The sequence below is a fragment of the Patagioenas fasciata genome, chromosome 2, assembly GCF_037038585.1.
Source record: "Patagioenas fasciata isolate bPatFas1 chromosome 2, bPatFas1.hap1, whole genome shotgun sequence".
Classification (NCBI taxonomy): Eukaryota; Metazoa; Chordata; class Aves; order Columbiformes; family Columbidae; genus Patagioenas; species Patagioenas fasciata.
In genome coordinates this window covers 52477116-52588028 of record NC_092521.1, presented here as the reverse complement: position 1 = coordinate 52588028, position 110913 = coordinate 52477116, and the positions used below count along the sequence as shown (strand labels likewise).

Sequence of the window (110913 nt, the reverse complement as noted above, 5' to 3'; positions counted from 1 at the left end):
TATATACAAATTTATAACTCTATTATAAATAAATATCTTGGTGCTATAACAGCTGTATTCAACAGTGTGGGAAAATGTTGCATTAAGCTATAATTACAAAGGGTGATTTTTGAATATGAAAGAATATGTGGAAAATAGGCTTTGCTTTCCACTGTGGTAAAGGCATTGGCATTCCAGGTGTCCTTGAGTTCTTCTGAGAATCAGTTCTGGATTTGTTAACCAACTGTTGAGGAAGACCTGTCTGTGGGCTGAGACTGATAAACTATAATTTGACAACATATAAAGCCATAATCTTTGAAGCAGCTAGTTGCAAGGTGAGATCATCCTTAAACTAGCATAGGGTGCACCTCTGCTCTGGATGCCTGAACAATAACTATAAGGTGAATGCATTAACTATATGAAACATCTGAAACAAATCTCACACAAGTCGTGTGCTGCTGTTAAAAGGATAGGAAGTTTTAAGAACTGAAGTAAAATGTTGGCCAGGTAAGAGGGCAACAAAAGCTGTAAAGAGAAAAATGTTAGAGAAACTTCTCTATTCCATGAGGCCTTCTGGAGATGAAGGCACTGAGAGAGAGACAGTGAGGAAATGAGACTGATGGCAAGGAGAGGAAGGAAGGAGGCATCAGATTTGGCTGCAATCTGCTGCTGACTTTTTCCCTCGTCTCATTTCCCACTCCATGATGCAAGATGTCTTTCCTGTAATCTTTTTCCTTCTGCACATTTTCAAATGCAACACCTTTCCTTCCCTCTTTCCCCACCTTGCATCTACTACCATCCATCCTATTTGATACAATCATTTCCATTTGCTGGTTCATTACTCACAGTAACAGGAGTGGAATAAAACCTCCTACTTAACTAGGCTGTGATTTTGGAAAGGATAAGGAACCTCTCAACAGGAGACCTGAAACCATATCATATCTATTATCAGAAGATGGTTTGTGAAGCACCTGCTAATGATTGACAAAGGATGGAGAAATATTGCTCACATGAGCCTTGATCTGAGTGTGCTGACTTAACCAAATACCCTAAACCTACAGACAAGTCCATCAACTACAGTGAGACTATTGGTGTGCTTAAATATTCTAGTGGCTCAGCATACAGTTCTTCACAGCTCTGAATCATTGCTATTAACTTCCCTCATTTTTTCCCAACTGTTAAATGGGCTTTAAAAGATATACTAAAGTAAACTAAATGGTTACATCCTGTCTAAAGCTATTCTGATCTCAGAGAAGTTATTGTAACACTCCTGAGAGGACATGTGCGAGTCATGACTAAGATGCAGAGATAAGGAGTGTCTCAGGCTTATGAGGGGTAAGACAGATGGTCTAAACAAGAATAATAAAAAAAAATAGCTTAAGGATATCCTGACTGCTGTAATACGAGCAGGGGTGGTGGTGGGTATGGAATAAATGACTGCTCCAAACAATAGATTCTGGGTGTTGTATGCACACAAACAGGCAAAATGGCATAAAAATTTCTCATCACTGATATCAGCTTTTTTTTTTTTTTTTTTTTTTTTGCTGTGCCTAGCACCATGCATCCTCCCAGACCTGAGATTTATCCCTGGCACTCTATATCCTAACCTGCTGGAGACCCTTCATCCTTTCCTGCCCAGCCCTAAGCAGGCTGCCTCTCCCACACACTGTTGTTGCTAGACATTATCTGGTAGATGAACAGCTGGAGAGCCACTGATTTATGGCACTAAGTAACACACTTTCAAATTACCTCCACCTAACGAAGAAAAAAAAAAAAAAAGGCAGTTGCTCTCATGCCCTCCCCTGTCCCTGATGGGGAAAATAATTGTGACATTTGTGGTCAAAAGGCAAAATGAATGCAAACGGGGTGGTGGCAGGTTTCTTGTGGCCTGAAGGCCCTGGTTTAACTACCGCTGAAGTTGTGGTTCAACAAGGACTGTAAAGCATTCATAGATGTAGGGAGATCCCAGCTATGCTGCTGCGGTGTGTAACTACACACAACCAGAATGGAAACAAATCTCACCTGATGTAGCTGTGGAAAACACAAACAATTTTTATACCTTGATTGTAATCTTCTATGTTTAAGTGCAGAAGAGTAGAGAATACAAAAGGAAAATACTGAGGGCTATCTACTTCTGTAGCCTTCTGATTGTCTGGAGATGATAATTTTGGAATGGAAAAGAATACCTAAAGGGATCATACTGTTTTCAAATAAATGCTTTTTAATCAGAAGCACCTATTCCAGGTCTGAAACGGGAAAGTATGACACCAATTTATTAGCCCTTTTCAAGTAAAGATTTTTCTGCCACCTAAGAAGCCAGCCTGCTTTTGGATTAGGCTTAATTTTATAATAGGATCTAGCTTAAAATTGGTATTTGAGGACATATGATAGATTTAGCCCCTACCTCTTACCTCCCTGTAAACGGGGTTGTCTGGTGTTGGAAAGGAGAGTACCCTCAACTGAAAACAAAAAGAAAAAGCTTGCTGTAACGACCAGCAAAGATAAGATCACAGGAACACAAAATATTTTGCTAGAGCAACCACTGATGTGGTTACCCTCACAAACTAAGCAACTAAGATGCCAAATAAGGAACTCTGCAAAGGAGGGAAATGATCTATTCGCTGAAGCAAAGACTGCGTATTTGTGACAGATGTTATTCTAACATGGCTAGGTAATTATTATTACGACATTACATTCAAATGGGAGGCCTCTTCAGAAAACTGCTGCAGACGGAACATGGTCCTGTTGAAGGGTTGAAAATTGCTCCATTAGCCTCTGTTGCATCCATGTATCCTGAGTCCTGGGAAGTGTTCCAAAATTGACTTGGAACTTCTGACATTAACATCATCAAAATGGGCAGGCATGAAATCTGACCTTTCTTGCTTTTTACATATGTATAATATAGTTGCCCTGAAATATATTCGCCCTGTCCATGCAGTTCTGTGTCTGTGTCTTCTTCCATTAACTGCTTGCTTTAATGCTATGCAGGGATAGATTTTTTTTTTAGTTCCATGCTCAAAGGGATTTAAATATATTATTTGCAAATAAGCAATCTCAGTCACTATAATCTTTTAGGCAGCTTGTCCCAGGAAGTAGACATGAATAAACAGATCTTATCTCTTTGTAGGACTAGTACAAAAGATTGTCAAGGATATTTTAGAGATAGATGGACTACCACAGTAAACTTTGTCTATGCACTAACATGTATACTGGTATGTTTTTTGTCAGTTGCACTGAAGACGCTTATAACTACCCTGAATTCTTATATGACAATTATAAAAAAACCTATGTGAGGGCCCAAAATAGCTCTAACACCAAGCAGGGCAAAGCCAGCTTGTAACAAAACTCTTGTCAACAGATCGGCAAATGAAAAAATAATTGGTAGACAAATAAAAGTACAGTAAAATAAAGAAGTAGCACGTACTGATAAAATACTTCATTCACATCTGTGAAACCTGAACTGTATTTCCAGTTATGCTACTTCTTTTTTCTTTTCCCCTTTTTATACTGCAAACTGTTTGGGGTGAGAATATTATCCTGTTTTAGTACACATTATGTCTCAGTATCATCCGGGGCCCCTGAGCAATAGTGTCACACGGGTAAATAATAACACATCATGAAGCCAAGCTCAGTGAGCAGCGGCATGAATCACACAAGCAATGGGCAATGAAGCTGCCGACCCGGAACGCACACCCGGCTTGGTGGACTCGTTTTGATTTTGCAATTCTACACTTTCATTATAAAAAATAAATAAATACATAAATGATTTTCCTTCCACCTCTGAGTAGACTGGTAAATATCAAGAGCAGGGTGTGGTGACAGATGTATAAAGGGGCAAACACCCCGAACGCGGCGCTTCTTTTGAAGCAATTCCGCCAGGAGGTGTCGATTCGGAAGCACGGCTCAGCTCAGGATATAAATAGCAGCCGGGAGCGCTTTGCCGCCCACCGCCCCAGCCCCGCGCCCGAGGGAGGACACACGGGCGGGAGAAGCCGCGTCACCGCGGGTGGCAGCCGGGATGCGTCACCCGCGCCGTGACAGCCCCGCGGGGCCGGACCCACAGCCCGCCGGGGCGTACCGGGGGAAGAGGACGGGGGAGGAAGGCAGGCCGCCTGTACCCTGTCGCAGCCTCTGTCCCTCCGTACCCGTTCGCTGGCGCCAGCTACAGTGCCCGCAACCGCCTCCTGCCCCGCACCGACCCCTCTCCCCCCGGCACCGCACAAACTCTGGCCGTTGCTACGTGTCCCGCAGCGCCCTCGGCCGCCCGCCACGCGCACGCGCACCGGCCACGCGCGTCTCTCCTTCTCCTTCCCCCCGCCACCCCTCCCCGCGTCGCCCCACAGGTCACGTGGCGCCGGGGGCGAGGCGGGACCGCGGCGCTGAGGTGGCGCGCGCTCGGCCGCCCGCCCGCCCACTCGCCCGCGCCGGGCTCCCGCAAGCCGGCGCCAGCGCGCGCGTACGTGCACGCGCTACACCAACGGCCGGCGCTTGGCGCAGTTCACATCTAGCCCAGCGTGGCTCTCCCGGCTCATCCGCTGCTCCGCGCCCCGGCTTGTTCCCCTCCGCTCATCCATCTCCCCCATCTGACGCCGGCCCCGCCGGGCCTCCTTCGAGGTAAGCGGGAAGGGGCCGCTGCCACCGAGTGGGCTTTTGGGGAGGGGGCGCGCACGGAGGCGGAGTGTCTGCCCGTGTGAGAGAGAGAAGTGTGGGGGGGAGGTGAGCGCCGAGCGATCCCGGACGGCTGTGGGGGAGGATGGGTGGTGGAGGGCCTGCCGCGGCTGCCGGCCCGGCCTCACTCCCCTCCCCGAATGGGGCTCTGAGCAGCGGCCGTTGAGCTCCCCCTTGCTCACCAGCCATGGCTGGGCAGCGGGGCGGGCTGGCCCCTGGACCCCAGCCGCTGCCCTGGGTTCCCCGCAGCCCAGGCCGGCGGCAGCCGAGCCGTCCCAGTGTGCCTGGGGGGAACACGGGAGACATCCCTCCCATTCATCCTCTGGCTGCCAGGTGTGCTGGGTAGGTCGGGTTGGGAGGCTGCGTCTCTGCCTGCGCTCCCGGCCTGCGCTTCGTGACCCCTGAACTGCCTTCCAGCCTGGCGGTGACAGAAGGGCGGCGTAACGTGTGAAACGGCGGTTTTACCGGCTCTGCTTGGCGGTGCGTCTCTTAAAATGTTAAAAATCGCGACACGTCCCTTGCTGCCCCATAGTTCCTTCCGTTTTACGGATGTGCGTTTCTTAAACTCTGGGTGTTAAGTTGCGTACCTGCGGGGCACCCCGCCTTTGTGTTTTCTGTTCATCCCTGCTGGTGAAGGGAGTATGAAGCGTCTGCATTTTTTGTGTATGTATTTGAGTTGTTGCAACGTTCTCGTCCTAGTTGTTTTGTGTGAACTGCATTTTTCCTCCTGTTAAGTGGTTACTGAGTCTATGTAGCAGACTCAATGATTTTTAATAGAGCAAGACAATATGCTGTTTAAACGTGTGCATTTCCATCCAACAGCAGGATGTAATAGATCTACCTGCGTTTTGGCTGCACTTCGTATGTGCACATCATCTGAACGTTGTTGTTTTGTTTTGTTTTTTCTAAACAAAATTCTGTTTTTACAAGAAAGAATATATTAGCCATTTCCCGTAATGATACATGAAGATGTCATCAGAGGAGAAGATGATAGACAAACCTACAGAACTCAGTTGTTTGTTTGATATTCGCTGTTTGGTTTTGGTTTTTTATACTTTATAGTAGTATTTCTCAGGACAATTTTGAATACTGAGCTGTTAACATTTGCAGAATATATTGGAAGAGGAAGAATGTGCAGTAGTATGCACATTTAAGAATGTACAGATATTCATTAGTCAGAATGAAAAAATCATAAGTCACAAAATACCTTCACCTTGTGTTACTGAAAGTGTGGACATGTCAGTCACTCAGTAGATGTGTAGCCATTGCTTGTATACATGCTAGGCAACTAGCTCCAGCCAGGGCCATCAGTTCTGCTTTCTCTCCTAGCCTCTGCTATATTTTCTTTGCATCTCAGAACATGCAGGAATGTAAACAACTTTCTCACATCCTACAACACGAATCAAGGAAGATCTCTTTATTTAAGGGAGCTATCTATGAGGTGCTGTATAAAAATATATTACTATTATATAGTAGAATATTAGGCTGATAAGCTAAAGCTAAAAAGTTTCCAAATGAACTCAGGATGTCAGGAACTTTGAATGAAATTATGTATTATCTGATAGTAATCCTTATTACAATAGGAATAAATACATAGTGCTGAAAGGCTCTTGGAGCATAACTTCTCAGCTAAGCATATCAAAATGTTTGCATTTTTAATGGCCTGTAAAAGAGGTGGTGTTTGAATTTGTCTTTAATCAACATTTTGGTTTGTTACAAAATTAAGTTTAGGTCTTTGTTGTTATTTACTTGGAAGACATACATGTAAAATGTTCCAGTTCTGCAGTGCAAAGAACTTTTTATCCTTCCTACCTACTTCTAGTGTTTCTTTCCACTAGTGTGAAGTCACGATCAATTGTGGGGAAATATAAATTGCACTTATTGCACTTGATGCCTCCTTATGTGGTGATGCAGAATAGGCCGCCTCTGCATCACATTCTTTATGGCTTGGTCTCTGCCCCAGAGAACCTGCGATCTAGATCAGATGAAACTGAAAGGATTTTGTTCAAAATCACACTGGGAACCTCTGTCAAAGCTAGAGGTTAGATTGGTTGCATTTGTTTCTTCTTTGAAGATGCTTACATGGTTAATACTCCAGAGCACGGTTTTCTTTGACAGTCTTTTACATCTTAAGTGCAAGATCACAGCATTTAGGAAAACAGACAGTTTTTCAGGACCTGTGTATGATCATAGAATATCTGTGGTTTTTTTTTTTTTTTTTTTTTGGAAAGTAGCTTTGGCTTATATGTAAAACAGCTTTTAATCATTGTTAATATAATGAATTGCAAATGCATTGCACATAACTGTCTGAAAAGGGCTGCATGTTAAATATATCCCCAGTGAAAGCTTTTCACAAAGCAGTTGTTGATATGTTAGTGATCAAATTCAGGTCTAAAGCATATGCATTAGATGTCTTCATCCCATACTGGGCAAATGTTGAGAACATGCTATAGTAGCATACTATGTCTTAGTGATTTTTGCATCTGACAGTGCTGATCCGGAGTACTTTCTTCACGAACCTTTGATGTCATCAAAGTTGCATTTTAAGGGTCTACAGTAACACAAAAGTGTAATCTCTGCAAATATCTCACTGTAATATAGGTAAGCAGAGATTTTTTTTTTAATTGTAGATAAAATTACGTGGTTCAAGCATAAAAAAATGTTGCTGCTGTTGCAAAGAATATTTCACTTAAAAATGAGTTTATTCCACTTGGCTACCATCTCCTCTTGGTTGTTACAAACACTCTAGTATGTTGTAACATTCGTGCTTACATTTCAGTTTGTACAGGTAAGCTGATCTAATATGAAACTGTCACACCAAGTCAAGCCAGATTGTGTTTGCGGATGGAGCTTAAGCATACTTTGGGAGGATTTTTAAAAAAATTTTGATAGAAATCTGATTTTTGTGTGTGTGTGTCTGTATTTCAAGGGAGTTTCCAAGGAAAGATTGCTAGCTTCCCCCTGCTAGTTACTTCTTTTACTGTAACCAGTTCCTTTGCACTTTGCAGTAGTTTGACAACATCCATGACCTGCTAGAAGTTGTCCTGAGTCATTTTTTTCCTGAAACTGAGGAACACTTCCTCATTGCTGCTATCTGTACTCAGTGAATGGATAAGTTCTTAATTAAGGAACTGGTCCATTTCTTTATCCAAAGTGAGTAAGTTCAATACCAGAAATATAAATATGCGAAATAATGATAGAAAAGTCTCAGGTGGACCAAGTGACATTTTTGTGTTGGTCTATGTGGCTGAAGCCAGTGCCTGGTAAACCAGCCTGAGGCTGCATCTTTTGATTTACTTTCTTTTTTTAGACTGAACAACAGTCTCCTCAAGAAATGTGCTGCTTCTTGATTGATAGTTGTGAAAGGCCTTTGAAAGGAAATATGTAAAGGATTCTTTGCAAAATTATTTCCAAGAGGTGCTTCCAATAATGAATTAAATAGATGAGATTCCATCATAAGTGGAAGTAATTGTCCCTCACTTGGCTAACAATAGAATTTAGTTTGTGATGTAAACTGAAATACATTTAAAAAAAAAACCCAAACCAACTTAGTGATGACTTAAAGCCATTCATTCTCCAAATGAAAAGTGTACATGTTAACACAAACAAGAAATCTGTGATGCTGCTTTACAGGTTTGTCATGTCCTGTGTAGATGGTGCAGGTGTGCTATTGTGTGCTAGGGCTAAACAGATAGATCCTTCAGGCAGATGTGGTCTTTGTGTTCATTAAAACTCAATAATGCAAGTAGATTGTGTTTGATGAATAAGTAAGCATATTTGAATTTGCTCAGCTATATCTAACTTTCCCCTTTCCAACATCTAATGCTGTGAATATCTTTATGTGGGAATTCTGTAAAACTAGTGGTTTTACCTGATTTTTGTAATAAAATAGGCAAATCCTATATGCAAATTAAATTTATGGATAATGTTCTATTTTGGTACATGTTAATCAATTCAACAATGTGGAGAGTCTATCAAATAAAAAGAGGTTTATTCTTTACATACACTGTATTTAAAACTTCTTGTGTTTTCCCTATATGCATTTCTCAGAATAAGTGTATTTCTGTTTTTTCATGTCAATCTGAGGATATGTAGTAGTCTCAGATCTTTTATTCATGTATCCATGCTAAAGGTAACCAAATTCACCACTAATAGATCAGGATGCATTTCACACTTAAATACATTACTATGTTCTTCGACTTTTAAATCCTGGAAGGTTGTAAGAAAATATAAATACACTTGAGGTAGATTGGTGCCTGGAAAGAAGCTTTTCTTAAATGGAGAAAACAGAGGGATTTCTCATTAGGGAAATGGTTAGTGCTTTCTAGAAACATGGAGAAAAAGCTTTCTGTCATCTTATGTAAAAATGAGATAGATGGAATTTCTGTTCATAAACTTTGGTTTCTGTGGTATGTGTCTAGAAATAAGTTCAACCAAGGGTGATGTGGCTGCAGAAGAGTTTGTGCTGCTGGAAATAGACGTGGCAGGCACTTGTGTGGGATATACATGTGCCAGTTCCAAAGGAGTGCGCTCTTGGATTAGCCAGTTACTTCTTTTCAGTACCTTGAATGAAGATAAGGTCTTTACATGCATAAAAACTTTGTGTGCATGTAACCTAAATTTTTGACTAAACTGATAATTTTGACAGGAAAACTCACTTCATGGACTCTGAAAATATTCTTTGTTCTCAAATTGGTACAAGGAAAGATGCCATAATATTGGAATCAGATGATTCATAATAGATCATACAGAAATAACTGTTGAGACGTTACAAAGGGGCCAAGTCCAAGTAAACTGTGGATTTCCTTTCTCGTTATAATTTTTTTTCTAGAGATTAAACAAAAAGCGTAAGCTGCACCAGAAAATATTCTAATTTGAATGGCTCTTGACTTCACCTGGCAGGAGATCTTAAAGACATTGAATTTACAATCTTACACTGTAGGTGGAAAGCTGGACATTTGATTTTATTAATTTTTAAGCACCAGTTTAGTGGGAAATTCATTGCTTTTGTATTGCTGGTGTTTCTCTAATATTGGTTGACTGCATGGATTCTTGTACTAGGCTATTATTACTTGTGATAGGGTTTTCTGCATTATTTTTCTTTTTTTTGGACAGCTGAGAATTGCAGGTAAAAGCAGGTAACACTGTCTTTTTCAGCATTTTTTTGAGCAGAACTTAATTTTTACTTGCACATAACTTTGTTAAAATGGAAAATTTATTTCCAATTTATGTTATCCACCTTCAGCCTTCATATGGAAAATTTTAGCAAGTGTCTTCATTGTTTTATGAGAAGTGAAATTTGATCGCATGTTTCCACTGTACTAGAGGAAAAACTCTAGCTGTTTTATCTTAGAAAAGTTCTTGTGTCCCTTTCAGAAGGGATCTTAGACAGATGGCCTTCATTCAGTATGTTAGCTGTTATTTGTGTGTAAATTTATTTGAATTTAGCAAAGCTGTTAGCCTTTGTATTAGGTTTAAAAGTCTATATTGAGAATGAATAGACTTGCAGTTAAAAGTAACTAAGATGCTGTATTGAATGTAATTTACGACAAGCTGGGATGAGCAGAACTTTATTTCCAGTTTCAGTAAGCAGATGCCTCAGACCAGGGCTAAGAGCAAGAACTTGAGCACAAGAAAGCATTTTCAGTCCCACTCTGATTTTTATAATCTCTGTAGCAGAATTTGGAACTGTTGCCCTTTGTTTGCACCCAGTAAACAAAGTGTAAAAAGTGCATGAAAATAAAGAAGTGTAGTGGAATTTAGGAATCGCAGTTGAGGCTTGGGGAGAAAGGACCTTTTCAAGTGTAAGGACGGGGTGTAAGACTGAGAATTGTGGCACTTAGGTCTTAGTTGATAAATTATTTGGTGCAGGATGGAGTGAAGGAGACATATGGGATGTGAACAAAGGTGGTCCCATACTTGCTTTACCTATTAGGATGTATCAATTAGAGAAGGCTTTGTCTCATTCATTCATCTTAGCAAATTTATCCTGATCCCTGAGTGAATTGTGAAATTGTGGTTGTATACTGATAGCAGCTCATGTCTTTAGGATATCTGCTTCTTTCCTTACGGAACTTAGAATGACATGTGCTGATGAAAGCTGGGGAAATGTCCTGTAGCTGTGTTCTGTCCACCTAAATGTCATTATCACAGGCAATCAGGCAATTTTTTTATTTTTTTTTTTTTGTAATGACCATCTAGGATAAGTAAATCTGATCAACAGCTACAAATGTAGCCTATCGAAACAATGTTTTGAATATGTGAAGAGGTAAAAAATGGAGGGAAACTCTGCAAAGTCGAGTTTTAACTGTGCTAAAACCTCCTGTATTTTTAATTCCTAATCTCCTGCCCTGAGTTTTCCATTACATAGGTGAAAAAATAATGCAGCGTCTCTGGGATGCTGTAAAATTAAATGAATGCAATCAAGTATATTGCAAAGGTTGCTATAGAAGAGTGTCATTTAAAAATGGAATCATGCTTCCCATCAGGGATTTTGACTAAAGAGCAATGGGATAAAATATGTAGACCCACAAAGAGCAGAGGGGAAAAAAAAAAAGAAAGAACACAGGATGATGACTGATCTTTGCAGTATTAACTTGCATGAGGCTACTGAAAAAACTCATGTGCTTTCTGAAGCTACACCACACCAAAGAGCTGGATTAAGGTTACATGAAAAACATTGCTTCTAATAATTCCAAATTTGGGGTGCTTTGCTTTTCAAAACTAAAGCTAATTTTCCTCTGTAAATTGCAAGTAAATGATGTAGTACTTAAACTTACTCAGATGGAATTACATGTTATTTAACTTATTAATATTGAGAAGTAAAAGACAAGGAAGCTTACTAAATGTGCAAAGCTTATTGCCTGTTTAAATCTTACCTTACTGCCTGTGCAGTGACCGCAGTTTTATCTGTATTCTAGAAAGGCTGTCTTTTAAAATGCTTTCAGAAACTTGGAAGAAAATAGTGTCAATCTGAAATGATGAATGATACTGAAATAGAATATGTGTAACAGAAAATTATACACAAAAACCCTCCGTAAAGCGAAGTATGTTTGAACAGAAGCACTGTCTTACAAAGCTAGCTATGAACTGTGCTCATACTGTATTTTTTTACCATATTTTAATGGAACACACATGATAAAGGCATGATGAACAAGCAGAGGAAAATTGAGTGTCTAGTAATTCTTATTATCCTGTGAAAACACTTGTCATGTCTGCTAACAAAACCAGTAATTTTTCATGTGAAGAGCCACATTAAATATGATTTTTTTCAGTGTATAGAAAAGGGCCCAGAGATAGTACCAATTTATTTCAACCTTATTCCAGATGTAGCAATCCCAACACTCAATTTAGGATTTTATCATAAAGACTGACTTAGTTTTGGCCTCAAACGTGGTTCGTTACTGATTTTGGAAACCTACAAGCCATTTAGGTTGCATCCAATAATTTGATTCATTGTCCTTGTATCAGAACCTAATGCATAAACTTACAAAACTTTGAGGAGGATAGTGTGTAGAATCCTAGATTATTTTTTAGTTTGTATTTCAAACCGTAGTCCTCCACAATCTTCAGTAGCAGACACAAAAGTAACACTGTGGGGATGGGGAAGAGATGCATGGGTTTAAGGTAATGAGAATGTGTTTGTGCTGAATGTCTCTCCCAGTCAGGGATAGAATTATTTCCTTACACTACTGCAGTTCCTCAGTTATTTCACCTAGCCATGATACTGTGTAGAGAATTCAATGACATTTCAAAATTCCTCTGATCAAAAATTAGTTCTTATTTTCAGTCACAAAAGGTGGGTATACAATAAGCTTGTGTACGTTGTCCACATACCCAAATTATACTGCTTTAACAGTTCAGTTTAAAGAAAGTAGAGAAATTTCCGCAGGAAAATATGTTTATTTTGGTGAGTGTTGTTTTTGTATGGTTGTCTATTGTCTCTTTACTGTTATAATGCAATTCCAAGGACGGGGGTGCGAATAGCCCGCAAATACTAGACCCTGAAATGTCATCAGATTTGTCCTATCAAATGTGACTAGCTAGCCCAGCGAACCATCAGCAGAGGGAGTAGGCGTGTGGAGAGGCAGGAGCCATTGCTGAATTGTGTGTGCACTGGCTGAACTGGGACTTCAAATGCTGCTACAGGTGGTAGAGTTGCAACAGCGGGCGAAAAGTCTCTTAGTGAGCTAATGTAGACTTTGCTGAAGAATCATTAACTAAATCCCTGTTTCTTTTCGTGGGAGCTTCAGCTAAGGTCACGTGACCTGATGTAAAACAAGATCACTACCTATCTGTGCAAACATATGGCAAAGTCTGCCCATGTTATTGCTTATCTCAAAGAGCGCAAGGGGGCTGTGACATTTCAAGCAAAGCTTATTGGTGAGGGAGTTTCTGTGTGAGGTTTCTTAAAGAAGCACTTCCTTTTTTAATCATAATACTGCGTGGGAAAGTATACCAAACATTCTGCTCTTAGAGACCACAAGATTTTACGTAATTCTTCTGCCTCTATGGAAAAAGAAGAAATGCTGATACAACATTCTGTTATGGCTCTAAGCTTTGCATTTACCTGTGCTTTGGAAAGTTAGTTTCCTGTTTTCTGAGATGCATTTCTCAGAAAAGGATGGTTTTGAAGATGACTTCAATAGAAGGGTTGTTGCTGCCCATGAAAGGGTTCCTTCTGGAATCTTGGTGAGTTGTTTGACAGATTTTTTGCTACCTATGGGTTATATAATTTCCTATAGCACAGTTGAAATATGTTAAAATTGACTGCCTATATTTAGTAGTACATGGAAGACTTTAATTAGGCATTCAACAGACTGACTTTGTTTTCTGGTTTTGTGCCATAAATGCTCTGGGCAGTACTAGGAGCCATCCTAAACACCAATTAAAATCTTTACATAGGAGCAAGGATGTTTTCGTTTGCTTGGTTTTGCTTAGTAGACCTGGTGCTATAGTGGTCCTGTTTCATAAGCTCATTTTTTTGCCACGAGTCTTTTCAGGGTACAAAATAGAAACTAGTAAAACACTTGCTGAAGATTTTCTCTGGCTAAGCAAAGCTTCTGCCTCATAAATATATGTACATGCAAATATAGGCAAGGTGAGATAAATTGAGGGTAACCATTGCTATGCATGTTTTTATTTTGCTTTTCTACCTAATCTTTTGAAACAAATGCAGATTCTTTACTGCTACATCATGTGGCATTAGTCTGTCTTTTAGTCCTATAAACATGTCTTGAAGTAAATGAGATGTATATCTATTCTCTTGTAAGCTAAGATCTACATTTAAGTAACTTTTTTTTTTTTTCTGTGATAGTTAAAATTCATGCCCTCTAAAGCTGTATCTCTCTAGAGTAATCTAATAGCTTGCCTTTGAGTAACTTACATTCTTCTTTTTCTGTTGTTTAACTGGGCATTTTTAGTGTTAATGTTCATATGAGTGCACTTTAGAAAAGAGGTTGGCTTTAAGAATGCAAAAAACACAGTTTACCCTTGCTAAAGCAGTACTCGAAATGCACAGAAAACACAAATTTCTGGAGAGCCTTTTGATTATATTTTGCATTTAGCTATTGATATTACTGAATAACATTAAAAACCTGTTCAAGAAAATGTGTTGGTTTTGTAGCAGCCAAAATAACATCTTTGTTAATACATAGATATAATTCCTGTCCACAAAACCTCCTGCTCAGGTTTTGCTAATGTAAGCATTTCCTGGTGATGGGTTTTGAAAATTTGGCTATATATCATGTAGACCATATTAGATACTTAATCTGAGTTGTAGTACTGTTTAATCATTATTTCTGTGGGTTGTTCTAGTCCTCATTGCTGTAACATGAGGAGGTCAATATGCAGGGCAAATTTTAGTTTAATTGATTTGAGTATTTTGTAGATGGAGGCACAGAATTTTATTTTTAGTTCTTAAACATCCAAAGTAGATGTTTTCTTATTTTGTATTTACCTTTACGCTGTCTCTTCCAAGTTTCAGTTTATGTCTTTTGCCATATAATGGCTTCTTGCCAGAAAAAAAATCATTTTTATGATAGAGAACACAGAGATCTTTTCCCCCATTCCAATTACAGTTGCACTTAACTTAGTAGTGTTAATATAGTCAGCTATAAGAATTTTTGCACACTAGGTAGTATTGCATAAGCATTCAAAATCCAGTCTCTCTGGAGCCTCAAAAGTGACAAAAAGTGTTTTTCTGCTGTGAGACCTTGGGTACTGATAGCCTTTTAATTTGCTATCCTGGAAAAATAAGCAGTAGTGAGCTACATTGCTTTTATGCAGAGTTGTGGAATTTGACTGCATTTGAGATGACTAAACATCTCATGTTTCTCAGATATGAATTGAACTTTATTTCTATTTGATCTTTTGCTTACTACAGTTTGAACCTTCTTAAATAACATGTTTATCTTACAAAGTGAACCATTATGTTGAAAGCTGAACTACAGCCTGATAAACAATAATGTAAACTAGTTTCTGATCTACAATTTTAATTCCTTACAATGCATGAAACAATGTTTGTATTAAGGCTTGGACCATAAAAAGCTTCTTTCCTTATAAACATTATTTTAAAACTCAGTAGGTTCAAAAGTTCTTAACTTTTTCACACGTAAGAAGTTATTCTGTTTATGATCATAGAAGTGGCTGTGCTGCAAACTACAGAAATAACTTTTGCTAAGGGAAAGCAAGAATATGTGTAAAATAGGTGAATATTTCAGTTGTGGGTTTTTTTGGATGATTTTCTGTGGTTAAACAAGGTCAGTTAGCATGTATTTGAGGAAATCTAGATTATTTATCAACCAAACTCAACTCTTAGCAGTTGGTGTGAAACTTTGATCTTTTAAACAGTCACTACTTAAATGGTAGAGAATTCCATACTAATGTCAGCTTCTCAAGTCCTATTCACTGAAATGAAATACATGCAATGGAGACTCTGTTAAGGACTTCTATTCTTGATTGTACCAAACATTTCTTTTAACAAATTCAGTCTCCTTGGTGACCTGAAATCAACTTTTCTTTGTAAGCCAATACCAGAGACTTTTCTTGGAAGTGGCCAAGGTACAGCCATGAATGATAATGACTATGTGTTTGAGAATTTTTCCTGAGATTGAGAATAAAAATGAGTGGTGTTGTTAGGGAAGACTAATTGCATAGACAGTAAAGCAGAGATATTGCTGCCTTTCTGTCTTGGGTTAGAGTTCCATGAGATGCAGCAAATATCTCACTTGTTAGAAGGAAGATATTAAATTCCCTGTCCTAGATGTTTTTTCCCTAGCTCTCTGGTGCTGCTGTGTGCCTCATGGTCTCCGGTATTTGTCATGTTCTTCATGAGCTAATGTAATTTACTAACCCACTGAAAGAAACAACAACAGAATGGGTAGATTTCTGCCAGTTGTCAGTGAGCTAAATTCAGCTCATTAAGAGTGTCAGATGAGGAAGAGTTGAAGTGAGACCTGCCATTTTTAGCAAGAGTGAGCAATTATTTTATTAGCAAACAGTCAATTTTATAGTTGTATGTGAAACCACTTACTGATGAAACTGAGTTTTATTGATCATTAATGTTGATAGGGAGTCCATTCTGATAATCTCATTAGTTACTCAATGACAGTCTGTTCTTTTTGTCTTCATCAACCATATTGGTACAAAAGCTATGAGAGAAGATTCTCTAGCATGTTACCCAGTATAGTAATTCTGTGGATAATTTCTACACAGTTTTAAATCTGGATTGGAAACCCCACATTTTCCTAAGTCTTATGGAGAGGAAGGAATTTTTTCAAAAATCTTATATGATTAGGTAATCTATATTAGGCTTGAGAAACCTGAAATGGAGAAAATACTTCTGCAGCAGTTCTGTCTCTGAAAGTAGTTTTAGATTTCCTGCATGTTTACCATTATATTGGTACTGTTAGATGCTACAAAAGTAGCTTCCTTTTGAATGAATACAACATACCCCATATTACTGTAAGGAAAACTTCGAAGACTCGGAACAGAAATAATTGATTAATTACCAAAATAATGAAAGCAGAATCAGGAGGAAGAACTCCTGTAGTGCAATATGGTTTTGTTTAGAGGTATTAAGAAAAATGCTAAACCTTGTTCAGAAGGTAATAAAAATAGATTAGCAAATAGACAAAGAATTCACTGTAGACTTTTTTTAGTAGAAATATTATCCCAAAATAGATTTTTTACAATTTAAGCCCCATTATGTGTGCAGTGCTGTGTGTTCTGCTTGTTCGCTGTGGCTCTTTGTTCTCCCAAATGGTACACTTAACTTCAGAGGCCTGCAATTGCTTGGATGTATTGGAAATGAGTTTATAGTGTTCTTTTGGGTTGGAGGCAGTAGAATGAGGAAGGGTTGCACTTCAGTTTCCATTAGAACACCTTGATGTTTTTTTTTTTCCTCTTTCTGTTAAAGCTCTGAGAAATCTTTGGACTTCATTTCTTTTTGGCAGTCATAGTTCACATTGTATTCTTAGTCTGAAAGACTTGGAGTAATTCAAAATTCATTCACTTAAGTATTTTTAAAGGATTAGACAATTAGAATGTTTGATAAGTGGTGCTGTATGTTCTTTGCTTATCTTGTTTGACTGTAGCATAATCTTGTTGTGTCCATCTTCCTTTCCTTGTATTCTGTCCTGAACTCCCCACTCTCTTATAGTAAGATCACTTTACCTAGACTACATATTGTTCTTTTTCAATTTTTAATGTCAGGAGTATGAACAGCAACAAAAAACCTGTGAGATTTGTTTTCTCTTGACAGAAACTTAGTGAAACCTGGGAAAAGTAGTTAGTGGGTAAGATAATTCTTTACACTAAGCCAAGTTTACACATTGTTCCAATATATTAAGAATTTTTTTTCACATATGTAAATGTGGTATTTTGAATTTAGTGTTTATTTTTCAGGTTTAATTTCTGTGAAAATAAGGGTTGTTACATGGTAAATCATCTGCTTCTCATGGAGAAGCGTGTTCAGGACAAGGTCATTATGTTAGTTACATTGTGTTTTCATGGAGCAAACTTTACCTCAACAGCTGTTTTAAATCTAGGTACCTACAAGCTTCATTAAGGTGTTTAGAGAAGTATACATACATAGATGATACTTATTGTAGTTTAATTATTAAAAGGTTAATGGGAGAGTCTCAGTAACTTTTGAGTAGCTGACATCACCTACCACAGGTAAATCTTGCACCAGTTTTAACTGCTGAAGGTCAGTGGCAGTTCTTTCGAAGAAACATTTCTACAAACTTGTTATTTGTATGTTGCAGGAAGTTTTAGTACTTGTTTAATAGAAAATAAATTCACTGTTGGTGTGCTTTCCTTACATGGGAAGAAAACTGGATTTCTTTCATGTTTGTTTTCTTCACCCTCATTCTCGAACTCCTCTGTCTTCCATTAGATCTTTCAGTAATTTCTTTAAGGTGACTCAGACATTTTTAAAACATAGAGCTAAGAAGGAAGAGTTACATGTAGTACAGTCTACATAACTTTTCCTGACTTTTTAGACTTTTTTTTCCTCCTTTTTCGATAGAGAATCAAGTATATTAAATAAGCCGTATTCAGATAATTAATTTGTCTTTTTAGCTTATCTGAGTAGTCACTTGAATCTAGGCTTTGGGGTTTAAAAATGACATGCTTCAAAAGTTGTTTTAATATGTTTAAATAATCATAGATTCAAGTTATCATATTAAGAATATGTTTTATAACTCTAGAGACTGTTAGCAATATAAGAATCGGCTCAAAATGCTTGACTCTTGAAGGCATTTGTGTAAAGCTTATTACAATGATCAGTGTAATTGATAAAAGACATTGCACATCTATTTAGATTTTTTTAAAATCAATTTTTTAAAAAACTTTTAAAGTTTTTTAAAAGTATTTACTCTTTTTTTTTTTTTTTTTTTCCTCTTTTCTCTCCCTTAGTCTCAGACTATGAACTACGTAGGACAGCTTGCAGGGCAAGTCCTGGTTACTGTGAAGGAGCTGTACAAAGGCATTAATCAGGCCACCCTTTCAGGATGCATTGATGTCATTGTGGTCCGGCAGCAGGATGGTACATACCAGTGTTCTCCTTTTCATGTCCGATTTGGGAAGCTTGGTGTCTTGCGCTCTAAAGAAAAAGTGGTAAGTTCAGCAAGCTGGCCAAAACAAAGTTTCAAATACCAATGCATTCCATTTTTCCCTCCCTTCCTTCCTTCTTCAGCCCCCCACGTACCCAGTTAGGAGGCTGATTTAGTACAGAGCAGTTTCTCATATATGCTGTACAAAGTGATAGTTTTGGAATGCAAAACAGAACTTCCTGTGGTAAACTCTGCATAAAAAAAACTGTGAAAGAAAAGCTTTGACAGCTCTTGAGCTATGCAAAAGAGTAATACAAACATATAGACTTCACAGTCTTAAAATGTTTACACGGCTATTTATTTACTCATTTAAGTATGCTGGGAAATAAATGCATAATGCCATTTATCTGATCCCTGAAGTTGCAAGCAACTATTTTTAGAATGTCTGGAGGACAAACAGAGCATGTCTTAAGGGCTGGTGACTTATCATAAATATTATTCCTTGTTAGCTCTGTTCAAGGCTGATATGCAGTAGAAAATACAGTTATTAATATCTATAAGCAAAAAAAACCTGAGAGTGAAGATTCATTCCTGTGTGGGTGTATTTGAAAAAGAACCTGGTACAATTCCCTGTCCAGCCAGTGTGAAACTGTGGCACTGCCAGAGCAGATTGTCCTGCCGTCCCCCTTCCCATCAGCTTTAATAATTGTGCTTAAGGGAGTGAAGTGAATTGGGCTGTAAATTTGACTGAAAAAGGGACCTATTGTGGGGGGACTTTACATTGGTTTTAATAAGGGAGTACTGTGTATGGCAGTATTACCTGAGGATGTGGTACCAAAAGATGGATTGATTTAAGCAGAGCGTAAAAACTCAGGATTATATGCTGTTTTTCACAGAAGTGAAAGGACACTGCAGGAAACTACTCCATCTTAATATTTTGATTGTAAAAGGATAATAAAGTGCAACTAAAGAGAGTTAAGCTATTTTTTTTGCTAACAGTCATACTGGGAGTTACATGCACTAAAGTTGTAAGTTTATCGTAACGACTAGCAGCAGTTTCTTGTTTCTTTTTTGTTTTGATTTCCCACTTGCTAGTGTTTTTCATAGTGAGCACACTGATGACAGAAAGTTGATTTTTTTTCCTTAACAATTCTGCAACAGCCCACATTACAGTTTTTCAGCGAAGTACCAAGAGAGTTGGTATAACTGTACCTTTTTAATGTCTAAGCAAGTGAGATACACTTACAACAGGAGTGATTGTAAACTTGAGCTTTCTAAATGTCTTTAATGACACTTCTGAGAAGCTGAGCCGAATTTTAGCTTCTGTTTACCTCTGAAGAGCTGTTGAATAGTAGAGACATGTATTCTTGGTACCTGTTGTACTAGGGTGTCAGTGTAGTTCTCAACTTCTACTTGAGTAGATGGCTGCTGCTTCATGTTCCCTTCATCCCTGGAGTTGCCATTCTGCGTTTAAATATTCTCTTACTAGTCAGTTGAATGTTTCTTACTGTGTTCTGTACACATTTTTCTCTGGCATATTATGAGGCCAAGATCAATTGGTAGTCTGAAGATGTATGGGAACACAGAATGTGCATGTCTGTGCTTCAACTTGATGCTTAAGATATATACTGAAGTCTCTAGAAACCAGCATGAGGTATAGATACTAAAATTAGAGAAGGTTGGAAAAAATTGAGATGGAACTTAACTGGATGCCTAAAATTTCACAAAGAGGAGGAAGTAAAGTAGTATCTTGATTTTAGAAATGCATTTGTTTTTCTTTGATTTTTGTAAGTGTGGGGAAGGGTAATCTCTCCCTCCTGCGCAGTGTAACCAAAGTTGAAGTTCCTTTTTATGAGAATAAAAACATTCTTCCTCTGATGAAAACACTATGGTTGCAGAATGGTTTTGGTCCTATATTCCCATAAACTCACAAGCAGGAGAATCTGAAACAACGTTGACTGAGTTGCAGAAATAATTGTGGTAAATCTCTGTCCCACTGAACCAAAGGCAGCCTTCTGGAGACTTCCAGTTTTTTGTCTTGAACTTTTGGTATTCAGGACTCAGATTTGTACCAGGCCCCAAATCAGGTTGAGCTTAAAACATGTGAACATGAGCAGTCTCAATGACTCATTAATCTTCCAGGAAATAAAGAGTAGATCAATATTTATTATTTATGCTTCTAGCTCTCCAAATTAGGTGAACAAGATTCAGTCTTCAGATGCTTTTTTTCCTGTAGGTGTTAGGGTCTCTGCTAGGAGCATGATGTATTTTGGAGGTTAACAAAGTAAAGAACATTGTTATAACAGACTTCATTCAAAAAGCAAAGGGAGGAGAAAGAGGCATGATTATACAATGGAACAAAGTTTACTCTCAGAGCAAAGTGAGGTCAGTGTTTTCCCCTGTGATTAATTATTTACAACTATTTATTGTCTCTTTTCACAGATTGATATAGAAATTAATGGTGATGCTGTTGATCTTCATATGAAACTGGGTGACAACGGAGAAGCTTTCTTTGTACAAGAAACTGAGGAAGAAAATGTAAGGGACTTGTGCTTCATGACGGCTACAATGCAGTATTAACAGAATAACACCTTAAAATTGCTTAATATAGTGTTGTCAATATTGTAAATTTCATGTAAGCTAGATTTGCTGTGCCTGAATCTTAACATCACTTTCATTTGCTGCCAAAATGCTTGGTGTTTTGTACAATTCTGCTACCAGTGATAGTAAAGTAACTAATTATTATTTCAAATTAGGAAATTATTTGAAAGATTTGCTGGTTGTTGGTTTTTTTAACGCATTTTAGTATATTCATTTTAGTTGACTACAGTTATACAGATTGCAGTGCCTTGTAATAATTTTTACCTTAAGTTCTTATAATTTGTGTTACTGACTTCTGTACTAATACAGGCTGTCTATTTTGGCATATTTTTAATTTGTCTTATAATTTTTAGCATAGTTTTTTACTATTTTATCTATGAAACTTTCACCAGTTAGCAGTAACTTCTTTGGCTTGGGAATACTTCTTGTATTGTAATACAGTAATTAATCTCCCAAGAATCTATTCCAGCTGGAAGCTAATGAGCCTCTGAAGAACAGGAATAATGTTTCATTTTTAGTCTGATTTCCTAAGGATATGGCACCTATGTAATCATAATATTTATCAATTTTGAACTTTGTTTTTGATCACTTTTGAATATTTTGGCATTTTTCAGCAAGGCAAGTTCTAAATAAAGTTCCAAAAGTTTGGAGGAAAATAGCCAGAGAAGAGAGAAAAATATTTTGTCTGAATGAAGTAAAAGACAAAGTGTTAATTTCCTGTTGCTCTTAGGAATCAGAGTCTTTGAAGGAAGTGAGCTTAATCTACTTTTTAGTTTAAGGCACTACTTGTTTACTGTGAGGGATCAGAGAAAGCTCTGATTTTGAAAGGAATTAAATATAATTCAAACTGGAAGGAGAAAATAAGCATTAAGACCCTGAGTGACAGTTGCGTTAGAGATTCAAAACATTTAAGAGGAAGGAAGGTTGTGTTCTGTTTTAGCATACACAGTGATTAAAATCAAAACCGAAAGCAGTTTTTTATAGATGCAGGCTGTGTCAGCCATTGATGAGAACTGATCAGTCTTAAGACTTTCAGAAAACAAGGATGATAACCACTACCTTTGTCCCCAGTACAGTGTTTTAAAGAAGCTATTGCACTTGCTTAGGTATATTTTTATAACAGGAGTGCCTTATCTGTGTGTAATGCATTCTGAAAAGCTGGTAGTTCATACTGAAACTATAGATCGCTACAAAGCAAAGGGCTAAGTTTGTTTTAGTGCTTTTAGACTGTTTTTTTTCTCAGTATGTCTGCTACTGATGAACATGTCCTTGTGGTCACCTCTTGAAGCTACAGTTCAGGTATAAATGATAAAGCTCTTATCAAGTTCTTGATGCATCCAGAACGGTTCTTTCAGGTGGTCAGTTTTTGCTGTTTTCACATCTTGACATTGAAAAATAACACCACATGCCTCAATTCATGTAAATCAGGCCTATTATAATGTAACTTTCAGGCGTAATTTTTCAGCCAGTTTCCTTTACACTTTCTTTTTTTTATGTTTTATGTTGTTATTCTGGATTATTTATGACTAAATGTATAGGATATTAACTTTGTTTTTGGTGCTATGATTTTATTTGGAGGTTTTTCCCAATGCAAGATCTGTGTGTCATTAGTGCTGCCATAAGGCTGTATTTTGTTCTCCTTTTTCCACTTACTTAAAATAAGTGGAACAAAACTTGGTCTATAACTCTTAACTCAAAGGATAAATTGAATTTAGTATTAAATAATAGCAGTTCAGGCTTTGAATGCACCGAAAGTAGTATCAGTGCTCTGTCTGTTTCTGATCACAGTGCAGTTACTGACTAATTTCCTGCATAAGAGTCCTGTAAAATGATGGGCATCTTGTATTTAGTTCTGTTCTTACCGTGAAATTGAGCCCATAACTTTTTCTTCCCGCTGTGCAAATACCATTCTCTTCAACTTTATTGTTGTCCCTTTACAATGTGTTTGTTTCAGTCTAGGTGTCAATATCTTTAGGTTTTCTCTTATGATGTAAATAAACAGTAGGCAGTTGATTGATAAAGCTTTTCTTTCATTTGAATTGTTCGTTCAAAGGGCAGTGAATTGTAATTGATTGAGGGTTGTTTGGGTATTTGTTCATTTTAACTTGAGTAAAGTATAGTTGAGGGTTTTTTTAAACATACTTTACAGAAGTAGTGTCTGACATGGATGACAGGACTGAATGCACCCTCACAAATTTTGTGGATAACACTGAATTGGCAGGAGAGGTAGACAGGACAGAAAAAGGACCACCACATGGAGCCACCTAGACAGGCTGGGAGACTGGACCAACAAGATTGACACAAGGTTTAACCAAGTTACATGTGAAGTCCTGCGTCTAAGTTGGAAGAATCCCACACAGCGGTAGAGGTTGGGGTGCGGCAGGATGAAACACAGCTCTCTTGTAAAGGCCAGCAGCATGCCCTGGCAGCAGTGAAAGCAAATGTGTCCTAGGCTGCATCAGTAAGAGTAGAGCCAGCAGATGGAGGGATGTGGGATGGTCTCACTCAACCTAGTATTTTGTTAGGCCAAACCTGGAACACAGTTCTGGTCTACCAAATTCTGGTCTCCCCGTTTCAGGAGAGACATGGAAAATTGAAGGGAGTCAAGTGGAAAGCCACCAGGATGATCAGAGTGTTGGAGAAGTTGACACAGGAGGAAAGATTGCTGGAATTGGCTGTGATCAGCCTGGAGAAGGCTCAGGGAGATCTAACCAGTCTTGCAATACCCACAAGGTAGTTATAGAGTAGATAGAGGTGCTCTCTTCACAAGGATGCCTGGTGATAAGACAAGAGGCAAAGGGCACAAGTGGGAAATTCCAGCTGGATATGAGAAAAATCCTTCACTATGAGAATATGACACAGCAGCAGGTTGTCTAGAGAAGTGGTAGATTCTCTTTCACTGGAAATACTCAACCTTTGGCTTGACAAGGCCCTGGATAACCTAACCTGGGGCCCTACTTTCAACAGAAGATTGGACCAGATGATCTCTGGATGTGCCTTCCAATCTACACGTTTCTGTGAATGTTTCAAAATAAATACAGCAGCAGTGGATTTAATTTAGCCTATAACATATTCACTAAGCATGGATAGAGAAGGTATGCTCAAGGGCAGATAATTTCAAAACATTCCTCTGAGTGGGTATTTGTTTTGGTAGCAAAATCAATTGTTTATGTCTGAAACTGTGAGAACATTAACATTAATTTTTCTGAACTTTTTGTAATTCCTCTAGTGAACTTGCTTCCTTTCTGGGTACCAGCTTTATACCACTGGGCTGTTTCATAGTTCTGTGTCCAAATATAGATGCAGGGATTAATCTGTACCAACAACTATACCCTATGCACAAAACAAAGTAGAAAAAATGGTCTTTTTTCTTTTTTAGGAAAAAGTTCCTGCATATTTGGCAACATCTCCAATACCCACTGAAGACCAGTTTTTTAAAGACACTGACAATCATTTGAAATCAGGTGAAAATGACAGGACAACATGCGCAAACTCAGAAATTCCACACACTGTGGAAACAGAGACTGTATTCACCCCAGGTTCTGTGAAAAAGAAAAAAAGAAGAAGAAAGAAATATAAACAAGATAGCAGGAAGGAAGATCAGATCTCTTCTACTGGGACGGAAGAGATTTTTGAAATGGAAATAAGCTCAGATGATGAAAAAAGTGTTCAGCCCCTAAGGTAAACTCTCAAATACAAGCTGACTGCTTTCACTGTTACCACTGAAAATGTAAAAGGTGACTTGTACCTTTCCTCTATGCAAATAATGCATAAGTTTCCATAGACTTTTCCTCAAACAAAATTCCAAAGCATTATCTTCCACATCCTTACAGAATCCTTCAAGTTTGGCCGTTTTTGTCACCAACATGAAATCCAATTATGCCCATTCTGGTAAAGAAGTGGTGTCATGAACTGCTGTGTGACTGAGAAGTTTCTGTGTAATTTCTCTGAGGCAGAGGGGTCTTGTAGTGTGTTTGGTAACCTCAACCTAAACTGCAGTGTGGAATACCTGTAGTACACCACATCTGCATTTGATTTCTCTGTAACTTGGTGTTTACTTTGGTAACTGAAAACTACATAAATGAATGCTCCTTCATGTTAGTGAAGAGAATTCTTTACATTTGTGTAATCATAAAGGGTGAAAAAAAGTAACTCCTGCATTTTGAAGTGGATAAACTATTTAGTAAAGTGGAGCTTGTGGTAAAGTGGTACCATATACTAATAAGCTGAAGGAGCTTGTATGAGAAATAGGAAAGATTTATATTAATAGAAGAAAGCTATCAAGCTTAAAATCTAGGAAAGGCTTACGCATCGGTTTTATGTGGAAGTTTCTTAGGCTGCTTAACAAAAGAAGTAGACTTAGGTTTTAGACAAAGCTAGCTGCTTTTTTGGACAGCATTGCTGTTAAATGTCGTACTGTCTGAATAAATTCAGGATCTGGTCTGGGAATTTGAAGAATGGTTTTGTATAAGATAATGAAGTACAATCGAAAAAACTTCTTCAGTATAGGTCTTCAAGGGAGTGTCAAATTTAGTAACTACCAGTCAAAAAGGTTAGTCCAACAGAAGAACATGAATCTGTTACCACACCTATGACCAATAAAATGCACCAAAAAAAAAAAAAAAGAGATTTTAAAGTGTTTTCTACAATCTGTGGCTTTCTTAGTTCGTTTGTCCTATTTTTTCTCTGTCATATTTATGTCAATGAATTGTCCTTTAGATATTCACTGCTCTGTTTAAGTGTGGGAATTGGCATTTTGTTTAATTTGAGATTTTTCCTTTTCTTCCAGTTTAAGAAAAGCAAGATCTTTGTTCAGTCTTCAGTATGAGAGTATTAAGACAATGATAATTTGTCTTAGTAAAACTATCAAAACCATCAAGTACAGGAAGAAAGAAAGTATAACCAATTAATTATTTATTCTTTAGTACATTATTACAAAGTTATGAAAAATTTAGGAGTGTCGCACCAATAACGGCTGTTTGCATCCAGTGTTTAGAATTCAAATTGCTATTTTACCAATTATCTTAATTTGACTAGAGATGAATAAAAAATTGTAGGTTTGACTGAAATCTCAAATGTGTAGTCATAGCTGAACTGACCATAGTGTTTCCATAGAGGATACCCTGGTTTTATTTTTTGTACCCTTTAGAATGAAAGATAGAAAAGGCTTTCTAGTTTTAAATATTGAAACACAAACAGCAGAAGAAATGATTTCTCAGTCAGAGAAGAGTGTTACAATATGAAAAGAAAAAGATTTTTTTTAAAAGAATTTTGTTTTCTTGTCAATAGCAAGTAAATGTAGGACTGAAAAAATACATTGTAGTGGAAGCCCAGAGACAGTAGCCTTGTAGCTATGTGTCTCTTGGTGAAGTTCATAGACAGTCTTACAAAAGGCTTAAACTGTTTTCTTCCCAGCTAAATATATGGTTGTGAAAAAATGTTCATAAGCTTTCTTTTCACATTCTGTGGGGATGTAAGTTGATATGAACAGGTTTGATTTGGTTTGAGTTGTTGGTTTTTGGTTTTTATTCCAGTTACAAATGTGTAGCTCTGGAAAAAAAAAAAAAGAAAGAAACTCAACTAACTCTTACTAGACAGCCTCAGATTTCAAAGTGAAACTGGGAAAGGAAAAGGGAGGCTGATGTTCTAACAGGAAGGTCAAAAATTCAGCCGCAGATACCAGCATGTAATGTCTTATCTAGTTCTGTTCTTATAAAGTAGAAAACAAGCAGTTTCCTCCTCCTTGGGAAATCCATTTCCAAGTGTTTATGCAACTTTTTAAAAAATATGTCCTTTGTCTTTCCTATTAATAGCTATGATTCAGATATATTAGTAGTACTTGACTTCCCTAAAATAATGTCAGGGGGACTGAGGTGTTACAGTTCGTACACTCAGGCATAGAGGGCATTATTTCTACAGTGCTAAGGGTTTTAAAGAGTTAAAGAAGTTATCTGTCTCTCAAATCTTGTATGTTTTTTTAGGCCATGTATAAAGTGGATAAGGATGAGAAGCAGCGGTAGCATTGTTTATAAATGTCGCAAAATAAATAGCTTAGAATTGATAGTGGAACTCAAAGTTGCAAGTTGATGCATACTGATTTTCCTGTCTTATTTTCAATAGTCTTTGGCTGTATTTGGATTTTTAACCTTAGAGATCAGATTTATCCGATTTTGGATGAAATGAATTTTTTGTAGTCTTCATATGAATTCATTTGGTGGCTAATTCCCAGTGAATAAAATCTGTTCAGTACCACTAGTGTGTCATCCTGCCCCCCTCTGAAGTCATAATATTGAGGACCTCTCTCTAATAATTTGCTAGTGTGATTACTTAATTGTTCAATAATACCTTTTTCGTCTTTTGGAGATACTTAACACTGGATACAAGCTAAGATAGTATGAAATGTATTTCTAGCACAGTTTGGGTTATGAATAAAAAGGATGTACAGTCTCTGTGGCTCTCATCTCAATGCAAGCTGTCATCATTGAGTTTCATAAGAATAATAATATTAAATAAGAAGTGGAGCTATTAAGATATTTTTAGGGTTCAGTGTTTAGCATAGTCTAGATTGTCGTCTAAATGAAAGGCTTGTGCAAATGAAGTTGATTAGTGTAACTGCTTAGGGTCTGAGTAAGCGTGTAAATTCTAAATAATTATGTATTTTAATAGATAATGTTAAAATATTTTCTGTTCTCCATCCATAAGAGAAATTAGGATTAGCCTTCCAAAAGAAGTCCAGTGCAACTGTGCTACTAATGGAACTAAAAAACCTTTTATTTTTTCTTTCATAATAATGGCTTAAAATAATTTGTATCACATTTTACATTCAAATTCCAGGTTTATCTTCATTGTATTCTATCCAATGCGTAGCTGTGATGCCCTTGATCTAACCTCAAGCAAGTTAATTGTATCCTGAGAACAGCTATTTGTTCAATTAAATTCAGAAAGTTGTAAAAAGGTCTGAAATGCTTATGTTGGAAATATTTAAAAGGGAATTCTGTGTAAAAATACAGTGTATGCCTGCTTAATGATTGAGGGTTTTTATACTGAGTAGACCTCCCAGTGCAAAACAAACCCCACAGTTCAGAAAAGCAGCAGCACTTCTAGCTAATTGTTGTAGTTTATGTCAATTTGTAAACTCTTGGGTAAATTTTGAGGCTAGTACCTGCCTCTGTTTTCTTACTGGTTTTAATCTGCGAAATGTGAGGTCATAAACTGCATTGTCAAAACTACATTTTCCATTGAACTTTTTTTGTGATTCTAATGTTTACGTAATAAAGGTTATGTGTAAATCATTATGTTCATCTTTGGGGTTTGGTAATATTCGCTATCTGTATAGAGTGATGCCATTTATGCTATTGTGACTTCTTCAGTATTAACTTGCTACGTGCCAAGAGTAGTAGACTTCTAAATTTGCAATATTATCAAGTATTAATAATAGTTTTTATATGCATTTTAAGTTATACACAGGTGTGCTGCAAACAGTGAATTCTTTAAATTGTATACTCCTTTCTTTTGGTCTTTGATTTTTAGTAACATAAGTAACTTTTCTAAATGGATTAGTAATGAAGATTTCTTGAAGCTGACTTAATGTCTCATGTATCTCCACAGAGGATCCTCAAATTCCTCACCAAAGAGTGAAGAACAGAAAGAATCTTTGATTTATCATTCGAAGGATCATTACCCCTTATCTGATGGAGATTGGTCCCCCCTGGAGAAGTAAGTCACTGCGTAATGTCATCATATGTATAACGATGAATAATTATAAGAAAAAAAAAATGTGCCTTTTTATTTATTTCCCCCCCTGATCTGTAAAACTATCAAACATGCCTAACTTCTGTGGTATTGAATGCAGCATTTGATACTTACTTAGAACTTTGGGAACCTTTTCTCACCTTTTTTTCCCCCCACTCAAATGAAGAAAAAAAAAAAAAAACCACACACAAAACCCCCCAAAAAAAAAACAAACAAAAAAAAAACCAAAAACCAAACAAAAAGCTTTCTTACTTTCTTATTGAAATTTACAGCTGAAGAAAGAAAACGCCGTTAATAAGATTTTCATAGGTTGAGACGGGTATGGAAAAGGAATATGTTCCCTACAAGTCACTGTAACATAAGGAGCACTTGATATGCCATAAAGCAGAAGTAAGTTAGAATTTCCCAGGTGAAATTACTTGGGGTAAAGCTACATTCTAAACTTGAATCACATTCCACTTCAGAACAGATTTGCTAGTTACTGGTGTTCTTGATATCTCTGGTTACCCAGACATACCAGACACAGAGTCATTTGATTGTGGATTCTTACAAATGACATAGTATAGCTCACCAGTCAGTTTTCAGTTACAGGGACTAGGGCATTTCTGTTTATACGTTCAAACTCCTCTGTTTCTGATGTTCATCCTCTTGCATTCAGTTCCTACATTTTTCAAGGCTCACCCTTTGGATTTTACCACTCTAACATCAATCTCTATTTGCATAAAAAAGCATTCTGTCCATATGTGGTGGCACTTGAGGCAAATTTTCGTCTTTTCCTGAACATGCCATAGGCAATGGCATATATATAGCACATGGCATGCTGAGCAGCATCTTGATTCATCTTATCTCTTTGAGTGTCTAGTTTTACTACTTTTCTTTTTGACTGAGGACCCCCTGTCATAGCAGATACATTCACAGTGTCAGTGAGGGTTACTGTTCAGCCTTGTGTGATATCCATTGTTGCGTGTCAACTATCCAGTGCACAGGTGCCTGTTCTTCTGTATCAATAGGTGGTAGTGCAGAATAAAAGAGATGAAGCTTCACAAAGTGCTTTTTGAAGTGCATATAATCTCTGCTTTGGGTGTTTCCAGGGCTGTGACCTCAGTAGAGTCTGAATGTACCACGCCATGCTCAGTGCTGCCAATTCCCCCAGTGCACAGCTTGGTAATGAACAGAAGCAGTTGGACAGGAAATCCCATTATCATTCCTTTTTATGTTTTCGGCAGACAACCACATCCTCAATTGTACTTGATGAGAGGTACTCTTCAAATGTTCCTCAAAGGTTTGTGGCTTGTGACTGAAAAGCAGTCACTCTGACCTTGAGAATTGACATGGTGTTGTATAGATTATATCAGCTAGATAATTGTAACATAGAGGCTGGTGGTACCTAGAGTTCTATAAACTGAAAAGGAGCATAGATTAGCAGGCTGTATCAGAAGAGATATGATTCATGCCTCTCTTCTTGTTTACATATTTAGGCGGTAGTCTGCTCTAAGAACTTGTTTGTGTGTCACGTAAGATACCTAGACTCTTTAGTTTGGGGTTGTTTTTTAGCAAGGAGCTCTCTAGTACAGATTGCAGTGTAACAGAAATTGGCGATTTTCCTTTCCTTCTTTGAGGGTGGGGAGTTGAGTGAGGGATTCTGTCTCACATGAGCCAACTAGGAGAAGAGAAAGTTTGCATGAAATTACTTCTCTTAAACCATCAAAGAAAGTTTCTATAATGTAGCCATTGTACAGTGGAAGAGTAATAACCTCCCTTTTGGAGACCTGGAAAAAGCTAACTCACTTTTAGTTGAGTTTGGTCGTCTTGCTCTTCAGAGTCCTTGCCGGGAACTAAGAGAAACCCAAGTCTTTTCAGTGAGACCAGGTTGGAAGGGACTCAAAAGATCATTGGTCCAACCTTTCATGGGAAAGTGAGACTAAATGAGACTATCTAGCACCTTGTCCAGTTACAAACTGAGAGTGTCTTGTGATGGGGACTATATAACTGGGAAAGTTGTTCCAGTGAGTGGCTAGTCTCATGATAAAAAAATTTCTTCTTATATCAAGATGAAACCTCTCCTGCTGCAACAAGTGCAAAGGCAAGGGGAAGTCCTGCATATTGAATGACGTAACTAAAGACCCCAGTACAGGCTCAGATCTGTGTGGCTGGGGAGCAGCCTTGCTGAAAGAGACCTGGGGTTCCTGGTAGAAGAATCTGAAGGTGAGGCAGCAGAGCGCTGCTGCAGCACCGAAGGCAAACTGGATCCTGGGCTGCATCTGCGGGAGCGTTACCAGCAGAGATAGAGATGTGACCATCCCGCTCTACTCAGCACTGGTCAGGCTGCACCTGGAGTGCTGTGTCCAGTTCTAGTCCCTACAATTCAAATCCAAATATTGAGGTTAATATCTATATTTTAAAAAAAACCAACAACCAACCAAGCAAAAACCTCCCCAAACACCAAAAAACAGTACACATACACACAAATCCACTCTGAATGTCAAAATGTAAAAAGAGCTGCATTCCTATAATGTGCCCTGTGTAAGAAAGGATAGACTTGGACCTGTCCTAACACTAAATGCTATTTCAAAAACAAGCTTTTGTGTTTCCTTTCCTCCCTAAGATCATAAGAGCAAAATTATTTTGAAATCACACCTTTCTAGCATTGTGTAAAGTGAGTTCTTCTGACTTAAAATTAGTCTTGGCTAAAATAAGTTTTAGAGGTCTGATTGTGAGTTATGGATAATAACTACTGTAGGAAAAGTAGGCTGGAACTTTAAAAGGTCATGTGGTCCAAATATATCTGAAGGATGTTTTCAAGCAATCTTCCTTCCCTCTCATAAACTATCTTGTTAATGTTGTTTTCCTCACATTGGGAATTTGTGTTGTTTCTTGCTTTTGTGATTTATGTTTGCAGGACTTTTATTACTCAAGTCTTGGCACAGCAAGCTTAAATGCTATGTTTTTAAAGAGGAGAGGAACTTAAAGCTCATTTCTGTCCTACTTTCAGATAAACTTTTTTATTTTGTTCTGTTTTGTTTGAAAAATGGAATGTGGGCTGAGTGGAGAGCTATACCTACAATGCAGATATAGTGAAGGAATCTGTCTAGGGTGATTGCTGTATAAGTCCTTTAATGTGATTTTGGTTTTAACCTAATTTCTCACTGTCTGAAAACCCTCTGGGCTTCTTGCCATGTTGCCGAATAATTGAAGCTCTGTTAAGCTGTAGAAAACTCTACAATAGCTGCACAACAAATGCATTTTAAACACTGTAGCTTTCTTTTTGTTTTTGTTGTTGTTGATTTGCTAGCCCTTTCTCTGAGCCAGTCTGCCCTAAAAGTGATTCAGAACTAGAAGTTAAACCTGCTGAGAGCTTGCTCAGATCTGAATCTCACATGGAATGGACATGGGGAGGATTCCCAGAATCAACCAAGGTAAATTTGTTTATTATCTCTAACTTTACAAACGGAGTTTTGGCATATCTGAAATAGTGTCCGAAGAGAGAACTGGAAATCTGCTGCTGTTCTTCAGAATAATTCAGCTGAAATAGGAAAGTAGCACCCTCTTGTGGCTGTCTGATAATCGGATTTGGTGAGTTCAAAAGCTGGTCAGCAAAGTAATTCCAGAAAAGCTAACACTAAAAATCTAAAATCTTTTTATTTTTTACTTTGAAACTGAAGAAAGCAACTTTAGAAATTAATTTCCTTTATTTTTGCTAAGTTGTAGTTCATTCCAGGGGAATTGTGGCCTTAAAATAGTAAATTTGTTACCTAATAGGACAGGTGGTGACAAAAGCCCTCATATGTCCTCATTTATGCTTTTTTCTTGCCATGGTTTGGCCAAGTCAGAACTTCCTCTATGCCAGTTTCTTTACTGAACTTGTAAATAAGCTAGTATGAAGCTCCTGTTGCAGGGAACTTTGCTAATAAGGTAAGACATTCTGTATTGCTAAAATACATGTTTAAATTCTTACTCAGTTTGCTTGTGACCAGGACTTGTACCATGAGTAAAAGTTCAATGTTTAGAACAGAATAAAACAGACATGTGAATTGAAAGGATTGACAAGAGTTTTCGTTTTCAGATAAGCAAGAAAGAGAAACTGGAACATCCCAGAACAGCTACCATTACTCCATCAGAGAAGACTCATTTTAGGGTCATCCTCAGGTCTGATGAAGTTGAAGATTATGATGATGTGAAAGATTCCACCTGTACAGTACTGAAACCTGAGCCAAGAACTCATCCTCTGCTTAAGCAGATGGATGTTAAAGATTCTCTTGCTTCTGCAATCACAGAACCGCAAGATCCCTTGCCATTAGATGCTGATCATAATTCTAGATTGTTGGTGGACCCTTTACCAGAAACAAAGCCAATAGCAAAAACTGACTCTCCTTCAAAAAAGAAAGGTATATACTAAAGTGATTCTTTCCTTCAGTGTGATCTACCAAATTTGAAGCCATAATGGAAAAAGTATAAGTATACTTTTTCAGTTTTTCCTATTCAAAGACTTATATGACTAAAGCTATAATTAAAATCTTGGATTTATAAATGCCACAAGTGAATCTGAATATTTTACAATTATGTTTGTACTTAATGTATCTGATAGCTTCATCTTAGGAATCTTAATTGTTAAAATTAACAGGTGTGCACAAGCGAAGTCATCATCAGGGGCCCGATGATATTTACTTGGATGACCTAAAGGCTTTGGAACCTGAAGTTGCAGCGCTCTACTTTCCCAAAAGGTAATTTTGAATTAAGGTTCTGCTATATTGCAGTTGCACTATTTGAGTTATTATGTGTATGATGTAGTTGTTTATGAACCAGTTCTAGTAAAGAGAATTGGACTTCAAGTTTCTAGGCTTTTGTGGAGTAATAAGTACTGATGTCATTGTGCAAATCTGTTTCTGATTTGACAAGAAACACATTGAAAGATCACGTGTGAGATAATTACGGAGAGTTTTCATCTTTGTGCAACCTGTATGTTCTGCAAATGTAGAGAGAGGGGAAGTGTAAACTACACACTCCTTTCGCACCAGTACTCTATTTTGCCATGTTGCTAGGTCTAGAAAAGCACACTTTTCATGCCCTTTTGTTGTGGTTTAACCCATCAGGCAGCCAAACACCACACAGCCACTTGTTCACCCCCACCCCCAGTGGGATGGGAAAGACAGCTGGAAAAAAAAAAGTAAAACTCATGGGTTAAGATAAAGACAGTTTAATAGGACACAAAGGGAAAATACTGCTATTACTACTGCCACTACTACAACTACTGCTAATAAAGAATTTACAAAATAAGTGATGCACAATGCAATTGCTCACTACCTGCTGATGGATGCCCAACCCAGCCCTGAGCAGCTCCCCCCCAGTTTATATACTGAGCATGATGTCATATGGTGTGGAATATCGCTTTGGCCAGTTTGGCTCAGCTGTCCTGGCTGTGTCCCCTTGCAGCTTGTGCATCTCCTTGCTGGCAGAGCATCGGAAGCTGAAAAGTACCTGACTTAGTACAAGCACTACTTAGTAACAACTAAAACTAGTTGTCTGTTATCAACACTATTCTCATTCTAAATCCAAAACACAGCACTGTACCACCTGCTAGGAAGAAAATTATCTCTGTTCCAGCTGAAACCAGGACAGTGTGCACCGCTTACTCTATACCATCTAGGTTATGCCCAGGTCCCACACTCTGCCATATATTACAATTAATCACCACCACTTTGCCTTTCTTTTGATATATACACACAGATATCATTCCTTCAGTCCATGGGCCATCCCTCTAAAATGCCCATTGAGTTCATTTCGTCCATGACTTTGGGCTCCATCTGTCATAAAAGTCCTTCAGGGCAGGAGAGATGGTGTGTGGTATTGGATTGTTGTATGCTGAAACCAGCTCTGGTTCCATCACTGCTGCACTTGTGTGGTTCTGTCATCACTGCTTTTTGCTCAGTTTCATAAAAATTCATTCTTTGTTAATCTGAGTGACTCTTTCCATAATACCTTTGATATGGCATATAGCAGCCATAGTAGTGATGACATACAGTATTATGTAGCAATTAACATTATACAATTAAAATCATTGGCTCTTCTCACGCCAAAACAAATCCACTTAAGGTTCATACACATCGGACTTCTCCATCCTTCAGCATTACCCACCAAGTGCACCCAGGTCCCTGAGCAAAAGCAATTCCATGGATGAGTTTGCCTTTGCCTGAGGCAGGAGTAAACCAGCCTGTCCTCTTCAACATATTTTTTTTAATGTGCATTACAGGGAGTTTATCCCCTTCTACAGTACATAAGAGTTTTGATTGGGCACGGCCAGCTCAATTGGCAGATCCTTTAGTGTTGACTAATCAAGTGGCCTTTGCTAAATTTGTATCCCAATGTTTGAAGGTCCCACTACCCATTGCTCTCAGTGTAGTCATTACTAATCCATTGCATCGTTAGATTTTCTTGGAGGCAGGTGCATGACAGGGGATGTAGTATACCCACTGAATGCCATACTCTTTGGCCCAAATGTGTATGAGATTATTTCAGAAATGAGTCCTGTTGTCTGACTCAGTTCTCTCTGGGGTGCCATGTTGCCATAGGACTTGCTTTTCAAGGCCCATGATAGTGTTCGGGGCGGTGGCATGGGCATGGCATATGTTTCCAGCCATCCAGTGGTTGCTTCCACCATTGTAAGCACATGGTGCTTGGCTTGGTGGCTTTGTGGGAGTGTGATATAGTCAATCCACCAGTCCTCCCCATATTTACATTTCAGCCATCATCCTCTATGCCACAGAGGCTTTAACTGCTTGGCTTGTTTGATGGGATGGGTGTATTCTTCGATGGATGAAGAACTGGCTGGATGGCCGGGCCCAAAGAGTTGTGGTGAATGGAGCCAAATCCAGTTGGTGTCCGGTCAGGAGTGGTGTTCCCCAAGGCTCAGTATTGGGACCAGTTCTGTTTAATCTCTTTATCAATGATCTGGATGAAGGGATTGAGTGCACCCTTACTAAGTTTGCAGATGACACTGAATTAGGTGGGAGTATTGATCTGCTGGAGGGCAGGAAGACCACACAGAGGGATCTGGACTGACTGGATCACTGGGCTGAGGCCAGTTATATGAGGTTTAACAAGGCCAAATGCCGGGTCCTGCACTTCGATCACAACAACCCCAGGCAGCACTGCAGCCTCGGGAAGAGTGGCTGGAAAGCTGCCTGGCAGAAAAGGATCTGGGAATGTTGATTGACAGCCGGCTAAACGTGAGCCAGCAGTGTGCCCCGGTGGCCAAAAAGGCCAACAACATCCTAGCTTGTATCAGGAACAGTGTGGCCAGCAGGGCTAGAGAAGTGATTGTGCCACCGTACTTGGCACTGGTGAGCCCCCACCTTGAATCCTGTGTTCAGTTTTGAGCCCCTCATCATGAGAAAGACAGTGAGATGCTGGAGAGAGCGCAGAGAAGGGCAACGAAGCTGGTGAAGGGTCTGGAGCACAAGTCTGATGAGAAGTGGTTGAGGGAGCTGGGGCTGTTTAGCCTTGAGAAAAGGAGGCTCGGGGGACCTTATCGTTCTCTACAACTACCTGAAAGGAGGTTGTAGCATGGAGGGTGTTGGTCTCTTTTCCCAAGTAGCAAGTGATAGGGTGAGGGGAAATGGCCTTAAGTTGTGCCAGGGGAGGATTAGATATTAGGAAGAAAAATTCTTCACGGTAAGGGTTGTCAGGCATTGGAACAGGCTGCCCAGGGAAGTAGTTGAGTCACTGTCCCTGGAGGTGTTCAAAGGGCATTTAGACGAGGTTCTTAGGGACGTGTTTTAGTGCCAGAATTAGGTTATGGTTGGACTTGATGATCCTGAGTGAGCCACTTCAGTCTTGGCAGCCTCATCCACTTGCTTTTTGTTTTGATGTTCTTCAGTGGCCCAGCTCTTGGGTACATGAGCATGTACATGATGTACTTTTACAACCAGGTTTTCTACCTGGACTGCAATGGGGCAGCCCAGCTGGATTTCCTTCTGTGCTGCCTGTTGCTCAGCTTTCATTGCTCTTAACTACACCCACAGGGCATTTGCCACCATTCACAAGTGAGTGTAGAGATAAGGCACCAGCCATTTTTCTTGGTCAGCCATGTCTGAAGCCAGGTAGATGGCTTTCACTTCTGCAAATTGACTTGACTCACCTTCTCCTTCAGGAGGTTCTACAACTTGTCATACAGGACCCCATACAGCAGCTTTCCACCTCCAATAGTATTGTACTATACAACAGAATCCATCAATGAACAGGCACCTTTTTTTTTTTTTTTTTTTTTTTTTCTGGCTTTTTCTGGTATTTTATTATACAGTGGCATTTCTTCAGCCTCTTCAGCACCTCGTCCTCCAGCAATATTCCAAAATCTTTGCCTTCTGGCCAGTCTGTGATCCAGTTCCAAGGTTCCTGGGTGACTGGGGTTTCCCGTTCAAGCCTGTTGTGTGATCAGTGTGACCTATTACTCCATGTAGCATGAGTTGCATGGTGTGTAGAGAGGACCCTACCATTGAACATCCAGCCCAGCGCCAGCAGTTGGGGTGCCAGGAGGAGCTGTGCTTCAGTACCAACCACTTCTGAAGCAGCTCAAACCTCTTCTATGCTGCCAATAGCTTTTTTTTTTTTTTTTGGTTGAAGTATAGCGAGCCTCAGGTTCTCTGTATCCCTGACTCCAAAACCTGAGGGGTCAGCCTTGAGCCTCCCCTGATGTTTTCTGTTAGAGGCTCCAGGAAAAGCCATTCTCCACAACCTTGGTGTGGAGCACATTTTTTACATCTTGCCTGGCTGGGACTGGCCAAAGGGTTACAGCATGAACTGCTTCCTGTTTAACTTGTTCAAGGGCTTGTTGTTGCTCAGGGCCGCATTTGAAATTGTTCTTCAGTGCTTGTTGCAGGGGCTGGAGTAGCTGCAGTGCTTTGTCACCAGGATTTGAGTAGCCACAGTGCCTGTCTCCTAAAATACTCCCCAAAAGAATGACTGTCTAGAAAGACCTTTGTAAAAGTACAGCTTAATAAGGAAGAAGGGTTTATTGGTTTATGTTAAAACTAAAATTTTAAACTTTTCAGTTCTTATTGATTACAGTACTTGGGGTCAAACTAATAACTCTAACCTTAGATGACAACGAGAATTTTTATTTAAAATGGTTTTCTATTGTATTTTTTCCAAACACACAGTGTTCTAAAAGCATCAGGCAATGTCCTTTTTGCTTTTATTCTTATGTTACAGCTTTCTGATGAAGATTGAGGAACATAGCATTGTTGTGCAAAAATAGAACGTACAGGATCTTCTCATTTAAATAAATTTTGTTGCAAGCAGGAGAAATGTAATTATTTCTCATTTTAGGTGAATGTTAGGAGAACTGGAAACTGTCAGTCTGCCAGTATTATGAAGGGTTGGGAGTGTATGTGTGGTTTTGTCTGTTCTTTGTTTTGAATTTATGTTGTAAAATGATGTAGTACTTAATCATCTTGCTGTTGCATTTCTTTTTTTTTTTTAGTAGCTTTTTAGCAACTTACAAGTCTATACATTTTTTGCAAGTGAAATAATTACTGAAAATGTGAACTTCTTTTCTTTAGTGATTCCGATCCAGGCTTCAGGCAGTGGACAGAATCAGATACCCTTTCTGGTTCCCAGTCACCCCAGTCAGTAGGAAGTGCTGCTGCTGATAGTGGTACAGAGTGCATGTCTGATTCCGCTATGGACTTGCCTGATGTTACGCTTTCGCTTTGTGGAGGTCTCAATGAAAATGGAGAGATTTCTAAAGGTATGAAAGACTAAAACATAAACGGTAATAAAGCTCAGGCATCTAAACGAAGTGGCATGAATGCTCCAATTTCCACCTTGCAAACCTTTGGCTTATTATTAGCTTATGTTGACAAAAGGGAATGGATAGTCTTTCATTTTCTAAAATTCTCAAGCATCTGCCAAGCAGAAATAGCAGAACTTAACCTCAAAGAGGCAAGAGCATTTGGTGTCTTAAGAAGCTTTCTGTCTCCTTTTTTGCACTACATATTGCATGTCTGACCAATCACTCTTCTTTCTGGTTGCAATTACTTGCTTAGTCCCGTATAAATATTCATAATGTGTATTCTTTCCAATTGCCTGATAATTTTCCTTTATTAGTTGTTCTGGTTTGGTGTTTGTGGTGGTGGTGGTGGTTTTTGTTTTGTTTTGGTTTTTTTTAAGCAATTAAAAAAACTTTTGCTGTTGCGTTGGACTGTCTTTTACTGTGCTCTTTGTTTCCTATCCTAAACATTTGTTAACCTTTTAGCTTTTCTAGCAGCTGATTCTTCTGTTTTAATGCTCTGGTTAATTTTAATAGTGAAGTTCTATGCATTTTTGAGGTAGCTTCTAGGAGCACATAGTTTTCATGAACATGTACTGCAAGATTTTTAGTATAACATTTTTAATGGTCATCCAGTCTCATCAAGTGAAATTTAAATGCATCAAGTGAAATTTAAATAAAGGCTCAGAACAGCTCTGTTGGTAATGCAGTAATAATATTAGATATGATTAAAAAAAACTGTCTTCCTTGCAGGGGTCTTATACTAAATCATGAATTTCTGTAAACCTATATATTCTCTAGTCATGAAAATACTATTTATAGTTGGTGATTAAAAAAAACCTGAGAAGCTGACAACATCCTTCTCCCTTCCCTTTTAATGTAGTATGTAGGCCCCTTACCTGCAATAATAATTTTAGAAAAAAAACTTGCTTAGACAAGCACGGATCTCTTTTTCCAGCCTGCAAGCTGAATTAGTTCCTTCCTTCCTCCTCCTTATACTCCCTCTTCTAATTTTCTAATTCTCATTAATGTGACTGTTGAAGTAAGTGGTATGAGGCCTTCCCTGTCACTGTGGAGGCAGTCACAAGGCTCTTGATGGGCTTATATTAGCATATCTCGAGTGATGCTGCAAGATCAGCAATGACTCTGAAGTGACGGAAAGCATTTTCCTAGATATAAACTAATCAAACATCTTGGGATTTTATAGGATTATTTTTAACTGAAATCTGCTTCTATTGCAGAAAAATTCATGGAACATATTATTACTTATCATGAATTTGCCGAAAACCCTGGACTCATAGACAATCCCAATTTGGTAATAAGGATTTATAACAGGTAAATTCTCTATATCATGTAATTAGGTCAGAAGATCTCATTTAAAATCCATCCTTTAGACCAAGTGCATTTCTCGGCTTCCATTGTGATTTGTGGTTTTGGTGGATCTGTTTCTCAGTCTCAAAGAGAATTATTTTTGAACTGAAGATTTGCATTAAATTTAGTTTTAGTTGAAGTGAGATTTTTTTTTTCCAGCAGTTACCACTGGTGTTGATTCGTTTCTGCTTGCAGAAAACTAATATTAGTTGTTGGCAGCAAATATGTATTTTCGTCAACAAAAGGGTAGTTTGCACACTGATAGATTACAAAACTTGACTAGAGGTCAATAAGTCTTATCAATAACTGTTTTAAAACAGGTATTACAACTGGGCGTTGGCTGCTCCAATGATTCTGAGTTTGCAGGTGTTTCAGAAGAGTTTGCCCAAGGTAAATAGATACATCTATAGTTTTTTAAAAATATATTGCATGTAGTAGCATATTATTATATTTTTATGTTGTTTTTCTATACAAATGAAAAACATGGCTAATTTTTCAGGCAACTGTTGAGTCTTGGGTCAAAGAAAAGATGCCAAAGAAGTCTGGAAGGTGGTGGTTCTGGCGCAAGAGAGAAAGCATGACTAAACAGGTAACTGAGACCTATTTTTTTTTTTTCCCTCTCAGCTGTTAAAAAAATGAAAAAGGTTTTATTTGCCAGAAGTGCCTCAGAACGCCACCGTTGTAGCTCTGCGTCTCTGGCAGCTGAGAGTTACTCAGTGTTACAGTAACTGTAGCTGCTTCTGTATGTTTAGCCTTAAATACCACTTCTTTATTTGCTGTTACAAGTTGCTCCAACAAAATTTATTTATTTATTGTTTATTCATGTGTTGCACAATATTCTTAAAATTCTTTCTTCTAAGCCATAAGCAGTTGTCAGAGCCTACTTTTCAGTCACTGCTGTATGTTTTAAGACTGTATACACAAATATTATAAATCTGTACTGCATCATAGATGTTATGCTGAGGCACCCCATTTTAGACAAAACTAAGTTTTCTAAAACGCGAGTGTGTGCCTTAAATTTAGTTGTCCCCCAAAAAAGTGAATTTTACAAGCCTAGAGGTTGATAGCTCCTTTAATGATAAATTAATTGTATTAAACTAGTACTTCTCAATTTTTTGCATGCAGAGTTTTGTTTCCTGAAATAATAAAAAACTTTAATAGATCAATTATTCATAAGCATCCTTTTCTTAAATCATTTACAGAATGAGCGATTCTGAGACTTAATATACAGGGCATTTCAAAAAGATGGACCCAATTTGAAATCACTGTATTTCTGCAACCATGAACCACCCATGAATGAAACTCTCACAGTCCGTACAGCAGGTGGATGGAACACAGAGCATTTATAAAAGGGTTACTAAAACTTGATAACTCATTAAACTGTAAATTTTTGTGTAATTGTAACATGTTGGGTCCATCTTTTTGAAACACCCTGTAGTTATGTACTGTACTGATAGACATTTGCTTAAGTGTGAACTGTGAATTAACTTGGATCAGTTTAAAATGCTTAAAATGTCTGTATGTTTTTATTATTGTGTTGCTTTAGATACCAGAGGCAAAAGAGGGGAAAACTGAGACACAAAGAGCAAATGAACTGCCAGCAACTATAAAAGAGCAAGTTAATAGTAGGTGTGTTCCTGCCTGAAGACTGTTTTGAGGACTGAATAAGGCCCTTCTTTTTATCTCTTTTTTTTCTTTTTTTCCCTTTTTAATTTTTTTGGCTTGAATAATTCAGTAGAATTTTACAATGGGAAGAAACATTTTCCTCTAAGCTACTGAAGAGAAACCAGATGTGCTTGCCAAACAATTCAGCAAAATAATGTGGCAGCAAACATTGTAGGAACTACAAATACACTACAACTACTTCCTACATCCTATTGTGTTTACTTCTTAAATTGTAACATAACTGACAGAGTAACAAAGACATATATGGTAACCTTTAGCAATGGGCCACTACTCCATAAGTATAGTGGTATTGTTTCTGAGATACTGTTTGTCATTCCTTTTTTTTTTTTTTTGTAAAAGCCTAATATTGTATGAATTATTGAAACCACGTGCATTTTTTGTAACATTAAATAATTGAAACAATAAAATAGCATCATTTACAGTGCACAAGTTGCCTAAGGTTGTGGTTGAAAACTAGTGGTGTTTAGCACAAAACTGTCCTAGTCTAGATAATTTAATACCCATACTCATATTCTCCCATGATTTTACAAAGATACTTGTAAGTGTTGTTGGTGTGTTAAGGATTTAAGAAACTAAATATATCGTGTATGAATACTTAAGAGAAATTAAATGTTGCTTTTAATCTTGGAATCTCTAATCAGCAGAGAAATAAATCTGTGAATAAGCTTAAAAGGTGAGCTACTCCACTAACTTATCACCCACAATTTAAATTATATAGTAGCTGTGGCAACTTTCTTAAAAAACAAAACAGTTACTGATTCAGCATCGCTTTTCATCTGCAGTTTACCCCATTCATCAATACGGGATTAGTGGTCTCTTGACACTGTCTGTACTAAACTCCTCATGCATGGAGCCATCTAGTAATAGTACTATTTAGAGCTACCCCAATACTAGCATGCATTACAAGTCTGATTTGCTTGTTGGCGTAGACTGGCTTGATCTGGGCATTCACTAGACCATGGACTTGGTTAATCTGTGCTATCAGGCTAGTAGCAGAACTTCAACATAAGCAGAAATTACTCTTGCATAAGAATCTTGCACCATTAAAGGAAGATGTTCTGTAGTTTACATTTATTCTGTTTGATGTCATGTTAGGCCTCCAGAAGATGATTCTTCTAGTGATGAAGCATCACAGGAGTTGAAGGAATCCCTGAAAATAGAATCTGCCCCAGCAGAGCATCCAAGCCATGGGAACATAACGTCATATAAGAAGTCACTTAGGCTGTCTTCAGACCAAATAGTAAGTGGCATGCCTTTCTTGTGCATAGGGTGCTTCATAATTCCACTCTGATTCTAAAAGTTGGGCTTTTTATACTTTTTAAAAATGACGTGTAAGTACATTTCGCAAATTCAGAAAAGTGATCTTCAGGTTACTTTTCTAGCAGTAGAAAAAAGGAAACCTAAAATTTTAAAAGAAATTAAAAATATTTTCCAGTGCTACTGTGGGCAGCTTCAGGGAATTTTTGATTTTACTTTTTTCTGTTGTGTTTTTAAGGAATCCCTATTGGATTGAAAAAAATAATTTCTCACAGAGTTCTGTAATTAAACTTCTATATGAAGGTGCTGCCAAAAAAGTGACATTGTTGACTTCTGTAGTTTGGATATCCTGGCATCTTAACAGTCTAATAATATACATTTAAGTCGGTGTGCAGTTTATTCACTGCAGTCTAACTTAAAAGTTAGATCTGCAGATGTCTAAGTATGTGGTCTTCATCAGGGAAGAATTTTGAGGAAAACATCCACTAAGTAGAAGATACTGTTGCATACTATAGCAAAGTGGGAGTTACATTTGATAGTACTGCACTGTAACTGCAAGATTTAAAGTAGCAGAGAGTCAAATATCTTTTATTAACTCTGCAGTCAGTGCTGCTGTGAGCAGATACAGGAGCTATGGAAAAATACATGTACTCAGACAACCAAACAGACTTTACCAGCAAAACTGTGCCGGTGTTAAACCATAGTTCACTTTTCGATGAGTTAATCAAGATAAGATGAGGTAGAATATACCAGCCATTTACAATTCTAAAATTTCTGTAGTGAGGGCAACTTACATTTTCAATTATTTTCATTTATTCTAAAGGCAAAGTTGAAACTCAGAGATGGCCCTAATGATGTTGTATTTAGTATCACAACCCAATATCAAGGGACTTGTCGTTGTGCGGGTACAATATATCTCTGGAACTGGAATGATAAAATCATCATATCAGACATTGATGGAACAATAACCAAGTAAGTGTCATTGGCTTTTTAAAAATTTCTTTTGATATTTTTATCTTGCTTATCCTATCCTTTTCAAAATAAGATAAACTTGATTTAAGAAGACTATTAAGGGATGTTCATTAGCAGTGATCAGAAACACTTGATGCTTTGATTTTTATTTGTACTTGAATTTACAACAAACTAAAAGAGGTCTTTTAAAAGAACAATGATTACCATATGACTTGCCCTTTCAGTGAGACTTCTCCAGATTTAGCAACCACAGGTTAACTTGGAAGCTGACTTGTGCTGTGTGGCCCCACTAATTGCTCTGTCCGGAGTGGTTACAAATTCTCTTTTGAAATGGTTAGGACCTTCTCCAGAGATATTTCTGTAAATACTCGTTACAAATTGTATATTCGTTAGTGGTTGTCTTTAACAAAACTCATATACTTAGTATGGGCTAACTCTGATTTTGCTTTTAGGTCTGATGCTTTAGGACACATCCTCCCCCAGTTTGGCAAGGACTGGACTCATCAGGGCATTGCAAAACTCTATCATTCCATAAATGAGTGAGTATGTGAGCTATGGAGCAATTAGGGTTTTCTGGAATTTGTGAATTAACGGGCAGGTAACTGGACTGTTGTTAATAATTATGCAATCTGTTAGAATTTGTTGGTCTCAATGTTGGGAAGCAAGCTACTTCTATCATTCACAAACAAAACAAAGTGTTTTCCCCAGACATATACCTTCACAGGAGTGGAAGCCACCACTTTTACTGGTTCCCTTCTCAAATGTTTGATTCTGCATTTTAGTTCTTAAAAAATGTGCATAATATTGTGAATACACAAGAGAACCATAATATCAGTAATTTCTTGGTCATGCATATGTCTGTTTCCACCAGCTCAGGTTGATCATAGAGCCTATTACAAACATGGTGCAGTGTAAGTTCAAGCCTAAATAGTATCCTTACAATGCATAAATACTTTGTGTTTTAAGAAGTTTGCTACAAAACTCAAGTGAATGCTCCTTCGAGTAGATTTCATGTTCTGAAACAAGCCCAATGAACAACTTGCCACTGCCACAAAGGTTGGTGGCCTGGCTCAAACTTTCTGTCACTTGGTTGTGTTTCTGACATAAGCTGATACAGTTCAGTAAAAGAGTAGAAAAGTAATTCAGCAAAACGGCAGTTTCCCCATCCCTTCTCTGGGTTAGTCAACTGATCACACTTACCTTGTGATCTGCAAGAACCTGCAGAGGCAGCCCCTGTACCTACGAGGGGGCAGGAAGGAGAGGAAAGATTACTTCCCCCTCGCAGCAGTTGGCTTAGTTCAAAAGTGCTGTGCTTATAACTGTACTGTTCATCTAAGAGGTATATAACCTTAGAATATTTACATCCAGTAACTTTGGGCAGAACAAACTTATGTATTTCCCCCTTTCAAATTTGGTCCTTCATTTAGCAAACTGTTTTTCAGAAGTATAATGATGACAGAAATATAATACTTGCTACTGAGGAATACAGGATGATCAACTGTTAAACAATTCATGATCCACTTAAAATAATCAACTTTTAGCTTTGTTTTTAAATTTAGTAGTCTTTCTTCCGAAAAATACTGGGTCTTGGAGTCTTTTATTGACCTTCACTTTGCCACATAGAGCTAAGTTTCATCTGTGGCCCCTTGCAGTCCATGAGAGAGAACTTGAATGTTGTTCTGTATTCAGTGCATAATAGAAGAGTGGGTTTGCAAGTATTTGCCAAATTGAATCAAATCTTTGTAAAGACACATAAACACTCAGGCCTTTTGTGGAGGCAGTAACTGTGTACAAATCTGTATAAAAGATGAACATACAATGTCTGCAGGAACAATTTAGGGGCTTGACAAATGCAGCTTGGAATCCATCCTTCACTCTGCACTGCAAATTCTGCCAGCAACCTGAAAAAATCCAACAACCAAGACAAGAGATCTGGCATGCGGTATTATGTGCTGCAGATAATTTAAGTCATTGCTATCATCTTACAGGTGGTCTGAAAGAAGCTGGATAAAACCAACATGGCACTTATTTAAACACAGTCTAATCCATCTAGTTGCGTCATTTTAGTATTGCCATCCCTGTTCTTTTTGCACTTCCTGTTTCTCAGTTTTGATTGAGTCATGTATTTAAGCTATTATGTGCCTTGCAGATTTTTTACCAGTGGAAAAGTCTTTTCCTATGTGTGTGTGCAACACATTGCAACAATTCAATACCTAAACTTGTGCCTCTGGATGTTGCTGTAACTGTATACTTATATTTGCAAAGAAAGTCTTCAGCAGGAGTATGAACTAACATGACAATTATTTTCTAGAAATGGCTACAAGTTTCTGTACTGTTCCGCCCGTGCCATTGGGATGGCAGATATGACCAGAGGATACCTGCACTGGGTCAATGACAAAGGAACAATTCTCCCTAGGGGCCCTCTCATGTTGTCCCCCAGCAGTTTGTTTTCTGCCTTTCATAGGTAAGCACATGGGATTTCACACGTCCATTCCCTCCCCATCTCAGAGAACGCAGCAGATGAAAAAGATCTGGGATGCTGACCATTACAGCTGTGACCAAACATTCCACTCTATGCTAAGTTTGCTACTGAGACTTGAGGTCCCTCTAGCAATCATTTATAAGCTATTGATTTTGTCTGAATTTCACTTGTACTATACTTCTGTTTCTGTGGGCATGTTAGAAGTGGCTACAAAACCCAAAATATCAGTCATAGAGCAGCTCATTTTCTCTTTTCATCATTCTTCTTTACTCCATGACTGATTACTATTAAGTTTTGTTTGTATCAGTACAATTTTGTCTTTTCAAGTCTAGCTGCAAGGATTGTAGTGCAGTGCTACTACACAAGATAGAGGGAAAAGAAAAAGAGCTGGGGAATATAGACTGTCATACTAAATGATCTTGCGATATTTGGAGTACTACATACGTGACTACTTAAAAAGCAATGTGGAGTTTTGCTGTGATTCAACTCAGGTCGTCTTTTGAACCAGCCACAGTCTACCTGTTCTTGATGGACAGCTAATAGTGAAAAAGTCTTTTGGTTTTGCTTGCTGTTTAGTAAAAACAACTAATTCATGGCTAGCAATGGCAGCAACTTCTCTTAAGGTCATTAATGAGCCTTCTATACTCTTTTGTCAGAGGCAGGAGTTGTAACAACCTTATGTATACTTGATTCTGTCTTCTGATTCAGATGGTCATCTACAATAAAAGCAATTCACAAACTGCGTTCACAATGAGGAATTTCATCCCATTTACTTAGCCTAGGCACAAGTTATTCACTTATCTTTTTACCATGGATGTTGGGAAACAGCAAATGTTGTACTGTTTTTATTGTCTCTTGTATCATTCTTGGAAAACTACTGACCGATGTCTATATACTATTAATGCTAGCAACAGGAAGCAATGAGAATGTAAATGTCAGATAAATGGGGGAAGGACGACACCCTCTACCAAATAACGATTTAGAATTTGACTGTTAAAATTTTATTTTAGGGAAGTAATAGAAAAGAAGCCTGAAAAGTTCAAAATTGAATGTTTGAATGATATCAAGAATTTGTTTGCTCCCAGTAAACAGCCTTTCTATGCTGCTTTTGGAAACAGGCCCAATGTAAGTAGCCCCTTTCTAATTACAAGGTTAAAATGCATTAAGCACATGGGAAGCAAAAGAAATAGGCCCTTCTTTTTGTGTCTATTTAAATTTGAATAAGGAAATGGGACACTGATGCTTTTATGGGTTTGGTCAGGAAAATCCACATGCAGATACCTTAAATAAAAGCTGCCAGAACTGCTTATATGAGAAAGGTTACAAAGATGTGTTAGTGTTGTCAGGATGTTATTAAATATGTGCCACCTCTCGTATTATTTTTCAGCATTTTTGACAGCTTTATAACCTAAGGGTGTTAATTCAATGCTCCTCAGTCTCGAATCCCTTTTCCTGTCATATGGTTCCTGTATTTTCTCTGCAGATAAATGCTATTGTAATTGAGCTAGAGAGAGAGGAATATTGTCATAAAGAATAGTATTTGATGGTATAGATTTTTTGCATGTTTGTGGTCCCAGGCTCAGGAACAGGAATTAAGGGACTGGGAGCGGGGGAATGTTTTGTTATGGTGTGGTAAAGTTTTTTGTTTGGTTGGTTTTGTTTGTGGGCTTTTTTCTTAAGGGGAAGTTTTACTGTACCCTTTTTGGATCACCTTTTCTCATTCCTTCAAGGAATTGTTTGTTATGTAACATTCAATAAGGAAATTTTGAAGCATGTGCTTTTGTTCATGCTTTCTGCAGGATGTATATGCATACATGCAAGTGGGAGTTCCAGACTGCAGAATATTTACTGTGAATCCAAAGGGTGAACTGATCCAAGAACGGACTAAGGGAAACAAATCTTCGTAAGATCATTTTTTGTTATTTCAGCTAAAGAAAGTATTTAGGAGTGAGATTACAAAATAATTGCAATTGTGACCATGATTCAATCTCCTGTTACATACAACATATGAAAGTCTTACTTGCCAGAGACTTACAGCTTTGGATACTTAACCAGAACTTTTCAGAAAGAAAAGTAAATTAGTGAAATAAAATTGAAAATAGCTTCTGCAGTAGTGCTGCCTTATGTGACTATACCTTTCTGGTCTAGACTTCTAAAGCTCCTTTTGGCTACAGCTGAACAGTGACTAGACTGTTAAATAATGGTCTTTCTTCTTTTTTTTTAATATAGGTATTACAGACTAAGTGAACTCGTGGAACATGTGTTCCCATTGCTTAATAAAGAACAGAGTTCTGCATTTCCATGCCCAGAATTCAGCTCCTTTTGCTATTGGAGAGAGCCTCTTCCTGACCTGAACATGGACGACCTGATCTGAAACATAAGTCTCACCCAGAGTTGGAATTTCGTATTCAGCTACTCAACTTCAGTTTAAATGTGAAGAACTTTCTTAACAAAGATGCTAATTTATATACTGGTACCATAAGTCTTACTAAAGAAATCACTTTATTGGTTTAAAACAAAGAAAAAGCTACTGTCTGTTATTTTTTGTGTGTGGTGTTGATTGGTTTGTTTGTTTCTTTATTGCTTGTCTTCATATACGTGTGCTAAGGCACTTGAGATTGGCCTGTCATTGATGGTCCTGGTACCCAAGTGCTTCAGGGCAACTAAATGCTGAGGTAAACTGCGACTTTGCATTTTCATCAATGCAGACCTTATTGTAAACATAGATTATTTTTTTTTAATTAGTCTTAATAGTGTATTTTCTAAAATGAAGCCAAAAAGTGTATGGAAACTGCCAAATAGAATGTCAGACCTATTAATTAAAAACATGGTCTAAAGTTCAGATGGGCAATTAGGCCATTTTTTAAAAAGAGCCAGAACCGAAGACCAGTGTGCTCTTTCTCAGCTAGAATACAGAAAATGTGGAGACTTTACTAGCCTGACAGACTCTGAAGACACAAAATTCCTCTTCAAATGTAAATACGCCTTTTGTTACACGTACAAGTCTGTACTTGTACAATTCACACTCTAACTCTGTTTATTACTTTTTTTACATAAAATGCTTAAATGTGTTAAATTTCCATCGAGGAGAATCTTGAACATTTCTGTAAGAGTTGGGGAGCTGGCATTTTTATTTCCTTTTTCAACACAGAGATGATGCATATGTGTGTATGCTGTGTAGGCCAGTAAAACGTATGTACAGATTATATTCAGGGAATTGTAATACTAAAAAAACTATGTATTTAATTTTTTAATTGTCTACTGCAGGTCTTTCCAGAATTCTGTATTGCAGGTTTTTGGTATCTGGAAGGAAATGCAGCTCAATAGTGAGATTCCAGGTATGAGAATGGTTAAATGCTGCAGGGCAGAATAATTTCTTTTTTTTCTTTTTTCCTTTTTCTTTTTTCTTTCTAAGTTTTGGGTTATTCATAAACATTAGGCTGGTCATTCCTCAGGTTAGGATCCAAGCTTGTGAACAAATTGCATTCCAAGTCTAGTATTTATCAACTGTGAAAGCAGCTAGTGTTTCTCTCTCCAAAAATACTTGAAGGCAAAGGTAGTTCTGGTTTTTTGAGTTAGTGACTTTAACCTCCTTTGGACAAATCTATGGTGAGAATGTATCATTCCACCAGCCCAGAGGGCTTAAGGAATGCAGTCATTTCAACATCAGTTCTGGGCTTTCTGGGCACATAGTCTTTTCTGTCACTCCTTAAGCAAGTTCCTGGGGCCATGCACTAAACATCCTTCTGGGGCAACATCCAGAATTTCCGCCAGGCTCCAGGGCAAGCTCTCCCCCACACACCACTCCCGGTGGGGACAGGGAGGTCTGCAGGGAAGCGTGAGTGATCTTCAGAAGGCATTGGTACCTGCTACCCAGTGTTCTGCCTGCTGTGGTGCCTATGCTGGGGCTGCTTTTCTCAGAAACGCCTTGGGCAGGCCCTTCTCCTTACTTGGGCTGAATGTAGCTGAGGAGCTCTGTGTCTCACTAGCTGCAAAACAGGGTTTTACACCCCCTCTCCAGGAATATTTTCTTTATCAGGCTGAGTGTCTTAACCCACAGTTCAGGTTAACACCAGCTAACGCTAGAGAGCTGGTGAACTGCTTGGGGGGAGATAGCTTTTACATTACTATATAAATGAGATGACTTTTTTGTAGTGTATTCCTGTGTTTGTAAGATATTAAAGAAAGAGTGGGGGCATGTAAAATCAGCATGAAACTGTCTTTCGAAGTAGGAGTGTTAGAGTGGGAAAGAAAACACACCTGTCTGTCACAGTGTGCCATGCGTGTCACTGAACTGAAAGGCATCCTTGCTCTTGTACAGAGAGAATGATACTTTCTGTGACTGTTTCAGCAGATTTGTGGTCTTGTCAACAATTACTCAGTATTCCAGTAGATTTCACAGGGTGCAACTCAAAGGATATTTTGCTCATGTTGCTTTTGGTTTTTTACTGTCAGAAGCTTACAAACATCATTCCATGTATTTTTTTTTTTATTTTTTGTTCCTTTTATTCCATAACTTTCATTAGAAGCTGAAATTTTCATGATCACCAAGTGCTTTGAATATCAATGGGATTTGAGCTTTTAAGTCACTTTAAGACTTCAAAATAAATAAGAATCCAACATGACAAAGTATTTTTAATTACAAGATGAAATATTCTATCTGAAGACTTTATCTTACATAAAGGGATTGAAGCTGCCTTTCCTGAAAAAGTCCTTTGTGGATGTCAAAATTTTCTTTACCATGCTCAACTTATTCTTGGTGGCCAAGGTTTGGCTGTATCTTTCTCGGTTGATATAGTTGGTTTGTTTTGTTTGTTGGTTTTTTTTTTTAAACTTGGTTAATTTTTTTCTTCCATTCCATTATTTTTTTTCAGATTGTCATAAAGATAAGCTGTGGATGTTTAAGGTGGTGACTTGAGTAAATGAGCAGCGTGGAAAAATAGTATCAAGTATATCTCCAAATGCATATACTTTAAGCTGGTATGGATGTGGGGGTTGTACGGTTGTAGGGAGCTCCTCATTCTGCTGACCTATTACTTTGCATTATAGAGATGCCCAAAAAGTTGCTTAGCTTAAAATTTTGCTTTTTTTGCTCTATAACAGCTACAGTTTTGGTTTATTAGTAAAATGTAAAGGTGTTCTTGAGTATTTCTGATATGAGTAAGGTGAGGTTTTTGTTTTGTTTTTCTTTTCTAAACCTGGCTTGTATTTGAAGCTTTTCAGATTGCTTGTTAAACCTGTTTTGGGACAGAATATGGGGTCAGTGTACCTGTCACTGCATACCAATGGAATTTGGACTGCTGGGCACTTTAGAAAAGATATCTCATTACTATCAAACCTGTAGGCTTGTGCTGCAATATTAATATAAAGTGGAGTAAATAAGAATTATGCATTGGCCTGGCTTTTGTTACCTTAGTTGAGAGAAGTGGCCTGAAACTAATGTCTGAGAACAAGCTGTGATGTACTTATTTAAAATTAGCGCAAGCTAAATCATTCTTTCTGTGAAAGAGGAACTTCTAAGTGTGTGTGTCTGTAGGCGCACACACACCCCTGTTAAGACTGTGTTGTTGAAGATGCAGATCCTCTTAGCGTTGGAACCGTGTCAGAGGCTGAGTCAATGATACTTATCTGGGAGTACATAAGGAATATTGCAATTCAAAACTTGTCAGTGACTTGGACATTACCCATTTCTAGAACGATATAAAGATCAGTAACTTCAGTGGTACACATTTCTGGATTTTTATTTTCTGTACCAAGCATGTTTGTACTTCAAAAGGTTGGGCGCTCACCCCTAAGAGTACACAATGGCATGTGCAATCTTGGCTCGTGTATCCTTAGCTTCCTGTCATTGGTATACTCCTTCTAAAACTTTTTATTTTTCAACTGGAAAAGTTTTAACACTTGTGTCAACTCTGTTATGGAACTTATGAAGCAAACTCTGAATCCGCTTATGGTGAAGACAAAAGAGATGAGATTTCATGTTAATATTTCATACAAGTCTTCTAGAAAATGCTCTCGTATGAATGCAAGTTGTTCAAATTACTGTAATGGTAATTAATAATGAAACATCAAAAATACATAAGGAATTTGAGATGCCTTTAAGTGTCACTTTTGCCTGAAGAAGTTTTAGTTTCCAAAGTTAAATTCTGCTGAATAGAATGGAATTGTTGTTTTGAATTTTTTATACAGTGTTAATTACTTCCAGATGAAAGTTAAAATGCTGGTTTATTTTGAGGGTGGGAAAACTCTCTTCAATCATTTGTTTCGTTTTTATGCTGAAGATGTGAAATACTTGATTGTTAAACAACCCAATCACTAATAAGGTAGTGTGTTTAAAATAGTCAAATCTGTGATATACCAATACAGTGGTTTTTGTTAAGACTGGACTATCTTGGGTACAGTAACCCACACTTCAGTGCAATGTTTATGGATGTTCAGAACAATGTTATCACAATAAACAAGCTTAAACTAATAGGTTTCTTCAATTTGTACTTGGGGATTCCATTCTTGTATAGCTAATTTAGTAAATGTGGGTTTATTTCAATTGTATTCATATTTTATGTGGAATTCAAGTTGCTGTTCTGAGGACTATGATACCTTTGTTTTCTCTTGTACTTGGTTTATTTTTTTCAGAGTATTTATACAACTGCTAAATAATTGCTGTTATCGAACTTCCATAGTGTGCCAGTACCAATATTGGGTTGCAACTATAATGAAGAGCAAACATGCATTAATAATATAGAAAATCAAGTTACAGATGCATGACTTGGGAATACACAAGCTGCCTTGAAGAAAATCTTGTAATGGTATACTTTGAGCCCTTCCAAATCTGCCCTAATTTGGAGTTTTGTCCCGATTCCACTCAAGTTTACTTTTTAAGGACAGGAGTATTGTCTTTCCCGACAGCTGTGAAATTGCTTGAGGCAATTATTGTGAGACCATAATGAAAAAGGGGCCTCAAGCTTTCAGTAGAAACTTATTGTTCCTAGACTCTTGCTGGTTTTGGTAAATGCAACTAACTAGCAGCTTACCATAGAAAATCCAGCTGTTTCAGCCATGTGTAAAAGTGTGACCGATCTGTGTGAAAAGTGTAAAGGGTGTTGTGCCTTTTGATCCTCCCTTTCTGTTGGGCATCCCCTGCAATGCTGCTCACATGACGCACCCTTCTCACAGCTGGGGCGCTTCAGTCCTCACACCGCACTCTTCACTGCCCATCTTTCTTTCACACCCAGGTCTCAGTACTTGTTTGTTGTGTGCGGTGAGCAACTGTGCCAGCGCCGACAGCAGGGCAGCATTTCCTATGTATGCCATATATTCCCATCTGTTGCAAAAACCATTTCTGAGGTGGTAGTGTTCCTCTCATGTCCTTTGTACCCTAGTGGACTCCTGATGGCGTAATCTTGTTCTCAGTGGATGGATTTTTTTCTGTCTTGGAGCAATGGTCTTAGGTGTGTAAAGAATAGAAACAAAGAATCTCTGTTTCCAAGAGCAAGTGCTTTCCTGTGTGTGTGCAGGACACTGTTTATAGAGTTCCGTCACGCAGTTCGTGCACTGAGGGCCCTGCTGTGTGTGCAGCCCGCACCATCCTGGTTGGGAAGCACGTGTGTGCTCCCGCTTTCAGCTGCTGGCCGAGCTCTGGGACCAGGGGTGAGCCAAGCTGTGAGGCAGCCAGCTGCGCAGAAGGGTGTTCTGGGCAGGGGACAGTTCAGAGCTTCTGGAGGTTTCACTGTGGGGCACAGCAAGGGCTTGTCAGGGTCTCCTGTCTGGCAGGGTGGCCACTGTTGTGCAACGTGTTTTCTAAGCCTGATGATACCCTTTGCTTTTTCTCCTCTTCCCTTGCCCGAAACAAATTAATAAAACCACAGTGATGTTTCTACCCCACACCAGAGATGACCAAGACCTCTCTAATCATGCAGGGAGCTGCAGCAAAGAACAGCAAGAAAGGCTCTAGCACTACAGGCTGGTAGAGTATTTTTCTTCATAGCCAAAGTGGTTAATGGCCTGGGCTGCGGCCACAGGCTGGTGTGTGGTGGGAGCAACGTGGCTCCATGGGAGAACAGATGTTGAGACGCACAAAAGCGAGTACTTGTGTTAGTGGCTTTCATGTTTAGTACTTGAGACACAACTATCAGTGGGATAATTACAAGTGATGCTATGCCATCTCCTTGGGAGTGCTACAAGAAGCCCTTCCTTGTAAGAAAGGATGCCAGATAGACACAGTTTTGACTTGAATACTCATCTTTAGTCTGAATTCATCTGAATTTTACTCTAAGGACTGGGTGGCTGCTGTTCTCCCCCTCAGCGCTGAGAGCTGGTGCACCTAATTTTCTTCATAGTTGGTTCTTTTGTTCCAGTCCTTCCCTGCTTTCTCCTTTTCCTTCTCCTTTCTACCTCGCTATTCTGTAATCTCATGTTCCACACTTCTGCTACTTCATGCACACATGTTCTGGTGAGAATACGATACTCAGCCTGAACTGTTCAGCTTAAAGTGTTGTGGTGAATGGGGCAACATCTGGTTGGTGACCGGTCAGCAGCACTGTTCATTGGGTTTCAATTTTGTTCAGGATTTTTATCAGCTGTCTGGATGCGGAAGTTGAATGCGCCATGAGCAAGTTTGCTTATTATACCAAATTGGGAGGTACTGTTGACTCTCCTGAGAGCCAAGAGGCCTTGCAGAGGGATCTAGATAGATTGGCGCATCAGGCAGTTATCAATGGCATGAAATTTAACAGGAACAAATGACAGATGCTGTGCCTGGGATGGAGTAATGCCCAGCACAAGTATAAACAAGGAGAGGAGTGGCTGGAGATCTGCCCTGCAGAAAGGGACCTGGGGGTGCTGCTCAACATGAGCCACCAGTCTGTGCCCTGGCAGCCTGGAGAGCAAACCCCATCCTGGGGTGCATCAAACACGGCATCACCAGCTGGTCAGAAAAGGTGGTTATCCTGCTGTATTCAGCGTTGGCGCAGTCTTGCATTGAGTACTATGTGCAGCTTGGGGCAAGGGTGTGCAAATCCTTGAACATGTTCAGAGGAGGGCAATAAAGCTGGTGCAAGGTCTGGAAGGAATGTCCTCTGAGGAGCAGCTGGGGACTTTGGGCTTGTCTAGTTTGGAGAAATGGACGGTGAGGGATGACCTCATGGCTCTCTGAAGCTTCCTGAGAAGGGGACATGGAGAGGGAGGTGCTGAGCTCTTCTCCCTGGGCTCCAGTGATAGAACATGGTTAAAGGCTGCACCAGGGGAGGTTCAGACTGGACATTTGGAAGCATTTATTTACTGAGAGGGTGGTCAAACACTGGAACAGGCTTCCTAGAGAGGTGGGCAACGACCATCCCTGTCAGTGTTTAAGAGGCATTTGGACAGTGGCCTTAATAATTTGCTTCAACTTTTGGTCAGACGTGGATTGGTCAGGTGATTGGATGAGATCATCACTGTAGGTCCCTTCCAACTGAAAGCCAGAAATCAGGGCACTGAACGAGCAACTAAGATGGGCAAGAATTGTATTGGCAGAACTTTGTGTACCAAAGCATATGTAACAGTGCTTGATACTGAACAGACAAAAATACACAGGCAAGCTTGAGTTAAAAGTCAAAAACTGCAGTTTTAAAGGTGGTGGAGGAGAGAGCAAGAATTATGCCTTACATTTGGTTTGTTCACTTGGAAGTGAAAGAGCATCAAGACATCGCACAACAGGTAGGCTTTATTTGGACATATCTGCAGTTTTCCATCAGAGTTTTCTTCATGCTCCTGGGTATTACTCTCTCTATACATGAGTATATGTATACACATGCATACATAAAGCATGCTCTCAGATGTGCTGTTCTTTGCTGAAAACTTAATATTCCTTTTTTTTTTTTTTTTCACAATCAAGATAGCAAAAATTGATAAATGCCAAAACCTGTTTATGCAGTAACATGTTACAGGATGTTCTTTGAAGTCTCACATCACATATGAAGAATTGGCAGAGCTGTTCTGCATCTTTCTCACACCTGCAGGGTATGTTGCAGGAAGGTTGGTGCTTGCTCCAGTGCAAGCCTGTCTTGTGATGACAGGATGCAGCTCCCAGGTGTTCCTGGTAACTTGACAATTCGAACTCCTTGCCAGTACCTGGGAGCAACGAGCAGCCAGTGCGTTACTTTGCTCCAGCTTAAGTGGACAGTGGCACATTCCTCCCATCTCCACACTAAGACTGTAAATGCATTTGGAGTTCGGTGAAATAGATCTGTATCTACTACCGTGCCATAACCTAAGGACTGACTTATTCAGCAGATAAAACTCACTTTGAAATGCACAATGTATCCTCTGGAAACAATTCAATCTGGATTTTAATCTCGTGGTTGCAGCTGGGGAGCCCTTTGTCTTGCATTCCCAGTGCATTTTAAAACTGCATGGGGTGGTGAGGGGCATTTTTATTTCCAGTTGCCTTCCTATGCTTTCCAGTTACAGCTCGCTCTCTTTCCTATTCCAAATTTTTCTTGAATGGCTGGTTGGCTTCACCAAGCTGATTAGAGTCTCTCAGCTAAACTGCACAAAGCTGCTGCAAGTAACCTGGGGTCCACTGAAAGGATACATGGTGGAATACCACAGAAAATCATCATTGCTTTTAGTGGTCAATATAGAAATATCTCCACTGTTCCTGAAGTCTTAATAGCAAATTAAAATAATGAGGTAGTTTTTTGTGTGTATTTTGTGGTGAAAATTGTCATTCCTGCTTTGCTCCAAGCAAGCTTTCCTGGGGACAGGACCAATTTATAAGTTGCTTTGTAGCCTTTCCCCATACCTGTTCTAGGATACACTTTCCATGTTTGGCCAGTGTCTTGCTGGCTGGCAGCATGCTGGCATGTTCTCCAGGTGTTCTGCTGTTAATGACCTGGCTGTGGAAATTTATTTCTATCGCAAGGGATGCTGCCTTGGGGACTCTGTTTGGTTCGATATTTTGACAGTCCCTGAGACATCACATTAGTATGATGGAGTAGAATAGTTTGGGTTGGAAAGGACTTTCAAAGGTCATCTAGTCCAACCCCCCTGTACTGAGCAGGGCCATCTTCAACCAGCTCAGGTTGCTCATGCCTGGCTAACGGGCTGTCAGACACATGTCTGTACAGCTTCACCTTGTATGGTTTGTTTTTCGTCCTCTTTTGATGTGAAATGGGAGCACCTGGCACAACAGTGTTTTGCCTAAGAATCCCATGATCCCTGTATGCTGCATTACAAAGCTACCTATAAAACAGATCTACAAGGCAGCGCTGTGATTTATGAAACAGGCAGCATAGCTGCCTTAGAGCTCCCACCTACAGGATTAATTTTTTTTGAGGGTTTCTTGGTTAACAGATGCTTCCTGTTTGAGCTTTGTGGGTGCTCTTGGATGTGGCAGTCAAATGAGGAACAGTGTGAAATCTTCCTTTTAGTGCAGGTACTTCCTTGTTCTGCTGCTGATTCTCACCAAAGATGTAAAGGCTTTGTCAGTGGGTTCAGGGTATTCTAGAGCAGGGCTCTTGCTCCTTCCTTTGAAGCTGAGCTGTTCTGTATGGAGCAAACCCTCAGGGGGCCCATGAGTACGTCTGTGCTTGAGTCTCTTCCAGCTGCTGCTTTAATGCGTGTTTCATTCATGCACTCACTGAAGCAGAGACTGGGATTCAAGTTCTCCCATCTGTTTGCTACTCAGGGGCTACAGCATTGTGGTCTCCCTAGCTGTGTGAATATTCCACCCTGTAAGCTCCAGGAAAATAACTTCACCAGGAGGAACCAAGCCATCTACCCTGATTACAGCAATTACCAAGGAAGCGGAAATGAAGGGCCAAGTCTTCCTTCAACAAAAGCAGGAATCTAAGACATTATCAAAGGTCATAGCTTTTGCCACCACACTGCTAGGAATAGTGGATTGGAAACTATCCCTAGAAGTTCTAAAAGGTGTCCTCAAAAATCTGCCACTGAGATTGGGCCCTGCTGTGGCATAGTTTTGGGAATACTTTATACCTGTGCACAGATACACGTTCTGCTGAACTTGAGGGCTTGAACAATCTCAGCACTGGCAGCAGCAGATCCTGTGTACCAGGAGAAACTTTCTGGTAGAAGACAACCCTGTCCAAGGAGCAGAAATGGGCTGGTGAAGATTTGTGGCTTGGACTTAGAAATCTATGGAAGTGGTTAAGACAAGAACTAGATGACAGAACTTTTGCAACTCTTGCACTGCTGATTCTTAAAAATGTCTTACTTGGAGGAGGGTGGGGGGAAAATAGGTTGTGTTTGCCAGCTAGGCCTCCCTAAGCACTCAGCTCATTTTGTTTGTTTCTATGAGTCATTTTTAGAACAGGCAACAATAATCTAACAATACTTGAGTCATACATAAGTCTGGAGCCAACTTCTTAGAGAATACAGTTTTCTTGAGAGTGAAAAATATCCTAAAAGGAAAAGTGCCTCTTTGACTTTTGTACATAACAAGAAGCTATGTTTAAAGAAAAAAAAAAAGTGCTTGATGTAACTGGCTTTTGAAAATGCAAAAAACAGTCTTTCCTGTCTGCCCCTTCAGTTTTGAGACCCAGAAAGGCATGGGACAGAAGGGGGCTGTTGATTTAAGACAGAAGAAAACTAAGTGCCTCTTGAACAAGCACGTGGCCTCACGCTCCGGCATGGGTCAAGACATAAGTGCAGGGAAATGAGACGGGGTGGGTCCCTCTATCACACTGTGAAGTGCAAGTTCACTGAACGTCTTTGGCTACTGAATAACGCCGCTCTTCCAGAAACAGCCTTCCTGCTACAAAACACACCCAGGCCTAGCTTCTGCTTATCGGTAACACCGTCATTTCTGAAAATCAAGTGCCAAGAGACCTTCCTAAACCAGGTGCTTCAAAACTTCACTCGCGATTTCCTTCCCGTGCTCACAACTCCCCCAGTGCAACCCAGAGCTGCACAGGGACTGGCTCAGAGTTCCTCCGGGGAAAGCAAGCTTTTTTCCACCTGCTTTTCTCAAAAGCAGCTCAACTTCCAGGATGTGTCAGTTTGTTGTGGGAAGGCCCCATCTCATTGCCTGGAAACAGAGTTATGAGAGAGTATCTATTCCAAAACTGAGCAACAAAGGCGTAAGTCTTCATCTGACCTCCTCAGAAGGGAAGGGCTTCAGCTAAACCATACTGTGCTGCTTACAGCACGGGGAGTTCTTCCTTCACCTACAGGAATTCTTTGTTCTGAGGCTACAGACAGCTGGAGTTGTTGAAGGAAAATACACTACACAAACCACTATGATAAATACAACTCTATTCAGAGCAAAAAGGACCAGTTTATATAACAATATATAAGTGACAGCTGAACAGTCCTGCTCTCAGTAAAGCACGGCTGGATTTTTTTTTTTAGTCATGAAAGAGAACACTAACTCTAAAGAGCCAAAACACATTTTTTACCTCCACTGAGAGGTGAAGTGTCTAGTATGAGAAATAAAACACTAAAATACTACTGCCCCGAATGTGTTTATGCGTTTAAGCTAAGAAAGTTGCTTCATCCATATAAGCAGATGCTGAGTGTTAAACCTCACTCAAAAGCACAGATGCAGGAAGCTGCTGCAACCAAGACTCAGTGCAGGTGGTTGGTTTGTGCATTTGACAGTACTGGCTAAAATAAGGCTATTTTCCTGTAACAACAGTTTTTCCTCTGATTTGTCTTCTACAATGCAAAAAAAGCATAAGACTTCCTTGTTAATGCAAATACTATAGGAGTGCCAGAGAAAAACTCTGGAAAATTTTTTAAACTTTTCAAAATTACCGTTTTTCTAGCTAAGCGCAGACAATTCAGATATTTTCTAACCTGTTTTATTCATTCCAAGAAGCAAGCTTTAATTTCAAGACCACCAGGCTTGACTGATCATCTTTTTTACCGTATCAATTGAAAGTAAGTGTTCTAAATCTTTCAGTAGCAGCAACTGCACCTTGCACTCACGTCTGCCCAGTGAAAAGCTGAGGCAAGTTTCTCCCTGCACAGCTGCTCCCACTTGGCTGGAATGAGCCGCTCGTCTCTTAGCACCGCTTTTGGCCCTTAATGGTAAAAACAAAAACTGATGCAGATGACTGTCGTTTGGCTTTGCACCACCATGGTTAAAACTGCTTTGAACAAATTGTTCACACGAATGCACTTGACCCAACACATTATTAAATAACACAAGGACCGAGAAGTCATCAATCATGACCAATACAATCTAATACAATCTCGCTATGTTGCCCCTGCTTTACTGAAAACACGAAAATAGCTGAGCACAGCTGTAAACTTCAGCAAAGATGTAAACTTTGGTACACTAGGGACAGCTTGATAAACTAGGGAGAAGACTGCAAAGGCAATTTAATGGGGAATAGCAAGAGCATAGTGGAGAAGTATCTATGGAGAACATATTTGATGTTTAAACAGTTGTTCTGCCTGTACAAGTAAACAAGGGCTTGGGGAAGAGTTAATTTAGCTACAGAAACAAGTCTTTTGTAGCTACCTCTGGAAACAGGGGACAAGGAACAGGTCTCAGTATAGACTATAAACCCACCACTGAAATCAAATATATAAACTGAATATATTAAAGCTTTGAATTTTATTACACTTAATTTCTTCTGAATATCTTACCCTTCTCTCCTGTTGAAGATAAACCTAAACATGAGAAATGGAAGGATAAAGGAGAACTCCACTAAACGTGGAGTACATTTCGTCAGAGTCTGTGTAGGCCAGTTTGCCTCCTGTCACGACGACGTTCACTTCATCTCCTGCTTTGAGGTGAAGAACAAGGTGGAAGGTCCCAGGACCACCACAGGTCCGTTTCCCCGAGTAGGGTTTGTGGTACTCCAGCAGTTCCCTTCTGTACCCGGCCGTGTGGAGCTGAGCCACGCTCGCGTTGGACACAGACAGCACCGCTTCCACATACTCATCCCTCTCTGGGGCCAGCACAGCGGTGATCAGGTAGCGCCCTTCGTAGGGTGATGTGAAGATGCCTGCAGAAGAGAGTTACTCAAAATGGAGAGACCTGAGCTCTCAAAAGCACCACGACAAACGTAAAGTGACGTGGGTTACTCATCGCTACCTACAGATAACAGTGATAAGGTTGGCCTGGGCAGCTGACCAAATGACAGCAGTCACAAAGGCAAAGGGTTGCTGCCCACCAGTCCTGCAGGACATCAGCAGGTCCTGTCCACATCTGGAAACCTTCTCAGCTAACTCAGAGCTGGGTGAAGAGGTGACAGGCACCTGCACGCTGTGCATGTCCCCAGAAGGTGAAGGCACACCTGACACCCTCGAGTGACATGACACTTTGCTTGAGAAGGAGGCAGCTGGTAGTTACCGTCATTGGAGAGGCTGTACCCATCGCCTCCCTCCCTCCTCTCCCTTGGGTGACCCAGCTGGCCAAGCTGCAGCAAAGCGGTGTAGCAAGGAACATCACCTCTGTTCCCTGAGCTCACCTGGCCAAAGGTGGGGTGGGGAGCACAGCCAGCTGTGCAGGCAGAGCAGAGGCAGTGGTGAGCCGGGCCTCAGTATGGCTGGGCACATCTGCCACAACCACAGGAAGCTTTTAACCTCATGTGTCTGGTTTAGATTGACTTATTTTTTTTGTCCAATGTGCCAGCAAGGCCTGAGATAGCATCAACCACTGGTAACCCAAGCTACTGCCCGTCTGGCATCTCTGTGGGTCCATTCTTTGGCCATTACCTGTATTTGGGTTATAATAGTCCCCGTCATTCACAAGCACTTTGTTAAAATGAACCACCCCAACGTCACTGGAGAAAGGCTTCTGGGTGAGTCCAGCAGAAAAAGACACCAGCGAGGGCGCAGCGGCAGCAGGTCCTAAAATGGATAACAACATGAGTCAGAGTCACATCAGGAAGACAACACAGCCTTTCTCTGTGATGCTTTATAATCCAGCGTCTCTGTTTCTGTACTTACTCCACTTGAACTATCCCTGTCACTTCATGGATGCCAGAATTAGCAGAACATGTATTGCTGGCACAGGTCCCAGGTGTCTCACCATGAAATTTACTGAAAACCATAAAATTCCTCCCCTTGGCCACAGCATCCTTTTTTTTTTATCCCTTCTAAGGAAAAGGTACATGGCTTGTAAATGCTGGCAGTGGAAATCCTGCCGCCCCTCAATCCAACAATGCTTCTGCCACAGACCTTCAGGATTGAGGCTGCCCTTGGACACCTCTGCTCTCTGTCCCTATCACGACGGCCACAGGAGTGATAAAGTGCTCGTGGTAAATTCCAGCAAGTGATAAGCTCATTCCAGCTTTCCTAGTTATGCTGAGAAGCTGCGCGCAGCTTAGATCTCCTATCTTCCCTGCCAGCGAGTAGTGAAAATAGGTACAAGAAGTAACATGTTGGTATTAAAGCAAAGAGAACCATCACTGGGGCACAGCTCTCTTGCACCTCCTTTGTGGAGTACTTTTCACTCCACAAATTTTTCTTCTTTTCTCAGCAGATCGAACAGACGCTTAGGTATTACATAGTGGCTATCTGCTTACTAGCTAAACATTGCTGTTAGTAGACATAGTACAATTTGGATAATTAAGATAAATTTTTACATTTAATAGACTGACTTAATGGCAAGTGCTAATTGACCAACCACTTGTTAGTCCCATCTTAGTTCCCTTCACTCTAAACATTTCCCCTAGGGTGGGAACACTGCTAGAAGTACTCAGCTCTTGTTGCTCTTTGGTTGGACAATTAGGTCAACAACGAATATACTTTAGTTGTTCTCAGCTGCTCTTTCTGTTCAACCCTATTCAGATTAGGATCTGTGTCTTCTCTGTGCTGTTTCACCCCTGCTCCTTCTCTGCCTTCCTCAAAGTACATGTTTAGTTTTCCTCTCCATATGAGATGCCCATCAGTAACCAATGTTCAATACAGACTATATCCCTTAAAAACTGAAGTTAAGGAGTGACAAAACTTCACCTAAAATGTGGATGTACACAAACGCTCTGCTTTTTTTTCCTAAATAATATGGCAAAGGAGGGGTGGTGGGAGGGGAAGGCCAAGGCAAGACATGACTGCAACTTCAGAAATGGCAAATAACAACCTTGATTTCCCTCAGGGGCTAGTAACCCACTGCCTCATGTATCTTTGGAAATCTCCTTATTCAGTATTTTGTCTCATGCTCAGAAAACAGACAGAAGCCCTTTTTCATTACTCCTACCTGCCAGTGTGCCTGCAGGTGTTCCTGTGAGCTAAGATGAGGTTACCTGAAAGGACCAAAATTAATTGCAGGAAGTCTACTTACTTAAGCAGCTCTGACACCTTAACACCACACTACTTACAGAAAGCTTTGCTTTGTATTCTCAGCTTAGCCTGAGACTCAAATCAATCAAATGCACCTTAACTAAGTTCTTGTTGGCTCACTTGGAAAGGTTTCTCTCCCTTGCAGCCACACTGCACAGATGGCAGAAACTACTTGCCGCCTGATCAGACACTCCGTCCTCTCCATTTGCAGGAGCTACAATTCTGTTCAGGTTGGTGTCACCTGGATAAGGGAGCAACTCCTGCTCTGGGTCGCCATGCTTCCTTCACGGTTTTCCTGCACTAATTGCTAGAATACTTTTTAGAGTTTGCTGCTGAAATTGCTTCAGATCCACAATCCAGCTTAGCTAACCATCTAGGTTTGTCCAAAGGATAAAACTTAAATCCCTCTAAATAAACTGTGGATCAATCTAGTGAGCAACCTGATCTAGCAGGAGATGTCCCTGCTCATTGCAGCGTGGTTGGACTAGATGACCTTTGAAGGTCCCTTCCAACCCAAACTATTCTACGATTCGATAAGGAGGTGCAGGGAAGACACAATGTGTCTATGCTTTCTTACCCTCTTCCCCGCTCCCAGCTGGAACTGCCCATTTGCAGCTTTCACAAGTCCTACCGACAGCTCTTAGTGGTGCTTTTGCAGAACCTTACAGAGGTAAACAACCTGCTCTTACACGTCCCCACCTGCTAACACTCTTCTTCATGCAAAGACCAAAGTTCAGCTTCTCTAGGCAAGGTCCAGGCTTGGAAACTGCTTTCATTTAAGCAGTTACCGTTGTGGAATTATAAAAATTAGGAGGAAAAGTTTTAGAGCATTTAAAAGCTGGGAATAACATGCGTGGCTCTGACAAAGAAACTGCTAGGCAGGCAAAAAGTTTCTCAAAATATTTAACCACAGTTTGAAAGCTTCTGGGGAAGGAAATAACTTCAGATGTATTCAAGAAGGTTCCACTTGAGATATATATATGTAAGCAGGAGCATGTATGTGTGTTCACGGCAATCTAAGCTATTAATAGTATAACGCATTCTGGGGCCCACAAGAGATACATGGGTGGTCTTTGTTAGGTTACATCTACTTCCACCCATCTGCTAGTTGTATTTCTGGTTCTCCACCTCTCTTTTGACTTCCCAGCACAGTTCATGCCTCCCACAGAGCCTGAGGGTCAGAAGGGGAAAAAGAAGAAAAAAAAAAAAAAAAGCAAAACAAAACAGTGCACAGCACAAGCATTTTCTATCAAGATGAAAGGAGAAACAAATAACAGTGTGATGGTGCCGCTGACAATTGCTCAGTAACTGTAATGAGGACTCTTCAGGAGTCTACACAGAAGAGAGACCATAAGTACGTAATTCATTGTCAGTATGCACTTCTGATGCCTTTGCATTTGGCAGGAGTAAGGAGGGTATGTCAGATTTCCTCTGCTTGGCCAACACTCAATCTAAACGAGGGCAATGTGCATCATTTCAGTTAGAGCAAATGGGACAAAAATATAAGCAATTTGTCACCTCCCTGCCTTTCTAACTTTCAGTTTTACCCTGACACGTCTCATTTTCAGGAAGGTTCCCTCTGCTCATGGGATGTCCATGCAGCACAGCAGAGTGCCACGCTGATTTCATGAGCCACTGCCCGACAAAGCTGTGCCCATTAGTTCTGCTCTGCTACGCCACAGCGTGTCTGAGGCGGATGACAACTCATTCGGTGCGTTATGAAGACACAGCTACTTTTCTCCTGAGTCTGTTAGCAACAGCTCTTACAACTCCTACCTTTCACATCACAGCAAGAGAAGGTTTGCCCCAGCACATACCTACTGCTCCTTACACAAGTAACCATCTCCGGCCCATCCTTCGGTGTGCTCCTGCCAACTGTGCCATTCTTTCACAGGAACAGCAGCAAAACACAAGCACTGGTGCAACTGCAGGTGGTCGCACATTCTTTACGTCAAAGTCAGCAAACACACTTTCCCCTGTGCTAGATCACCGGTGTGTACTACTGAGAATACAGCTCCCTGCCCAGGGATTAAAAGAAAGAGCTAAACGTGCAGCAGAACCCATCACAAGCACGGCAGGGTAATTATGTATTCAGTGAACTCTTTCTTCAAATCAAGGACAACCTACAACAACAGAAACCTTACATTACAATAAACCTCATGCCTTCAAATTTGAAACATGTCCTACAGGCTTGCTGCCTGGAGTGACATGGAGAAAGCCAAGATGCCTGAGCATCAGACAAATTAAGAAGAATTAAAAAGCCCAAAGCAGAATTAGCCCCTTCACCTACACAGATACGCACAGCAGTGTTTCCACAGTGGCAGGGCTCCCTAGCTCAGCTGTTCCTTATTACATGGTTTCTTCTAGAGAGGAGTGACCACCCTGCCTTGGAGCTGCTGGTTAAGGGCACAAGCAACACCGCAGACTGCAACAAGGGGGAGGGTGGGGAAACCAATTTGTGCTTTTAGTGAATTTTTTTCACTGTGACCCCTCTGTACACCGATCAGAACATTCAGATGCTCCTCTTGGCTCTGTCCTTGCCTAGCTGTATGACTTGTGGATCATTACAAGCATTTTCTCATCAGTTCCCAGACCAGTCTATCAGCCAATTCATTATTTCTGCCTCTGCAATTTTCTTTCTCCAGCAGACAAAAGTTCTCATAGTTGTAAAATTGCCATGCTTCAATAACATTTGCTGCTGATGTTTCTTTAATAACAATCGGTTCAATTCTTTGTGTATTAAAAGGGATTAAGTGGATTCTCTTAGGTCCCAACACTTAACTCACCTTCCTCACAAACTCTCTGCCTGTAAAAACAGCTAATATGTCATATTGTGCCTCGTACTTCAAAGCCCTGAAAGATCTTTGCCTAAAAAATTATATTGTAAGACGCAGGCAAACAGATAGCTAATGAATCTGAACAACTCAAGAAATTCTTCAGTATTGTAAGTATGTGAATCATGCCTCAGCATTCAAGAAGAGCACTAAAGTGCTGGTTTAACCCCAGAGGACAGAGCTGGAGCCCTCAGCTTCTTCCTGAGCAGCGTTCTTATTGAACAGAAGCTATTCAGAAACAGAAATGAAAGGGAGTACTCAGAAAGCCAATTTAATAATACTAGCTTCTTACATTAGGAAGTACAGCACAAGAAGGTCTGATCTTTCAAATCTGAATTTCAGTGCCAAAAAATGTACTGGGTGAAGACTGGCAAAGACACTCTAGAACTGCAGCCCTAAACAAATTAGATATTAAGGATTCCTTGATGCCTTATCTAAGCTCCTCCAATAAGCCAAAAACCTTCCCTTCCCCAACTGCTAATTTCTACAACACTGCAAACTGCTGAATTCTGCCCCAGAATGCTCTTTCTTTGCTGTTTATGAGCAGCCACTGACGATAACGGGCACTGAGTGCAGATGCTCTGACTCCACACAAGTCTAACTTCTATTTGCACCACACTTAGCTCTCTATTTTCTAGGACTACCTGACCTCAGGGTTTGCAAAGCATTTGGGGGGAAATTACAGGACAGATCAGCAGATATATCTTATATTTACATAAGTTCCCAGGGGCACGGAACAGGAAAAGGAACCCCTTGGTCAAGCCCAACCTCTCTCCGGATTCCAGGGTGATTGTTTCTTACAACATGTTCCACCAAGCAGCGCACTGCCTGCCACATCTTGCCTTTGCAGCACTTCTAACATCCACCTACTCTTTCACACAGTTTTAGCATAAGCTTATTAAAATACTGCTGTCTGCAAATGGCAATAGGCTGTACAAAGTGGAAGAAAACCCCCGGGAAATCAGTTTATCACAGAAATCTAGACATCTCTGTTGGCTTTACTGGCATCAAGAAAAAGGAACATTCCGTCTCATCCTCTTCCAGAAGCCTCAACTATTGCTGCTTGTTCCTCAAATGCAAAAAGATTGCTTTAAGGCCATGTCAGATTTTTAATTAGAAAGTATAAATATCAGAATTACACAGAGTGGTGTCTTTAGAACTCTTTTTGTCAGTCTTCAGAACTCTTTTTGTCAGTCTTCAGACCAGTCTTCAGGACGTGTATGTGCGATTTTGTTAGGGCCGTCAAACTAAGTCCAAGGGTAGGATTTCGGATGCCATAAAGCCGTTATGTTTTATTCTCATCTATTTCTTCTATTTTCTCAAACAAATTTAGATTAAATCATTCTTTCTGAAGAGGGTATGGGAATATTCACTTTGATCCCAGATATGATTCCCCAGGATTTGATAAAATCTTGAGTATGAGGTTGTAGGGCAGGCAGCACCCAATCAACGTATTTATCAAGGCCAAATAGCATGTCCTGCACAAGATTTATACCTTTTTATCACACAAATCTATAAATGCACTTTGAAATTAACAGTTATAAAACCAAGGAAACTGCATTTTGCATCTTTTTAAACTGTGGTTGTCAGTGGGAGCGCTCCTGCTTTCACTGAAGTCAGGAACGTGAGCCCTTGTGATTCTAACAAAGCCAGAAACTTCCTCACGAGGAGAAACAATTCATGCACTAGCTCAGATACTAACAGTGCTTCAAGATCTTAGTCTTGGCATTATTAATTCCTCATTAAAGAAATATTAAAATTGTCTGAGATAAATATATTTTTTCATTTAAAAAGAAAAAAAGGTCAGTACTGACATTTGTTAGCAAATAGAAATTCTTTATTTTGTTTTTAAACACCGAAGTAAGAATAACCCCAAATTAATTATTTTTCAAAACCTAAAAAACCTCGTATTTTCAAAGGATGTAGATTATGTTTTAATGCTGAGGTATAAGCAAAAATCTGTTAGATTTTCCTCAATGCTAAACTTAAATACTGAAAAATCAACACTTTATTCTCTCAACCATGACTTTCAGGGACTGAAATAAAGATTAAGTACCTGTGTAAAGAATTTCTAGGAAAAAACTGCCTTACCTTTTGAGTCCGTGGTAGGAGGAGATAACTTTGGATATCCTACAAAGGAAAAGCACAATGTATGATATAGTACATAATGGAGTACATTATGACAAAGTATCACTGCAGTCTTCTAAAAAGCATCCTTTGTTACCAAACACCAACACACCATAGAACCATAAAATAATTTGGATTGGAAGGGACCTTCCAAGGTCATCTAGTCCAACTCCCTGCAACGAGCAGGGACATCTTCAACCAGATCAGGTTGCTCAGAGCTCTGTCCATCCCAGCCTTGAATGTTTCCAGGCACAGGGCATCTACCACCTCTCTGGGCAACCCAGCCCAGTGTTTCACCAACCTCATTGTAAAAAATTTCTTCCTCATGTCAGTTCATTGTGGTGCTGTAAGGAACAAAGGCACAGCTTGGTAGGTGAAGGAAAAGGTTTTAGAGCACAGCTGGAGGTTGCAAAGACTCCTTCACGAACCGTCGCTGCTGTAAGCCCATTCCCACCAGCTACAGCTCTAAGGGGCACCCACGAAAGGCTGAAAGGTGGCTGGTGAAGCACAACAGATCTCAGCGTCACCCCCTGAGCAAGACCTAGCATGTCCACTGCGCTGAGGAGTGATTCACTACTAGTTTGTCTCTCTCACCTGGTGCTCCAGCGTACCCTTCAGCAATGGGCACAGTGCTTTGACCAGCCTGACCATCCACGCTCCGAAGCCGCCCTCTTCCCGACATCAGAATGGTGCCAGGAGGCCCTGCCTCTCCGGTCTCCAGGATGATCCCGGTTGTCCCGGGCAGAAACGGTGCAGCCGCTGACCCGGGCAGCGATGGGCGTGGAAGGGGTCTGGGCTGCGGTGGCTGGAGGGGGATCCTCTGTCGCGGGGGTTGTACCCTCGGCCACGATGGCAGCAGGGAGATGCCGGGCTGGGGCTGCAGAGGGGGTCTGGGTGGCAATGGCTGCCGTGGTGCTTCTGGTCGCCCTTTGAAATGATGAAAGAAGTGGAAAGATGTAGAATTAGTTGCCTATAGTGACATATAAAATTGCATATTTTTGTAAAAATAAACAAAACCAAACTTTAAAATAAAACAGGACTCAATTTGAGGTCAACTTTCCCCTCAGACCCAAGCCTGCACTGGCGAAGCTCTGTTCCACTCTTGCAGTACCACAGATTCCCCTCTTTCCCATTCCGTGGCACAGCGAAAGGGGTGAAGGCAGCCTGGAGGCAGCAATCAAAATAACCCATGAGCGTTCACCCACTAGACCAGCTTTGGGTTTCAGCACAAGCTGGGTGTGTATCAAACCCATTCCCACCGCTGCCTTCATCTCCATCGTGTGCTCTCCCTCCACCTTGAGTTCAATTCTCCGGAACCCTCCTGCCCGTTGCTCCTTCTTTCAACTCTGTACTCGCACAACACTCAGCACAAGGCAGCCTTGTTCTCATGTGACTACCATAAAGAAAAGCATATACAGAAAAAAAAACTGAGTAAATGAACACTGACTTAAAGAATTTTTTCACTACTTCGCAAAAGCAATGATTTTAAAATTCCAAGTACTCCCATTACTAATATTTTCTGGCAACGAAGGCAGAACCCCAGGATATAATCTACCAGAAAAGCCTTTATTGTTTAAAGGGAAGAGATACCATTAAAAGACTTTTCCAGAAGGGCAGCCAACACATACGACATCAGGGCTGAACAGCACTGACATGGTTACATTTGTGTATCTGGTCCAGTTTTAAGCCCTATACGGGAATGATGGCTTATTCATAAAAATGAAGTCCTAAATGACATTTAAAGATGCAATGTCCTCCTAAAAATGAAGGTGAATTACATCAACATGAAGAACATGAATTTACAAATGTGTAGATTTCAGGAGATGCAATGACAGCTTTTACACAGATTAATTCGAATTTCATTCTAAATTAAACATTAGCATTGGTTATTTTGGTTGCATTTTGAGACCAAGGCACAGCCTTAAATGCAGGGATGGAAGTGAGTTTCTGGTGAAATCAACAAACATCCCCTTGTAAATTTATCTGGTGCAACTCGTCACCACCAGAGATGCTCCACATGGTCCACAGTGGAGGCCACTGCTCTGAGGTCTCAATGGTCACAATTAAGTTCTTCAGTGCATCACAGTCCAAAATCAGCCTGGGTAAATTTATGAGTGGGCACGGCTAAGCCAAACAGCTAAGCAGACATGGCGTGAGATGTCCTCCAGCTCTGTTGAACAGCCAGTGACCCCCAAGAGGACCTTACACTGAGCCTTTGGGCGAGAGCTTACAGCCACGTCATGCAGGTATCATGGGCCATGGTGCCCAGTCAGGGTCCACACAGTGTCACCGACAACCCACGTGCTATTTTGTGACTAATCGGCACCTGCGTTTTATCCCCGTGAATCTCATTTCTAGTCTTCAGTCTCATATGAAGTCCACATAAGCCTTCCAGAGCACTGGGAGACCTGTCTGAAGTCAGAGTCTTGCACCACCTGTATTCCTTTGCTAGATACGCTTGCTAGAAAAAAATAATCTTCCTGAGCTTTGTTGGCTGACTTTGACCATCATGAGAACTGAAAGTTACACGAACAGTGCACCACAAAGCCGGACTGAAGCTCACTCAGTAACTATCCACAAAGCAGTGGACTAAGGAGTGAAATGTTCACTTTACTCCAATTAAAATTATCTTCGTAAAAATCCCAGGCTTAAAAAAATTTTTATTTATTTATTTATTTTTAAAATGGCTTAAAGTATCAAAGTGAATTGTTTAACAGAGTTAACTTAGTGAGACACCTTCTGTCCACAGTGGCAGAGATTTAGACCTTCAAATTAGCCTTATTCAAACCACAAACTGACAAAACACATTACCTTGGGAAGCACACACTTGTCATTTCTCGAATCTACTGAGCTGAGCTTATTAAGACAGTGACTTGAGCTGGCAGAGGGAAAATTAATACAGTTGTCTGCTTGCTTTTCTAACCCTTTAAGTAACAATCAACAGCTCAAATCCTGTAACCTGTGCAAACTGCTTCCTTGCATGCAGCATCAACACAGCAATATTCAGAATTATCTTTATAAAGCTAATTCCAAAATTATCTGCCTAAACCTCAACTTAAAATGCCAGAAGTCAGATAAGTGCGGGTTGAGAGGGATCTGGTCTTCCATCTTTGCAAAAGTTTGTAGCCTCTTCTACCAATATGCAGCACAGGAAGACAAAATACCAAGAAGTCACTAGACAAAGATGGCAACAGCGGAGCCACCCTGTCCTGATGTTGAATTCCATAACACATGTTTTAAGTTCACATGGCAGTGAGAAAGCGAAGCTCCAGTATAGTGGGCATGGCATGGCACTGCAGCCTTAACCTGCAATTTACTTCACTGCAGCGGAAATGATTTGCTGGGAAGGAAGACAAGCAGCGACCTGGATGGATGAGGTGGCTGGATCTTTGGGGTGTGGCTGTTTCTAGGATTGTTCTGCCCCAGTCACATGCTCCTCAGTCCCCAAAACACAAAGAAACAAAGTGTGTAAAACAAACTAGCAAGTAGAGGAATCTGTCGCTGCACTCATAAGATGCCAAAAAGGACCTGACTGGAATTTTCTTATAGATGCCAAAGGGATTTGACAATTAAGTTACGAATTACCCTTTTAGACAAGGTCACAAGGAGCCTAGAGGAACAGACTGTGTGACTCTCTTATTCGCACTACGACACTAATATTTTATATTGCTCTTTATCGATGCTGTAATGTAGAACATACCTTCGGGTTCTTAGACCATAACTTCAGCAGACAACATTTAGCTGTTGCTTTTGAAACCCCACAACAGAGACAATTACCAGAGGAACCAGAGTTTGGGTCAAATAACTGTAACCAAAGCAAACTGCACTCCCAGCACAGTATCTGGCTGCAAGACCACACTTCTGACCCCTGGAAAACTTGTTTAATTTATAAGAATAGGCAGCAGGTTAAAAGAGGCCACTAACTTTAACACTGCTTTCAATTTTGTGCCACACGATGAGCAAACGTGTCCGCAGAGATGCAGAGAGCGCAGCGAGTACAACGAATTGCCCCACGAGACGTGGAGCTGGTGGCCGTCACCTTTCAAGGTGGACAAAGAGCTGCTGTATTGCATCACCTTGGTGAGCACATCGTTTGTGGCCCCCCCGGAGCTCGGAGCAGACTCACCGCCTGCCCTCGCCACCAATGTGGGTATGGAAAACAGCAGGACGCTGCGCTACCTTCACCAGAAACTATAACAAAATACAAGTTTGGCCTCTGAGTCTGTATCTGAAACACAATCATTCATTAACCTGGCTTGTTTGTTTGGCCTGAGGCACTTGAAACACCCTCATAAAAAATTTGGAAGAAAACACAGCCGTATTTCTAATATCAGGGTCGTTTGACTTTGCTCAGGTTTATGATGCGATGGGCTTACACCACCTGATAAGATTTTATATTGCATTTCTTGCAACATATCCTTGCCTTACTGTCCCTCAACAACTGTTACTAGTAAGAACGTGTTTCTGTTTCAGCCCTTCCAAAGTCAAATTACATCATTTGAATGCTATGATACGCTGGCAAATAGTACGTAAAAAACTCAAGACAAATTTATGGCCAGGACTGAATTTCTTCTTTTCAAATAATGTCAGTATCACAGACCATGCTGCAGATCACAAACATAAAACCAGTTAAAGCCATAGCAAATTCACATAATGGGGGTCTCAAACCACTTCCAAAAAAGGCTCTTTTGCCAAAATCTTTCTGCTGCTCCAGCCATCAAAACGTAGTTGGACTGCTGTGTCAGACAGCGTTATTGTAATTGAAAACATTTGGGGACTGGAGTCTGTGCTTCATGAACCCTTCGGAGGCCAGAGGCACCCCACGGCAGGGAGGGATGCTCAGCACCTGCATCCCGGCACCATGTCCTTCCCCAGGCTTTAACACCCGACAGTGGATGGAGAACTCTGCCCTGAAATGGTGTTATGTGTGGAAACCCAGGCGCACTGAGGCTTCCTCATGATTTACAACATTGTAATAGTAGTTGATAAGTACAACCCCTCAAACACCTGCTTTAAATAGCAGGAGAAAGATTACTGTGTGTATCTTGGAGCTTTCTCCACTGTTGGTCCCTAGGGCAAATTTATTTTGGGCAAGATGGATGAGAAACAGGAGTACCTAGATACATCATAATGGGGACCTCTTCTGCAAGATCTAGGGGTGAACGTCCTAACCTTGTTGAATTAAAGTCAAGATTTCTCCAAAAGAATTACCGCACACACCCCCCCCATTTCCCTTCACTTCTTCCTTTAAAGGAAGAAAAACGTTTTTTTCAATTTCACACAAGAGCTTCTCATGTCAGAAGGATTTTTGTGTCAAGTACTGCAATAGATTTGGTTTTAAACAATTAAACCATCAAAAGAAACATATCTATCACAGGCTTTCAAGTCTCCGCCTTGGAGTGTGAAGGATATTCTTCCCCACAGAAATACTTTCAGACCCTTCATGAAGCAAAACTTCTCCATTCACGTAAGAGCGCTGACGGTCCTGCATCTGATCTCCCCCAGCCACCATCAGCTGCCACAGCCCACAGGCTCTTCCCTCAGCACCTCTTCTTCTGATTTAGGGCCAGTCACAAAAATCAGGCTCTTATTTCTCTCACTTGTACACAGAATTAAAACCAGAAGCGTCAACCAGCTGAAGAGTGCAATTTCAAACAGCCTCCAATTCCTGTGTTTTTGCATCACGCAAAACAGGAACTCAGGTTCCTTCTGTAAACTTGACTACCTCAGAAAAACAACCCATTGCTGAAATTTGGAGCAAGAATAGCAAAGGGAACTGAGTGGCATTTGGCAAGGTCTCTAAACCTTCACAGCAAGGTTCACCAAGACATTGACATTACCATTTGATGGCATTTTGAGCCAAAGGGAATGTGCCTCTGCTTCTCAGCCACTCCAGTGCAAACTTTAAACCACCTGTAGAGGTAGATTTGAGCTGACATGAACAGAAGTGGCTGAGATGTGAAAACTCTGCCAGCTGGGGTTTGCAGCTACTGCCAACTTGCTAACTGCGTTGTGGGAATGCAAACTTCTGGGAGAGCTATGAGGCACAAATCTTATGTTGCCACACCAAGATATGCCAGAGCTTGCTTGCCAGCGTCCTGAATCAAAGAGCTGGTGCTGAATTATAATCATTAACTCACACTAAGAACAAAACTTACATGGAATCTTTCTTATCATAAATTTGAATTCTTTTGACTTAGTTTTTCTCCATTTCCTTTTCAATTTCCACCGAGGAATCAAGAATAATCTCACACAACAAAATAAAATGAAACAAAAAAAATCAAATCAAATGTAATGGAATAATACCCACTGATAATTATTACTTAAAATTCACTTTAAATGCACCATCCAAAAATATTAGTTTTCCCACTCTCTTTATTATGGCTCAAAGTAAACATGAAAGTAATTAAGACTTTTTTTTTTTTTAGATTCTTCTCTTGTGAGAATACTTTTAAAAGCACTCAAAGTTCTCTATGGTGTTCTAAAGCAAAGAGCCAAAATTAGAGTCACTGTAAAAACAAAGGAGAAATTGTGTAATATTAATTTTTTCCTCCCTTGTTTAGCTCCTTTATAAGTGATTCATAAAAGAAAGCCAGTTGAAAAAACAAACCAAAGAAATTCTTTAAAAAAGAAAAAAAAACAACTTACTTGTGTCAGACCGAGATTTCATCACGCCTTCAATGTCTGTGGTGATTTTGGAGACCTGACTATAAAACTGTTGGACAGAATTCTTGAGGCCAGAAATATCAGTGGAATGAGATGATATAGTTCCATTCATTTCACGGACACAGTTCCATAAGCTGCTCACGTGCTTATTCAGACCTTCTTTTATCTTCTGCAAGCTGCCTGAGACAGAGTCCAGCTTGTCACAAACTTTTTCAACATGCGAGACTCTGCTCTCAACATCAGAAACACCCTCCTGGATACCCTGGGTCTTTTCTTTGCACTTGCCCAGATCATTCAGGATATGGTCATTCAATTGTTCTAGTCTCTCTTTCACTTCACCACAGCAATGATCACTGGGATGAGCAGTCTGATTTGCAAATGTCCTCTGCATTTGATCAATTTTTCGGAAGACACCTCGTTGCGTTTTTCTACAGGTAGAATTGACACCCAGAAGCTGCTCCTTGCAGCTATTCAAGCCGTCTTGAAGATTCTTCACATCTTTATCCATGACATTCAGGCTATATCGGAATACACGTACGTCTCTTTGCATTTTCTGGATGTCACGTTGGTTGCCCTTAATTAAGTTGAGTTTCTCATTAAGAGAGCTGTTTAGAGACTGCAGGAGAACAGAGTTGTTCTCTGTTTTCAGAAGCAAGTGATTGGATTTGTTGTTACAATTTTCTAGCTCTTTCTGAAGGTATTCTGCACCTTGTGGTGCAGACTGACATTTCTGCCCACAGAGGTGCTCAAGCGACAGTAGTTTGTTCCTCAGGAAATTAATCTCTGCTGTAAATTGCTCATTTGCAAATCCTGCATCACTGGGCAGGATGGGCCCTGGATTAATAAACATTCCGTCTGGGTCTGTGGTATTAGCGATCTCTAAAATCGTGCCGCCCAGCCTGTCTTCTAGCGCCCGTAGCTTTTGGTCAAACACATCTCTCAATTCATCTACCTCAGTAGCTATAGCACTGCGGAGAGTTTCCTCAACATAAAAGCAATGTTCTTCAGCATTTCGTTCCGTAACATTCATCCTCGCATCTAGCTCTTCCAACCTCTCACCAAGTATATCTTCTAGATCTGGAGTTGACAATCGACTGATTTCGTTATCTATTCTGACATTCAGGATCCTGTGTGCTTCTACAACTCTGTCAATTTTCCTATCTAAATCCTTTATCTGTTGGTCAAAGTCATTTCTCTCACCCTCCTTGCAACAACTGGATTTGTTTGATGGAATCTGAGTTCGGAGAGTATTTATTTCTTTCCTCAAGTCATTCTCTTTTCCTTTTATAATATCTGTTAGTCCTGAACAGTTATTTTCATTCCCACCACAATGCACCTGGATGTCCTGTTGTTTGCATCCACAGGAGTTCTTCAGATCTGCCATTTTCTTTTCAAATCCATCCAGTATTTCCTGTCTGAGGGACTCAAATTTTGAGTCTATATATTCCTGATATATATTGTCACTGGGCATTGTTATTGTAGGTCCTTGTGCTGCCTCCTGCAGTTGTTTTAATTGCCCTTCATAGCCTTTTACTTTTCCATTCAGTTCCTCCAGCTCGTCATTTCTCATCTTCAAGGCCTCTTTGACCTCAGCTAGCTCAGACTTTATATCTTCCATTTCAAAATCAATAAAAGGGTCTTTTTGATCTTTATTGTTGAAGAGTCCAGGCAGATGAATAGTGTCTGTTTCACCACCAACTGCACTATCAGGCTCCGGGCGGTCATAAAGGTTGTTCAGCCAAGTGACCAGCATCTTACTAGCATCTTCTTGGACAGTCAACTTTAGGTTTTCATTCACACCTGCCACAGCAGACTGAAGTTCAAGCACTGATCGTGTGAGTCTAAACAATTCGTCCTCAAGAAACTGCATTTTCTTCTCATATGGTGGAGGTTCTGGCACTTCTGTCGGTTCTGCATCTGTTTCATGGAAACAAAAGACAAAGACAGGATGTAAATATTTCAAGCGGCAATCTGGTTTAATGAGCTGAGGCTAATTTCACTCTTCTTTAAAGGCCAATAATGCTTTAAAACACATAATGTCTGTTCCCTTTTTTGTTCTTGTTTTTAGTTGTTTATAATTAAAATGTTATCAAAACACTCCAAACTAAATGTTTTAGCACATTGACCAAGTATCCTTGGTAGTATCCTGCCAAGATACTATGATGGCAGCAAATAAATAAATTAGCAAGCAGAAACACCCTCACTGCAATCTACTTTTTACCTAGCACAAATCAATTAATGAATCTGAAACCATTCTTCCAACATTGTCCACATGAACAGCAGAATTTCCACCAGTGGAGGTTGGACAGACACAGCTGATCCTGCCTTAGGGCTTGGATAAACAGACCCCTCAAGATCCCTGTAGTCCTGTTTTCTGGGGTTCTCAGGAACAAGACACTAGTTATTCAAGATACTGAGTGTGATCCCAAATAATCGCCTAATATTAATCAAACCTGCAGCTAAACCACAAATTGTTTAACAAATATTTAATACCACTTTAATATGTAGATCCACATAACCATATTTATTTGCATATTCCCATGTATCTTTGCCATTATACACAGTGGGGTAAATTCTATAAATACATAATGTATATTCCTAATTGTGATTTTGCATATCTTCTGTGCAATTTATAACCCAAAGACCTCTGCACAGTTAAGGCATACTATTAATAGACATTAAAAACAAACAAACAAACATAAAAAGGAAGGAGCAGAAGTGAAGAAAATATACTGCTTTAAATGCAATAGAAAATAGACACACAAACTGTTAGCATTAGAATAACTCTTTCAGATGACAAGTAAACAACTAAAGGTCAGAAAAGTTCCCTGTCAAATTGTGACTGTATTGTGTTAGAGTGGTGTTAATAGTTACATCTTCAGATTAAAGAATTTTAGCACTGGTTTCAAGCTATGCATGCTAGATATACATTGGGGAGTGACACTGAGATAGGGTCTGAAGGACACACGGTTGGGATTTTTCTTAGTTTTAAACTGGATATCAGCTTAAAGACATTACAAAGAAGGCAGGAAGTCATAAATGTACTCTTCAAGACTGGCAGGGTGGCAGATTCCTTTAATAATAAAAAAGTATGCACACACGGAGTGTAGTTATTACATACACACTGGTCTATTTTTGCTTTGAATTACAGTTATTTTAAGACTAGAGCAGAAAGAAAAATCTCTAGATATAAGCATTGTGCAAGTTAACTAAAGATATCACTGTTTTATTGTAATCTTTTGGAAATAATATTTTAGGTGAGCTAAGAAAATATTTCAAAAGCTTATTTTAAAGCAGGGATACAATCTATAGGACTGGTTTAAAACCATGTATTCAGTCCCAGTCCACTCCACTACACAAAAAACCACAAGTGAAAATCTAAGCACTACACATGATACTAATCTCCAATGATGCTGGGAAAAAGTCCTTCAGAAGGAAACATGTATTTATCATTTTTTGTTAATGCACAAAAGGCATAGTAGTGCAGGAAGAGCACTCCTCCTACCCTTTCAGAAGACACTATCTCATGCAAACAAGCGTCCTTCATTCTTCAAGGCATTTTTTCACCAACTGAGCCTTATCACTCCCTTATTCCATAATACTAAAGCCAGGTAATCTAACGTGAATCTGTAAAATCTGCACAAGCCCTTGAGCAAACAAAACACTGTGAAACTTCTAGGGAGCATTATGTATCATTAACATTAGTACCTGTTCTGTTTTGTTTTAATCATAGTTCCTCTCAAATTTATCTTATTTTTTTTTTCCTGAACATTGAAGAAACCACAAAAAACCTGACATTTATGTCCAGTGTTCTATACCCAGCCCTCTTATTCTTTAGGAAATTCTCTGTATCAAGACTCTTATTGCCTTGGCTTTTATTTGCCCACCACACAGTGTCTTCCATATGGATTTTGTACCTGCCAGTAGTCAAGTTTAATAGAAACCATAATGGTTCTCATACTTAAAAGACAAAAGAACCCAGACGTGACCATGCATACCAAAATTCAAACAAAAAGTTACCCAAGCCTTTCTTCACAACAGCCTTCGGTGGTGTTGCAGGACGACGAGCAGCGTTTGGCTTGTCTGCTGGACCTTCTCTGCAGTCTTCCCCTTTGTAGCCGGGACAACATCTCCATTCCAGCTCTGTTACGGTCTTATAAGCAATTGTGTACCGAGGTCTGAAACTCGTTCGATATCTGTCAAAAGAGAAAGTATTTTAAATGATCTGTAAGCTAATCTGCTATTTAGATTAAACCTAAAATTTAAGCTATTTTTCTTTAATTAAAATCAATTAATTTCATATATGCTTCATTTTCTCCTTCAAACATTAAAGGAACAAATGTTTGTCTTGGTTTTAAAGTTGCCTGCACTCAACACAGCCATGCCAGGGACAGCAAATATGGCCATAGCAACAGGGGCTTTCCTGTGTGAGCAGAGGGATAACGCATTGTGGGAAATGAAGGTTTGTCTCATCAGACACTGCTGAGTGTAGCAAGGAGCGCCAGTGGATGACTCTATAAATACAAAACCTTTTTCCTCTAACTGCCTTTTCCTTACAAACCCACCCATGGGGCTGTGCTGGCAGCAGCTCTTCTTGACATCAAAAAATGTTTCTGCCTGCTTTGTCCCATTTGTCTTCTCACAGTCTCCACTTCAACCATTCCTCAGAATCTGTGTGTGTGGAGCAGCCACAGCTAGGAGGGATATTGCAGGGAAGGACAAGGTGCTGAAAGCATGAGTCAGATAACAACATGAAAGGAGGATTCAGATAAGGACATGAAAAGAGGAGTCAGATGAAAGGCTATGACCAACAAAGGAATCAACTTCTTCCTACTTCACTGCCCCACTTAAGATGAGGGTCTTGCAGACAAACATACGCATATGTTACATACATACAACCTTATGTTTCTGTGATTAATCACTCAAAAGTTAATAAATGACTCGTAGTGCAACTTTGTTTAACCATAGACATCTTCCACAACTTCCCTTCAGCACACGTACCCCATGTCCAACTGCAGCCAAACACCATGCTACCCCACCAGAGCACACACAGCTTTTGTTTTATAAAAACTAAATCAATTTAAGGTGCAGTTCATTTTGGATTGAGAGGTGAGGAAAATGAATAAAACACGGATTTGTCACCTGAGCTCTGTAAATTGGTATACTTGGAACACATACCACAATAGAAGCAAAAAGGTTACCTCCATTTCTACTTCAACATTAATTCCTTTCTCTGAATAAAACTAGTATCATAGTGCTAATCTCCCTATAACCTATCACACTTTTAGATCTTTTTCTCTTAAGATTATTTCATATTAGAACACTGTTGGAGCGATAAAGGACTCAGCATTCCGATTCAATGTGAATCACGCAAAGCCATTTATTACAGAAACAAGTCTCCTTATATACGCAACTATTCTCTAATCACGTGTCCATGCTCCAAGCATGGATTTGCTAAATGAATATCATGGGCAGTCCACACGCTGGAGCCCCACCGATGATAGGTCCAACGACTCGCACCATGCTGAGGCCCTGTTGATGAAGAAACGCCCCTCTTTCTCACAGCAGATTCTCAGCTTCTTGAAGTGGCCTTGAGATTCCTTTGGGCCTGACTAATTCAACAACATATTTCCATCTAACCAAACCCCTCCACAGAACACCAGTTTGCATCCATTAGTGAAGGACAGACTCACTTCACAGCTGAGGTGTCCCTAAAGTAGTGATACAGGCAGAAGAAATACAAGACGGTGAGGAAGGACTCAACAGGAGCTCTGCAACAGATTTCATTCCTAGCCTGGCTGGGCTCACAGGGAACGTATTTTGGGACAGAGAGGACACACTGCAGAATGAGCACAGTCATGCTATTACAGAAAAAAGAAAATCGACTATGTGTTTCAGTAAACATTTTTTTTGTATTAATAGGCAAAACCCATTATTGTTTCCAAATAATCAGTAATCAACTACCAAATGGAAAGAGTTAAATCATACACTGACTGTGAAAGAGTTTACATTGAAAGTCACAAAGTAAGAGTTGAACTGTTACTCTCCAAAGCTTCTCTTGACATGCGTGCAAATAACTGCTGAAATAATTCTGTGAGGCTTTTTTATTGAGCATTTTTCACCTTCAGAAACATAGTTTTAATATAACATCCCACATCTGATAGCCATTTACTGTCCCTTTTCTGGTAAGCTGCTTAGCAAACTCAGGGCAGGGGGATTAAAATGCTAACTACTAATTATGAACTTGTTTCTTTTCCAGCCACATCTTTCCCAATTCTGCCAACAATATATTCTAATTTTTGCATTCAGGAAATACTCAGTGTTCTTTTGAATTATTACTTTATCCACAACTTCTCATTTAAGGGGAAAAAGTTACTTAGACTAGAGACAATATCATATTATTTCCAACTATTTTGGGTCCAGAGAGTAGTTTCTTCTAATAAGATTCTCTGGATTCTCTTCTCCTGTGAGTCTTCATAGGAAGGCAGAGGCAGACTAGGCTATAAATCTATCAGCTGCCCATTACTGAAGTGGTTTACTGTAGTTTTCAGCTTTTCAGGTTCTGCCTTGGAGCACGTAAACTCAGAGTAGGTTTCCAATCATTTTTTACCTCCACAACAGCATATATGAAACAGCTGTAGGCTGCACTCCAGCTCATAATTTTCTTTTACAATTTTCACTGAAACATCTGCTGAATCCTGTTTACAAATGTAAAGTACAGACATCCCCAAGGTCAAGTGCTTTAAAAATTAAATACAAGAGTGCAATGTAGAGGGTACAATTGGGAAAGACAACATCCCGGCCACCCAGGAATTTCCTTTTCCGTCTCCCTTATCTGAAGTATTAAACCACATCTCTTGTAGGTAATTTCGGTTTGATTCTTGTCCTTCCAGCTAGCTGCTACAGTCAGAGGAACGATAGGATTAGCAGATACTTGAGTGTTTTGAAGTGGTTTGGGAGTCATTACAACCTCTCTCACAACCACCACATCACTGAAATGGGAACTTTGAACTTCCAGATCAATTTCCACATGCGGCAAACGGTTGTACATATTTTTATCTGATTTCTATCAAACACTTGACTGCTCCAAAATTTTTGTGTGTTCCTCTCTAAGCTTTCAGGGCCAAACTCCTTCCTGAAAATTGCAGTATTTGTTTTCTCCTAAGTTTTAAGAATACAGTTGAAACAAATTTTATAAAAGGATAAGAACAACTTTTGCAAACACTGCGTGCAAATTCTGTACTTCTTTGCTCAAATTACAGAACGAGGATTTTCCTTGTACCATTTCTGTCATTCCTATCACACTTTTGACAAGTTTCTCTTCACATACTTTGTCTGTAGTCATGTCCATCAATGCTGACACCTTCAGGTGACTTCAACATTTGGACAAAAATAAATCACAAGACACAGCCAAATACAAAAGAAGATTATAAACAAATTGAAAGAAACCAAGTGTAGTATTTTTCATAGGGACAAATCATAAAACTTTGCGAAACTCCATCTTAAAAAGATAAAATAAGCAAGTTCAAAATTTTTGTTTCTTTTTATTTCATAGTTTCATGATCCTAATAGGCATAAAATGTTTTAATATGATTTAATACAAAAATTATCTTAAATGCCGAAGATTCTTCCCATTCTAAATTATAAAATATAAACACTGTGTACCTACAGCTTTTAAAATGTTGTAGCAGTCTATTCCTTACAAAATCTTGTGTGTCTGAGAGCTCAATCAAATATATGAATTGGATCTGTTTTGATTTCAGCCATGGCACATTAAATATAAACTAACCTGAATCCTAGACCACAATTCTCCTAGAGTAAAAACGAGTTAGAATCACAATGCTTCAAAATCTGGATGTAGGACAGCTTTCATATTTTACATCTTGAACTATGGTAACAAAACAGACATACTCATCATTGGCTCCAAAATTAAACTTGGATTTATACTAATATAATTATTATAATTTATTATAGTTTGTTATTATAATATTTTAATTATTATAATTTTAATATTTAACAGGAACTATTGCTCCTCTATGCTGACAGTCCAGCTGAAGGAATGACAGAGCTGCTCCCATTTCCTTCAGCAAGACTAGTCATGTAAGGCTGGGAAATACCCACACACCTCGCTAATTTGAATCCAGTCCCATAAAAGTTTCTCAAAAATCACAGCTTCATTGCTACAGGTTCTCTACCAACGCTCTGCTTCATACACAGGTGTGGAAGTTGCCCATGAAAGGAATGGTGTCACTGTGCAGGCACCGTCCAGATGCGATAAATGACAGTCACTGGCATCCATCCAGCCCAAGGGAGATTCTCAATCATAAACCCGTTTTTTTAAAGCGGTAGTCTGGTTCCAGTTGCTCATTCACAGTCACAGCAAGCGTAGAACATACAAACACAAACATACAGAACACACAAAATGCACTCAGTGTAGCAGGATAGAGGAAAGGTTGCTTCTCTGTGCAGCTGGGTAGAGTTACATGGTTAGAACTCAACATGCCCAAGTTTCACATCTTCTCTCTTGTAGGTGTGAATCTTCAGACAGTTACCCAGTAATGCAATTCATTCAAAAGAATTCACAAAAGTTTTATATGTCTCATAAAGAATTGAGGCTCCTCTTTAATGCCTGTATGTGCTGGAATATAACTAAAAAATATTAAAACATTAAATCTTCCTCCACTTGATTTGGATGTCTGTTATGCAAGTAAGCATTAATAACCACAATTATTTTCACAAGTGTCACAAAGACAGCAAAACCAAATTTACTGTGTGCTTAAAAGTTACATGCAATACACCAGCATTTATTGTGCCTAATCACCCCATCCCCTCATGGACTTCCAGCCAAGATGATGGTCATATCCTTCTGCTGAATCGAGCTAAATACTACGAATTAAATCATTCTTTTAGAAAGCATGAATAAAGGGGTCACTTCAACAGTCTCTAATCTTGCCTCGCAACAGAGAAAATAAGAACAGCTGTTTTTTAGGAGTCTTTCCACAACAAGCCTGTAACTACCAACGCCTACTACCTTCACTGTGAATTCAACATGCTGAACAAATGAGAAAACATTCAGAATGCTAATGTAAATATCCACTTTTAATATCTAAGTATTTCACAGTTGAAATGAAGTTGTACAGTATGGCAACAGTATTCAAATATTCTTCCTCTTTGAGAGAAAAGCATTTTTCTTAGGAAAACGCTTAATTAAAAATACATGTTTGCTGCAAATGCTAGACATTTTGACTGGGGAATGACCTATACTTTTCTCATGGTGCTAAACCACAGAAGGAAGCAGTTAGCACTGATATTTGGAATGTCACCTAATGGCGATAATACAAATCAGAAACATTCGGACAAAATTGGTGGGAAAACATATGGCTTGGTTCTGTAACTGGATATTAACATTCAACCTTTAGGGAAATGCACGGAGATAAGTGCCACCACATCCTCACTGTGAGGAAGGGACTGCAGAATCAGCATATGTTTCAACATGAGCAGCGTATAAAATGTTTATTCTGAGCACAAAACTTCAAGGTTGGTCCAAAATTCTGTAGTTATTGGAACAGGTCCCACAACTTCAGCAGCATGCAAATCGTGGTCTTATTGCATAGAAGACGACAAATCTGCACTACTTAATGCTTTTATTGAATGTAGGTCCATTCTTTGTAAATTGTATACTCCTGTTCTTGCACGTCCAAATCATCCAAATTGCCAATATATAGTAATGGGAGTGCTGAAGTAGCACACAGACCACACCCCCACATCCTCCCCACCCCCATAAGATACTACCTAGCTTACATAATTAAATGCAATTATATTTTGACCAAGTGTGGGGTTTTTTTAATTTTATAGGCTGCAAAGGCTTCTGCTGAAAATATACCTCAATTGGCCTTTTATACCACATCATCACTACACTAGAACCAGTTGATCCCAAGTTTTCTGTTTCCCACAAGTGGAGACCTAATTGCAACCCCTACAAATGGTGGCAGAAATCTCAGTTCCACTAAAACCACAGAGACTTTTAGCAATTGTCTGTATCAGTGATTTTCAACATGCCTGAATTTCAGGTGCCTACTCTGTAAGTATGGACAGATGCTAATTGTCTGTATTTCCCTTACGGTCAACAGAAGAAGAGCCAATACAACCAGCAGAGTCAAAATGGGGCTGCACCTCGTCCTAAAGTCGTTACTTCCATCCGATTACCCAAAGAGCATGTTGGACACTGTTGACTTGCACTTGAGCCACCTCTCCTGTGGGTGTTTAAGCTCCCCTGCTCATGTTTACCCCCCTGTACAGCAGAATGCTGAAGTCAAGGCCAGTCAAATCCCAGCTCTGGATTTTTTTCTTTTATAAACTTGCTACTGCATGGCAGCATTGGCAGCTAGCTTGTGTTCCAGCCCACGGATGAGCTTAATTTGACAAAAATACGTCTTACTAAGAATTTATCCTAAGGCATCTATGGCAAGCAGCAAAAAGATGTTTTGACAGTAGATTAGCCTACAGAATCCTAGATGTTAATTGAAAGCAAACCATGGAGTCGGTAATAAATCTCAATTGTATGTTGCAGCAAAAATCTATTTTAAAAGAATCCTACTGAACCCTAAAATTGTTTTTGATTTTCATCTGGCATTAGAGACATTAAGCTGCTTCTCATGGATGGACTTAAGTCTCATCTTTCCACTGCTACTCTTCCTTTAGCTGGTTTTTTTGCTTTCCAAATTTACATTAAAAAAGTCAGTACATGTGTTTGCACGTGTTGGGGTCTGGGGAACTACTTTTTCTTTAAAAAAAATGCCAGTGACTAACCACTAGCCCAATGCCTGCCCCAGCCACACACATCTCAACTGAAATTCCAGAAAGACCATGGTCAGGTCTTTATATAATCATCAGGCCCTAATATACATTATCAAAAGCAAGCAGAGAGTGTTTCAAAATTGTTTGCACTGTGAAAAGCACAATTTTGAGGCATCCCTGTATGATGACCTCCACTAGCACACACTACCAAGGAGGCTCAGTGTCTCTAGGCACATAAGGATGCTTTTAATCTAGTCTGCACTAACATGTAGCATGGCCAACATTTGCAGCAGACCTATTCTGAGCTAAATCCTGGGTAAAAAAACACTGCTGGCTGAGGGCTTTAACAGGGACTGAAACTGTGTATTGAGTATTAGAGATGAGTATTAGAGACTAAGCACTTTTTCCAGTGCTGAGTGTTTATTCTATGCCTTCATACCACCTGAGCAGCATGATGGGAGCAGAGAATTCCTTTTGTCTGCAAGGAACTGCAAGGAGGCAGAGACTTGGCACAGGCAACTTGCATTCCTCCCTCCTGCTCCATCTCCAGCGCATCGGCTGTCAGGATGGAGGGAGAAAAGTTGCTTTTCTCTGCCTCTAAAGAACTCTGTCCCCTCATCTATTTGTGCCAGGGAAGGCACAGAGAATCACAGTGCCCAAATCAGCTCACTACAGCCTGGTCTCTCACCCATGGTTCTCTTTAACGCTGAATATTAACTCAACACATCCAAGAGAATCTGGCTGAATGTTACTGCAGAGTTTGTTTCTTTTTCAATAAGAGGAGCAGAAGATCGCAGGAACTGGACGAAGACAAAAATGCTCAACTCTTGTCAGACAACACCACAGGGTATCATGTATAGTTCCATTCAAAATCTCTAGAAGTGCCATTGTTCATCACTTATATAGTGAATTTTGATGTCACTCACCCCAGTTAGAATTCTTCTATCCAAAATACAAGATTCAAATTACAATTTTCTCTTTTGGGAGAGAAATATTTCTTCTTGGGAAGAAACAACAAAGGAAGCGCATACTCTGAAACATGCCCCTATGTCTCATACTAGCATTTTGTTTTTCCAGTGATATGTGTTTGTATGTGTGCATGAATATACACATCTCTAAATACCTCTCCCCACCCCATCACTCTCTCTTGCCCCCTCAGCCACCAAGGATTCTATTCTTACAAAGCTGACCATTGAAGTCCAGTAGGGAATGCCCAAAAAATAAGTTTCAGCTTTGAAACTTTCATACTCTTAAATGTTCATTAATTACCCCTCCTGAAAGGCAAGTAGGCAGTCTCTTCTAATGAGTAGAGAAACCAAGACACAGGATGCATTTACCTAACTTAGAGTCACAGACAGTCTGTGACAAGGCTCAAAGCAGAGCTTTTTTTTGGGATTTACAAACTTGAGTTACCTTACATGGTTTCTTCCCTCCATTTTGCTGCAAGATAAACCTATGCCAGTCAACCACACGACAGACCAACAGCAAACCACTAAAAACCCACTAAATAAAATGCAATAGGAGAACCGTGAAAATACAATGCTTTCAAATGGATTTCACAGACTGGTTGGGGTTGGAAGGGACCTCTGGGGATCATCTTGTCCAGCCCACCTGCTAAAGCAGGATCACCCAGAGCAGATCACACAGGAATGTGTCCTGGTGGGTCTTGAATGTCTCAAGAGAAAGAGACTCCACAACCTCTCTGGGCAGCCTGTTCCAGTGCTCTGGCACCCTCAAAGTAAAGAAGTTTCTCCTTGTATTCAGATGTAACCTCCTGTGCTTCAGCCTGTGCCTGTTGCCCCTCATCCTACTGTTGGGCACCACTGAAAGGAGTCTGGTCCCATCCTCTTGACACCCACCCTTGAGATATTTATAAACATTGATGAGATCCCCTCTCAGCCTTCTCTTCTCCATGTTGAACAGACCCAGCTCTCTCAGTCTCTCCTCATAAGAAAGATGCTACAGACCTCTAACCATCTTCATATCCCACTGATGGACTCCCTCCAGTAATTCCTTGTCCTTCTTAAACTGGGGAGCCCAGAACTGGACACAGTTCTCCAGATGAGGCCTCACCAGGGCAGAGTAGAGAGGGAGGCGAACCTCCCTCTACCTGCTGGCCACACTCTTCTTAATACACCCTTTCAGAAGAACTTTGTAGAGCAGCACTGTGATTTAGTCTAAAAGTGATGGAGCAGGAAGTGACTCCACAACAGGTGATGTTTTAACAACACCCTCACCGACCTCTCCCAGCAGCGGGGACCGAGTTTCTCATCTTACGCCAGTGAGGATGCAGAGCACTGCTCCTGAGAAACTGAGCTCCAGTGGTATCTCTTCTGCTTCTCTGCCCATGAAAGAAGCTTATTGCTAGGATCACGCCAAGAAAGAGCTACTGCTGGCAGAATATGTGAAAACATGCACAGCATAAGATAACCCATATTTTGATGAATGCAAAAGCTAATGTGTGGTCTTGACTAGGACCTTAACTTTATGAATAAAACGCTGCATTGCTCTGAGAGTTGATACTTTTCAAGACACCAGGTCAAAAGTGAACCAGAAGAGAGAGAAAAGATGAGATGTGAATGCAAAATAGAACTCAGATGGGAGTAATAATCTACAATGTGTAAACTGGCATTGCCCACTTTCTAATGGTGCAGAATGCTCCTTGGTTATTTGGGTAACTGAAGACAGAATAAACCAGGTCAGCAGCTCTCTAAGATTAGTAATTTGCTGTTTTGGCAACACTTTCATGCTCAACAGAAGAGACCCCAGACCTCCAGGGGTCACACATTTCTCAAACAATAAAAGCATAAAAACTCCATTTATTTACATTAACAGGAACTGAGGAGCAGTTTTTTGAATTATTGCAACAAACTCGAATGATGTGTGAAATGAAAATTCTGTGTCCAGCTCCCAGAGGACAAAGACTCTGTTGCGTTCAGTGCATGGAGACAGAGATAGATGCACAATTTCAGGCTCGAGGAGACAGCCAGGAAAGTTTACCACACCCAGCAGGCGCTCAAAGATTTTCAAACAAGCACTCCAGGAAACTGAAGCACGTTCTGAAGTTAAGTTTCCTTACTGTTTTCAATGCAGAACCCCTTAGGCTAACCTCCCTATGTAGTCAGCTAGCTGGAGCCTGTACAAAGAAACTCTGCTTCACACAAAATACACTAAGCAGGAAAAAAAAATCCTAAAGATCTTTCTAGATATATGGAGGGGAAACATTAAACAACCCTCACTTTCCCTTCAAGTTTTTGTGCATCCTGAAAGTTTTTCTCATGACATATGCATTGCTAGACTCCAGTGACAAACAGGCTCTGATCTGTGCTGACTTGTGTAGCTTAGGTTTGATCCTGCCTGGTGCTGAGCACTCTGACACTGGTCTGTATGCTTAGTCTCAGAGAAAAATACACTGGGACTGTTGAAGGGTGGAAAACCACATGTGGATATCCTAGATGTGGATTTCCTACATGCTCTTAGTCTGGGGCTGATGTGTTCCACTCAGGTCACTCTGGAGTTGCCAGAAAATCAAAATAAAAACCAAAAAAAGATGAAGCCATTTAGCTTCAACTGGAAAACTGATACTCTGTTTTTCAGTAACAAAATCCTCACTTTTACTCAATACTATTTTATTAATAAACATTTAATACTGCTAATTAAAACCTGTGTGTTACACAGTATAGTCATCTATCCTGATATTTATGATTGCAGAAAATTAGAAGTAACAGTCTCTACAGTTACTTGAATCTTATGCCTTAAATCTTCCTCTTGGCAACAATTAAAACCTTGACTAGTTTGGCAGTGGGGTTATTTATGGTCATTTGAAAGTACTAAATGTCAAGAAGTTGGAAAACATTGCTCAATGAGAGATTTGGAAACGCTTGCTAATTTAGCTATTGATTCATTCATCATTTCCTTGACTATTTTCTAAGCACATGCAACCTGGTGAAATAATGAGTTTGCTTATTACATGTTTATCATTAGTGTTAAGTTGAGAAGCTCACACTAAATCATGAATTCAGCTCCCCACAAGCTAAGGACAGGTGACCTGACTCGTTATACACTTAAGCACACAAACATCTTGACTCACATGGGCAGAATTAATGGGGAGAACTGATAAAACAACCTTTCTTCAAGATCCTGAGCAACCTGATCTAACTTTGAAGCTCGCTTTGCTGTTGGCTGGGGGCTATGGGAGGATTACGTGACCTCCAGAGGTTCCTGCCAGTCTAAATTTTTTCCTGTTTGATTTACTACCTCGCATGGGGAAGTCCCATTTGCCAGTTCCATAGCAAAGATGGAAAGCCAGAAAACATCCCTCTGCTTCAGTCACTTCAGTTCACTCCAAAATTTTAAATGAAAGCAGGTTTGCCCCCAAATGGGCCATAATTGGAGCACCTACAGTACGGTCCAGTGTCCCAACACACTCTACAGCACAAGAGGCAAAACAAACAACTGATATAACAACATCCTACCTTGAAGCAGATACACTGACCAGAGGATGCCCCAGAGAAGCCACAACCCTAAAGAGTGTGTAGGATATAGCCAGAAGGGCAACATATTTTTCTTTTAGAATCAGACAACACAATTAGAATTATTAGAAATTTGTAACTAATAAAGTTACTAACCCATTCATAAGAAAGCTAGGAAAGGAAATTCACAACAAAACAAGTAGGGAAGGGGTCAGTTATTTATGAAGCTATATTAAATTTCAAAACATACAAGCTCTTTTTTAGTGGGTAAAAACACTAATATTTTGTATAAGTATCTTTCAGTCCAATGGCCCACTAATAACAAAGTTACTCCCTCCTTTGCTAGCCACAGTTTCAAGAAAAATAAATCAGGATCCCCCCATACTACAAAGGGAATATACTTCAAAGGGCCTCTCTGCTTTTTCTTTCTACTCCCTCTCTTCCTATCTCTTGAACAGCCACAGTTCAACTCACATTCATCCTTGGCACCTTAATCAGCCAAAGCATTCACTAATTTTTCACTGAGGAAACGCACTATCAAGCCTAAACACCTATAAAACACTTAAACAATGAAGTGTAATAATTTCCTCAATTTCAACTTAACATTTCAGGAAATAAACCCTGTAGCCAAACTCAAATTACAGTTAACGCTCCCAGAAGTGCAGTCATTCCAACAGTGTATATTTTTCCAGACAAATGATATTTTAATGGGCCTAAAGGGTAGATAAAAAGGGTTCATGTACGCATATGATTTTTAGGCTTAATCAACAGAGCTTTCTATTTCTAAAAAAAATTTAAAAAAATAAATCAATCAGTGCTGACTATATTCCACATCTGAAATACACACTCTCTTGTATGTGAACACATAGAATTCAGGAATACATTGGATGTTTAAGGCAGTGAAACACTCCCACAAAAAATGCAGTGAGCTTTTTAATTTAAGTAAATGTTATGCATAACCTAGACTGCACCTAAACACTAGAAGGACTCTTTAAACCTTGTCTTAAACTAATTTAAATCCATAGTAAATCCAGTGACTGATCAAAAAAAAAAAGCCCTAATAGTACTTAAGTACTAATAAAACCCATACATCTACGATACAGTTAACAAACACTTTGTTTGATTTGGATCTCACTGTCCCCACTGTTTGCAGCAGAATGAGCTCTCAGATGAACCTTGGGTATCGGAAGGAGACGACACAGGGACTGTAGTTTATTCTGATGAATATCTCCTATTTAGTTCATTTTTAACTTCTCTATGTAAGAGTATAAAGGAAAAAAGACAATTTCAGTAAAGTCCTCACAGTCATTTCTTTGTTGCCTTTATATCTCCTTCCTGTCCTATTTTTGTCAACATTAGCTAACAAACATACATAAACATGTTTTGTTATTAAGACCGTTACTTCTACTGAATATTTTTCAGAGGAATTAAGTTACTCCTGGTCACAGGAGTTTGCAGGATTTAAACCATGTATTTCAAATGCTTTGGATTAGTTCCTTTCTTACTCTGCCACTAAGAGAATGCATGCATCAGCAACAGACAGAAAAATAAGAGAGTCTATGAACAGAGAGTTTTGGACATAATAAGATTTCAAGGTTTTGATATTCCAGCTGCTTTCAGTGTTAATCAGCTGGTGCTGTGATAAGTAGTTAAAATGTTGTATGTTAAGAATAAGGAATTACTTTGCAGTTATGAAGAAAATAACAGGGATGTTCACCAAAGAAAGTCAAATTAAGGAAACAAAGACTTACAATAAGTATCTAATTCCATTCTCAAAAGAACAAAAAAACCCCATGAGATGGGCCACAGCAAGCGAGACCAAATGTCTGTTTAGCCCCATATTCTCTCCCTGACATCAGCCAACTCCAGATGTTTAGGAGAAGCACAAGGACAGACAATGCCACTTCAAAGAATCACAGAGTCATCTGGAAGAGATGGGACTTCTGGAGGTCACCCAGTCCAGCCCCTGCTCAAGCTGGGCTTCCCCTTCTGACTCTTGCCAAAGATCTCACCCACTCAAGCAGTTCTCAGTTCAGGAATTTTCTGAGCTGGAAGCAACGCCTTTGCACTTTCTTCATTATCTACTAGCACATAGTCCAAGAAAATCTTAATTTACCGCCTCTGACATTCCTTATCTTAATGTTTAGTGATTTATGTGTTCAAAGAGCTCAGTTTCAACCACTCCTCACTCCTCCAGGGCTCCACTATCGAGACTCCACATGACAGAGGGCAAACCCCATTACACAGTACATAAGATCAGTTAGAAGTCCAGAATTACCAGTTCAACACTCCAAAGGGAAACAAGGGAAATTACACAAGACAGTGCTACTCAGCTGTCTGCTGCCTTTGTTATTTCCCTCAAACTCTAGTGTTTATATACTCCAATAGAGAAAAGCTATTTTTTAAACAAAAAATAACAACCCAAACAAACAGAAAACAGTGCATTTGAATGCCATACGCCCAATACCTATTGTCACAGACTCCAGGGCAGCAGCGCCATTGATGTCTGCAGTCTGTTTCGGGACCTTGCAGCACCAGTCTTATCCTCACTACTTCATGTCAAAATAAAAACTAGTAATTCTTTGTTGTAAGAGAATCCTCACTCCAACTCTGAGCCTAACCCCATGAAAATCTATGAGTGCCTTTCCACTGACTTCTGGGCAAGGTAAAATGATCTCACAGAGCGCTTATCAACTACAGCTTTCAAACAGAAGTATGCAAATATTACTGCTTTTAAAGTGGGGAAACTGAGGAAAGGGGATTTGGCTGGGACCAGCCAGGAGATAAGTGAGACACAGCTGTTTTGTGACTCCTGCTCTACCTGCAGGCCCACACTGCCTCACTCCCGTACACCCTGTTGTAGGTGGTCACTCTACCGGCTACCACATGGCCACACTCCAGAACAGGAAACTTAAAATCAAACAAGTAACTTTGTACTACCCCTACAGAAACCTCTTTGTTGGCTGCTCTCCTCACTGGACAGCTGACAGGGATACTCATGCAGGCTGTAAACGCGCTGCCTCCCGTTCCTGGCTCTCCGCCGCCGCTACGCACCGACCCAGCAACACGGAGCAACCACAAAACCGGCTCTGAGCACCGCGGTACCCCGGCAAACCCGGGGCGGGGTGCGCAGGTGTGTTCCCAGCAGGTGCTGGCGTTCCCGCCGCCCATGCTCAGCCTGGGTGCTCCCCCCGCGGCAGCCCGGCCAGACCAGGGGTGCCAGCCCAGCGCCCCCTGGGCTGCGCGCAGCGGACTGGCTGCTCGGACCAACGAGGCGCTCAATCTGGCTCTAATTAGCTTCGGCAGACTGATGTTTGCAACCAGAGTCAGCGCTTTGTTCGGGGCGCGCTGAGGACCAGAGGGCGGTACGCGCCCTCCTGCCTTGGCCATACGCTCTTTGGGGAACCGGGAACAGCCCGAGGGAAGCGGCAGCGACCGCTTCTGCGCTGGCGCTCGGCAGCGGGTGGCCGAGCGCTTTCCCTCCCGAGGTCGCTCCCTCGGCTACTTACACCGGGGTGGGCTGGCAGGGGAATTGGTTCCAAGCGCATTTGTACTGGGCCTGGACGTAGCTCTCCGTCCCGTCCAGCACCGAGCAGCTCACGTTCTTGTTCACTATGTAGGCGCACCAGTTCCTGGGGGTGAAAAGGCAAGGGCCGTCAGGGACGGGCAAGCAGGAGGGGGCCCGCACGCCACCCCAGCCCGCCCGCCCCGGCGACCCCGGCTGCCCCAGCCCGCAAGCCCGCCCGCCTCAGCCCGCCCCGGCTCGCCCCGCCGCCGGCAACGGCTCCCGCAGCCCCCTCCGGGGCGGGCGGTACTCACTTGCTGCGGGAGCCCGGCCGGCTGTACCGCAGGTGCGGGGTGGCGTGGCTGAGCCCGGCGCCCAGGGCGAGGAGGAGCGGCAGCGCCCAGCCCGAGGGCGCCACGGACCCTGGGCACAGCTCCATGGGGCGAGCGAGGAGGGCCGGTGCCGCTCCGCGGGCTCCCTCCGTCCGTCTGTCCCTCTGTCCGTCCCGCCCGCCCTCGCCCGCTCCCAGCTCCCTCACTGACGCAAATCCCCCCACCCCGTTTCCGCCCTCCACGGCGGCTCCGCACACCCCTCTGGCCGAGACGCCTCTCCCCTCCAGCCCGCCCGGCCGGCCCCGGCCCCTGCCGCGGCCCCGCTCGCTCCCGGCCCCCCGCCCCGCTCTCGCCCCTCGGCCGCGGAGCAGCGGCGCTACGCGCAGGGGCAGCCGCCAGCCCCAGGCGTTTGAGCGGGGCCCCCGGGGGCAGCCACAGCGCCTCGTCCCCGGCCCGAGATGGCTGGTGGGCGCCCCCGAGCCCGTTTTTCCCACTGGAAAGCTGATGTGGGGAGAGAGTCGGGCCCCTGGGAAGGAGCGGGGCAGGCAGGGGGCTATGCCCTCTCCCCCATGGGCAGTTCCTGAGCCAAGGGCAAGTGGGGCTGTTTCACGCCCCGTGGACTCGCGCTGTGTGTGAGGAGGTTTTGGTGGGCTCGCTGTTCCTGTGGTCCTACTTGACACCACAGCCTCAGCAGGGTTAGTGTTGCCTTGCATGGCCCAACAGCTCATTGTGACCCTTGGACCTGGGAGGGCTGCTGGTGGCTACACCTGTGAGTGACCTGCCGTAGGCCATTGTTCATAAGGGGAACCATTGCTGGGCCACGAGACCAATGGGTGTTCAGATTCACTCAGGCGTTAAAATCTGATTCGGGCACCTTGAGTGGATGGCTTGCAAGGCCATCTGTGATGGGTCCTACCATGGTCCAGACTACAGGGAGGCTCCTCTGTCCTCCTCAGCTCCTGCTTTTTTTGAGTGATTGCTTTGGATTCAGACAAAACTGAAGCATCAAGGCTGGGCCAGGGCGGGCTGCTCCTGCCAGAGGAGAGGAAGGGAAGGGAGAGAGCTGTCCTTGGGTGGAGCAGAGGTTGGGTGGGAGATTTGGGAGTAGTGCCTGCTGCTGCTGAGCCTGACCAGCCCACTTGTTGCAGGGCCTCCCGTGGCCGCAGCAGCCACTCAGGCTTTCTAGGTCTCACATGCAGGCAGCAGGGCTAAGCCTTTTCTTCTGCTGTAGGCAGCAGCCTGCCTGAGCTAAACCTGGTCCTCATTGTCTACCCTGACCTGCTGAAACAGGCAGGTTTCATCTGCCAGTCTTGCAGTGGGTCTCGCCCAACGACTTCACTCGGCCTCTGAGTCTGACAAGGAAATTAGCTTTAAATGCTGAGGTCAAAATTATGCTTTCAAACTGCTTTTTAGTAATTGTTTCGCTGGAAACGTGCACTAAAGGTTTCTGCCCCCGAGAGAAATGTGCCATGTTCCAGATGGGTAGGAACACTTCGCTGGTGATAAGTAGCATCAGGAAAACAAGAGATTATTATTGTCGCTTCAATCTGTCCTGTTTCACTTGAAAAAATTGCATCCTCCTAACACTCTGCAGCTGCTTTGGAGAGGGTAGCACCTCACTGTCTAAGAAATTATGCTTCAGGCAAAGGTTAAACAATTTGCTGTGCCACTGTTTACATTTGCAAGAACACGCCATCCAGGCATCATTATTTGTGCCAGCAGAAATTATTTGGAGTTTCTCCAGCTCGAAGAAAGCAAGACTACAGTTCAGTCCCTAAAAAGCAATGAAGAAGTCTCACTCTTCCTTTTTACCCTCCTCGTCCAGTCAAGGAACTCATGAAGTTGGTCCTTTTCCAAAAGTGATGAGCAACATGGAAGAGCTGTACATTGTCCCACATCGGGAAAGTCGTTAAATAATGAAGGACTGAGGTCATACCCATCTTGAGAATGACTGCATAGTACAAAAATTAATAGGCTGATTTAAACAAAATGAGCATGAAACAACAGTCTGTTTCCATATGCAAAGCATTGAGCTTATACTTTGGTGAGGGGAGATAAAGCAGATGTTATCTGATTTGCCATAAGGGCACCTTTCTAACCTGTGAACCGCAGACTCGACTGTGTGGTCAAGAGTAACACGGGGCTCTATTAGAAGGAGAGTTGCTACAGCCTTTGCTTACCCCATGGATATGGCAGATAATGAGTCAGGAGCTGCCTATAGTTTCAGGACTCTGTCCTTGGAAAAATCTTTACTCAAGAACTGTGCAAGAAAGTCTCTCTCTTGATTTCTGATGTAGAGGCATTGTCCCTTTACTGTCTGGATCAACTGCTTTGTAAATATTATGAAACAGGACTTTGATAGTATTTGCTGCCATTACTTTAAAAGGGTGCATGAGACTTCTTCCACTGCAAAGCACAGCGTATTTTTGAGTTTGTTTCATTTAAAATAATCCATAAAAATGAAAACCAAAATCCTGTAGGACCATTCACTTCTCCTCACTGAAACCAGAGCTCTGTGGGAACTTGAATGCAGGTGCTGTTGCAGGGACTGAAGTTTTATGCGTGGCTGTGTGACAGCTCAGTAAGGAGTAACAGCAGAGGATGACTTGTGCTGAGAGGTATTAAGCTGAACAGAGATGGATGAATTTGGGCTGATGCACAGAGCTGACCTCAACTCCTCTGACACTCATACTGGGCCTGTGATATCAGCTGATCCAACAACAACCAGGACAGAAACTGGGCTCTTCCAGGAGGATCTTCAGCTCAGGTGCGCACTGGACATGCGGTCCCAGCTCTGCTCATGGCTGCATTTTTTCTATGGGTGTAACTCGTTTTATTTCAGAGTGTAAGTATGAAGTTTAATAGTGCTCTTAAGGAGACAGCAATGCTCACACTTTATTTTTCTGTCTTGTAGCCTCTTGTCTCTAAAATTCACAGAAATCCCAAGACAGATGATTCTTGCAGTACATGGAAAGCATCCTCCCACCCCTCCCTCCAAATGGAGTGTGTAGTCTGTGATTGCACTTCGATGCCTAGCGAGGTCAGTTCACATGTCGCTGGGAGATGGAGATCACAGACGTGAGTCCATAAATCCTTTTAAATAGTTCTCAAGTTCTTGTTTCTTTACTAAGCAGTCTGGCTGTGTTTTCAGCACTAAGATAACCGCACTTTCATACTTCCTAACAGGATAATGACAGGGAAACGGCTGGAGCCACCATGTGCAAGGGTCTGCCAGAGAGAAAGGTGCACAGGGTGGGTGAGCAGAATAAATACCAAAAACATTACCAGAGTATTTACTGCAGAACTCCAAAAGATAAATGTGTCTTTTATGGTGTGGTGCATGGAGAGACTGTCTGTTCTCCCTGCAGTTTACTCTTCTTAGGTATCATCTCTTTCTGTGGATTTCAGCAATAAATTGATTTTTGAATTCTGGGTTCCTTTTCTTTAGGATCACTGCCTCAAAAAATCACCGTAATAACTTGAGATGAGGTTTTTTTCAGAGGGGTGTTTGTACTCCATTGACACTTCTCTTCAATAAAAAAGCTCTCTTGTCTAGAAATATTGTCCATGGCAGAGAAGGTCTTTCAGGTACTTCTCACATGGCCATCAGACGTGAGAAGCCAACCTGCAGCTGTGCGAGGTCTGGCTTTACATTTGGTCCTGTATTAACTCTGTCCATGGATCAAAGCAGGTCACAGTGTCCCTCTGGAAAGATGAAACTGGTATAAGAGAACAAAGGAAAGTCTGAAAGGAAGCTGTAGGAAACTCCAGGCTAATAGAGGAAGGCTGGATTGAGGACTATGATGCATGCTGGTTTGGATATACCAGGAAATTCACTCCGTGGGGAAAGAGAAGTTTGAATACTTTTTGCAGAGGTATGATACATTCATTTGGCCTGACGTATATGTCACTACATAATAATCTTAAAATTAACATTTCTAATTCAAGTCTAGGATTGGTGTCCTCCAAGTTCTCCCCTCTCAGATCAGGTCATGAGCTTTTTTTTTGCAATATCTTTTCAAAAATTATTCCCCACTGCAACGGTCAGGTTTCAACTTTGAAATTTTAATGCATAATCACCTCTCTAAAGTCAGTCAGACACATACTTAGCTGTGAATGTTTAATGAAAATTAATGACCGAATGAAAAGTAACAGATGTTAATAAAATTACTATATATAAACATGTTAAATTAAGGAAAAAAATCCAAGCCCTAGTCAGGGATGAATAAATAAACAAAGGAGAGGAGGGAGAACAGAAGATTTTGGTTTTCTTTTTGCTGCAGAGCCACCTTGGAAGGCCACAACAGTTACACAACTATCAAGATTTTGTTAATTCCACAAAAAAAAACCTGTAGTAGAGACCCACTCTAGCAGCTTTGGAGGTTGCAGACAAATAGCCCATGCAGTCCTGACCAGTGCCCAGGCCACATCCTCACTGAGCTGAAGGGCCGTGTTTGCCTATCCAGGTGCTGATGGTGTAGGGTTGTCTGAGCTCTGTGGAACAGGCTGGAGGATGTTCCAGTGCATGGGTGGGCAACCTGGCAGCTCCAGCCTTTCTTCCTTGGTGTTACTTCCTTTTTGAGGGAAAACATTTGTGCTGAGATTACCTATTTAAGTAGAAAAACAAATCAGTGTACTACAAACAACACAAACATTGCCCAGGGTTGCATTAAATGTTTGTATTAAAACTGATGCTTTTTTATTGCCGTAGTTATGGTTTTGGCTAGAGAACAAAATAAACAAATACTAGATCCTGGGAACAGCTATATGAGCACACTGCTACAATCTGGTCTGGACTTCAAGGCAGGACAGCAGAGATCAATATACATTATTCTCCACCAGGAAGAATGATCTGCCTGAGTGTTGGAGCATCATAAACCACAAGTGTGTCACATTTTTGGAACGTCCTGTCTGCTTTGTACTGAATAGACATGATAACTAAAGAAATAGGGTTTAAAGTCTACACTGCTTCCACCGGAAAGATAAGTGCTCTCTCAATATTACTTACTATACAATGTGAGAGGACTGAGTGACACATCATCCACTGTTACCACAGATTTCTGAGCACAGCCAGTCTGAAGCCTGTGCAAAGAGAAGATATCAGAGTGTAGGATGACAACCAGAGGAAAATATTTTAATGCTCTGTGAGATCTTTCAGTGAAGAGCCCAAGACTGGGTGACACATGCACAAAGGTGGAAGAAGTTAAGGAGCACTGGAAAAAAGATCAGAGGAGGTCAGCGTTGCTTGGCAGATGGGGTTGGGGTCAGGGGAATAGAGGAGGTTTGGGGAAGAGGTTTCTTTTGTGTCTGCTTATCTTTGATTTAGTGGAATCACCAAATGACTTCAATGGAGAAGATGCATAATGTTCTTTTGATCTTTCCACAGCTACTACTGCTGTAATCTGCACATACAGTAGGACAGAGTTGGTTCATACAAAGCTACATCTGCTACCTGTGCACAGACCCTTCAAAAAACCTGCAGGCAAATTGCTGAGTCTGAAACTGTTTGCATTGCTTATCCTTGCTGTAAAGAGTTTCTTCCAGTCTTGCTTGTTATGAAATCAAGAATTGGCATATTCGTTTTGACATCCCACCTCTGGTGGCACTGCAATAGTTCAGGATAAAGAATAAAACCGAGGGCATTAATTATTGTGCAGTCCTTACCTCCAATACAGAGCAGTTTCCAGAGGCGTGCGCAGCCCTTCTTCATGTGCCTCTCTCTGATTAAATGTGTCAGATCTCAGCTTTTTAGAGATGAGCTGGAAAGGAGAGAAAGGGAGTGGCAAATGACTTTACAGTGTTTTGGACAAAGTTGTCCACAGATTTTTTTTAAAAATTACATTGTTCCTGATTGAAAATTACATTATTCTGAAGCTTTAATTCCTTGTCTATCAGTTTATCCAGTCTCTTGCTGAAGTTCCTGGTATAACTAAGCAAGAAAGTTTAACAAGTTAACCGCAACAGGTTCGAGTTTCTATGCAGACATTATAGTCTCAGTTTAGGCATAATAATGTTGGTTTATTCCAATGAATTGATTAAAAATGCGGTAAGTTCACTTAAAATTAAAACAAGAAGCTCTTCCTGAAAACAAGAGGTGGAAATTCTTAGTGTCGTTAAGATCTAATACTGTAAGTCACAACATCGTTCTTGCTTCCTTGGAAAAAAATAACTCCTGGCTAAATTACTTCCCCATCAAAAAAAAAAAAAGAAAAAAAAACAACCAAACCACCGCTATTTTTAAGGAAACCTTCTGATTCTTATCTATTTTGAATTCAAAAGCAAGGTTAAATTTAACTTCTGTTCAACTTGCACTCTGTAAAGAAGACTTAGAGTTCTTAAGAAAAATTTGTGTTTCAAAGTGAGCTAACCAAACACAAAAATGCCAGGAATATTTTAAATAAGACCTCATTAGGTAAAGACCATGACCACAAATATTTCATGCCTCTCTGCAGTCACACCATGTTTTTAGAAGAGGATTTATATAGGCTAATTCATTTTTCTAATTCAGCCATTTGGACACTGAGCAAATTTCTTCAGCTTCTCTAGTTTCTCCCTGGTGGAAGATGCTGCTCATTATTTGTCCTGTAAATTCTCATTGAGCTTACAGCATTTTGAAGGTGCAAAACCCCAAATAAAAGCCAAACCCACGATCTTTTCTTCATCTTCCTTCTCCAATGTTACATTTTCACTGGATGATGATGATATGTGGCTGTCCTTAATCTCAAAACTACAATTTGAACTGTATGACTGCAGCTTCTGGTGAACAAAGTGAAGCGACAGCTCCAGGCCCCAGTTCCTGCAGGCAGTGATTGTCCTCAGGACCCTTTACTCAGTCCCCAAAGGTGCTTTTGTTTGGTCGGACACTGGCAACCCCCTACAAATACAGGCTGTAATACTTTCATGCACGCAGACCTACCTAAGGAGCAGGACATCCTAGATAATACTAAGGCTATCACAAGCCAATTCATAAAAATCAACCCATAGCTTCTACCCAAAAGAGTTTACAGCCAAATCAGACTCAGGCAGCATATGACATTTTGTCTATTTCTCACCACAGCTGTGAGCTCCAGTATTGTAATGTGACAAATCATTCCTGTTTTTTTTCCTAATGTAATATGCAAAGCAAACGATCTGATCATTTTTTTGCAGTTGTTTTTGATTCTCTGTTTATCATTCGAGAGTTTCAAAGGAAGTGGCAGTTTAAGAAGTTAAACAAAAGAAGAAAGAAGAAGTAAAATTTAAGAGGTTGCACAAGAGTTTAACTGGGGATAAGACACAAAAAGGTGCTGGAGATAAGGTGTAGAAAGAGGAGGTGGTGAGCTCCACGGTGTAAGGATGCACAGCATCTTGTTCTGATGGTATGCTCAAATCCTGTGAAATCTCATTATTCACACATTTGCTTTATTGTATTGTACTCTTTTGTACTTCATGTACTCTGACATGAATTTCTGTTAATTGGGGCTCAGAGGAAAGTGTTTGTTCTTCCTCAGGCTCCCTGTATGGTGAGGAGAGTCTGGCTGTAAATGCTCCACTATTGAACCTAAAGACCTGAGGGGATGTATGGTTGCAAAAAAAAAAAAAAAGTATACCAAGAAGCAAATTAAACTGGAAAAAATAAAAAAAAGAAGAGACTTTGTATCTCATTTTGTTCACAGCTTACAAAAAAAAAATCTGTGTTTATTCTAGAGATTATTCTAGTAATTAATTTCAATAAATTATTCTCCAGAAATGTTTCACATTGTTTCATAATTGTGTGTCTCATTGTGTGTTAATCAGACTGTGCAAATCATTTGTATTAAATTTCTCAGGGCTGCAATTAAAGTAGTGATAGGAGTGCTTTGATGTGATCAGTTAGGCAATATCTAAATACGCCAAGGGCAACATCCTTACAGTAGGTAAATACTTCACTCCTACCAGTTTTTATGAGAGTTAACAGCCCGCACCTCCATGAAAACCAGAGGTTAAGCATCCAAGGTTTGTTTCAATCAAACCTCTGCTAGATAACATCACTGCATATCATGTGGGTGCATAGTGTGCCTCACTTTCTTGCCTCCTTTTGAAAATCTGAGGCAAGAATCAGGAGTTTAATTAAACAAAACCAAACATTCTTCTGTTCAGACATGCTGGGTTAAAGCAGTTCCATGACTTAGACAGCAAAGTCCATGGAGAACGGGGAGGCACAGAAGTGTTTTCAACAGACAATGGCCTTGTTGGTTGTTTCTTTCCAGTACTGGGAAAAGTGGGTGGGTAGGTTTAAATGCTAAATCCTAACAAGCTATAATCGTGCAGTTGATTGCAATTAGTAGACTGTGAGGAGTATATAAATACATACTTAAACCCTCTCACCACTGACATTTCCATTCTGCATCATAATATCCTTTAGCTGAGTAAGTATTTAGAAATGTTGATAAATATTTAGATTTTAGGACATCTCAGCCAATTCAGCAGTATCTGCAAGTTGTCTGTGAGCTGAGTCCAGCTCAGTCTTCAATTTCCTTTTTTCCCACCTGAGATCAAAAACTCCTGGTGACGCAATTTCCTCTGATTCTTTCGGACGCATCCCATGCTTCAGCACCCTTCCTGCTGCAGCCTGCATGGATGCGCCTTCTTGATCAGCCACAGACTTGTGTCCTCTTTAATTTGTCTTTTATTGTTAAAAGGAAATATCCACGGCCAAAAGAGGGTGTGTCTTTTACATCATTTTGGAAGAGCAGCATCTACAGGGATGATGGTTGATGGAGCAGAAGTTAAAAATTATGAACATTGCTGGTGTGTTTCCTGTGTGGTGGGCTGAAAAATTGGTGGATCAAATGACTGTAATACTTTCACTGAACAACAAGGATGTATGCAGTAGTGGTAAAATGAACTCATGTTTTCAGTATTTACTTAAGAGAACATAAGATACGAAGAATTTATGTATAGCAGCATGTGTTCAAGAATGAACTCAGTCATGGACTCAATTCAGGGCATCTGGCATTATTTACAGCATTTGCTTTTACTTTTAGGAGCACAGAATTTCAGGCTTGTAGAGTGTTATTTAAAATATTTTTTTTAATGACAGTTAGTATCAAATCCAAACTTTAGGATGAACTCTGTCAGGTATTCTTAATACTTTCTGTAACTGTTGGTGTTAGGCTTTTTGTTTTATTCCCTTTTGACATCTACAGAAAAACACGGGGGGTTCATTACTGCTCTAGGATGAGAAATTATTAAGGAAGGAATTCTGTTGTTTTATATGTACCTGGTAGTGATGCTAGAACAAAATCAGAGCTGTGTTGTCTTCAGTGTTACGCAGTCTCAAGCTTTGTGCCAGGTCCGGTCGCTACAGAGAGTTTTGCCACTTCAGTTATACTAACAGCATTAAAGCCAGAAAAAGATTTGCAGATACAGATGTGGTTATCGTGCATAAACCATCATCGCCTCTTTCAGTTTGGGAAGTGGTTAAACCCTGTGCCAGATGAAATTCCCTGTATCCCAGCAATAACAGCGCCCACTCTAAGTGGTGTAGTCCAGCTGAGGCTGGGGTGGAGGGGGAGGCAGCAGGAAGAAAGCAGAGGAAAAGGAGTAGGAAGATTTAATCTTTTCTTTCATGTTATGTAGCTCTTTCTGAAGGAAATGAAAACCTTACATTTGTTATTGCTGTTTAGAAATACATTGGGTAGTGTTTCTCTTGTTTCACATTTAAGTGTGGAGAAACAGAACAATCTCTGCTCTGAATTGGGGCCCTCCCTCATGTCAGTCTACATGTTCAGTTAGAACAGCTTTCCAGTGTTGCCAACAACAGGGCACTTGAAGGCAAGCATCGAGTTAATAAGTCATGCCACCTCCCTCCTACTCTTTCCCTGAAATTTGTCATTAATAATGAAATAACATCACAGCGGCTGTAACTGTAGATGTATTTTTAACCCACACTGGGGGGAAATAAATTGTTTCCTAATTGGAGGTCAAGGAAGCTACTGCAAATAGTGTACTACAGAAGATTAGCAGGAATTATGAGGACAGTTCTCTTTCACAGAAGATGATTGTATCTAGAGCAAGTAAAGAAAGTCAAATGTCTGGAATCATCAACTGTGTATAACTGAAGAAGTTTAGATTAGTTTTAGATAACTCATAAGAGCCTCTTCACTGACTGTGTCATGAGACAGCCAAAACTTTGCTGCCTCATGCATGAGTTGTCCTTTTTTCTCTGAAAGAGTGGGAATGCTCCCAAGACCTTTATTCCTAGAGAGGTCTCATCAGTTCAACAGACGCTACAAGTTACAGCAGTGAAACCCTGATGGAGGATGAATGTCTTATCACTGTTAGATTATGGGATGTATTTTGTTTCGTCAGTCTTCTCTTTAAAAAAATAAGGTGCAAAAAATAATCTCTGCAACTACCGTGTTTCGTTTGTCTTTCTTTTTTTTTTGGTACTGCAGCTTCTACATTTTGCTTTTTCATTCAAGCTCCAGTTCCTGGAATTCCAGCATGATTTGAACACTTCAGATTGTATTGCAAGAAAAAGTTAGTTCTGGCATTCATTTGCAGAGAGTAATTTGAAAACCTGACTCAAAACCATCCTACAGACTCAGAAACAAAAAGGAAAGTACAAAGAATTGTATACTTTTGAAATCTTATTACTTTTAAGCCAGTCTCCTGATGGTTTTTATTGCTAGAGCTCTGCAGTAACTTGCTGTCTCTATCCAACTGCTCCTGACTTTCAGCAGTCCTCTGGAGTTGCTATTCTGGAGTTGGCAATGCAGATTATCTTAAAGCACTATTTGCTATGTGGCATACTAAAAGGCAGCACAGACTTTAATTAACTTCTCTATCCAATTATGGAATCAGAGTGCTTCACTCTTCCATCTTATGGCTCAGCCTTCCTTTAGAATTACTTTATTCCTTTTTCCTTGTGTGTAGGCTTTCTCTGGTAAAGGTTGTTTATCTGGGTTGAGTTATTGGTGTGAAACTTATAGAATACTGTAACTTAGAGTACAAGACACTCTCCCTTTTTTCCTTCAATTCGGTCTGTGATAACTGGGTATTTATTTTTCAGCTGCCTCCTGAATCCACAAACAGCACTTCACGCCTGACTCATTTCTTAGTGACTTGCAAAAGTCTTCTGAGACAAGTAAGTGTTCACAATTGTTTCCAGGCTAAAGTGATTCTAAGCGTGAGGAGCTCAGCTTAAAATTCAAGCCTAGATCCTTTGCATGGGTATATACTCTTGTTTTTAGGCAATTAACAAAAAAACCCAAACCAACAAAAAAAAATTACAAAGGTCCACAGCCAAACATTGCAACATAGGTTGGACACACGTCCAGGGATGGAAACAAAACAATCCTTTTCTGCGGACCGTCTCTAGGGTCTGGTCCTGTTTTGCAATTGGCAAAAAATGGTTATAAAAGATATTACGCTGACAACAAAATCTCACTGCTGTTGAGGACGAGGTTGGCTTGGGCCTTTTGAAGGTGAGGGGCCTCTGTAGGTTCCACGCTCTGCACGAATCCTGCGCAGTCTGTGACAGGCACTGCCGGAGCAGTAAGTACAAAGTTGCTCAGTGCATGTGCAGTTGGTGCTGTAGCCAAGATTGTTGATAACGCACAATGTATCCATTTGTGGCTCTTAGACCACTAGCAGACTGGTCTGTGGGGCACTGAGAAAAGCGTGCAGTTGCTGTGAAACTAGGCAAAATACCAACAAAAAAATGTGGGTTTTTGCTTTTCCTACCAGACATTGCATTTGATTGTACAATACGGGGTATGGGTTTGTACAGAGTACATCTTGGCTGGCAGATCCCCGGGGCTGTTTCAGATGGGCATCCTGAATTCTGGGCACCTCTGTCTGTGCATCTGATGCAGCTGCATGGACCTGCTGCTGACAAAAATGCAGGCTTTTGGAACATTCAGCTTTGCAGGCATGTAAATGAATGATGGCTTCTGCCTCTGGTCAAAACATTTATCCAGTGTAGCAGGGTATCAGATTGTTGAAAAAGATAAGACCCATCCACGACTGCTCTCCTGTAATTATTAGAGCCTTGGTTCTTTTTCTGATATTTTAAACAAAGAAAAAGAGAGAAAACATTATCTTTGAGTGCAGATTACTAAATGACAGATCATCCAAAACAGCCAGATTTTGCAGCTATAACAGTCAGTTGTCATCACCATCTTGTACACAAATGGGTACTGAAAAAGAACCACCGTATTGTGTTCCAAGGATGGAAATCCAGTGCTTGATTTTCAGTAGTACTGAATAGCCAGCAGCTCCCACAGAAGTCTACTGCATCACTACCTGCAGGAATGAATCCTATTTAATCATTCATTTCCATCCTGGAGGAATTTATACCTGCAGACTTAATCTGAAGTTTAGGAAAGAAAAGAATTAATCACATGAAGTGACATCCAGCATTTCATCTGCAAAGCCTTTTGGACTCTTTGGCAGAGGTAATCTGACAGTTCTTTTTCATCCTAAAGATTCTGTTTTTCCTTTTTTCTTTTAAGAGAAAATTTACATTTATCACTCACAAATCTTTCTCAATCTTTACTGAATATATATATGCAGAGGGTTAGAAAAAAAAGTCCTATTTTAAAAGGCAGAAGAAATTGTGCAGATGAAAGCTCTCAATGTTATGGAATCTGAGATGGCATTATTTATTTTTCACCAAAGTGAATTTTAACGTGATTTGACTACTTCCGTATCTCTCTCTTTGTGTAGTTGCTTTGTCAGAGCATTCCAAGAGCAATAATGAACCTTGCCTAAAACCTGAGGAATGTTCTCACAAATTTCCTTCTTTCCCAGGAATCAGGAGCACTGCTGGAAGGAGTGAAGGGAGATATACCATTAGCGTGCATGCAAAATATGGCAATATGGTTCCAAAGACAGAGCAGACTTAAGATTGACAGCTGTGATTTTCAGATTCAGAAACATTCTGAAAGCTGAGAACAAAAGAACAAGGTAACGATTAATAAACGTGCAGATTTCCAAAGTTTCAACTGCATTGTGTTTTGCAAAATTGCATTTTAATGCAGAACACTGAACTGCTTTCTGCTTTGCCAACTCAGGAAAAAGAGCCCAGATTTCTTTCCAGTTCTTACCCCCCAGGAAGATGGCATATTTTTCATTATTATTTTTCACATGCAATCTCTGCACATGCAGGAGAGTTTTTCAACAAAGGAAAGGCTCACATTTCAAGCAGTGCTGTGGAAAATGCTCCATATCATCAGGTCCTTGACACACTACATAGACGTGTCAGCATGTCTTTATAAGGATCTGGAACAGTCAGTCTTGGCAACAGAGCTAACCAGCAAACTCTTTGACCCCCAAATTCCTCTATTTTGATAGTGTTATCATGTACCATGTATTTGACACAGGGTCATGGTTACTCTCTTACATACAGGCAACTTTCAGAAGAGAAACTGGGTAATGCTTATTCAAGAGGAATCAAGTTTGAAGTGATAATCTGGGCTCTAAAACAAATAAGTCACAAATATCCTTTGCTTTATGGCTATGCTAGTTTTCTTATCTGCTGAGGGCAAGAAGATCTAAAATATGAAACAATTCTGACAAATCACTTGAAAACATGGTTCTGCTATTGAGCAGATACATCTGAAAAGGCAAAAAAAAGAAAATAGCATGAAAGTATACCATTTGATTAAACATCATGAATCATAAATGAGGTTTAAATTTCTTTAGTAACATCCTAAATGTAAAAGTTGGAATATAAACAAATCTGAATAAACCATGTTAATTCCTATTAATTCTATTGCCAAAATTCTAACAAAAGCATCCATGTCTTGCTTTTTATCCAAGTCTGGCAGAGACACCTCCAGACCCTCAGGGAATACAGAAGAGTTCAGAAGTTCACTTGCTATTTGCACTTCAACACATTTGGTTAAAATAACATTTCCATTCTTTCTTTACACCAGAAGTCATATATATTACTGTTTTAAAAACACTTCAGGAAAAAAAAATCAACACGAACATTTTAAATGTGTTTACGGGATTTAAGAATCAGTGTATCAATATATAAGGAACAACTCTTCGCCAGAATACCTGGTATGTAAAGCGCACAAAGTATATCTGCATATATCTATGTTTTTTTTCTCTTTCTTGAAGTCCACTTAATTTTCTAGAGAATACTGCTTACACTTCTGAAATATTAACATAAAAATATGCCTCAGACTTGCATAGCCTAGAACCCATGTTCCCACGCTGTGATTCAGTGGGTGGTTGAGTAATTGGGGATTAGACGGCTCTGGCTCTGAAAGTCACTAAAATCCCCACAAAGAAGACAGGAAATCTTAAAAAACAAGAGTGTTTTCTTTCCCATAAGAAAAACAGCTTATTGTACCACTAAATGTTTAAAAATTATTCTCTCTCTGTGATCTTTCAGTGACTCAGGGGAGCTATGTGATCACAAATGTGAGGAAAAGTAGGCTGTGAAAAGTCGTTTGGAATAGGGTATTTGGCGTAAGTAAGTTGAAAATCCAGTGCACTGAGGGTTTGCAATGTGTAATCACTAGAATCCTGAAACTGCGCCTACCTGTCCATGTCAGGAGTCTCACTGGTGAGCTCATCCATAGATCTACAACAGTAACTCTCTCGCATAGATGCGTCCATCTCTCAGTTCAGATTTCACTTTGGTGTTACCTGGGATTTTATTTTCAGGAACTCCAGCAGTTTCTGGTTTTCTGCTCATCTTCTCTGTTGCCTTCAGGATTTATTTGTAGGGAACTCCTACCACAGAGCTGAGTCTCTTGAGGGCTCTTGAAGTCATCTGTCAGTAACCTCTACGGCTGGTTCATCTCCATACCCCAAGCCGCTTCAGTCTTCAAAGCATCCAGCCATAGAAGCCTAACAAACTGCAAGGTCTTCTTTTGGGAGACGCAATTTCAAAGCCACTGATGTCTGGTTCCTTTCGCGTTCTCCATTGCTTCCACACTTCCCCTCTTCCTGCCACACACTCCTCCGTTCAGACTTCTCTGAGGGCTCTTGTCTATATTTGAAATATCTTGGCACACGTGGGCAGTAAAGTTTGGTAGAGCAGAAGGGACACTGCCAGCATCACAGGTTTACTCTCAATCACAGTTCAGAGGAAAAAGTAAAATCCCTTTTGGCTTTGTGCAGTGTGAGACAAGTACAGCACTCCGCCAGTGCTCCTGCTGGGCTCACAGCATTCGCAAAGTAAGAAGGAGGACAAGAATGGTCAAATCTCGTACAGGTTGGACACTCTGATACTGACTCCCAGATGGGCTCAGTTCTGCAGGTAGATAAAATCTCCATCCGGAGATGGGTAAGTCAGTCTTGGCCTGACCACCCACTTTCAGAGGGACTTTTTTTCCTCTCAAGCTGTGCCTGACAATGAACTGCCTTTGGCATCTGAAGGCTCTCCACTCAGAATGGAATTACAAACTTCAAAACGGTGCTTAAAATGCCAATGAAGGACATGGCTACTTGCAAGCTTGCACAAGTCTGCCTAACAGCACACTGCAACAGCAACACACCAGAACTTAGTTAACTGATCTAACCCGTCCCCCTTTTTACTGCGCTGGTGCAGCAGTTCGACTCAACCAGCCTTGCTGTGTTACCTTCAGGTCAGTTCAGGCGTGGATGACAGAAGATAAAGTTGCTATACTGAAGGCAGCTCTCTGTAGCCAATTATCTGCCAGAATTACCATTTGCAACAGAAGCAGGCTCAATTTCAGCATGCGAGGCTTCTCGCTTGTCTACCAGTCTTCAGTCTGCTTCCACTTCAGCAGCTCTGCTTTGATTTCCCGTCACCGAGCTGGCTCTGGTATGCATTACTGAAACTACTCAGGACTGCTTCTGCCAGAAATCCCTAACATTATGAGGACTTCTAACCATCCCTTCTCACTTTTCACAGTACATCCTCTGTCCTAGAATTGCCCCAGGACCCTGCTGAAGAAAAGAAGCTCTTGAGCAACTCGCACAGCGGCCTCCTCCATTGTTTCGGAAGAATTCACTGCATTCCTCAGGCTGTCAGGAATCTTCCTCTTGCACAACCAGCTCTTCCAGCTTGAGCAGAGCTGGACCTGCGATCTGTATCTTCCAACGCAGCAGTCATTAATTTCGGTCATTACTATATACACACATGTGCTAAAAGATCCTGAGAGTTAAAAAGACAGGTTCTTGAAAGTAAGACAAACCTTGCCTGTTTATTATGAGGCAGTCTTTAATTATGTACTAATTTTATGATACCGCCATTTCAGTTCTCTACTGTTATTTGGATCTAGTCATAAGAACATGATAAAAGCAGGACCTGCGTATAGTATGAAATACTTGTTTTCACTAGGTGTTTACTGGAGAAAGTAAACTTTTTGGTATAATTTCCATTAAATAAAGTAGTAGCAACTTTTAA

General features: G+C 40.3%; 2 protein-coding genes and 1 long non-coding RNA gene across 6 annotated transcripts; 1 reads left to right on the top strand and 2 right to left on the bottom strand.

Moving 5' to 3' along the window:
• The first annotated feature begins 4384 nt into the window (after positions 1-4384).
• On the top strand, positions 4385-53060 carry LPIN2 (lipin 2). 3 transcript variants are annotated; one of them, XM_065830999.2, is made up of 20 exons: positions 4385-4593; positions 18568-18768; positions 21147-21242; positions 24685-24986; positions 28914-29021; positions 32350-32473; positions 33121-33442; positions 33679-33778; positions 38612-38799; positions 40062-40155; positions 40512-40581; positions 40691-40780; positions 41738-41820; positions 42973-43117; positions 43958-44106; positions 44559-44645; positions 46418-46570; positions 47599-47713; positions 48388-48491; positions 48818-53060. In XM_065830999.2, the coding sequence occupies exons 2-20, from the start codon at positions 18577-18579 to the stop codon at positions 48960-48962; spliced, it is 2667 nt and encodes an 888-aa protein (XP_065687071.1). In that variant the 5' UTR covers positions 4385-4593; positions 18568-18576; the 3' UTR covers positions 48963-53060. The 3 variants fall into 3 exon arrangements, with proteins under 3 accessions (XP_065687071.1, XP_065687073.1, XP_065687070.1); XM_065831001.2 differs by lacking the exon at positions 4385-4593 and adding an exon at positions 5107-5127; XM_065830998.2 differs by lacking the exon at positions 4385-4593 and adding an exon at positions 13024-13338.
• Positions 53061-56270: 3210 nt separating this feature from the next.
• EMILIN2 (elastin microfibril interfacer 2) lies at positions 56271-94749 on the bottom strand. 2 transcript variants are annotated; one of them, XM_071804216.1, is made up of 9 exons: positions 94539-94749; positions 94229-94351; positions 79471-79646; positions 75433-77367; positions 69379-69711; positions 68749-68787; positions 62258-62392; positions 61184-61545; positions 56271-60612 (listed from the first exon to the last, which is right to left on the bottom strand). In XM_071804216.1, the coding sequence occupies exons 1-8, from the start codon at positions 94661-94663 to the stop codon at positions 61208-61210; spliced, it is 3204 nt and encodes a 1067-aa protein (XP_071660317.1). In that variant the 5' UTR covers positions 94664-94749; the 3' UTR covers positions 56271-60612; positions 61184-61207. The 2 variants fall into 2 exon arrangements, with proteins under 2 accessions (XP_071660317.1, XP_065686057.1); XM_065829985.2 differs by having other exon boundaries at positions 56271-61545.
• Positions 94750-97078: 2329 nt separating this feature from the next.
• LOC139827174 (uncharacterized) lies at positions 97079-110527 on the bottom strand. Its single transcript, XR_011737463.1, has 4 exons — positions 109078-110527; positions 100221-100315; positions 99565-99638; positions 97079-98261 (listed from the first exon to the last, which is right to left on the bottom strand). It is a non-coding gene; the product is annotated as an uncharacterized lncRNA (long non-coding RNA).
• Positions 110528-110913: the final 386 nt, after the last annotated feature.

What these genes read in the sequence shown, in the direction of transcription:
- LPIN2 (XM_065830998.2), top strand. Translation starts at nt 13,252, where the DNA reads ATGCATTTCTCAGAAAAGGATGGTTTTGAAGATGACTTCAATAGAAGG. An exon ending in GATTCCCAGAATCAACCAAG is followed by an intron (nt 32,474 to 33,120) that starts GTAAATTTGTTT and finishes TTTCGTTTTCAG; the next exon opens with ATAAGCAAGAAAGAGAAACT. An exon ending in CTTTTGGAAACAGGCCCAAT is followed by an intron (nt 47,714 to 48,387) that starts GTAAGTAGCCCC and finishes TGCTTTCTGCAG; the next exon opens with GATGTATATGCATACATGCA.
- EMILIN2 (XM_065829985.2), bottom strand. Translation starts at nt 94,663, where the DNA reads ATGGAGCTGTGCCCAGGGTCCGTGGCGCCCTCGGGCTGGGCGCTGCCG. An exon ending in CCCTGCCAGCCCACCCCGGT is followed by an intron (nt 79,647 to 94,228) that starts GTAAGTAGCCGA and finishes CTCTTTTGACAG; the next exon opens with ATATCGAACGAGTTTCAGAC. An exon ending in CTATTATAACCCAAATACAG is followed by an intron (nt 61,546 to 62,257) that starts GTAATGGCCAAA and finishes TCTCTTCTGCAG; the next exon opens with GCATCTTCACATCACCCTAC.